Consider the following 101,281-nt stretch of genomic DNA (forward strand, 5'->3'; position numbering starts at 1 on the left):
GACCTGTGCCGCTGTGTTTTGGATAAGCTGCAGGGGTCTGATGGTGCGTAAAGGGAGACCAGCCAGGAGAGAGCTGCAGTGGTCAAGTCTCGAAGTGACGTGAGACTGAACGAGCACCTGGGTGACTCTCTAGAGAGGAAGGGTCGAATTCTCTGGTTGTTGTACAAAGCTATTGTTGTACACCAAGGCTTCCAGCTTCTGTAGAAGGAGTGACCAGTGAGTTCTCAAAGGAAAACTAACTAATGTGTGCGAGTGTGACAAACTTTTTAAAACACACAGAATGAGAGAATCTCTGAGCTGACCTTTTTTATTATTATTATTTAATAAATTAAGGTTAGGCAAAAGAAAACCAGAAGGAGTCTGAGATTAGGCTTAACATTTATTTGCTACTGACCGCTACCAACTGCAGATATGCCAGAAAAGAAAATCTCCAGAAAATAAATAATATTGAGTAGAAAATTGCTGGTTTGGCTGGAATTAGTTTCCTGTCCTTCTTGTCTGAAGGACTGGGGGCACTCTTAATAAAAAAGGACTGTCTGATCAAATTAGCAGGGTTTTAATCTTATTCGCAGACCTAAACCACGCTGTTCTTCTGGAGTCCCGCCCAGTCCAATGTCATGGTTCCAGCTGCTTTCAGCCGCAGCTCTCATACAGACAGAGGCTCTGATTCATTGTAGAGATAAACAAACAGTAAATAGAAAAATGGCTCCTGGATGACAAAGCTTCTCAGATAAGGGACAGGAAAGAAAGTGAGCCAGCCTCACACACCCATGCATCTTCAGTTTTCTCAATTTCATCTGCGAAACTTAAAAAAATCATGAGAAAAAAAATAACTTTAGAGTCTTAAGTCTCCCATCCGAGAGGCACGTCTCTCGAGCGCCCGTCCTCGGAGTTACTCAGTCCTGCAGCGTTCAGTCACATCACATCCACCCAGCTCGCTTCTCCTCCAGGCCGCGCCGCACAGTAAGACTCATCAGCAGGGCAGTCCGTGCTCCTCCTCCCGTGTGGTCCAAGGGCCGACGGGGGCGGCTCCTCATCTCTCGGCCTCCATGGCCAGGCTGGGCTGCTCGGACGAGGCCTGCTGGGTGACGGCCGCTGGCCAGTTCGGAGCGGCCGTCTGCGAAGGGAGCTGTGCGGCCGTCCAAAGGCCTTGCTGGCCGGTGGCGGCCGTTGGACTCACAGCCCAGTTGATGTAAGGAGGCGGGGAGGTGGCCATGGATGCCATGGGGCTGCCGCTGCCGAAGCTTTCGGAGGCCCGGAGGCGGGAAAACATGGCGAGAGCGTCTGGGAAGTTGGGGGGCGTCGCTGGGGTGTTGGCTGGTGTGCACATCTATGGAAAGAGGAGAGAATATGGAATTAGGATGTAACGCACTCTAAAGGACATAAGCTGCAGAGCTTAGCATTTTAGCATTAGGGTTTTCAGGTCACTCCACCCTAACTGAATTCTGGGACTGTCTTACGGCTTCCTGGTCCTTTTTTAGAGCGAAGAAACAGATGCTGATGCTTCTACAGAAAGATTTACACAGCATGTGATGATACATCGGACAAATATAGACCTACAAACATTTATACCAATCAGCCATAACATTAAAACCACTGACAGGTGAAGTGAAGTGGCTCCAGTCAAGGGGTGGATATATTAGGGAGCAAGTAGAAAAGCCAGCAGGACGCTCCCAGGGGAGGAAGAGGCCACTGGGTGGTTAGGTACTTGCCCTGTCCTCCAGAGGGAACATTTACATTTATGGTATTTAGCTGATGCTCTTATCCGGAGCGACTTACAAGGTTACTCGTATTACAGAGTTGGGCCAATGTAGTGTTAGGAGTCTTACCCAAGGACTCTTATTGGTTTAGCGCAGCCCAGGAATCAAATATTTCTGTTCATTTATTATTGTATTTATTTCATGTTCTTTAATTTACTATTTTATCATTTTCCTAATATATTAAATTAAGCAACTAAACTGTAACTGTGTTCAGATTTGCAGAAATCTGCTGTTTGGAGGTTAAATATAACTTCTTTTTTACAGATAATCAACAAAACATGTCATTGCATCACGAGTGCTCATACGACTGAGGGCTAAAGGGTCAGCTGACAGAGTTACCGCCTTGATTACAACATGGACAAGAGCACACTGTCGCTGTCAGGCGGAAACCTTGCATCTCCATTTTTGACGTTCCTCATTTTCCTCCATAGTGTGAATCTGACAGTTGTACTTTATACTGTATCTGAATTTCCTGACGAACGGACCAATAGAAATGCTCCAACATGACCTGGAATCAAATCTTTTACTTCTGTGTTTTGGAGATACAAGGTTCTTGACGATGTGGAAGGCCACACTCGACCAGTCTGATTCTGTGTCAGCTGGCTCAAACTGGCGAACACTGCACCGTTTCTGCTGGCCGCTGTGGTCAGAGGGCCTCAGCTCAGCTTCCCATGCTGGGTCGTGGCAGGCATGTCCGGGAAACCCCAGACAGATTTAGCGCAGCGCCGTCCTCCAAATATTCTCATGACTTCCTGACATAAACACACGAGTGCAGAGAGGATTTCACTGGGCTGAGATGAAGAAAGAGGTCCAGAAGCGGCGCTGGATCAGCATTCGTACACTTAATGACCTCGTGACCCCTGAATACTGCTGCTCTGTGTGGAAGTACTGTCCTACAAACCCAACACAGCTGGTTTTCATTGAGCTGCTCGGTTGTATTCTCTTCAAATGACACCAGACGGGCCTTTTTTTTACACTTCGTTATCTTACTACAGTAGAAATGTTGGTTCTCTAAACTTTACTGCAGTAATTCTTTATTTTTCAGACTTTTTACTTCTACTTCTCACATTTTCCCCCAATTATCTAAACTTTCTCCTCCTTAAATTTTAAAATCAGCCTCGTTCCTCCTATTTCATTTCCCTTTGTTTTCATTCCGGCTCGTCATCAATAAAAACCCTCTCCAGATAAATGTGCACTGTAGACCCCTGTGGAGCGGCCTAAGCTTTCAGCCTTTGTTTTCATTCCATTACTTTTACTTTTCTACTTGAAGTCGTTCTGAAACCAGTACTTTTACACTTTTACTGGAGTAAAAAGCTTCAGTTGATACTTCAGCTTCTATAGAAGTCTTTTAAACCCTCGTATCTCCACTCACTTCTACCTGAGTGATGAATGGGAATACTTTTCACACCTTTACAGACAACAGATTTCCGGAAAGCAAACTGGGGTTTAAACTGACTGATACTGAACCAAACTAAATTAAACCCTAATCATCATCTAATAGCTAACTACAACAATCAGCCATAACATTAAAACCACAGAGGGTTTGAAGTGAATAGCACTGACAATCTGGATTTCAGCTGGCAGAGTGGAAAGTTTCTGTGATGACTTCATCTAACAGTGTGGAGAACCTTTTAAAGGTCTAAGAAATTTCACTTGATGTAAAGGTTCTTTACACTCACAAATCCAATGTGCTCCAACCACCACAAGTCGGAGACCAAATCACCAAGCACCATGACCCGGGTAACTACCGGAAGCCTCTGGATTACAGCTGGTGCTCTGCCGAGTTGTGCTACCCATCGATATGAAGAGGTTTCTGCACAGTTTCAAACTGAAGAACCTTCAAAAGTTCCTCAAGGAAAACTGTACCCCACACTGTTATGGTTAAACTTTGGCTATTAATCCTCTGGATTACAGCTGGCGAGTTGTGCTACCCATCCATCTGTGATACTTCGCTGCTCTGCGAGGAAGTCTAGAACCTTCAAAGGTTCTTTGAACTGAAGAACCTTCAAAGGTTCCTTAAAGCACCAGAAGAGGTTTCTCCACAGTTTCAAACTGAAGAACCTCCAAAAGTTCCTCAAGGAAAACTGTACCCCACACTGTTATGGTTAAACTTTGGCGATTAATCCTCTGGATTACAGCTGGCGAGTTGTGCTACTTCGCTGCTCTGCGAGGAAGTCTAGAACCTTCAAGGAGCTTCTCTTTACCTTCTGCTACAGTGATCTAGGCTATCTAAATATCCTGCCTATACTTCTGTTGGGAGCTTTTAGCACAACTTGAAACTTCACCAGCAAAGTTCAAAGCAAACATTTCTGAGTGGTTTTATTATGGGTTCTTCAGTTTGAAACTGTGGAGAAACCTCTTAAGGTTCTTTGAGGAACCTTGAAGGTTCTAGACTTCCTCGCAGAGCAGCGAAGTAGCACATATCGATGGGTAGCACAACTCGCCAGCTGTAATCTGGAGGATTAATCGCCAAAGTTATCCATAACATACGTGATCCAGGTACGCTTTAACATCGTACATGATCCAGGTACGCTTTAACATCGTACGTGATCCAGGTGCGCTTTAACATCGTACGTGATCCAGGTACACTTTAACATCGTACGTGATCCAGGTACGCTTTAACATCGTACGTGATCCAGGTACGCTTTAACATCGTACGTGATCCAGGTACACTTTAACATCGTACGTGATCCAGGTACGCTTTAACATCGTACGTGATCCAGGTGCGCTTTAACATCGTACGCGATCCAGGTACGCTTTAACATCGTACGTGATCCAGGTACGCTTTAACATCGTACGTGATCCAGGTACGCTGTTGGCTGAGAATCTCACTCTAATTTCACCAGGACTTTCACCGCAAGTTCCAACACGTACGCTCCAGTAAAACACTGCTTAAGGTCTTAAGGGTGTCTGAATGACGAGGCCTACATATTACCGGCAGAGCCAGTCCTGTAACGTCTCAGGTAGTGAGTGTTAAAGAGGCTGTGGACGTCAGTGGCTGAACTGAAAAATTAATAAATTAATTACTATTTAATTTTCTTTACTTTTAATTACTTAATTTAATTTCATATTTTTTTAATAACAGGAAATAAGAGTGGTTATGAACTGTGGGTATACCCATTTTTTAGCTCTGGTAAAAGCCATTCTCAGATATATCTGATCTCCTAGATGAGATGTTGCGACAACGAGACAAAAACTTGTATGTTACTCTAAACTGCAGACACATTTTATGTGGGTTACCAGTTAACTTAATAAGGGGAGGCCTGGGGAGGCCTGGGGAGATGGCGTCTCCTAGCCTCCCAACACAAACTGGGCCCAGTGATAAAGGGGTTGAATGTTCATACCCAGCCCTGACCTCTCATATCACCACATTTAGGCATAACTAACTGACTAAGAGGAAGCAAAGCCTTTGAGAGGGGTCGGACGCTCCACTCTGGGTCAGAACCGTTCAATATAGAGGTGAGAGGGACCAGATATCCAGAACACTTACTGTCTCTAATGCTGCATCATATAAAGCTATTACACGAAATAGACATGGACACTGTTTTACAGTCCTGTGCAATAGTTTGGACGCCCCTGGTCAAATGACACATTCTGCTGATGTTCTCAATATATATATATATATATATATATATATATATATATATATATATATATGTGTGTGTGTGTGTGTGTGTGTGTGACCAATATATTAATATTATTTCTTTATTGTTCTGCACGATTTAGAGCACAACATCTTTTTTTTTTTTTACATAAAAAGCTTGAAGTATTAGAATATATAATTAAAGTATTAGGAAAATATTGTATAATACATATTTACCCACTTTATTTAATATTATTCAGTAAATGCACTGTAGTGGTGCTGTACAATGTGCAGAAGTGTGTCTCTGTAGCCAATGTGACTTTTTTCTACTGACAAAATCTAAAAACACAGGGGTGTCTAAACTTTTGAATACAACTGTACTGTAGGTGAAAGGGTGTGTGAGTGTGAGGAACCTTCAAACTGGTAAATATCCTTCATACCAAGTGAAGGTTCTTCACACTCTACACGTCTCTATAACAAACATGGTTCTTCAGGGGATCAAGTGTATATAACAGGTGGGCCGCGGTCCAGGTCCAGGTCCGAACCCGGGACGGTCAAGTCTGGGAGAAGAATCAAACATCTCTCAATAGCTTATTGGTTGTAGGTGCTGTCCGGATTGGACATTCTGTCCCGGTTTAGCATCCCTGTAAACTCACAGACCAATCACAAGTGCTGTAAATATCACAGGGGACTCAACTCAGCCAATCAGATCTGTGCATTGACTCGAGTGAGCGACACACACACACACACACACACACACACGTCAGTTATTAAGCTATTTTATTTATTTATTTAGATTTTATTAAAGCTTTCTGTTTTATTTACAACTTTTCTCAATTATTTATTAATTATTTAAAGTATTTATTATTTATAAACAAATAAATTAATAATTACTGCTAAAAATGCTGAACTGTAATCAGACTGATTGGACAGTCAGTTAGTTGTTGATCCACATAAACGCTGACAGAGCTGCTAGGCTACATCTCCAGTATACAGGACACGGCACTGAAGGTGGTCAGGGTGGTGCAACAGACACCACCACTGGGGGTTCGATTCCCAGTCTGGGTGACTCCTTGGGCCACGAGTCCTTGGGCCAGACTCCTAACACTACACTGGCCCACCTCTGTAATATGAGTAGCCTTGTAAGCCGCTCTGGATAAGAGCATCAGATGAATATCATAAATGTAAATGTATTAATTTCCATAAATGTAAGATTACAGATAGATATTAAGATCATAAGGATATTTTGGATGTTTTGAGGTTTTACTGAATTTAATTAAATGTTCCACTTGAGACGCATTTGTATTTTGTAAAGAGTGCAGCATGGAGGCTGGGTGTGTGTGTTGGGTGTGTGTGTGTGTGTGTGTGTGTGTGTGTGACGCTGTAAACAGAGCTGTTCTCTCTTTTTCCTGGAATCACCCTCCCCCACGACTTAGGACACGTTTACACAAAATGAACTTGTTATAGAATAAAAACGCTCAGTCGGGACCCTCAGGCCGGACGGGACGACCCCCATCTCTGCTGCAGGGGGGTGGGGTGGGGGGGGTGGATGATATATATATATATATATATATATATATATATGTATGTGTGTGTGTGTGTGTTTATTTTGGTCTGACTCGCACAACATGGCGGAAGACACACACACACTGTATACACACACACACACACACTGTATACACACATACATACTGTATACACACACACACACACACACACACACACACAGAGCCATTCCACACCATATTCCAGTGTAAACTCACCATCTGATGGCTGTAGGGGAGGCTGGCCTCCTGAAAGAAGGCACTGAGGGCTGTCTGAGGACGGAAAAGTGGGGAAGCAGGTTAATCTTAATGGTTAAAGTCCAGACAACCTGACCAGCCTCGATATTCTCACCTAAACACTTAAAGATCTTTACTTTTACTTTTACATTTATAATTCACTATAATCAGCGTTTAAAGTAACTAACGAGCTCCCTCAACCCGTCCTCTTCCTCTTCCTCTTCCTCATCCTCTGCTGGTCCGGCAGCGCTGGAGGGGCTACAGGGCTCGGTGTGTGTCCAGCCGCTGCCACGCCGCTGCTCTAGCGCGCTTAGTAAACACACGGCGGTCGGTCCTACCTCGAACTGCCAGTGCGCCGCCTGCAGAAGCTGCTCCGCCTGGTCCGAGGCGCATCCGGCGGTCAGAACAAACTGGTTTATCATGACCTGGTGCTTCAGCTCGTCCATTCTGCCGACCCGGGTTAACGTCTCTCCTTCGACTCCTTCAAACTCCGCGTAGTCGCTCATCCCCGAGCTGCCTGCCTGCCCGCCTGCCTGCCCGCCTGCCTGCCCGCCTGCCTGCCCGCCTGCGGTGTTTACAGCGCCCACTGGTGGAGAGACCGCCGCAGTGCAGCCTAACCTCTTTCCTGTACACGCAGGACCTCCTCCTCCTCCTCCTCCTCTTCCTCCTCCTCCTCTTCCTCCTCTTCCTTCTGCTGTTGCTGTTTCACGCTGCATTTGTCTTGTTTAGTTCTGTTAAAACGTAAAAAGTTTTAATTTAATTGAATTTAAATTAATTTGATTAATTGCAGTATTAATAAACCGGTGTGAAGAAGGCCGCGCAGTTCAAGTGGCTTCCAAGTGGTTCAGGTGGTTGCTAGGGTGGTTGCTATGGTAACACCTGTGGGCGTTAAGGTTGGTGATTGCTGTGGTGTCCCAGATGGTTGCGCTGCAGTATTTCAGGTGGTTGCTATGATGTTGCTAAGCCGCTGCCATGGTGTTGCCAAGGTGTTTCTCGGTGGTTGTCTAAAGTGTTCCAGGTGGTTAGTGTGGCAGTTGCTGTAGTATTTCAGGTGGTTTCTACGGTGTTGCTAAGTGGTTGCCATGGTGTTACCAAGGTGTTTCTCGGTGGTTGTCTAAAGTGTTCCAGGTGGTTAGTGTGGCGGTTGCTGTGGTATTTCAGGTGGTTGCTATGATGTTGCTAAGCGGCTGCCATGGTGTTTCCAAGGTGTTTCTTGGTGGTTGTCTAAAGTGTTCCAGGTGGTTAGTGTGGCAGTTGCTGTAGTATTTCAGGTGGTTTCTACGGTGTTGCTAAGTGGTTGCCATGGTGTTACCAAGGTGTTTCTCGGTGGTTGTCTAAAGTGTTCCAGGTGGTTAGTGTGGCGGTTGCTGTGGTATTTCAGGTGGTTGCTATGATGTTGCTAAGCAGCTGCCATGGTGTTGTCAAGGTGTTTCTCGGTGGTTGCCAAAGTGTTCCAGGTGGTTAGTGTGGCGGTTGCTGTAGTATTTCAGGTGGTTGCTATGATGTTGCTAAGCGGCTGCCATAGTGTTGCCAAGGTGTTTCTCGGTGGTTGCCAAAGTGTTACAGGTGGTTACTTTGGCAGTTGCTGTAGTATTTCAGGTGGTTGCTATGATGTTGCTAAGCGGCTGCCATGGTGTTACCAAGGTGTTTCTCGGTGGTTGTCTAAAGTGTTCCAGGTGGTTACTGTGGCAGTTGCTGTAGTATTTCAGGTGGTTTCTACGGTGTTGCTAAGTGGTTGCCATGGTGTTACCAAGGTGTTTCTCTGTGGTTGTCTAAAGTGTTTCAGGTGGTTACTGTGGCGGTTACTGTAGTATTTCAGGTGGTTGCTGTAGTGTTGCTAAGCTGCTGCCATGGTGTTGTCAAGGTGTTTCTCGGTGGTTGCCAAAGTGTTCCAGGTGGTTAGTGTGGCGGTTGCTGTAGTATTTCAGGTGGTTGCTATGATGTTGCTAAGCGGCTGCCATAGTGTTGCCAAGGTGTTTCTCGGTGGTTGCCAAAGTGTTACAGGTGGTTACTTTGGCAGTTGCTGTAGTATTTCAGGTGGTTGCTATGATGTTGCTAAGCGGCTGCCATGGTGTTTCCAAGGTGTTTCTCGGTGGTTGTCTAAAGTGTTCCAGGTGGTTACTGTGGCAGTTGCTGTAGTATTTCAGGTGGTTTCTACGGTGTTGCTAAGTGGTTGCCATGGTGTTACCAAGGTGTTTCTCTGTGGTTGTCTAAAGTGTTTCAGGTGGTTACTGTGGCGGTTACTGTAGTATTTCAGGTGGTTGCTGTAGTGTTGCTAAGCTGCTGCCATGGTGTTGCCAAGGTGTTTCTTGGTGGTTGCTAAAGTGTTTCAGGTGGTTACTATGGCAGTTGTTATGGTATTTTATATGGCTGCCGTGTTTGGCTGGGCGTTCCCAGTGTTTTATCCCTGTTATATAGTGTTATATATATTTATATATATATTTATAGAATATTACAAGCATGAAGTCTGAAGAGCACAGTGCAGTTTAAGTGGTTGCTAAGGTATTCCAGGTCTTTTCTATGGTGGATGCTGTGGTGCTCTGACTGTTGAGCTTTTTTGATGCTCTTTTTTAAAAGAAAATATTATATATATATATGTGTGTGTGTGTGTGTGTGGTTTAAACACATTATTTACCATATTTTATCATATTTTCATAATTAGTTTATGAAGAACACAATGCTAACTATATATATATATATATAGCATAAATATTTGTTCTAATAATATAGCTATATGTTTTAGAACATTTTAAGGATTATAGACTGTTTTGCAATATTTTATGCAATTAGTGTAGATTATAAATAATGTAAATTACGTAGAATATAAGTGCATTTATGTGGTTGCTAAGGTATTCCAGGTCTTTTCTATGATGGTTGCTGTGGTGCCCTGTGTAGTTGGTTGGGTGTTAGACTTTTTTGATGCTCTTTTTTTAAAGAAAATATTTAATATATAATAATAATAATAATAATTATATGTATGTATAAATAAATAAATATATAAATGTGGTGTTATGTGGAATATGAGCAGTATGAGCCCTGCAGGGCTGCAGTTCTGGCTGTTGACACAGTGAGGCGCTGTGCAGGCGGGCCGGTTTGTCCCCACAGCAGAACCCAATCCCGTCCTGCGGTGGAAGTCGCTGCTACTCTCCGCTGGTGTTTTTAGCCTGGCCGTTATCTTAAAGTAGCCTCGGTGTCAGAAAACAGCCACAGAACCGGAGATATTGACCAGCCGGTCTGAAAACACTCCGACTGACCGGACTCGGTATCAGACAGGGAGCTAGGAGCTAATGCTCACCCGGAAGCCGCGTTAGCTCGTTAGCTCGCTAGCTAGCCGCCTCTGCTACCTAATAAACAAACCGGGTCGGACCATTGAGCCTGAATAGCGAGGCAGCAGAACTCTGTCAGCCGGGCACAGTCACGAATCCGAGTGAAGGGCAGTCGGAACCGGCTCTGACATGTTTAAAGATTGAGTGTTTGTTGGGCTGAAGGTCGGGAACCGGGGAGGCCGCTGCGCTAGCTCCGGGGCTAGCTAGCTTGCGTACGGGCGTTTAATTCCAGCGCGGAGGTTCTGTTGGGTTTATAGCGAAATCGTCGAAATATGGGCTCGGTTCTTGGTCGACGGATCGCCGGAGTGGAGGACATCGACATTCAGGCCAATTCTGCGTACAGATTTCCACCCAAATCGGGTAAGTTTTGGTGAATTGACGAGCTAACGTAGCTAACGTAGTTAACGTAGCTAGCTGCGGTATTCTCTATGCTGGGTTAGTGTGAGCGCCGCCGCAGCCGCCTGTCTGTAGTGTTTATTTGGCTACCAGGCGTGTCTATGTAGCTAGCTATGCTACTGAAGATAGCATACACTGTGGCCTAATGTTTGTGGACACCCTAGCTTACTTTAAGTTGTGCTCGTTGGCCGTAGCCAGATGCGCAAATGCGCAAATGCCCAAATGCGCAAATGCCCAAATGCGCAAATGCGCGCACCCAGAGCTTGTCTAGTCCCTGTAGAGACGTACTGCCAAAAGATTAGGACACTCTGGAGCAGATAAACATGCCCTGTGAGTGTTGTGGGACAGTAACTGAAGGACATGTGTGTGTTTGTTCACCTCAGGGTCTCCAAAAGTCTCCAATAAGACTTTTACAATAGACTGTAGCTTGTTGTTGTTGTTGTTGTTGTTATTGTTGTTTGTCTTCTTCAGGCCCATTGTTTCCTCTTCTCCTCACAGGGAATTACTTTGCTAGCCACTTCTTCATGGGAGGGGAGAAGTTTGACACCCCCCACCCCGAAGGTTACCTGTTTGGGGAGAACATGGACCTCAATTTTCTAGGCAACCGTCCAGTGCAGGTAGGGCCGAGGGCTGCGTCCTGCACAGCATGTGGTGATCTTCTCTAGCCGTAGCCAGTGTCCCGTTTCTCGGAGGTCTATTGTAAGTCATCCCACTTCTGAGCTGCTCTCTGTCTCTCTGTCTCTGTTCATGTGTGTCCCCAGTTTCCGTACGTGACCCCGGCACCACACGAGCCAGTGAAGACCCTGAGAAGTCTCGTCAACATCAGGAAGGACTCGTTGCGACTCGTCAGGTGTGGAAGTGTCTGAATGCTTGTTCTCAGAATAAGACGTTTAGCTGGAAAACACGAAGCAGAAGTCTGATGAAACGCTCCTCCAAAATCCAGACGTGGACGGCCCTCAGGGCGTGGTCCTCAGATTCAAATGAACGTGCGAGGCTGATCGATCTCCATCACTACGATCTTTAGGGTTTACTGAGGTTCTGATCTCTGGAACTGAGGTCTCAGCCCAGATATCCACCGTATCTGACCACGTTCACTTTCAAGGGGTCATTTAGTCTCAAATGCTTTATGGTCGTATTGTATTCAGAGAGAGGACAGTCTGAAGGAGGCTGCTGCTCTGGACGCTGATAGTGAAGTAGCTAGCTGTGCTAACCAGCCTTCCAACAGGCTATCTAATGCAATGTAGAGCAGAGCTAACTAGCTTTCCAACGTTACGCAGAAAGATCGAAGCTCTGCGTTTTTTTGTCCACCATAGCCCAAGCAGCAGACCTGCGTCTATGGTTGAAGACTTTACTCCCACCCAAACATCTGTCCATTTGCTCTTACCACCTTGTGGAGGAGAAACCAACACCCGAACGTCCGTATCTGGAGAACGGCTCAGTTGTACCAGAAGCTCTGGTCCTCTTCTGTGGACGTCTGTGGATATGATTTATGTGGTGCCTCACAAAACAAAGAGGGCTGCCCCTCTTCTCGTTATCTAATGTATACGGATATACTGAATACGGTCTTCTGGACTAGTTTGGGAATTATGCTGATAACTCTGAAGCTTAAATAAGTAAACAAATCCTTATTAGTGTAAAAATAGCTGAATATTTTACAGCAAGATTCAAGTCAAATTGATTTGTATAGCTTTTTACAACTGGTGTTGTCACAAAGCAGCTTTACACAGTCAGGAATCAACATAAGAATACATTAAAAATCTAAGACCCCCAGTGAGCAGCCAAAGACCACAGTGGCAAGGAAAAACTCCCTCAGAGCTGGAGGAAGAAACCTTGGGAGGAACCAAGACTCACAAGTGAGACCCAACCATCCTCCTCAGATCAGAACTATTTATTAATTATTGATAAAAGTCACCAAACCACCGCATAAGACTGTTCTACTGCTCAGATGTCATAATATAATATAATAATCATCATAATAAACTAATATAGTCATGGCAGTGACGGTCAGAGTAATGATAGTTAATAGTGGTGATATTAATAGTGCAGATAGTTAAGAGTCCATTTAGGTTTGAACATGGTCATTAGACAGGTAGCAGTGGTGGGAGGGTGTGCAGCTGGTCTGGCGCGGGTGGTGGTCGGACTGGTGGGTGGCAGCTGGTCTGACGCAGGTAGAGGGAATCCAGCGGTCAGTCTTCTAATAAGTCAGGCCAGATGAGCGGGCGACTGTTTATTTGGAGACGGTAAAGAGAGAGAGTTCTGGTTCCTGTGTATTTACCAAATGTAACAGATAAAAAAAAAAAATAATAATGTATTTAATTAATTATTAGTATTAGTATTTGTCACTGTACAGCGAAACGTGTCCTCCGCATTTAACCCATCTGTGGTAGTGAACACACACTAGTGAACTAGGGCCAGTAAGTACACACACACCCAGAGCGGTGGGCAGCCAACTCCAGCGCCCAGGAAGCAGAGAGAGTAAAGGGCCTTGCTCAAGGGCCCAACAGTGGCAGCTTGCCAAGCCCAGGAATCGAACCCACAACCCTGTTGTCGATAGCCCGGAGCTCCAACCACTGAGCCACCACTGTCTTTATTTATTATATTACTACTAAGCTACTAAACAGTTATTATGCATGTAGTTTGACCAAGCGTTCCCAAATCTATAGATATGACTCTCTTATTTTTATATATATATATATATATATAAAATTATTTATATATTTACTTATTTATTTATTTGTTGCTTTTGCACAAAACCTCGTATCCTATCCTAGGTTCTTATCTCCAAAAATGGCAATGGCCAAAAATAGACTTCTTAACTTTCAGTGGATTAACAGGATTCAATGTAAAAATGATCATTTCTATTGCTCCAAACATCATGAAATGTTTACACAAGGTCAAGTCAGCTGTCAAAAAAGGCCAAATTCATATTTTGTCAAAAAGTGAAAAACTACAAAACATTAGATAGAAGTTTAGTGAAACAATGAAAATATTCAAATATGTATTAAATTAAATTAAATCAAATATTTATATCTGTTTTGATGCCCTGCATGCTTCTAAATTCTGCTGTGAAACCCTGTGTAATTTATAGGTACAAGGATGACGCTGACACACCCACCGACGAAGGGGAGAAGCCTAAGGTTTTATATGGAGTGGAGTTCACCTTTGACTCAGACGCTCGCGTGGCCATCACTATCTACTGCCAGGCCTTTGAGGAATTCTCCAATGGAATGGCAGTGTAAGGCCAGCTGTGTATATGACCTCTATAGGCATGGGTGTACTAATGCACGTTTATCCTCATCCCCAGACACGAGAGAACCAGTCAGCTCTTATATCTGCTTAATGAGTCAGACTGGTTTCATACACCGTGTTAAAAATAAATAAATTAATAATGTACTGCGCACCACTGAGGGAAATGAGCTGTCACCATCATTACGGCCACTCTTAGTCTCTCTTACAGAGGCAGTGTCTGCATTCCTGATTATGTTCAGTAGTACTAAAGGAATCCGGTTTGTTGTTGTGGTAAAATGTGGCAGATTTTTGCCTCAGGCTTAAAATGAGTACTCAATAAAGGTGTGAGAAGAACAGAGAGACTGATTCAGAGCCCTTAGCAACAGCGTGTTTCTATGGCTACACAGCACGTTTGGACCGAAGGAAAGAAGGGCTGTGCGTAGCAGGAGTCTGTACTCTCATCATGCAGTTGATTAATTGGCCTCTTAGTTTCTCATTTCCTTCACATCTGCATTAATTCAGAGGCTCCTCTTTTAAATCCCACACTGCAGAAGATTGACCTTCAGTTATGAGCAGTGAGTTTATGTTGAGATTGTCTCTAATCCACACAGCGGGAGTGTTTACATGCGCATACTAATCTGATACCTGCAGATAACTGGCAGTAATCAGTTCAGCATGTTTACGGTCGCTTCAGTAATCAGAAAATGAGAGAGCGCAGAGTATCAGTCAATAATCAGAACTATAATCAGTCAATAATCAGAACTATAATCAGTCAATAATTCGATTATGTTTTAGTCTTTTGACTAAGAATATTAAATATAGTTTTATAAGGCTCCAAATGTCACAATCGATTGATGGGTGGATAAATGGGTGGATTGATTGATAGGTGGATAAATGGGTGGATTGATTGATAGGTGGATAAATGGGTGGATTGATTGATGGGTGGATGGATGGATTGGGTAGATTGATTAAGTGATGGGTTGATAGGTGGATAAATGGATGGCTTGGTTGATAGAAAGATAGGTAGATAGATGGGTTGATTGATGGGTAGATAGATGGATTGATTGATGGTTGATTGATGGGTAGATAGATGGATTGATTGATGGGTAGATAGATAGATGGATTAATTGATGTCTGTTGTGTTTTTATCCCTCTGAAGTTACAGTCCCAAGAGTCCTGCTCTGGTGTCTGAAACGGTGCACTGTAAGCGAGGGGTGAGCCAGCAGTTCTCCTTACCCTCCTTCAAGATCGATTTTTCTGAATGGAAAGAGGAAGATGTGAGTACTGCCAGCCCAGCTGAAGGAGCTTTTTTATGTCATTTGTGTTCATCATTCATCATTTAGGTCCTAATCCCATTATTATAAGTCGTGTCTCTCAGCAGTGAGAGAGTTTTACTATAGAAGCTCCAGATCCATCAGATCAGATAAAGCAGGTGAACATAAATCCAGTAAAAAGGAGAAACAAGAGCTTCTCATTCTGAAGAAAGAAAGTAGTGAGATCTTGTCGGTGAGCTAGTCTGAAGAACAGAGCTCGGTCGGTTCCTCCAGGGTTCTCCTGGACGCCCCCCTCCCAGTCCAACCAGCACAGCGTGGAGGATGTGTTCAACTCCATCAGCAGCAGCAGCAGCAGCAGCTCACCTGATTCACCATCATTAAGCCCTGATTTACCACCAAACCAGGTGTTGATCTGAGGAGAACTCTAAATAATACTAGACTGCATGAGGAGAGTTTTTCATTAATAAGTAAAATTTGTCATTAATATTATTTGTAATTATCTACTGCCTAGATAATTCCCAGGTGCCTTTGCACAGCCCTAGATGTGTATATAAATATTATATTTTAGATAATTAGTAATGGAAAGGAAGAAGAGTGTAAACATGATTCACAGAAGGACTAGAAATAAATGTATTTACAGAATTTTCAATTAGGATTACATTTTATAAATCATGCATAATATTTCACTAATTTACATTACATATTATATTTGTCTTCTCATATAAAGTTACCAATTGGTCATATATGGTCTGTATTACTTAGAAATACACAAATCCATCCCAGTTATCCCACATTTAAAGCCAGTCCTCAGAGAACCCCCATATAGAAAATGTGGACTGTCTGATGCACTTCATAACTCTGTATTATATGTTTAAAAAACATACTAAATATGTCAACATTTATCATTTCATGTCTTTTATGTTTTTGTTGCTTTTTTGATGTAAACAAAAACACACTCTTGTATGTTTGACAAATACATAGATGTATTATTATTATTGTTATTCGTATTATTATTAATTAGGGAATTATTGTGGAATTTTTGTGTTTGTCTACAGCATAATATTGAGCTTTAATATTTATTTATATGTTTTATATATTTATATATATTTATTTATATATGTTTGTGCACATATAGTAGAGTATTCAACCCGGCCAAATGTCGTTTCAGCTGAACTTTGACTTGGACAGAGGCGTTTTCCCTATGGTCATCCAGGCTGTGGTGGACGAAGGAGACGGTACGTAGCCAAGTTGGTCATGTGACTCGGATAAGAACTCTTCTATATTTAACTGCGTGGCTAAATCGTATTATCCGTGTTGTGTGCTACATCTTAACGGAGGCCAGTGTGTTAGGAAAGCCACCAGTCCTGCACTGGTTGTTAAGTGAGCTGTTGTTCTTGCAGATTGCTTGGGACATGCACATGTGCTGCTGGCTGCCTTTGAGAGAGTATGTGAATACACACACACACACACACACACACACACACATAATTGACTCAGCTAACATTAGGGCAGCTGAATGTCTGTGACACTCTTGACTTCAGCATGTTATTCTTGAGACACATGAATTTTAGAGCTGCTATTAACTAACTGTAATTTTCTCTTTTGAAAGCATGTTGATGGAAGCTTCTCTGTGAAGCCCTTAAAGCAGAAGCAGATCGTAAGTCCTACTTCCCCGCTCTTAATCCCTCGTTGACTTGGTAAAGACGTCTGACTGGATTAATGATTATATGGGGAGGGTAAGTTACAGGAGAGCGGCGCGTCTGGTAGGTCACTGATATCACTGCTCACTCTGTACAGGTGGATCGGGTTAGTTACCTGCTCCAGGAGATCTACGGCATTGAGAACAAGAACAACCAAGAGACTAAGGTGAATATCAACAGCATTGCCAGTATTACGTGGTGTGTTATGAGTTTTGCGTAGACTTGGGCCATAAGACATACTGTTAGTGTAATAAACACTGACGAGCTGCGGGTTTCATTACTAACCGTGTAATTAGACTGGGTTCGTTAGATGAAGAGCAGCAGATGTTGAGTAGAAATTGCTCAACATCTAAAGTACAGTACTGTGTTCTGTAGTTCTTACAGAGAGCAGTCAAAAGTTTGGGTATCAGTGTTTCTAGTAGTTCAGATGCTCAGACTTAAGGCCTGTCTCAGTTCCTCTGGCTGTAGTAGAAGGACAGGACTGTAGAAGACAGAGTTCATGACCACGAGTCTTCAGTTCACTCTCTAAACAAACTCGCCCAAAAAAGAGAGAGAGAGAGCTGACACATACAAGAGTTTCACCTGTAAAACCAGTGAGGAGCAGCTCAAACCCCTGAGCTTCACTCTCTGTAAACTCAACTACAGCTGAAAGATCTCAGGCCGTTCAGACACATACGAGTATTTGCAGGCGATGAAGACAGAGTTTCTTCTGGAGATAAACTAACAGAGCTCTAGCATTCGTGTCCTCACTGCAGCAGCGGAGTGAGAGGAAGATCGTGGCTCGATCGCCTGTTCTGATCAGTGCTGAGGCGGCTAATTCGAACCCTGTGACGGCGCCATATAGTGCTCTGGAGGTGATAATGTGGGTCTGAAATGATTCGTACTGTTTTTATAATTGTAGCGAGTAACGATGAAGCTCATAAACAAACAATGTAACGGAGTAAAAGTATTAAACTCATCCAGGATATGCAGTGAAGTAAAACATAATACTTCATGGTATAACCAACCTGGAGAGTCTGTATTTTTAACCCAGTTTGTTGGTTTTTCTTTAACCAAGAGCCAAATTTTAGAACCAAGTTTAGGAGAGGAGTCCGACTTGAGAAGATAAATTCAAATAAATAATTTATTTGAATGCAGCAACTTCATGATTGACGTTCCTTCAAGAGGTGAGACGCTGGCGAAGGTAGCCGGTAGGAGAGTAACGCAGCTATCATTGCAGCTCTGGCCTTGGCACACCAGAACCTGCACTAGGTAACTCTGGTGTGTAATATCCTGTAGTATTGCTCTACCGCCTCAGTCCACATGCTTCTCTACCTTCAGATGCTGCTTCTGGAGCTCTCAGCTTGTCCAGAAATGCATGTAAACAGCCCGTTGGAGCCTTTTAGGGTGTGGCTCAAAGCACAAATTTCACTACCAGACTATAGGGGCCAGGCCAGGAGCAAGAAAGCCAGAGTCCGATCCTGTGTAGCCTAATTTAGTGTGTTCTCCCCCCTGCAGCCATCTGATGATGAGAACAGTGACAACAGCAACGAGTGTGTGGTGTGTCTGTCGGACCTGCGGGACACCCTCATCCTGCCCTGTCGACACCTGTGCCTGTGCAACTCCTGTGCAGACACGCTGCGCTACCAGGCCAATAACTGCCCCATCTGCAGACTGCGTACGTACAGCAGGACTATTTATGCTCAGTCACGTGAAAAAGTGAGGACACCCCCATTAAACCTTTTTTATTTATTTAAACATCTCGTTAGTACTCTCCCCAATCACATGTAACGTGAGGACTGACCCATGCCTCCTCCGTCACATGCTCAACCAGCCACTACCTCTTTTTAATCTGCTGCCAGTGCAACATCACCGGCCAACCAGTGCCCTCTGAAGAAAGCACTACTTACTTGGCTAGCAGATGCCTGTGCTGGCGGGAGAGAGGTATCCGAGAGATCGAGAGAGAGAGAGAGAGAGCGCGAGATTGAGAGAGAGGTCAAGAGTGATCAAGTTAGAGGGAGAGATCAAGTTTGAAGGAGAAAGAGAGATTGAGAGATCGAGATGGAGAGGGGTCGAGAGAGATCAAGTTCCAGGGAGAGCGGTCGAGAGAGAGAGAGAGAGAGAGAGATCGAGATGGAGAGGGGTCGAGAGAGATCAAGTTCCAGGGAGAGCGGTCGAGAGAGAGAGAGAGAGAGATCGAGATGGAAAGGGGTCGAGAGAGATCAAGTTCCAGGGAGAGCGGTCGAGAGAGAGATTGAGAGAGAGAGAGAGAGTGAGATTGTGATGGAGAGGGGCTGAGAGAGATCAAGTCCGAGAGAGAGAGATTGAGAGATCAAGATGGAGAGAGAGATTGAGAGATCGAGATGGAGAGAGGTCGAGAGAGATCAAGTTCCAAGGAGGGCGGTCGAGAGAGAGAGATTGAGAGAGTGAGAGTGAGATTGGATGGAGAGGGGCTGAGAGAGATCAAGTCCGAGAGAGAGAGAGAGAGATCAAGTCCAAGAGAGAGATTGAGAGAGATTGAGAGAGAGAGAGAGAGAGAGAGGGGTCGAGAGAGGGGTCGAGAGAGATCAAGTTTGAGGTCGAGAGAGAGAAGGAGATAGAGAGGGGTCGAGAGAGAGAAGGAGATAGAGAGGGGTCGAGAGAGAGAGAAGGGGATAGAGAGGGGTCGAAAAAGATCAAATTCCAGATTGAGAGAGAGACAGGGAGAGACCGACCCACAGAGATCAAGGCCAATTGTGCTGCTGCTGCTGATGGCAGGCAGCATGACCCGGCAGTGGCAGCACCGTAGTCCACCTAATAAAGACGTTTCTTCAGGTGTGTGAGTTTAATTAGATCGCCCCTCTCTCTCTCTCTCTGTGTCGTTCACATGATCAAACATCCAGATGTTTAAATATGAAGACAGGTTTTCATGGGGTGTCCTCCACATCATTTCTTTTTTATGGCGTAACGTGACCATGGTTGAGGTCAGATGGTATCACTGTGGTGAAGTAAATGTTCATTTGTTTCTCTGTGTGTGTGTGTGTGTGTGTGTGTGTGTGTGCGCGTGCGCGTGCGCGTGCAGCGTTTCGAGCCCTGCTGCAGATCAGAGCCGTGAGGAAGAAGCCCGGGGCGCTCTCTCCTGTATCATTCAGCCCTGTGCTGGCTCAGAGCATGGACCATGACGAGCACTCTGTACGTCTCTTCCTCCCTGCTGTATCACTTTACTGCACGCTCCTAATGCACAGTCCTAGATCAGTCAGAATCACTGTCAATGTTCTGGCCCTCAGCTTTCATAGTATATATTTGTTATTTAATATTCTGTATCCTTTTTCTTTTTAAGTGCTTTCTCACTACAATACCCATCATGCACCCCAGCATACATTATACAGTAATTAGAAATTCACCATGCGTCCCTGACTGCTAGTGTAGCTACTGATATAGAGGGTAACGAATACAGATGAACCAAGACATGATCTTTAATACAGCTACCCAGTACTTCTCTGTCTGACTCTTTATTTCTCATTGCCAGCCTTGCATTACAAGGCTATGAGGAGTCAAGTCATATTTATTTGTATAGCTTTTTACAACTGTTGTCACAAAGCAGCTTTACACAATCAGTAATCAGACAGACAGAAAAAAAGATAAAATAAATAACATAAATAGACATGAAAAATCTGAGACCCCAGTGAGCAAGGAGGAGTCTTTCCTAGGTTTTATACCATTAAAATCTTACACTAGAGGGTTTAATTCTAATTTTCTGTTTGTCTGGTATCATAATTTAATAGAATTTTAAAATAAATATTGAAAAAAATAAAATTTATTTCATACCTCAGGAAAACTGCACTTTCTAACACAGTGGTGCAAACCAGTTGTTCTTACACAGATGTCTTTTTAATATTGATTATATTAAAATAATTATATATTAAATAAAATAAATTAAAGTGAATAGATTTATTTGTTCCATCTTATTTGGAGAATGACTCCCACTAAAGTCCCCCAAACCAATGACACAACAAGCAGTGTGTGTGTGTGTGTGTGTGTGTGTGTGTGTGTGTGTGTGTGTATATGTGTGTGTATATATATATATATATATATATATATATATATATATAGTACAGTTGCTGACCATGTGAATCCCTTCATGACCACAGTTTGCCGTCTTCTAGCGGCTATTTCCAGCATGACGATGCAGCGTCTCACCGAGCGGAAGTCTCTCAAGCTGCTTTTAGGAACATAACCATGAGTTTATTTGACTGCCAGAACTGCTTTTATACATTTAAGGGCCAAAATTGTTAGTGTTTTCTTTTATTTATGCGTTAGAGCAAAGATATGCTCCTCTGTGTGTTTGTCATCTAGTGTGTGTGACTAACTGGGCTGACCTGTCTTTACCCTCAGAGCACTGATTCTGTTCCTCCCGGCTTTGAGCCCATCTCCCTGTTGGAAGCTCTGAACGGTCTCACTGCTGTGTCCCCTGCCGTCCCATCCGCCCCTCTCTACGACGACATCAACTTTTCAGGCAGTCTGAGTGGGGACAGCCGGCAGCTCAGTTCTCCCGAGCACTCCGGGGACAACGGCCTGCAGAAGAGCAAAGTCAGCAAGTCACCTGACAGGTAAACAAACTCCTCTATTGCTGGCTTCCTGTAGCTGCCTCTCTAGCCCACGCCTGGCATTAGGAGGCATGGTGCCAGTAGGAGAGTCCTATTCTATTGGCAATACGCCTCAAGCGGTGAATGTGCGTTTGCAGATTTGCCATCAGTGTGAGTATGAAGCCCACACTCTCTAGCCCATGGAAATGGACTGTGTTCTCTGGAAGGATGGGTGGTGGAGCTACATACAGCACGTTGGGGCTGGGCGGATGGTTAACATCCAGCATCCTGACCTCACTAACGCTCTTGTTGAATGCAATCAAATCCTCACAGCCATACTACTCCAAAATCTAGTAGAATGCCTACTTTAGCTGCAGGTTTCATTAAGAACAGTGTAATTAGACTGGTTTAATTAGGTTAATTAAGATAACTGACTGTATTCAGTACAGGAAAGTATCTGAATAGTAGTTTTTAAGAATCTATCGTTACGTCATAAATGTTTAGCTACTGATGTATTGATAAATTCAATGCATTCAATGTACTGATGTAATAAATTTCATGTCGGGATATTTTTTTATTTAAATATCATGATATAGTATTTTTTACCATATCGCCCAGCCCTGGTAGATGCTGAGTATTGTTCATCTTCTGTTTCTATGTTAGCGCACTGACTTCAGTATTTGGCCGTATCTAAGCTTGAGGCATCTCTGGATTCTAGCTCATACAAACAGAATTTAATTAAATCAGCAGTCCTTGTCCAGCATTTCAGGGTGAAATACTCCCTTACATTTAAATATAAAGCCCCCCAGCATTGAGCTGTGGAGCAGTGGAGGAACTGTGTTCTCTGGAATGATGGTGGTAGAGCTCCATCCAGTACTTCTGGGATGAGTTGAGGATGATGAGGTGGGGTAGTGATAACCTTCCAACATCCTGACCTCACTAATGCTTTTTGTTGCTGAATGCAGTCAAATACTCACAGCAATGCCCCCCCCCTGCCAAAATCTAGTGGAGAGCCTTCATTCCTGGACAGTAGAGATCGTTACTCCCTTAAATTGGATAAGCTGCTTTGCTGAGTGGACATCAGAGAGGTCAGTGTCATTGGGGGAGTTCTCTCTGGCGTCCTACTGATGGTGTTGAATAATGTTTGGCCTGACCCTGGTCCTGACCCAGGACCTGGTCCACACCATCACGCTGATCCCTGCACAAGGGAGCACTGCACCAGAGGTCATGGCCTCCTCTTGTACCCAGCAAAGGGCCTGAGCTGTCTGTGAGAGTCAGCAGGTCCTCAGCCAAATCTAGAATAGGATACAGACTGTTGTGGTGTTCGGAGGAGGTGCAAGATACACTATATGGACAAATCTTTGCGGACACCTAATCTAAGCTATTTTGAGCTGCACCTGTTGCTGCCACAGATGTGCAAATGTCCCTGTAGAGATGTACTGCCAATAGAATAAGATGCTCTGGAGCAGGTGAACATCTTGGACCTATTGGAAACATGCTGCCTAATGCCAGACTAAGTGGACCAGAGGAGGATGCAGTGGAACTGTATCCAATCCAAAACTTTTGAGATCAGCTGGGGCGTTTGACCTCACTAACGATGTTGTTGCTGAATGCAGTGAAATCCTAACAGCAATTTTCCTCCAAAATCTAGTAGAAAGCCGCCTTCCCTGTACAGTAGAGACAGTTCATCCAATTAAACGCAGGATCAGCTCTTTTTAATACCCTTGATTTCAGAAGAAACAGTGAATGAGCAGGCGTCCCAATACTTTTGTCCACATAGTGTGTATCTGGATCCAACCTGTGCTGTTCTGTGATCTCTCCACAGCACCCTGCGCTCGCCATCATCACCAATCCAGGAGGAGGATGAGGAGAAGCTGTCAGAGATGTCTGATGCACAGGCCCACACCCTGCTGTCTAGCAGCCCTGCTCCTACTGAGGTCTGCCTCGCTGTCCAAGTAACACTCGACTCTACTGTGACTCTATAATGCTCTCATACACTCACACTTTCCCACCTGCCTCACCTTTAGGGCACTGCTGGTGAGGATGCTCCTGACTCTCTGTCTCCTGAAGATGGTAAGTGCCCAATTCACAGTAATCCATTTGATTCAGTCAGTCTTTAGACCCAACCCTGGACCCGACTTTATGTCCATATTATTTTAGTCTACTCCAGAGGTTCCACAGTCCTGTGCAAAGTTTAGTCCCCTGTGACACAAGTAGTGGTGGTTCTCCATCACTATGCTAGAACATCATTAGAACATCTCAAGTTCTCCTCATGGAGTCTAGTATTATTTAGAGTTCTCCTCAGATCAACACCTGGTTTGGAGGTAAATCAGGGCTTAATGCTGCTGCTGCTGGAGTTGAACACATCCTCCACGCTGTGCTGGCTGGACTGGGGCGTCCAGGAGAACCCTGGAGGAACCGACCAAGCTCTGTTCTTCAGACTAGCTCACCGACAAGATCTCACTACTTTCTTTCTTCAGAATGAGAAGCTCTTGTTTCTCCGTTTTACTGGATTTATGATCACCTGCTTTATCTGTCTGTCTGTGTCTGTGTCTGTGTCTGTGTGTGTGTGTGTACAGAGGACCGACTGAACTCTGAGGGCGACATTTTGCCAGACTGCAGCAGTGAGCACAGCAGTCTCACCAAAACTGAGAGTGACCCACCTGGTGAGTGGCCTTTTTAATTACCAGCTACATGGTCGGTTTTCTACCAGACATGTAGAGTCTTTTTGTGATGTTCGCTGTTCCTTTGTACACTATATGTCCAAATGTTTGTGGACACCCCTTCCAATAGATGCATTCAGCTACTTTAAGTCGCACCCATTGCTGACACACATGTGCAAATGTACACATACACAGCTTGTCTAGTCCCTGTAGAATAGGACTCTCTGGAGCAGATAAATAAACATGACCCTATTGGCACCATGCTGCCTAATAATGCCAGGCGTGGGCTAGTAGAGGGGTATAAAGCCCCCCAGCATTGAGCTGTGGAGCAGTGGAAGAACTGTGTTCTCTGGAATGATGGATGGTGGAGTTCCATCCAGTACGTTTGGGATGAGTTGAGGAGTTAGGGTGATGATCTTCCAACATCTTGACCTCACTAAAGCTTTTGTTGCTGAATGCAATCAAATTCTCACAGCAATTCTACTCCAAAATCTAGTAGAAAGCCTTCATCCCTGACCAGTAGAGACAGTTACTCCAACAAAAGCAGAATCAACTCTTTAATACCCTTAATTTCAGAAGAATCAGTGAATAAACAGGTGTCCCAATACTTTTGTCCATATATAGTGTACTTTGTTGGTGTTGGCAGTCCTCTGTGTTTTTTCTAGCAGCCGCTCTGCATCTCTTTAACTGGCTTTTGTCAGCTTTGCAGTCTAACCTGTGTGGTCTGTTCTCTCTTTCTGACTTCTCTTGGCTACCATCTGCTTCTTGCTCTTGGACCTGCAGCTCTAGGTCCTGATTCCTGCTCTATCGGTATGGAAGAGTAACTCTGGTATGTAGGCTGCTCTGTCTCTGTCTTCCAAGTTCTTCTCCTCAGCCCTACACAGTGCACTACAGTCAGTTACGGGTGAACCTGGGTTGGGCTTTCCTTGTCAAGCACACCTGTTTCATCTTACCTGCTAATGACCAGCCTTAGGAGCAGGAAAATCATCAAAAGTCTGTGCTAGACTCCAGCCCTCGGTTCCTCACTCCTGGTCTACACACAGTCTTGTGCAAAAGTTTAGGCACTCCTGATCAGTGTAAATACGTAAACAAATCCTCTTTATGAATCAGACTTTGAATGTAGTATTTTTGCAGCTCTTCACTGTTTACTAAGAAAATACCCAGAAGATCCCTCAAAGCTAATCCCTCTATACTACTAAATACAGAAGTCAGTCTGGAGACACAATCCTTTTAGAAGAGGAGGGTCTTCAGTCTGGGTTTGAGGACAGCGAGCGTTGGACTCTGCTGTTCGGACACCCAGGGGAAGTTCGTTCCACCACTTCGGTGCAGGACAGTAAAAAGTCTGGACGCTCGTCTTCCGTGGATCTCAAAGGATGGCGGGTCGAGCCGAGCCGTACTTGAAGCTGGAAGGGCTCTTGGTGCGGATCGGCTTTTGACCATCGCCATCAAGTACGGAGGAGCTGACTGGTCCAGTCTTGACTTTGTAGGCCAGTGTCAGGGGTCTGAATCTGATGACCTGGGCAGCAGCTACAGGAAGCCAGTGAAGAGAGAACGCAGCAGAGGAGGAGGAGGAGCTGAACATGGCTTTCTATTTAATTACTGAATGCAACATTGAAAAAAATGACTAAACAACTGAAGAGTTGCAAGTGTGCAAAAGTAATGACTCCTTCATTTTTAAACACCTTAAATTATGCTTTAGAATATGTAGAGTAAGCACAGCAGGAGAATGATCCAAAACACACCTCAAATCCACCAAGGACTATCTCAATATACAAACTGAAGCCTTTGAGATGGCCCTCGCAGATCCCTGACCAAAACATCATATAGAATGAGTGGATAGACCTTAAACGTGCTGTGCAGTAAGACCCACCAAGAACATCTCGGAGCTGGAGGCCGTCTGAAAACAAGTGTGAGTGAAATCTCCAGGAAGACATGAAGCTACAAGCTCTGATTTCTGCCAAAGAGGGAGTTCCCAAGTTCAGACTCTGCAAGGTGCTCAAACTTTAGCACAGACTCACTGATTAGGAAAAGTTGACGCTTTATCCAATCAGATCAGTGGGGATCTGAAGACTGAGCACAGCGCTGCCATCTAGTGATCGGGCTTTTTTAACACAACACTAAATGAACCACTGTCTGGCACCACCATTACTAATCAGTTAAAATAACGGTGTCACTTGGTTAAGGGTGTCCAAACTTTTGCATACAACGTAGTTCAACTGTGTGTGTAGAAATGCTTACTTTTGACTCTCAGCCGTTTTTAGTGATGTATAAAACCTGCCTCGAGGTGTCAACTGTACCATAGGTATGTGTATATATGGGCATCATCAGCAGTCTGCAGCGCTGAGCAGCTTCAGCCAGGGCAGGAAATGAGCTTTCACGGTCACTGGGGGCTTGTTGACATGGTAACCCCTCGTTAAAAGTTGAAAGCACCCAGCAAACGAGGTACATTACTGTTAAGCTTTTGTCGTCCATCAGTATCTTCTAACCAGTGTGCCGCCAGTACCAGTATACTGGAGCAGGCTGTACTGTGAACCTGGCGATACGCTGAGTATCATGATACAGGGGTTCCGATTTAGTATATTGCGATACTTTAAGCAAGAAAGTATGCTGTTGATTAACATTATTTATAATAATTCTAATTATTATTAATAATTATAATATTAATATTAAAGTATTTTAGAATATAAACACTATAAAAGGAAAGTTGATTTTTTTTTTATCCAATCAGAACAGTCGGGATCCGAAGACCGAGCACAGCACTGCCATCTAGTGGTCAGGCTTTTTTAACATAACACTAAATGAACCGCTGTCTGAAACCAATCCGTACACCATACAACAGTTTATCAATAATCAACCCTGTTTCTGAGAATCGCTACAGTACTGCAAATCGTAAAATCGTGATTCTTTGATATATTAATTGATAATTGATATATTGATTATTTTTTATACACCCTGTTATTCAGCAGTATCACGAAAAAAACTACTTGTACCTGCTTGTTCCTGTCTGCTTCACGGATGGCCTTTGGTGCATCCCTTCCTGCGGACTTGCTTGTGACCTTCCTCTTCCTCTTCACAGGTTCATCCGGCTCGATGGAGAGTCTGATCACTCAGAGCACGAACTGCTCCAGCCAGCCTCTCCTGTGTCCCACAAGCAGCTTGCACATTGAAGATGAATAACTGGACCATAAACCCTCACATTTCCTCTCATATCCTCAAGGCTTCTCCTGGACTCACTCTGACCTCCTCTAACCACCCTTTAGACCCTTTTAGAAGTCATTGCTAGACTACGATGGGCTTCCTAACCAGTCCACCCCACCCTGGTCCTCAACAGCAGGTCCCCCCTCCTGTCTGAGGTGACGTGGTTTTAACAGGGAGTGGAGTGAATATGGAGAATTTGGGGGAATTAGCATTTCTTTGTCTGGGATTCTTAATAATGTCTATTTATTTACGAGAAAATGAGCTCAGAAGGTGGGTTTGTGAGTTTCTGTTGCCTGTTCTGACTCCGGCCGGTGGCTTTGAGGCGGGAGTGGAGATGCAACACTAATTGGCTTATGGGTGAAGCTTAACGCTTAAATCGTAATAGTGGAATTCCTTCATTTCTCGAGCCTCGATGACTGATACTAATACGGAGCTATTGTGAAAACCTTTGTGAATTTGATATGAAGTAATGTTTTATAGCCAGTGCTTAGATGTCTTTTGAGCTTTTGTTCGTTTTGGCTGAAGGACGGAGAGAAGCGCGAGGGCATCTCCTTCAGAACTGGACCTTATTTCTTGAGCTTATCAGTTTTCTGACCAAATCTGCAGCTTTAAGTGTATTGCCGCCTCCTCCCATGTACGTTCCTGTATAACAAGCTTACCACACTACATTGTGTATGAAGTATAGTCATTCCTTATTATGCTTTATTATGTTTTTATTGTTATTAATTTGTAAATGAGCAGCTCCACTAATCTATTACACAGGTGGTGTGTATTAAGCATGGTCCTATGATGATAATAATGATGATCCTAATGGTGAACACAGCCTTTACGTTGCTAGTGAAAGAGCATCCACTCAATTTGCTTTGCTAACATCGGGAGTTGGACCCCGGTCTAATCCCACCCAAAGCACCACGTCCTGCAGTGTTGTTAATGTAGCATTATGCGTAGAGGTGTATGTGCCTTTAAACAGCAGGTGTTGCTACTTGATCGTGCTTTGAGCTGCCCCGCTCTCCACTTGGAGGCCTGAGATGTGCGCTATTTCAGCTTTCAGCACATGACCATGCATTGAAATAAGCTGTTTGATAGTGTTATAATTACAAGAGTATTCCTAGAACAGTTACCCAGTGATATCTACACTCACCAAGCACTTTAATAGGAACACTACACTAAAACTGGGTCGGTCACTAAAACTTTTTGCTCTCAAAATTCTGCCTCAATTCTTCATGCCGTGGATTCCAGAAGATGTTGGAAAGCCTCCTCCTTTGAGATTCTGCTCCATGTTGACAAGACGGCATCACTCAGTTCCTGCAGATCTTTCGGGAGCACCCGAAATCTCCCGTTCTACACTGTTAAAAGTAGAACCTGTGGAGGAACCCGAGGAACCTTCAAGAAAAAGTCAGTTGACGGCTCCTCAAAGCACCTTAAGAGGTTCCTCCACAGGTTCAAACTGAAGAACCTCCCAAAGTTCCTCAAATTCCTCATACTTTTACCAGTGTACCACATCCCGAAGGTGTTCTACTGGGTTCAGGCCCAGTGACGGGGACGAGCCAGCACTGAAGAACGCTGAACTCCCTGTTCTCATGTTCGTGAAACCAGAGATTTTGCTTTGTGAGCTGGTGCATCGTCCTCATGCTGGACCAAGTAGCCATTAGAAGATGGTAAACTGTGGTCATGAAGCGATGCACATGGTCAGCAATGATACTCAGATAGTCTGTGGCCTCCAAGAGATGATCGATTGGTTTTAACGTCCCAAAGTGTACCAAACAAACCACCCCCACCAGCCTGGACTGCTGAGCCACAGCGGGCTGGGTCCATGCTTGGGATTCCTGCTGTTGGTGCCAAATTCTGACCTGTTCCTCAGCAGAACTCCAGACCCATCAGACCAGGCTGTGTTCTTGCTTTGGAACCTGATTGTAGCTCATTCACCTCAAGGTTGGAGGTGTTGGTGTTCATTCTGAGAAGCTTTCCTGCTCTCCACCGTTGTACAGAGTGGTTATCGGAGCTACTGTAGCCTTTCTGTCAGCTCCAACCAGTCTGACCGTTCTCTGTTATTGACCACTCTCCTCAACAAGGTGTTTCCGCCTGCAGATCTTCATCTTACTGGATGTAGTTTCTTTATTACACCATTCTGAGGAACTCTCGGGACTGTTGTGATGAACATCTCAGAAGATCAGCAGTTTGAGAAACTCTCAAACCACCAATTCCGAAACATCCGGACTGTATCTGCATCTGCAGGTGTTCAGGTGGTCCTAATAAGTTGCTCGGTGAGTGTAACTCCTGGCTTATCTAAGCAGCCTCTGTACTGGATAATGAAGCATCTCTGTCTGATTTGTGTGTTTGCTTGATTTGTGCAAGTTAAAGACTATTTAGTGCAACACATCTGTGATATCAGGTGAGCTTTCGGCAGACGTAGTACGCATCAGTTGCTCTGTACATGTATTTGAAAGCTCAGTAATTCATATGCAATATTGATTAGTGGCTTCATATTACTTATCAGGCTAAGCTCTGCATGGCGTGTAGGTGAAGATGGTGGTCTTAAGATGCTCACTTTTTTATTTATCTAGCTCCCTCAGATAATGTGCCATTTCAACTTAATGATCCACTGTGCCTTCTCGTTCCTGTTCGTAATACTATTGGCCTGGTATCCAGGATGTTAACATTGGGTCAGCCATAGTTCTCAAGTAAGATCAGCGTGTGTGTGTGTGTATGTGTGTGTGTGTGCGTGTGTGTGTGTGTGTAGTGTACAGCTGCATGTAAACACCAATAAAGCTAATTCTTCAGTATTTCTGTCACTTCTGGCTGTGTTTCTATGCAGGTGACTGTTTCTATGTCAGTTATGGGCTGTTGCGGGTGAGGAGGGGGGGGTGACTGGAGAACGTGTTTAAAAGGTGACCCCCAAAGTGAGTTGGGGTCTTAGAATAGTAGCAAAAATATACAGTGGCTAGAAAGCGGAAGTGACCCCTTTGGAATTACATGGATTTCTGTATTAAGTACTAGTACCCTGCATAAGGGGCGTCGCGACGCCCATTGCCATCTTCCACCCCGTCTCCCGTCTGTGCTCGTTGCTATCTTGGCAGTGAATTGTCAACAAAGGCACGTGCAGCCCGACGCTCGTACCCCCGTGTTCTGGAGGCGAGGAGCTCCACCACTTCAGCATGTCTCCCCAGACCACTGAACTAGCAATCCGCCCACCTGGCTAGTCAGACCACACCTGGCTCTCTGGCAGGGAATGTCGAGAAACACGCTGATGGGTTTATTATTGCTTGTTACGCCCAAAAAAAAACACACCCATGATTAATTAAGACACTTAATACATGAAGTTTGTGAGTTTTGAGGCGCAAGGCGAACTTTTCCCATCGTTACTATAGCAAAGACACACCGACACGCCCTAAATCGAGCTGTACAGTAGACGGCTCGCCTCAAGATCGCTGAAATATGGGCTTGCACTGTTGATGTCTCTTCTTTCAGACATTGAGCAAATGTCCGTAGTGCAGGCTAGAAAAAGTAAGTGAATCACTTCTTATTGATTAAATTGAGTTTCAATGGCCCCTTTTTACAAGAGGAAGACTGCTTAGTGTAACCCATGCCTCGATGCAAACAACTCTCTGAAGCCCTCAGGAGATCCTGCATTGCTAAAGACCTGGGAGTACATCAAGCCATGGTTAGACAGACCTTCCACGTATGGAGACAATTCAGGACTGTTGCTGCTCTTTGTAAAAGTGGGGGTCCTGTTGAGGTCACTCGAGGGGAGTTGAGACATCTGCAGAAGACTCAAACTACAAACTTTCAGAAACTCCCTGAACGTCAGGTGTGCTCAGGCTAAACTCCCCTACGTCTGTCTTACTAAAGAGGATTGGCCCCAGCAACCACCTAGTGACATCTTAGCAACACGGGACGCTCTTGGAGGAGCCTCTAGGTTCTTGGAGTAGTCACTCCATTGTTTCTAGTGCAGGAACGCCACAGCCTGCATGAACATCTTCACCCTGAATCGATTTTAAATGCTCATTGTTCTTCAAAACCTAAAATCCGAACACTTAACCAGCGTCTCAGGAGTCGACCAGAGTGTTCATAACCATGTAGGGTAATAACTTCCTGTGAGGGAACTTCTAGACCTCCAGCTTCATTCGTTCTCCACCACTGTGAACAATTCCGACTCTGTACGTTTCCAGACCAGAGAACTTCACATCAAACCCGCTCTCAAAGCCTTTAACGACCCTAATAATCCAATTACACTGAAAAATCTGCGGAGTTCCCCGTCCACAGAGCCGGGAGGAGACATCCTGGAGCCCGGAAATGATCACCAGGGCTTCAGTTGCCACCGATGTTGTTGGTCTTCTTAAAACCTAGATAGGATTGTGACCGGAAGACTGTCTGAGCACAGCTGGATGACCGGTCTACACACAGACTGCCTTTGTGTACTGGCTGTGGTTCTGCATTACAGGCATGAGCTGATCTGACAAACAGAGGATGTTTTAATGAGCAGTCTGATCAACCCAAATAGCTCCAGAATCGCAGTAATGTGGGGTCCTGGGTCCTTTACACGCTAATTCAGTAGCATGTGTTGGGAATCGGAGTGTTAAGAGTGAGGAGAGTGAGAGTAGTCTGCCCCCTGTTGGATTAGATGCACTTCAGCTTTGACCCCCGTTTACTCCGTATTCACACAGCTCATTAGATTAGCATTAGATTAACATGCTTGTATATCCACTAACACTTCATGGCGGTGTTAGATTAGCGTTAGGCTAGCATGCTTGTATATCCATAAATATGTGGACAACCAATATGTGTTAATCAGCTGCTCTGCTATTTTGCTGGACAGACAGACAGACAGGTGTATAACATATAGATTTTCACTTTATTGGCGTGTATTTATTGAGTACAGGTCAGTGAAATGCAGATACCATCTACCAGAAGTGCAAATAGCAGCACTGAGCAAAACCAGAAGTGTGGGTAATAAATATGACGAGATAAACACAAATATCTATAATGATCACGGTCAGTTTGAACTCGAGATAGAAGTCATTAATTATGCATATTCAGACAATATGTACACTTCTGTACAGTGAGCCACAGGAAGCAGTGAGTTAGCGCTGTCTCACCAGTGTCTTAATGCACAATGCTAAAAAGGCTAGCTAGTTAGTTCACTGATATTTAGGCACGACTACAGAGGCTCTGAACAGGCCTGAATGACAACAAGTAACAAGCAACATTCCTTAATGTACAGTAGTGTTCAAAATCATAGCAGATCATCACTGTTTTTGGTATAAATTATATCACCACATGACAAACAATGTACCAGTTGGTGCAGTAGATTCTTAGAAAACCCACAGACTCAGCATTCATGACATGCCTGCTCTTGAGTCTGTGTATTTGAATAATTAATTGAAAGGGGTGTGTTCAAAACAATAGCAGCGTGGAGATCAATTAGTGAGGTCAATCATTCTGTGAGGAAACAGGTGTCAATCAGGCAGCCCTTATTTAAGGGTGAAGCCAGCACATGCTGTGCATGCATTTCTCCTTGAAAGCCTGAGAAATATGGGTCGTTCGAGACACTGTTCAGAAGAACAGCGAACTCTGATTCAAAAGTTGATTGGAGAGGGTAAGACTCATAAAGAAGTGCAGACAATAATAAGCTGTTCAGCCAAAATGATCTCCAGTGCTTTAAAATGGAGAGCAGAACCAGAGAGACGTGGAAGAAAACGCAAGACTACCATTCGAATGGATCGAAGAATAGCCCGAATGGCAAAGGCTCAACCAATGATCAGCTCCAGGATGATCAAAGACAGTCTCAAGTTACCTGTGAGTACTGGGACAGTTAGAAGACGCCTGTGTGAAGCTCATCTGTTAGCAAGAAGTCCCCGCAAAGTCCCAAAGAGAGGCCTAAAGAGGCCTAAAGAGAAATGGAGAAACATATTGTGGACTGAGGAAAGTAAAATTGTTCTTTTTGGGTCCAAGGGCCGCAGACAGTGTGTCAGACGACCCCCAAGCTCTGAATTCAAGCCACAGTACGCTCTGAAGACAGTAAAGCGTGGTGGTGCAAGCATCATGATATGGGCCTATTTACCGCATACCAGGGATCATGGACCAGTTTGCATATATCAGAATACTTGAACAGGTCATGTTGCCTTACGCTGAAGAGGAAATGCCCTTGAAATGGGTGTTTCAACAAGACAATGACCTCAAACACACCAGTAAACGAGCAAAATCTTGGTTCCAGTCCAACAAAATTGAGGTTATGGAGTGGCCAGCCCAATCTCCTTAACCTTAATCCCATAGAAAGCTTGTGGGGTGACATCAAAGATGCCGTTTCTGAAGCAAAACCAAGAAATGCAAATGAATTGTGGGATGTAGTCAAAGCATCCTGGGCTGGAATACCAGTTGACGGGTGCCAGAAGTTGGTTGACTTTATGCAACACAGATGTGAAGCAGTTCTAAAAAAACTGTGGTTATTCAACTAAATATTAGGTTAGTGATTCACAGGAATGCTAAATCCTAAAAATTGAATGTTATTTTCTGTAAAGTAGTTAAAAATTAAACATTTCTTCATGTTTTGATTTGGAAAACAGTATGCAATGTTCCCAATGCATGGAAATAAAAACTACTATAAAGATTTTCAGCTTTACTAATGTTTTTAAACACACTGCTATTATTTTGAACACAACTGTAACTTGTATTAGTTCAGATTCTCTGTCCGAACCTGAGCCGATGCCCAACCTGAACCCGGGTCGAGATCTCCCACCACTTTTCTCAGGCCCCTTCGGGTCGGGCTCAAGAAAATGATCTGTGTTGTTTGCCTATGTTTATTAACACTATTTCAATTTGATCTGAAGCTATGGTGTGATCGTTATAGTTATAATCACACCTGAGCTCCTCTCCACCTGTCCGCATTAGGCTTGACCTGCAGCGGTGTGTGTTGTCGGGGGGCCGGGCCTGGAATCCTTCAGCCTGCTAAACGTTTCTCGCCTCGTTCATAATGAATTTATCATCTGATATTGTTTCCTAAATGCTAAATGGCTCTGGCCTGTAGCCTAATTAATTCATTTTGATTAGACTACAGTTAGCTTGATAGGCTATTACAGGCCTTTATTATTTACAGAATATCAGATGTTTATTTTGCATGTAAATTATGAGATTGTTGTTGACCTATTGCAGTTGAATGATCCATAGCCTTATTGACTAATTATAGTAGATTATTAAGATGATTAATATTATATTAGATATTAAGGGTAGAGAGAAAAGTCACTAGGCCTGTGGATCATTGCTCACATTGTTGGAGTTCCTTTCTTAAATAACTGACTGCACTGTTCCTGGCTCTTAATGACCGCTTAAGTGGCGGGTCGGGTTGGGTTCAGGCTCGGACAGAAAACATGCACACGCTCTGGTTGGGTCGGGCTTGATTTTTTGGGCCCGATTTGAGCTCCAGGTTGAATACACTGGACCAATCAAGCAGCAGCACATCTCACAGGACCACACAGAGTGCAGATAAATAGGACTCGGTCTAGTCTAGGCAAGGCAAGGCATTCGTCATGGACCATCATGGACAGCCATCATTTCAATACATGGGTAATTCAGACCATCCATCGGGACGGTGCAGACATGGCCCCTGGGTGCCTGATAGGGTGAATTGAATATAGACTTATGGGAAGCTCAGAGCCAGGGGCACAGCCAGGATATTACTCTGGGCCCCACAACTCAATTACTCAATTAATGCATTTTTAGGTCCCCTGTCAATCACAGGCCCAAGGAATTACCCTAGCTTCCCCTCCATGCATGGAAGTGCATGGAGGGTGGCATGCGGAGGAGGGATCCGAGCCCATACAAACAGCACGGGGCTGAAATACGTGCCATCTGAAAGCAGCTGCTACTCCTGGAATGGCGCTCTGGACTTGGAGCACTTGTGTATCTTGAGATTTTGGGAATGCCGGAAGTTCTTCCCGCACTCGGTGCAGTGATATGGCTTTTCTCCAGTGTGAATGCGCTGGTGGTGTTGGAGGTTACTCTGCCGGGTGAAGCTCTTGCCGCACTGTGAGCAGTGGTACGGTTTCTCCCCGGTGTGAATGCGCTGGTGTTGCTGGAGAGGACTCTGCTGGTTAAAGCTCTGTCCGCAGACGGAGCACTGAAAGGGCCTCTCTCCGGTGTGAATGCGCAGATGTCTCTGGAGATGACTCTGACTGTTGAAGCTCTGTCCGCACACCGAGCAGTAATACAGCTTCTCCCCGGTGTGAATGCGCTGGTGCTGCTGGAGATTACTCCGATGGTTGAACCCCCTCCCACACTCGGAGCACTGGAACAGTTTGACGCCGGTGTGACCCAGCAGGTGGTGCTGGAGATGGGTCTGCCGAGTGAAGCTCTTCCCGCACTCCGGGCAGTAATACGGTTTCTCTCCGGTGTGAACGCGCAGGTGCGTTTGGAGAGTACTGTGTACGCTAAAGCTCTGGCCGCACTCTGAGCACTGATAGGGCTTCTCTCCTGTGTGAATGCGCTGGTGAATCTGCAGATGGCTCTGCTGGTTAAAATTCTTCCCGCAGTCGGAGCAGTGGTACGGCTTCTCTCCGGTGTGGCTGCGCAGGTGCCGCTGGAGATGACTGTGCTGGGTGAAGCTCTTCCCGCAGTCTGGGCACCGATACGGCTTCACCCCGGTGTGAATGCGCTGGTGTCGACAGAGGATGCTCTGTGTGGAAAAGCTCTTCCCGCACTCCGAGCAGCAAAACAGCTTCTCCCCGGTGTGAACGCGCTGGTGTGTTCGGAGGGCACTCTCCAGAGTAAAACTCCTCCCACACTCTGCGCAGTGGTGAGGCTTATCCTTGCCCGTTTTCGGGTGCAGAGGCCCAGGGGACGTATGCCGAGTGTCTGAGGTTGTTCTGGACTCCATCTTCTTCTTGTGTTTAATCTTTCTGCGTGAATTCAGCCTCGGTCGGAACCCGGATGCCACCGGCAGAAGACGACCTGCGGCACGATGCTGTTCATTTCTGGAAGGAAGAAGAAAGGAAGAAGGTCATCGTGATATTTTGCGTTTTATTTGTACAGCTGTTATAAAGCAGGTTTAGATAATCAGTAATTAGTAAAAAGACAAGAAATCAACAACATAAGAAGACATGAAAACTTAAGACCCCCAGTGAGCAGCCAAAGACCACTGTGGCAAAGAAAAACTCCCTCAGAGCTGGAGGAAGAAACCTTGGGAGGAACCAGGACTTACAAAGTGACTATAGTAAGAACGGCTACAGTAAGAGCGGCTACAGTAAGAGTGGCTACAGTAAGAGTGGCTACAGTAAGAGTGGCTACAGTAAAAGAGTGACTACAGTAAGAGTGGCTACAGTGAGAGTGGCTACAGTAAAAGAGTGACTATAGTAAGAGTGACTACAGTAAGAGTGACTACAGTAAGAGCGGCTACAGTAAGAGTGGCTACAGTAAGAGTGGCTACAGTAAGAGCGGCTACAGTAAGAGTGGCTACAGTAAGAGTGGCTACAGTAAAAGAGTGACTACAGTAAGAGTGGCTACAGTGAGAGTGGCTACAGTAAAAGAGTGACTATAGTAAGAGTGACTACAGTAAGAGTGGCTACAGTAAGAGTGGCTACAGTAAGAGTGGCTACAGTAAAAGAGTGGCTACAGTAAAAGAGTGACTACAGTAAGAGTGGCTACAGTAAAAGAGTGACTATAGTAAGAGTGGCTACAGTAAGAGTGGCTACAGTAAGAGTGGCTACAGTAAAAGAGTGACTACAGTAAGAGTGACTACAGTAAGAGTGACTATAGTAAGAGTGGCTACAGTAAAAGAGTGACTACAGTAAAAGAGTGACTACAGTAAGAGTGACTATAGTAAGAGTGACTATAGTAAGAGTGGCTACAGTAAAAGAGTGGCTACAGTAAAAGAGTGGCTACAGTAAGAGCGGCTACAGTAAGAGCGGCTACAGTAAAAGAGTGACTACAGTAAAAGAGTGACTACAGTAAGAGTGACTATAGTAAGAGTGACTATAGTAAGAGTGGCTACAGTAAGAGTGGCTACAGTAAAAGAGTGACTATAGTAAGAGTGGCTACGGTAAAAGAGTGACTATAGTAAAAGAGTGGCTACAGTAAGAGTGGCTACAGTAAGAGTGGCTACAGTAAGAGTGGCTATAGTAAGAGTGGCTACGGTAAAAGAGTGACTATAGTAAGAGTGGCTACAGTAAGAGTGGCTACAGTAAGAGTGGCTACAGTAAGAGTGGCTACAGTAAAAGAGTGGCTACAGTAAAAGAGTGGCTACAGTAAGAGTGACTACAGTAAAAGAGTGGCTACAGTAAGAGTGACTACAGTAAGAGTGACTATAGTAAGAGTGACTACAGTAAGAGTGACTACAGTAAAAGAGTGACTACAGTGAGAGTGACTACAGTGAGAGTGACTACAGTGAGAGTGACTACAGTGAGAGTGACTACAGTAAAAGAGTAGCTACAGTAAGAGTGACTATAGTAAGAGTGACTACAGTAAGAGTGGCTACAGTAAAAGAGTGACTACAGTAAAAGAGTGACTACAGTAAGAGTGGCTACAGTAAGAGGGACTATAGTAAGAGGGACTATAGTAAGAGTAGCTACGGTAAAAGAGTGACTATAGTAAGAGTGACTATAGTAAGAGTGGCTACAGTAAGAGTGACTATAGTAAGAGTGGCTACGGTAAAAGAGTGACTATAGTAAAAGAGTGGCTACAGTAAGAGTGGCTACAGTAAGAGTGGCTACAGTAAGAGTGGCTACAGTAAGAGTGGCTATAGTAAGAGTGGCTACGGTAAAAGAGTGACTATAGTAAGAGTGACTATAGTAAGAGTGACTATAGTAAGAGTGGCTACAGTAAAAGAGTGGCTACAGTAAGAGTGACTACAGTAAAAGAGTGGCTACAGTAAGAGTGACTACAGTAAGAGTGACTACAGTAAAAGAGTGGCTACAGTAAGAGTGACTATAGTAAGAGTGACTACAGTAAAAGAGTGGCTACAGTAAAAGAGTGGCTACAGTAAGAGTGACTACAGTGAAAGAGTGGCTACAGTAAGAGTGACTACAGTAAGAGTGACTACAGTAAGAGTGACTACAGTAAGAGTGACTACAGTAAAAGAGTGGCTACAGTAAGAGTGACTATAGTAAGAGTGACTACAGTAAAAGAGTGGCTACAGTAAAAGAGTGGCTACAGTAAGAGTGACTACAGTGAAAGAGTGGCTACAGTAAGAGTGGCTACAGTAAGAGTGACTACAGTGAAAGAGTGGCTACAGTAAGAGTGACTACAGTAAAAGAGTGGCTACAGTAAAAGAGTGGCTACAGTAAGAGTGACTATAGTAAGAGTGACTACAGTAAGAGTGACTACAGTAAGAGTGGCTACAGTAAGAGTGGCTACAGTGAGAGTGACTACAGTAAGAGTGGCTACAGTAAGAGTGACTACAGTGAGTGTGACTACAGTGAGAGTGACTGCGCGAGCGGCTGGAGTGTAGGAGCTGCGGGGTGATTCTGCAGCATATGCTCCGTTTTTCCTGTGCGCGCGCAGCTGCGAGCAGATCTGAGAGTCCGGATCAGCTTCAGTAAATAAACCGGTTCAGGTTCGGAGGTCCAGCGTCTCGACCGCCGTGTGCAGAACCGCCGGTGTGAGCCGTTATCTAGCACTTCGTTATCTAGCACTTCGTTATCTAGCACTTAGTACTTCAATGAATACAGCTTTAATAAAAGAGCAGGGCTCGACCACAGCTGTTTAAGCTCCTACCTTCAACACCTCAACTCCTCTGTCTGCTCCTCCAGCGGAGACACTCCTCCCTCTGCAGCTCTGCTCCCAAATATGTCACCGCAGCTCCAGCTCACACCACTGCCAGTCTGGAGCGCCGCCTAGCGTCTGGAGGCGTCATAGCGCCACACGGTACAGCTGCTGTTATACAGCCTGACTGGAGTCTGGAGCCTCGCATTCTACATACACTAGCTCCACCCATTCAGCCTACAGGCTCTACCTCCACCCATTCAGTCTACAGGCTCTAGCTCCACCCATTCAGTCTACAGGCTCTAGCTCCACCCATTCAGCCTACAGGCTCTACCTCCACCCATTCAGTCTACAGGCTCTAGCCCCACCCATTTAGTCTACAGGCTCTAGCCCCACCCATTTAGTCTACAGGCTCTAGCCCCACCCATTTAGTCTACAGGCTCTAGCCCCATCTATTTAGTCTACAGGCTCTAGCCCCACCCATTTAGTCTACAGGCTCTAGCCCCACCCATTTAGTCTACAGGCTCTAGCCCCATCTATTTAGTCTACAGGCTCTAGCCCCACCCATTTAGTCTACAGGCTCTAGCCCCATCTATTTAGTCTACAGGCTCTAGCCCCACCCATTTAGTCTACAGGCTCTAGCCCCACCCATTTAGTCTACAGGCTCTAGCCCCACCCATTTAGTCTACAGGCTCTAGCCCCACCCATTTAGTCTACAGGCTCTAGCTCCACCCATTCAGCCTACAGGCTCTACCTCCACCCATTCAGTCTACAGGCTCTAGCTCCTCCCATTAAGCCCACAGGCTCTAGCTCCACCCATTCAGCCTACAGGCTCCAGGCCCACCTATTTAGCCTACAGGTTCTAGTCCCACCCATTTAGTCTACAGGCTCTAGCTCCACCCATTCAGCCTACAGGTTCTAGCCCCATCTATTTAGTCCACAGGCCCTAGGCCCACCCATTTAGTCCACAGGCTCTAGCTCCTCCCATTCAGCCCACAGGCTCTAACTCCTCCCATTAAGCCCACAGGCTCTAGCTCCCATTGGGCTGTCTCAGGATGTGACCCCTACATGGGGCTGTTTGATTGGGCAGTGTTAGTATGTGACCCCTACATGGGGCTGTTTGATTGGGCAGCGTTAGTGTGTGACCCCTACATGGGGCTGTTTGATTGGGCAGCGTTAGTGTGTGACCCCTACATGGGGCTGTTTGATTGGGCAGTGTTAGTATGTGACCCCTACATGGGGCTGTTTGATTGGGCAGTGTTAGTGTGTGACCCCTACATGGGGCTGTTTGATTGGGCAGTGTTAGTGTGTGACCCCTACATGGGGCTGTTTGATTGGGCTGTGTTAGTGTGTGACCCCTACATGGGGCTGTTTGATTGGGCAGCGTTAGTGTGTGACCCCTACATGGGGCTGTTTGATTGGGCAGCGTTAGTGTGTGACCCCTACATGGGGCTGTTTGATTGGGCAGCGTTAGTGTGTGACCCTTACATGGGGCTGTTTGATTGGGCAGTGTTAGTGTGTGACCCCTACATGGGGCTGTTTGATTGGGCAGTGTTAGTGTGTGACCCCTACATGGGGCTGTTTGATTGGGCAGTGTTAGTGTGTGACCCCTACATGGGGCTGTTTGATTGGGCAGTGTTAGTATGTGACCCCTACATGGGGCTGTTTGATTGGGCAGCGTTAGTGTGTGACCCCTACATGGGGCTGTTTGATTGGGCAGCGTTAGTGTGTGACCCCCACATGGGGCTGTTTGATTGGGCAGCGTTAGTGTGTGACCCCTACATGGGGCTGTTTGATTGGGCAGCGTTAGTGTGTGACCCCCACATGGGGCTGTTTGATTGGGCAGCGTTAGTGTGTGACCCCCACATGGGGCTGTTTGATTGGGCAGCGTTAGTGTGTGACCCCTACATGGGGCTGTTTGATTGGGCAGCGTTAGTGTGTGACCCCCACATGGGGCTGTTTGATTGGGCAGCGTTAGTGTGTGACCCCTACATGGGGCTGTTTGATTGGGCAGTGTTAGTGTGTGACCCCTACATGGGGCTGTTTGATTGGGCAGCGTTAGTGTGTGACCCCCACATGGGGCTGTTTGATTGGGCAGCGTTAGTGTGTGACCCCTACATGGGGCTGTTTGATTGGGCAGTGTTAGTGTGTGACCCCTACATGGGGCTGTTTGATTGGCCAGCGTTAGTGTGTGACCCCCACATGGGGCTGTTTGATTGGGCAGTGTTAGTGTGTGACCCCTACATGGGGCTGTTTGATTGGGCAGTGTTAGTATGTGACCCCCACATGGGGCTGTTTGATTGGGCAGTGTTAGTGTGTGACCCCTACATGGGGCTGTTTGATTGGGCAGTTTCACATGAGGCAGTAAGCACAGACACACACATATATACATGTAAAAGATACAGCACATTTATTTAGGTATTAATTAGGTCCCGGGTCCGAGCCCCCAGTGAGCGAGCCAATGGCAACAGTGGCAAGGAAAAACTCCCAGCGGGAGAAACCTTGAGGGGAACCAAGGCCCAGAAGGGGGAACCCATCCTCCTCTGGTCGACTCCGGATAGCTAATGTATACATATAGCTATATTGATTAAATCATGAATAATTAATTAATTAATTACGAGGTCTAACTATTTTAAGGTCCCGGGTCCGAGCCCCCATTGAGCAACAGTGGCAAGGAAAAACTCCCAGCGGGAGAAACCTTGAGGGGAACCAAGGCCCAAATGGGGGAACCCACCCTCCTCTGGTCGACTCCGGATAGCTAATGGATACATATAGCTATATTGATTAAATCATGAATAATTAATTAATTAATTACGAGGTCTAACTATTTTAAGGTCCCGGGTCCGAGCCCCCATTGAGCAACAGTGGCAAGGAAAAACTCCCAGCGGGAGAAACCTTGAGGGGAACCAAGGCCCAAATGGGGGAACCCACCCTCCTCTGGTCGACTCCGGATAGCTAATGGATACATATAGCTATATTGATTAAATCATGAATAATTAATTAATTAATTACGAGGTCTAACTATTTTAAGGTCCCGGGTCCGAGCCCCCATTGAGCAACAGTGGCAAGGAAAAACTCCCAGCGGGAGAAACCTTGAGGGGAACCAAGGCCCAAATGGGGGAACCCATCCTCCTCTGGTCGACTCCGGATAGCTAATGGATACATATAGCTATATTGATTAAATCATGAATAATTAATTAATTAATTACGAGGTCTAACTATTTTAAGGTCCCGGGTCCGAGCCCCCATTGAGCAACAGTGGCAAGGAAAAACTCCCAGCGGGAGAAACCTTGAGGGGAACCAAGGCCCAAATGGGGGAACCCACCCTCCTCTGGTCGACTCCGGACAGTTAATGGATATCGATTACCTGGTCGACTAAAGGATATCAATAACGAATAATCAATAGAGCGGTCCAATGGCTGACGACACGTCCGATGCTGGGCAGTCCTATGGGGGAAAGGAGAGTTAGTCAAGAGAGGTACCGTGGATCAAAAGGGGGGTCCCGTCCTTCGCTGGTGGGTTTCGGATTTCTAATGGACGTCCATCAATAAATTCATCCATCAATAAATTCTTCCATCAATAATCATCAATATCCAAGGTCCAATGGCTGCCGGCTCTTCTAATATTGATCCGATTAGAGACGGTCCCACTTAAAAAAAATATCCTATTGAAAATACTAGAGAACAGGTTAGTCAACAGACAGACAGACAGGCAGACAGGCAGACAGACAGACAGACAGACAGGCAGACAGACAGGCAGGCAAGCAGACAGGCAGACAGGCAGACAGACAGACAGGCAGACAGGCAGACAGACAGGCAGGCAAGCAGACAGGCAGACAGGCAGACAGAGCACATACCCTACCTGTACCCGTCCAGAAAGGGTCCTGCAGAAGACGGCCAGTAGAGGTCCAAAAGCAGCCCATTGACGACCCAGTAGTGGTGTGATGAGGCGCCCCATCTGCCAGCTACTGGGCTTCACGGTAGTCGGTTCCTCGACCGCCTCGGTGATCCGCCGGTATTCGTCCGCCCGGCTCAGAGCAACCGGCTCTTCAGCCGCCTCGGGGGGCGGCCGGTACGCCAGCCGCGAGCTCATGGCGGGGACTCCTCGGCAGCACCAGGGGCAGGAGGTTCTACGGCTCCGTTGTCGGTTCTGGGCAGCCCCAGCTCCTCGTCCCGGCTCGTCCTCGAACCCCTCTGAGACGGCGCTGAAACCCGCTCCTATTTATAAGCTAAACCCGATGACGTCACAGTGCCTGTTTATCAAAACTGTGTTCGGGGAGGTCCCGCTTCAGTCGCAGGGGAGAGCCGCGCGGCTCGCGAGCACTTCAAAATAAAAGTCCCAGGCAAATTAGGTTTAATATCAAATGTTTAATAAACAAAAGTCCTTGAATACTAAATAATAGACTCAAAGAAAGTGGATAAAAACGATCTACAGTAACAGTAATAGTGCGGTAATTACGTGGTATTTAACATGTAATTATGGAGTAAATACAGGACATTCTGCTGTGTTAAAAGTCTCCTGTAACTAATGCTAAAACTGTAAAACCTGTAATTAATAACTGCTAAATTAACTGTAAGAATAAAGGATTATTTAAATAAATAAGCCACGTTTTAAAATAATGGGTAAATATGGGAAACACAATTATTAAAAATAAAATCATATATACATACATACATACATACATACATACATACATACATACATACATATATACATATATGTGAAATAATTTAAATCAATAAGTGAAAACATTTAAAAAATACAATAAAATAATTTAATAAGCATACATTTACATCAGCAAAAATACTGAAATCAATTCAATCATATTAATATTTTATGCTTTTATTTATTTTTCTATGTAATTATACATATATAATTATTATTTCTGTATTTGTTCAGAGAAGTATATTTAAAGAATGCACGTGTATATATATGCATATATATATATATATATATATATATATATATATATATACACACACTATATTATACACATATACTATGTATATATATATATATATATATATATATATATGTGTGTGTGTGTGTGTGTGTGTGTGTGTGTGTATGTGTGTGTATATGAGTATATGTGTTTACTATATATATATATTTATTTATAAATGTACTATTTATAGGCAGTGTGTTTAGGGAAATTAATATTCATAAACCATGGAGAACAAAGGGCTATTTAGAACATTTATCTATTTATTTATTTGCAGAAATGACAACTGCTCAAAAACAGCTGCTCAAATAATGTAAATAAATGATTATAATAATTATAAAGTAAAGAAGTTATTATTCAGATTTAAACACAGTGCTAATATCTGAACTCTGAGAGCATTCAGAAATCACTATGCTGAAATAACCTCGACTGACCAATCACAGCTCTCCTGTCTCGGCCGGCTCTCCACTAGTCTTTCACATTGCTGTTGGGACTTTATGCTGTTCATAGTCTGCAGATTCATCTGAATCAGCTCTGTTTGATGAAATGCCTGGAATAAAACGACTGCCGTACACATAGAGATGCTTCATTTAAGAAAAATAATAAAATAATATTGACATAAATATAATGTTGTAGTATATATATTTAATACAGTATATGCAGCGGGTTAAATAAGTATTGAACACGTCACCAGTTTTCTCAGTAAATACATATTTCTGAAGGTGCTATTGACATGAAATTCTCACCAGATGTCAGTAACAACCGTCTGATCCACACATACAAAGAAAAACCCAACCATAGATGATTATAAATTCAGTTATGTGTAATAATGAGAAATTATACAACCCCAAACATGTAACCAGTAAGAATGGAGGTGAACCGGTAAGATTGGTGCCCCAGGAAGAGTGGTTAACTAACAATGATGGAACCAGTGGGACATGGATGTGGTTAAAATGCTGTGGTCAGACAGCAATAGGAGGCAGATGCCAATCACCTGACCTGAATCCAGGTGAAACCACGGAACCTCACACCTGAGCAAAGCATACGACTAGTTTCCCCCTACAGGAGGCGCCCTGGAGCTGTTATCACCAACAAAGGCTTCTGTAGGAAATCTTAAATTAATGTTAGTAAGTGTGTTAGATACTTTTTCCCTGTGTCATTTCTCATTATTAAACATAACTTAATTTAGAAACATCTATTGTTTGATTGGTATGTGTGGATCAGATGTGTTCTTACTGACATCTGGTGAGAATTTCATCTCAATAGCACCTTCAGAAATATATAGAAATATTTATAATTATATTTACTTAGAAAATTGGGGACATGTATTGAATAAAGTATATATATATTACAGTATATGTATTTAATATAGTATATATATTACAGTATATGTATTTAATAAAGTATATATATTACAGTATATGTATTTAATATAGTATATATATATATTACAGTATATGTATTTAATATAGTATATATATTATAGTATATGTATTTAATAAAGTATATATTACAGTTGTGCAAGTTCTCCCACTTAAAAAGTTGAGAGAGGCTGTAATTGACATCATAGGTAGACTCAACTATGAGAGACAAAATGAGAAAAAAAATTCAGAAAATCACATTGTCTGATTTTTAAAGAATTTATTTGTAAATAATGGTGGAAAATAAGTATTTGGTCAATAACAAAAGTTCATCTCAATACTTTGTTATATATCCTTTGTTGGCAATGACAGAGGTCAGACGTTTTCTGTAGGTCTTCACAAGGTTGGCACACACCGTTGCTGGTATGTTGGCCCATTCCTCCATGCAGATCTCCTCTAGAGCAGTGATGTTTAGGGGCTGTCGGCGGGCAACACAGACTTTCAACTCCCTCCAAAGGTTTTCTATGGGGTTGAGATCTGGAGACTGGCTAGGCCACTCCAGGACCTTGAAATTACGAAGCCACTCCTTTGTTGCCCTGGCAGTGTGCTCGGGATCATTGTCATGCTGAAAGACCCAGCTACGTTTCATCTTCAATGCCCTTGCTGATGGAAGGAGGTTTGCACTCAAAATCTCACAATACATGGCCCCATTCATTCTTTCATGTACACGGACCAGTCGTCCTAGTCCCTTTGCAGAGAAACAGCCCAAAGCATGATGTTGCCACCCCCATGCTTCACAGTTGGTATGGTGTTCTTTGGATGCAGCTCAGCATTCACTCTCCTCCAAACCCAAACAAGTTGTGTTTGTACCAAACAGTTCTACTTTGGTTTCATCTGACCATAAGACATTCTCCCAAAACTCTTCCAGAACATCCAAATGCTCTCTAGCAAACTTCAGACAGGCCGGATATGTACTGGCTTAAGCAGGGGAACACGTCTGGCACTGCAAGATCTGAGTCCCTGGCGGCGTAGTGTGTTACTGACGGTAATCTTTATAACGTTGGTCCCAGCTTTCTGTAGGTCATTCACTAGGTCCCCCCGTGTGGTTCTGGGATTTTTGCTGACCGTTCTTGTGATCATTTTGACCCCACGGGCTGAGATCTTGCATGGAGCCCCTGATGGAGGGAGATTAGCAGTGGTCTTGTAGGTCTCCCATTTTCTGATTATTGCTCCACAGTAGATTTCTTCACACCAAGCTTCTTGCCTATTGCAGATTCAGTCTTCACAGCCTGGTGCAGGTCTACTGTTCTGTTTCTGGTGTCCTTCGACAGCTCTTTGGTCTTCACCATAGTGGAGTTTGGAGTGGGACTGTTTGAGGTTGTGGGCAGGTGTCTTTTATACTGTTAACCAGTTCAAACAGGTGCCATTAATACAGGTAATGAGTGGAGGACAGAGAAGCCTCTTAAAGAAGAAGTTACAGGTCTGTGACAGACAGAAATCCTGCTTGTTTGTAGGCGACCAAATACTTATTTTCCACCATTATTTACAAATAAATTCTTTAAAATTCAGACAATGTGATTTTCAGAATTATTTTTCTCAGTTTGTCTCTCATAGTTGAGGTCTACCTATGATGTCAATTACAGCCTCTCTCATCTTTTAAGTGGGAGAACTTGTACAATTGGTGACTGATTAAATACCTTTTTCCCACTGTATTTAATATAGTATATATATTACAGTATATGTATATAATATAGTATATATTACAGTATATGTATTTAATATAGTATATATTACAGTATATGTATTTAATATAGCTTATATTACAGTATATGTATTTAATATAGTATATATATATTACAGTATATGTATTTAATATAGTATATATTACAGTATATGTATTTAATAAAGTATATATTACAGTATATGCATTTAATAAAGTATGTATATATTACAGTATATGTATTTAATATAGTTTATATTACAGTATATGTATTTAATATAGTATATATATTACAGTATATGTATTTAATATAGTTTATATTACAGTATATGTATTTAATATAGTATATATTACAGTATATGTATTTAATATAGTTTATATTACAGTATATGTATTTAATATAGTATATATATATTACAGTATATGTATTTAATAAAGTATATATTACAGTATATGTATTTAATATAGTATGTACATATATTATAGTATAAATATATAGTATAATTTTTAAAAGTACACTTAAAAGAAAGCCTTTAGCATCATAACATTATGTATTATTATGTAAATGTATATGTATAACGTATTATTTTGGATCAAATTATTGATTTTAAGCACTTTTTGTACTTTTGCGTCAGATTTTCCACACATTTAGCCATTTTAAGGACGAGCTCGCTAGCATTTTAGCTTCTGATTATTCAGAATTAATCACAGAATATTGTTGTGATTAATATTTTTGGTGGAGAAACTAGTCGCATGCTTTGCTCAGGTGTGATTTTGGCCCATTCTTCCACACAGACACTCTTCAAACGCTCAAAGCTTCCCTGGGCTCCTTCTCTAAACTCTGAGCTTTAGTTCCTTTCATAGATTTTGAAGTTCACAAGGGGCATGACCGGCATTGATCCCCCCGACTGCCTGACCAGGATCAGCTTCCACCCACCTCTCGCCCTTGTACCACCAAAACAGATCTGACCGTTTGAGACATGGAAATCATTATTTAGAAAATAAAATAAACAATGTAATAAGCATACATTTACATCAGCAAAAATACTGAAATTAATTCATTCATATTTAGTTTTTTATGCTTTTATTTATTTTCTATTTAATTATACATATATAATTATTCTTTCTGTATTTGTTCAGAGAAGTATATTTAAAGAATGCACGTGTATTTATATATATATTTGTGTGTGTCTATATATATGAGTATATGTGTTTAATTTAGTGTATATATACACACACACACACACACACATATATATATATATATATATATATATATATATATATATATATATATATATATATATATATATATATATATACAGTCATGCCCGAAAGTATTCATACCCCTGTCAAAGTTTGACTTAAATTTACTTTTATTTAACCAGAAATTATATTTTTGCCTGGAAATGACACAGGCATCTCCCAGGAGATAACACGATGATGTACAAGAGGCATCATTGTGGGAAAAAATATTTCTCAGCTTTTATACACATTTGAACAAAAAGTGGCATGTCCAAAATTATTCATACCCTTCTCAATAATTAATAGAAAAGCCTTCATTGGCTATTACAGCAATCAAACGCTTCCTGTAATTGCTGACCAGCTTTTTGCATGTCTCCACTGGTATTTTTGCCCATTCATCTTTAGTGATGAGCTCCAACTCTTTGAGGTTCGAGGGTCTCCTTGCCATCACCCTGATCTTTAGCTCCCTCCACAGATTCTCAATTGGATTCAAGTCAGGACTCTGGCTGGGCCACTGCAAAACATTAATGTTTTTGTCTGCTAACCATTTCTTCACCACTTTGGCTGTGTGTTTTGGGTCGTTGTCGTGCTGAAATGTCCACCGGTTCCCAAGGCCAAGTTTCTCTGCAGACTGCCTGATGTTGTTGTTGAGAATCTTGATGTATTGCTCTTTTTTCATGGTGCCATTTACTGCGATCAAGTTCCCTGGTCCATTGGCTGAAAAACACCCCCAAAACATTAGGTTCCCACCACCATGTTTGACAGTGGGGATGGTGTTCTTAGGGTTGAAGGCTTCTCCTTTTTTACGCCAAATGGTGCACACATCATTGTGGCCAAACAATTCAATTTTTGTTTCATCTGACCATAAAACAGAACACCAGAAGTCTTCTTCTTTGTCCAGATGAGCATTTGCAAAGGTCAAGCGGGCTTTTGTGTGCCTTTTCTGGAGAAGTGGTGTCCTCCTTGGCCTGCGTCCGTGGAACCCAGCAGTGTGCAGTGTCCGTTGAACTGTCTGCCTTGAGATGTCGCCACCAGCAGAGTCCAGATTCACCAGGATGGCCTTGGTGGTGATCCTTGGATTTTTCTTCACCTCTCTCACTATTCTCCTGGCCAGCACAGGTGTCACTTTTGGCTTCCGACCACATCTTCTGAGATTTTCCACAGTGCGGAACTTCTTGTATTTTTTAATAATACTTTGCACTGTAGCCACTGGAACTTGAAAACATTTTGATATGGCTTTATAGCCCTTTCCTAACTTGTGAGCAGCCACAATGCACAGCCGCAGGTCCTTAGTGAGCTCCTTTGTCTTAGCCATGACTGTCCACAAACCAACTGCAGAGAGCTGCTGTTTTTCTCCTGTTGAGTTGATTAAAACAGCTGTTCCCAATGAATCAGGGTAATTAGGATGCTTTAAAACAGCTTGGACTATTTGGAATGGTATAGAACTTTGGATTTTCCCATATACTGTGACAGTTTTCAAAGGGTATGAATAATTTTGGACATGCCACTTTTTGTTCAAATGTGTATAAAAGCTGAGAAATATTTTTTCCCACAATGATGCCTCTTGTACATCATCGTGTTATCTCCTGGGAGATGCCTGTGTCGTTTCAAGGCAAAAATATAATTTCTGGTTAAATAAAAGTAAATTTAAGTCAAACTTTGACAGGGGTATGAATACTTTCGGGCATGACTGTATATATATATATATTTATAGGCAGTGTGTTTTAGGAAAATTTATATTTGTGTTGTATTTCATAAACCATGGACAACATTTCCCCTAAATTCCAAATAAAAATTCTATTAAGATCATTTATTTATTTATTTATTTATGTATTTGAAATGACAACTGCTCAAAAACAGCCGCTCAAATAATGCAAATAAATGATTATAATAATAATAATTATGTACATAATTCATAAATACATATTTCTGAAGGTGCTATTGACATGAAATTCTCACCAGATGTCAGTAACAACCGTCTGATCCACACATACAAAGAAAAACCCAACCATAGATGATTATAAATTCAGTTATGTGTAATAATGAGAAATTATACAACCCCAAACATGTAACCAGTAAGAATGGAGGTGAACCGGTAAGACTGGTGCCCAGTAAGAGTGGTTAACTAACAATGATGGAACCAGTGGGACATGGATGTGGTTAAAATGCTGTGGTCAGACAGCAATAGGAGGCAGATGCCAATCACCTGACCTGAATCCATCTATTAAGTCTACATACACTAGCTCCTCCCATTCAGCCCACAGGCTCTAGACCCACCCATTTAGCCTACAGGTTCTAGACCCACCCATTCAGGCTACAGGCTCTAGACCCACCCATTTAGCCTACAGGTTCTAGACCCACCCATTTAGCCTACAGGCTCTAGCTCCACCCATTTAGCCTACAGGTTCTAGACCCACCCATTTAGCCTACAGGTTCTAGACCCACCCATTTAGCCTACAGGCTCTAGACCCACCCATTTAGTCTACAGGTTCTAGCTCCTCCCATTGGGCTGTCTCAGGATGTGACCCCTACATGGGGCTGTTTGATTGGGCAGTGTTAGTATGTGACCCCTACATGGGGCTGTTTGATTGGGCAGCGTTAGTGTGTGACCCCTACATGGGGCTGTTTGATTGGGCAGTGTTAAGTATGTGACCCCTACATGGGGCTGTTTGATTGGGCAGTGTTAGTGTGTGACCCCTACATGGGGCTGTTTGATTGGGCAGCGTTAGTGTGTGACCCCTACATGGGGCTGTTTGATTGGGCAGCGTTAGTGTGTGACCCCTACATGGGGCTGTTTGATTGGCCAGCGTTAGTGTGTGACCCCTACATGGGGCTGTTTGATTGGGCAGCGTTAGTGTGTGACCCCTACATGGGGCTGTTTGATTGGGCAGTGTTAGTATGTGACCCCTACATGGGGCTGTTTGATTGGGCAGTGTTAGTGTGTGACCCCTACATGGGGCTGTTTGATTGGGCAGCGTTAGTGTGTGACCCCTACATGGGGCTGTTTGATTGGGCAGCGTTAGTGTGTGACCCCTACATGGGGCTGTTTGATTGGCCAGCGTTAGTGTGTGACCCCTACATGGGGCTGTTTGATTGGGCAGCGTTAGTGTGTGACCCCTACATGGGGCTGTTTGATTGGGCAGCGTTAGTGTGTGACCCCTACATGGGGCTGTTTGATTGGGCAGCGTTAGTGTGTGACCCCTACATGGGGCTGTTTGATTGGGCAGCGTTAGTGTGTGACCCCTACATGGGGCTGTTTGATTGGGCAGCGTTAGTGTGTGACCCCTACATGGGGCTGTTTGATTGGGCAGCGTTAGTGTGTGACCCCTACATGGGGCTGTTTGATTGGGCAGCGTTAGTGTGTGACCCCTACATGGGGCTGTTTGATTGGGCAGCGTTAGTGTGTGACCCCCACATGGGGCTGTTTGATTGGGCAGCGTTAGTGTGTGACCCCTACATGGGGCTGTTTGATTGGGCAGCGTTAGTGTGTGACCCCTACATGGGGCTGTTTGATTGGGCAGCGTTAGTGTGTGACCCCTACATGGGGCTGTTTGATTGGGCAGCGTTAGTGTGTGACCCCTACATGGGGCTGTTTGATTGGGCAGCGTTAGTGTGTGACCCCTACATGGGGCTGTTTGATTGGGCAGTTTCACATGAGGCAGTAAGCACAGACACACACATATATACATGTAAAAGATACAGCACATTTATTTAGGTATTAATTAGGTCCCGGGTCCGAGCCCCCAGTAAGCAAGCCAATGGCAACAGTGGCAAGGAAAAACTCCCAGCGGGAGAAACCTTGAGGGGAACCAAGGCCCAGAAGGGGGAACCCATCCTCCTCTGGTCGACTCCGGATAGCTAATGGATACATATAGCTATATTGATTAAATCATGAATAATTAATTAATCAATTAATTACGAGGTCTAACTATTTTAAGGTCCCGGGTCCGAGCCCCCATTGAGCAACAGTGGCAAGGAAAAACTCCCAGCGGGAGAAACCTTGAGGGGAACCAAGGCCCAGAAGGGGGAACCCATCCTCCTCTGGTCGACTCCGGATAGCTAATGGATACATATAGCTATATTGATTAAATCATGAATAATTAATTAATTAATTACGAGGTCTAACTATTTTAAGGTCCCGGGTCCGAGCCCCCATTGAGCAACAGTGGCAAGGAAAAACTCCCAGTGGGAGAAACCTTGAGGGGAACCAAGGCCCAAATGGGGGAACCCATCCTCCTCTGGTCGACTCCGGACAGCTAATGGATATCGATTACCTGGTCGACTAAAGGATATCAATAACGAATAATCAATAGAGCGGTCCAATGGCTGACGACACGTCCGATGCTGGGCAGTCCTATGGGGGAAAGGAGAGTTAGTCAAGAGAGGTACCGTGGTTCAAAAGGGGGGTCCCGTCCTTCGCTGGTCGGTTTCGGATTTCTAATGGACATCCATCAATAAATTCATCCATCAATAAATTCTTCCATCAATAATCATCAATATCCAAGGTCCAATGGCTGCCGGCTCTTCTAATATTGATCCGATTAGAGACGGTCCCACTTAAAAAAAATATCCTATTGAAAATACTAGAGAACAGGTTAGTCAACAGACAGACAGACAGGCAGACAGGCAGACAGGCAGACAGACAGGCAAGCAGACAGACAGAGCACATACCCTACCTATACCCGTCCAGAAAGGGTCCTGCAGAAGACGGCCAGTAGAGGTCCAAAAGCAGCCCATTGACGACCCAGTAGTGGTGTGATGAGGCGCCCCATCTGCCAGCTACTGGGCTTCACGGTAGTCGGTTCCTCGACCGCCTCGGTGATCCGCCGGTATTCGTCCGCCCGGCTCAGAGCAACCGGCTCTTCAGCCGCCTCGGGGGGCGGCCGGTACGCCAGCCGCGAGCTCATGGCGGGGACTCCTCGGCAGCACCAGGGGCAGGAGGTTCGCCGGCTCCGTTGTCGGTTCTGGGCAGCCCCAGCTCCTCGTCCCGGCTCGTCCTCGAACCCCTCTGAGACGGCGCTGAAACCCGCTCCTATTTATAAGCTAAACCCGATGACGTCACAGTGCCTGTTTATCAAAACTGTGTTCGGGGAGGTCCCGCTTCAGTCGCAGGGGAGAGCCGCGCGGCTCGCGAGCACTTCAAAATAAAAGTCCCAGGCAAATTAGGTTTAATATCAAATGTTTAATAAACATAATAACTTAATAACTGCTAAATTAACTGTAAGAATAAAGGATTATTTAAATAAATAAGCCACGTTTTAACATAATGGGTAAATATGGGAAACACAATTATTAAAAATAAAATCATATATACATACATACATACATACATACATACATACATATATACATATATGTGAAATAATTTAAATCAATAAGTGAAAACATTTAAAAAATACAATAAAATAATTTAATAAGCATACATTTACATCAGCAAAAATACTGAAATCAATTCAATCATATTAATATTTTATGCTTTTATTTATTTTTCTATGTAATTATACATATATAATTATTATTTCTGTATTTGTTCAGAGAAGTATATTTAAAGAATGCACGTGTATATATATGCATATATATATATATATATATATATATATATATATATACACACACTATATTATACACATATACTATGTATATATATATATATATATATATATATATGTGTGTGTGTGTGTGTGTGTGTGTGTGTGTGTGTATATGTGTTTACTATATATATATTTATTTATTTATAAATGTACTATTTATAGGCAGTGTGTTTAGGGAAATTAATATTCATAAACCATGGAGAACAAAGTGCTATTTATTTATTTATTTATTTATTTATTTATTTATTAGCAGAAATGACAACTGCTCAAAAACAGCTGCTCAAATAATGTAAATAAATGATTATAATAATTATAAAGTAAAGAAGTTATTATTCAGATTTAAACACAGTGCTAATATCTGAACTCTGAGAGCATTCAGAAATCACTATGCTGAAATAACCTCGACTGACCAATCACAGCTCTCCTGTCTCGGCCTGCTCTCCACTAGTCTTTCACATTGCTGTTGGGACTTTATGCTGTTCATAGTCTGCAGATTCAGCTGAATCAGCTCTGTTTGATGAAATGCCTGGAATAAAACGACCGCCGTACACATAGAGATGCTTCATTTAAGAAAAATAATAAAATAATATTGATATAAATATAATGTTGTAGTATATATATTTAATACAGTATATGCAGCGGGTTAAATAAGTATTGAACACGTCACCAGTTTTCCCAGTAAATACATATTTCTGAAGGTGCTATTGACATGAAATTCTCACCAGATGTCAGTAACAACCGTCTGATCCACACATACAAAGAAAAACCCAACCATAGATGATTATAAATTCAGTTATGTGTAATAATGAGAAATTATACAACCCCAAACATGTAACCAGTAAGAATGGAGGTGAACCGGTAAGACTGGTGCCCCAGTAAGAGTGGTTAACTAACAATGATGGAACCAGTGGGACATGGATGTGGTTAAAATGCTGTGGTCAGACAGCAATAGGAGGCAGATGCCAATCACCTGACCTGAATCCAGGTGAAACCACGGAACCTCACACCTGAGCAAAGCATACGACTAGTTTCCCCCTACAGGAGGCGCCCTGGAGCTGTTATCACCAACAAAGGCTTCTGTAGGAAATCTTAAATAAATGTTAGTAAGTGTGTTAGATACTTTTTCCCTGTGTCATTTCTCATTATTAAACATAACTTAATTTAGAAACATCTATTGTTTGATTGGTATGTGTGGATCAGATGTGTTCTTACTGACATCTGGTGAGAATTTCATCTCAATAGCACCTTCAGAAATATATAGAAATATTTATAATTATATTTACTTAGAAAATTGGGGACATGTATTGAATAAAGTATATATATATATTACAGTATATGTATTTAATATAGTATATATATTACAGTATATGTATTTAATAAAGTATATATATTACAGTATATGTATTTAATATAGTATATATATTACAGTATATGTATTTAATATAGTATATATATTATAGTATATGTATTTAATAAAGTATATATTACAGTTGTGCAAGTTCTCCCACTTAAAAAGTTGAGAGAGGCTGTAATTGACATCATAGGTAGACTCAACTATGAGAGACAAAATGAGAAAAAAAATTCAGAAAATCACATTGTCTGATTTTTAAAGAATTTATTTGTAAATAATGGTGGAAAATAAGTATTTGGTCAATAACAAAAGTTCATCTCAATACTTTGTTATATATCCTTTGTTGGCAATGACAGAGGTCAAACGTTTTCTGTAAGTCTTCACAAGGTTGGCACACACCGTTGCTGGTATGTTGGCCCATTCCTCCATGCAGATCTCCTCTAGAGCAGTGATGTTTAGGGGCTGTCGGCGGCAACACAGACTTTCAACTCCCTCCAAAGGTTTTCTATGGGGTTGAGATCTGGAGACTGGCTAGGCCACTCCAGGACCTTGAAATTACGAAGCCACTCCTTTGTTGCCCTGGCAGTGTGCTCGGGATCATTGTCATGCTGAAAGACCCAGCTACGTTTCATCTTCAATGCCCTTGCTGATGGAAGGAGGTTTGCACTCAAAATCTCACAATACACGACCCCATTCATTCTTTCATGTACACGGACCAGTCGTCCTAGTCCCTTTGCAGAGAAACAGCCCAAAGCATGATGTTGCCACCCCCATGCTTCACAGTTGGTATGGTGTTCTTTGGATGCAGCTCAGCATTCACTCTCCTCCAAACCCAAACAAGTTGTGTTTGTACCAAACAGTTCTACTTTGGTTTCATCTGACCATAAGACATTCTCCCAAAACTCTTCCAGAACATCCAAATGCTCTCTAGCAAACTTCAGACGGGCCGGATATGTACTGGCTTAAGCAGGGGAACACGTCTGGCACTGCAAGATCTGAGTCCCTGGCGGCGTAGTGTGTTACTGACGGTAATCTTTATAACGTTGGTCCCAGCTTTCTGTAGGTCATTCACTAGGTCCCCCCGTGTGGTTCTGGGATTTTTGCTGACCGTTCTTGTGATCATTTTGACCCCACGGGCTGAGATCTTGCGTGGAGCCCCTGATGGAGGGAGATTAGCAGTGGTCTTGTAGGTCTCCCATTTTCTGATTATTGCTCCACAGTAGATTTCTTCACACCAAGCTTCTTGCCTATTGCAGATTCAGTCTTCACAGCCTGGTGCAGGTCTACTGTTCTGTTTCTGGTGTCCTTCGACAGCTCTTTGATCTTCACCATAGTGGAGTTTGGAGTGGGACTGTTTGAGGTTGTGGGCAGGTGTCTTTTATACTGTTAACCAGTTCAAACAGGAGCCATTAATACAGGTAATGAGTGGAGGACAGAGAAGCCTCTTAAAGAAGAAGTTACAGGTCTGTGACAGACAGAAATCCTGCTTGTTTGTAGGCGACCAAATACTTATTTTCCACCATTATTTACAAATAAATTCTTTAAAATTCAGACAATGTGATTTTCAGAATTATTTTTCTCAGTTTGTCTCTCATAGTTGAGTCTACCTATGATGTCAATTACAGCCTCTCTCATCTTTTAAGTGGGAGAACTTGTACAATTGGTGACTGATTAAATACCTTTTTCCCACTGTATTTAATATAGTATATATATTACAGTATATGTATATAATATAGTATATATTACAGTATATGTATTTAATATAGTATATATTACAGTATATGTATTTAATATAGCTTATATTACAGTATATGTATTTAATATAGTATATATATATTACAGTATATGTATTTAATATAGTATATATTACAGTATATGTATTTAATAAAGTATATATTACAGTATATGCATTTAATAAAGTATGTATATATTACAGTATATGTATTTAATATAGTTTATATTACAGTATATGTATTTAATATAGTATATATATTACAGTATATGTATTTAATATAGTTTATATTACAGTATATGTATTTAATATAGTATATATTACAGTATATGTATTTAATATAGTTTATATTACAGTATATGTATTTAATATAGTATATATATATTACAGTATATGTATTTAATAAAGTATATATTACAGTATACAGTGCATCCGGAAAGTATTCACAGCGCTTCACTTTTTCCACATTTTGTCAGGTTACAGCCTTATTCCAAATTGTATTAAATTAATCTCTTTCCTCAAAATTCTACACAAAATACCCCATTATGACCATGTGAAAAAAGTTTTCTTGAGAGTTCTGAAAATGTATTAAAATTAAAAAACAAAGAAATCATATTTACATAAGTATTCACAGCCTTTGCTTAATACTTTGTAGAACCACCCTTGGCAGCAACTACAGCCTCAAGTCTTTTTGAATATGATGCCACAAGCTTGGCACACCTCTCTTTAGGCAGTTTTGCCCATTCTTCTTTGCAGTACCTCTGAAGCTCCATCAGGTTGGATGGGAGACGTCTGTGCACAGCCATTTTCAGATCTCTCCAGAGATGTTCAATCGGATTCAAGTCTGGGCTCTGGCTGGGCCACTCCAGGACATTCACAGAGTGGTCCTGAAGCCACTCCTTTGAGATCTTGGCTGTGTGCTTCGGATCGTTGTTCTGCTGAAAAATGAACCGTCGCCCCAGTCTGAGGTCAAGAGCGCTATGGAGTAGGTTTTCATCCAGGATGTCTCTGTACATTGCTGCATTCATCTTTCCCTCTATCCTGACTAGTCTGGCAGTTCCTGCTGCTGAAAAACATCCCCATAGCATGATGCTGCCACCACCATGCTTGACTGTAGGGATGGTATTGGCCTCGTGATGAGCAGTGCCTGGTTTCCTCCAAACATGACGCCTGGCATTCACACCAAAGAGTTCAATCTTTGTCTCATCAGACCAGAGAATTTTGTTTCTCATGGTCTGAGAGTCCTTCAGGTGCCTTTTGGCAAATTCCAGACGGGCTGCCTTGTGCCTTTTACTAAGGAGTGGCTTTCGCCTGGCCACTCTGCCATACAGGCCTGATTGGTGGATTGCTGCAGAGATGGTTGTCCTTCTGCAAGGTTCTCCTCTCTCCACGGAGGAACGCTGGAGCTCTGACAGAGTGACCATCAGGTTCTTGGTCACCTCCCTGACCAAGGCCCTTCTCCCCCGATCGCTCAATTTAGATGGCCGGCCAGCTCTAGGAAGAGTCCTGGTGGTTCCAAACTTCTTCCATTTACGGATGATGGAGGCCACTGTGCTCATTGGGACCTTCAAAGCAGCAGAAATTTTTCTGTATCCTTCCCCAGATTTGTGCCTCGAGACTATTTTGTCTCGGAGGTCTACAGACAATTCCTTTGACTTCATGCTTGGTGTTTGCGCTCTGACATGCAGTCAACTGTGGGACCTTATATAGACAGGTGTGTGCCTTTCCAAATCATGTCCAATCAACTGGATTTACCACAGGGGGACTCCATTTAAGCTGTAGAAACATCTCAAGGATGATCAGTGGAAACAGGATGCACCTGAGCTCAATTTTGAGCTTCATGGCGAAGGCTGTGAATACTTACGTAAATGTGATTTCTTAGTTTTTTATTTTTAATAAATTTTCAGAACTCTCAAGAAAACTTTTTTTTTATGGTCATAATGGGGTATTTTGTGTAGAATTTTGAGGAAAGAGATTAATTTAATACAATTTGGAATAAGGCTGTAACCTAACAAAATGTGGAAAAAGTGAAGCGCTGTGAATACTTTCCGGATGCACTGTATGTATTTAATATAGTATGTACATATATTATAGTATAAATATATAGTATAATTTTTAAAAGTACACTTAAAAGAAAGCCTTTAGCATCATAACATTATGTATTATTATGTAAATGTATATGTATAACGTATTATTTTGGATCAAATTATTGATTTTAAGCACTTTTTGTACTTTTGCGTCAGATTTTCCACACATTTAGCCATTTTAAGGACGAGCTTGCTAGCATTTTAGCTTCTGATTATTCAGAATTAATCACAGAATATTGTTGTGATTAATATTTTTGGTGGAGAAACTAGTCGCATGCTTTGCTCAGGTGTGATTTTGGCCCATTCTTCCACACAGACACTCTTCAAACGCTCAAAGCTTCCCTGGGCTCCTTCTCTAAACTCTGAGCTTTAGTTCCTTTCATAGATTTTGAAGTTCACAAGGGGCATGACCGGCATTGATCCCCCCGACTGCCTGACCAGGATCAGCTTCCACCCACCTCTCGCCCTTGTACCACCAAAACAGATCTGACCGTTTGAGACATGGAAATCATTATTTAGAAAATAAAATAAACAATGTAATAAGCATACATTTACATCAGCAAAAATACTGAAATTAATTCATTCATATTTAGTTTTTTATGCTTTTATTTATTTTCTATTTAATTAGACATATATAATTATTCTTTCTGTATTTGTTCAGAGAAGTATATTCAAAGAATGCACGTGTATTTATATATATATTTGTGTATGTCTATATATATGAGTATATGTGTTTAATTTAGTGTATATATACACACACACACACATATATATATATATATACAGTCATGCCCGAAAGTATTCATACCCCTGTCAAAGTTTGACTTAAATTTACTTTTATTTAACCAGAAATTATATTTTTGCCTGGAAATGACACAGGCATCTCCCAGGAGATAACACGATGATGTACAAGAGGCATCATTGTGGGAAAAAATATTTCTCAGCTTTTATACACATTTGAACAAAAAGTGGCATGTCCAAAATTATTCATACCCTTCTCAATAATTAATAGAAAAGCCTTTATTGGCTATTACAGCAATCAAACGCTTCCTGTAATTGCTGACCAGCTTTTTGCATGTCTCCACTGGTATTTTTGCCCATTCATCTTTAGTGATGAGCTCCAACTCTTTGAGGTTCGAGGGTCTCCTTGCCATCACCCTGATCTTTAGCTCCCTCCACAGATTCTCAATTGGATTCTAGTCAGGACTCTGGCTGGGCCACTGCAAAACATTAATGTTTTTGTCTGCTAACCATTTCTTCACCACTTTGGCTGTGTGTTTTGGGTCGTTGTCGTGCTGAAATGTCCACCGGTTCCCAAGGCCAAGTTTCTCTGCAGACTGCCTGATGTTGTTGTTGAGAATCTTGATGTATTGCTCTTTTTTCATGGTGCCATTTACTGCGATCAAGTTCCCTGGTCCATTGGCTGAAAAACACCCCCAAAACATTAGGTTCCCACCACCATGTTTGACAGTGGGGATGGTGTTCTTAGGGTTGAAGGCTTCTCCTTTTTTACGCCAAATGGTGCACACATCATTGTGGCCAAACAATTCAATTTTTGTTTCATCTGACCATAAAACAGAACACCAGAAGTCTTCTTCTTTGTCCAGATGAGCATTTGCAAAGGTCAAGCGGGCTTTTGTGTGCCTTTTCTGGAGAAGTGGTGTCCTCCTTGGCCTGCGTCCGTGGAACCCAGCAGTGTGCAGTGTCCGTTGAACTGTCTGCCTTGAGATGTCGCCACCAGCAGAGTCCAGATTCACCAGGATGGCCTTGGTGGTGATCCTTGGATTTTTCTTCACCTCTCTCACTATTCTCCTGGCCAGCACAGGTGTCACTTTTGGCTTCCGACCACATCTTCTGAGATTTTCCACAGTGCGGAACTTCTTGTATTTTTTAATAATACTTTGCACTGTAGCCACTGGAACTTGAAAACATTTTGATATGGCTTTATAGCCCTTTCCTGACTTGTGAGCGGCCACAATGCACAGCCGCAGGTCCTTAGTGAGCTCCTTTGTCTTAGCCATGACTGTCCACAAACCAACTGCAGAGAGCTGCTGTTTTTCTCCTGTTGAGTTGATTAAAACAGCTGTTCCCAATGAATCAGGGTAATTAGGATGCTTTAAAACAGCTTGGACTATTTGGAATGGTATAGAACTTTGGATTTTCCCATATACTGTGACAGTTTTCAAAGGGTATGAATAATTTTGGACATGCCACTTTTTGTTCAAATGTGTATAAAAGCTGAGAAATATTTTTTCCCACAATGATGCCTCTTGTACATCATCGTGTTATCTCCTGGGAGATGCCTGTGTCGTTTCAAGGCAAAAATATAATTTCTGGTTAAATAAAAGTAAATTTAAGTCAAACTTTGACAGGGGTATGAATACTTTCGGGCATGACTGTATATATATATATATATTTATAGGCAGTGTGTTTTAGGAAAATTTATATTTGTGTTGTATTTCATAAACCATGGACAACATTTCCCCTAAATTCCAAATAAAAATTCTATTAAGATCATTTATTTATTTATTTATTTATGTATTTGAAATGACAACTGCTCAAAAACAGCCGCTCAAATAATGCAAATAAATGATTATAATAATAATAATTATGTACATAATTCATAAATACATATTTCTGAAGGTGCTATTGACATGAAATTCTCACCAGATGTCAGTAACAACCGTCTGATCCACACATACAAAGAAAAACCCAACCATAGATGATTATAAATTCAGTTATGTGTAATAATGAGAAATTATACAACCCCAAACATGTAACCAGTAAGAATGGAGGTGAACCGGTAAGACTGGTGCCCCAGTAAGAGTGGTTAACTAACAATGATGGAACCAGTGGGACATGGATGTGGTTAAAATGCTGTGGTCAGACAGCAATAGGAGGCAGATGCCAATCACCTGACCTGAATCCATCTATTAAGTCTACATACACTAGCTCCTCCCATTCAGCCCACAGGCTCTAGACCCACCCATTTAGCCTACAGGTTCTAGACCCACCCATTCAGGCTACAGGCTCTAGACCCACCCATTTAGCCTACAGGTTCTAGACCCACCCATTTAGCCTACAGGCTCTAGCTCCACCCATTCAGCCCACAGGCTCTAGCTCCACCCATTTAGCCTACAGGTTCTAGACCCACCCATTTAGTCTACAGGTTCTAGCTCCTCCCATTGGGCTGTCTCAGGATGTGACCCCTACATGGGGCTGTTTGATTGGCCAGTGTTAGTATGTGACCCTTACATGGGGCTGTTTGATTGGGCTGTGTTAGTATGTGACCCCTACATGGGGCTGTTTGATTGGCCAGTGTTAGTATGTGACCCTTACATGGGGCTGTTTGATTGGGCTGTGTTAGTATGTGACCCCTACATGGGGCTGTTTGATTGGGCAGCGTTAGTGTGTGACCCCTACATGGGGCTGTTTGATTGGGCAGTGTTAGTGTGTGACCCCTACATGGGGCTGTTTGATTGGGCAGTGTTAGTATGTGACCCCTACATGGGGCTGTTTGATTGGGCAGTGTTAGTGTGTGACCCCTACATGGGGCTGTTTGATTGGGCTGTGTTAGTATGTGACCCCTACATGGGGCTGTTTGATTGGCCAGCGTTAGTGTGTGACCCCTACATGGGGCTGTTTGATTGGGCAGTGTTAGTGTGTGACCCCTACATGGGGCTGTTTGATTGGGCAGTGTTAGTGTGTGACCCCTACATGGGGCTGTTTGATTGGGCAGTGTTAGTGTGTGACCCCTACATGGGGCTGTTTGATTGGGCAGTGTTAGTATGTGACCCCTACATGGGGCTGTTTGATTGGGCAGTGTTAGTGTGTGACCCCTACATGGGGCTGTTTGATTGGGCAGTGTTAGTGTGTGACCCCTACATGGGGCTGTTTGATTGGGCAGTGTTAGTGTGTGACCCCTACATGGGGCTGTTTGATTGGGCAGTGTTAGTGTGTGACCCCTACATGGGGCTGTTTGATTGGGCAGCGTTAGTGTGTGACCCCTACATGGGGCTGTTTGATTGGGCAGTGTTAGTGTGTGACCCCTACATGGGGCTGTTTGATTGGGCAGCGTTAGTGTGTGACCCCTACATGGGGCTGTTTGATTGGGCAGTTTCACATGAGGCAGTAAGCACAGACACACACATATATACATGTAAAAGATACAGCACATTTATTTAGGTATTAATTAGGTCCCGGGTCCGAGCCCCCAGTGAGCGAGCCAATGGCAACAGTGGCAAGGAAAAACTCCCAGTGGGAGAAACCTTGAGGGGAACCAAGGCCCAGAAGGGGGAACCCACCCTCCTCTGGTCGACTCCGGACAGCTAATGGATATATATATAGCTATATTGATTAAATCATGAATAATTAATTAATCAATTAATTACGAGGTCTAACTATTTTAAGGTCCCGGGTCCGAGCCCCCATTGAGCAACAGTGGCAAGGAAAAACTCCCAGTGGGAGAAACCTTGAGGGGAACCAAGGCCCAGAAGGGGGAACCCATCCTCCTCTGGTCGACTCCGGATAGCTAATGGATATATATATAGCTATATTGATTAAATCATGAATAATTAATTAATCAATTAATTACGAGGTCTAACTATTTTAAGGTCCCGGGTCCGAGCCCCCATTGAGCAACAGTGGCAAGGAAAAACTCCCAGCGGGAGAAACCTTGAGGGGAACCAAGGCCCAGAAGGGGGAACCCATCCTCCTCTGGTCGACTCCGGACAGCTAATGGATATCGATTACCTGGTCGACTAAAGGATATCAATAACGAATAATCAATAGAGCGGTCCAATGGCTGACGACACGTCCGATGTTGGGCAGTCCTATGGGGGAAAGGAGAGTTAGTCAAGAGAGGTACCGTGGATCAAAAGGGGGGTCCCGTCCTTCGCTGGTCGGTTTCGGATTTCTAATGGACGTCCATCAATACATTCATCCATCAATAAATTCTTCCATCAATAATCATCAATATCCAAGGTCCAATGGCTGCCGGCTCTTCTAATATTGATCCGATTAGAGACGGTCCCACTTAAAAAAAATATCCTATTGAAAATACTAGAGAACAGGTTAGTAGGCAGACAGACAGACAGGCAGACAGACAGGCAGACAGACAGACAGACAGGCAGACAGACAGGCAGGCAGGCAGACAGGCAGACAGAGCACATACCCTACCTATACCCGTCCAGAAAGGGTCCTGCAGAAGACGGCCAGTAGAGGTCCAAAAGCAGCCCATTGACGACCCAGTAGTGGTGTGATGAGGCGCCCCATCTGCCAGCTACTGGGCTTCACGGTAGTCGGTTCCTCGACCGCCTCGGTGATCCGCCGGTATTCGTCCGCCCGGCTCAGAGCAACCGGCTCTTCAGCCGCCTCGGGGGGCGGCCGGTACGCCAGCCGCGAGCTCATGGCGGGGACTCCTCGGCAGCACCAGGGGCGGGAGGTTCTACGGCTCCGTTGTCGGTTCTGGGCAGCCCCAGCTCCTCGTCCCGGCTCGTCCTCGAACCCCTCTGAGACGGCGCTGAAACCCGCTCCTATTTATAGCCTAAACCCGATGACGTCACAGTGCCTGTTTATCAAAACTGTGTTCGGGGAGGTCCCGCTTCAGTCGCAGGGGAGAGCCGCGCGGCTCGCGAGCACTTCAAAATAAAAGTCCCAGGCAAATTAGGTTTAATATCAAATGTTTAATAAACAAAAGTCCTTGAATACTAAATAATAGACTCAAAAAAAGTGGATAAAAACGATCTACAGTAACAGTAATAGTGCGGTAATTACGTGGTATTTAACATGTAATTATGGAGTAAATACAGGACATTCTGCTGTGTTAAAAGTCTCCTGTAACTAATGCTAAAACTGTAAAACCTGTAATTAATAACTGCTAAATTAACTGTAAGAATAAAGGATTATTTAAAAAAATAAGCCACGTTTTAAAATAATGGGTAAATATGGGAAACACAATTATTAAAAATAAAATCATATATACATACATACATACATACATACATACATATATACATATATGTGAAATAATTTAAATCAATAAGTGAAAACATTTAAAAAATACAATAAAATAATTTAATAAGCATACATTTACATCAGCAAAAATACTGAAATCAATTCAATCATATTAATATTTTATGCTTTTATTTATTTTTCTATGTAATTATACATATATAATTATTATTTCTGTATTTGTTCAGAGAAGTATATTTAAAGAATGCACGTGTATATATATGCATATATATATATATATATATATATATATATATATATATATATATATATACACACTATATTATACACATATACTATGTAAGAGAGAGATATAGGAGGCACTTTTCATCAAACTAGTTTTGACAGGTCGTCTCGACCAATCGGATCATGCCACGTCATCAAGCCACGCCCCCTGCATGTCCCTCCCTCGACCAATCAGAAGCGTGCATTTTCACCGGAAGTCCCGCCTTCTGGATATCCCTCCTTCCGGAAGTCCCGCCTATTGTGTTGCCGTCCAATGGGATAGCTGGGCACTTTTCATCAAACTTTTTTGACAGGTCTGTTATCTATTCTCACATACCAATGCCTAGCCGGGGTCAAAAGGTCTGAACGAACCTAGACCCTGATTCATTATCTGAACTTATCTGACTTATGAGTAACTCATCTGTTACTCAAGCACCCCACCCCACCCCACACCTGTGCCCATGCCCATGTGTATGTGTTTGTGTATGTGTGTGTGTGTGTGTGTGTGTGTGTAAACAAGGGAAGCCTAGCCGGGGTCAAAAGGTCCGAACGAACCTAGACCCTGATTCAGCAAAATATAGATATCCCTTCGGACATCTGTTACCCATTGCCAAACCCATCCTGTGCCACGTGAGAGAGACGGAGAGAGAGTTGATCAGAGATCTATAGACTTTTATTTACGAGTCAATTACGTATTACACGCAATGATTCGGTAACATCATTTAAAAAAGGCGCCCAATCAGGTGACCGAGATACATACGATCGAGCAAATCAGAGTATGCAATGTCATAAGTCTCCACCCATTCATTCAACAGGCCCTGTAGGCCGAAGGATTTAAAGGGTCAGTGTTTGTGCGGCGGTTAGGGTTAGAAGATAGCCGTAATAATCATGGCGTCCGATACTCCCAAAAAGATGAAACTGACTCTGGCTAAAAGACGATTGCGCTTGAAAGACACAGACACGATTTTTGCATGGCTTTGGCTAACGGCTATTATTTCGGGTTCTATTTTGATCAAGAAAATGACAGAGTTGTGTTGTACAGCGGGCCGACATCAAGTTTTGCGGATGCCTCTGAACTTTTTTCCTTGCAACGCGATGAATGGCATACTTTCAAAAGACATTTTGGTTGTATGTATACTTATATTAAATTTAGATATTCGGATTGCAAAGAAGAATACGACGAGATTTTTAATCTAACATGGAAACCTTGCAAGTCGCTGCGAACATTCAGTCTCTGTCCGAAAAGGAGTGAAGAAAAGTTTGAAGTATGTCTCACCATAATTTACATGATCAGATGTTGCGCGTTTGAGGAAGAATCTGATGAAAAAGACTTTCAGATTGTCTTTACATGGAAAGATTTTCAAAAGATGATTCTCGAATATTTTGCAAAAATTGACGGCGCATTCAGTAGTGTAAAAACATAGAAAACAAGAGTGACTTCAGAATCTTTTTTTTTATTTTATTATTTTTTTTTTTTTTATCATTTCTTTTTGGAATTTATTTTTGTAATAATTCTTTACACTGTCACATATATACATATAAAATCGACCATTGCATATTTCATTCCTTAAAACTCTTGAAGACAAAACTATGCGGCACCGATTCCTTGCCTGATGGCCCCTTAGGAAATTGGGGGGTATTACCTTTTACGACCACTATCCCAAACCCCTTTGTTTCAAAACTGCATTTAAGCAACAGCTTGGTCGAATTGGAAGTTCATTTTGAAAGCGTCTCTCTTTTTGGAGAAATCCTCAGCAAAATGGAATACTCTCAAGGTAAGAAAACTTTGTCTTTTACTACATACGATGCATTTATTAGAAAATAGGTAAAGTATAACGTTAGAAATGAAGTCAATGCATGTTTTTATCTATCTTCTTAAGGTTTAATACACTTTTGATCACAAGTAATGTAAGTAATATTTTAAAGTTATATGTATTGCATGCTTCCTGGTGATCTACAAATGAGAATTATGAAGTAATTTTAAACACAAATTAAGATACGCAGAATTTGTAATAGTTTTTTTTTTTTTTATTTGATCAGCTTCCGGAAGAACATTGTCAAACGCATCAAGTAAGTAACTTTTTAGCTAAAATGATGATGATTAGTATTCTGTGCGATATAACCTTGTGACATAAAATTATATATTTTATTCATAGATCAGGATTCGTATGAACAATCTGACGACGTTATATTTGTTCAACAATACAATCCACCAAGTAAGTCAATTGAATACAACAATGTTTTTTTCATCCAGTTTTCATTCAGTTTTTAGAATGAATGCATTTACTTATTGTATTATTTGTTTAGGTTACAAATCTGAAGAGAGTGATTTTCTAGAGGAAAATAGCGATCAGAGATCTAACACACCATCCGGTCAGTTAATTATATTTCATTTAAAGTAAATACATTATTTAAATACAAGTTATACTTATTTATAAGATCCCTCGCTTTCAGATTTCGACAACCAATCCGATCATCTCTATCAACCAACTTCTCCAAGTAAGTGATGTTAAACACATTTATTTTGTCCGAAAATTATTTATATTTCTTTACTTAATTACATATTTAATACCTTTAATAGGACCTCAAATAGATGAAGGATCAGCAGACCGCTTCTCTGACACCCATCCATTCGGTGTGTAGATTTTGAGTAATTTATAGAATGTATATATATATACATTTATTTATTTTAATTATTATTAATTTTTATTTATTTTATTTGATTGTTTCAGATTCTGGCGTCGATATATATCGGGACGAAACATTGGATCATCTCTACGACTTCCGATATCTGTCAAGAGCGGTGGAAATATCTCATCGACGACTGGAGTTTATGACTACGCACGGGTCAAGTAGCGATATTGCATCCGCTTTTTCCACATTTAAAACCAGAGTGAATCTTCTTATTACTCATTGTAATATTCTGTTTAGTCATGTCTCAGAAACGCCCCAACAGTGATCCTCTAAACATTGATGCTAAGAAGCCTAACATCACCCCATTTTTAACAGATGCTATAAATGAGCTTAACCAAAGATTGGCTCAACCCTGTGAACACAATCCCGATATAGATTCTGTATCATCTCCCGAAATTAATGTAGCGAATGAAACACCTCAGGATTTTTTGACCGAACTAAACCAATGTCTGTCAAGATTGCAAAATACTCTAAATGAACACGATACGTGTGCGGCTCTGAACCCTTTCCTCTTAGAAGCTGTGAATAATCTTAATCAAAGTGTATCTTTCTCTCAGGAACATAACCCAAATACACAGTTGTCACACTCAGTCATTAACTCAGAAAACCCATCAGACGTTCAACACGTCTTTAATGAACTAAACCAAAGTCTGTCAAGATTGCAAAATGTGCTGAACGAACAAGATCCGATTACCGCAATAAACCCTTTCCTGTTAGAAGCGGTGAATCGACTCAATGAATCTTTGTCGCAACCCTGCGATCACAATTCTCATATAGATTCTGTATCATCTCCCGACAATAGCGAAGCGTATGACCCAACTCCTCAAGATTTTTTCTCTGATCTGATTGAAAGTCTATCGAGATTAAACGATAATCTGGAAAATTTAAGTCAGGCATCACACATTTCGTCAAACAGTTCTGTTCACAATAATGAAACAAGTAACCCAACACATAACCCAAATAATTTCCCTTTGGAAGATTCTATTAACCTTTCGTCCGACAGTGACGATGATCAAATGGGATATGGCATAGATCCGAATATTGTAATCAATCGTCTTAAAAGATTCCATACCACAGAAATTAGAAGGCGGGTAAACTTTGCATCATTAGGAAATGTTGACAGTTTTGCAGAGTTTTACAATTATGTACTAGAACTCATAAATCAAATGCTCACTGTCGCTAATGAGGTAGTGGGCCCACGTGACGTTGTTCACGTTGAAATTCAAGGTAATACTCTGAATGTTTCATCCCCTGTTCAGGTAAGAAACGGGGTTGTAGATTTAGAATCAATTCTAAAGATGATTGAAAACGCTGTTCAGAGTAAATTTGAAATACTTTCCGACGAAACTTTGCAACTGGTGATTCGAATCGTACACGCACCCCGTGGTGGAGGACGTATTAAGCTATCACACTTGTTCAACTCGGACATTGTTCAGAAAAAGATGAAACACTTGTATGTTTTTCAAAACAAAGATAACCTGTGTTTTGCCTTATGCGTTTCCCGATTATTGAACCCTGACAAAAATGATTTTGAAATCAAACAACTCGCGACACAATTGCAACACAATGCGGGATTATCTGTAAATGATGCAGTCAGTCTGGCTGACGTAGCGCATTTTGAACAGCTGCTGAACTGTAAAATTGTAGTGATGTCCTGTGACGGAAACAAAAACGGGTACTCTTATTTTCAAAATAGCAAGATGCCGCATGACAAAACCTTGTTCTTGTTCCTACACGAAAATCATTATTACGGTGTGAAAAACCTCAAAGCTCTATTAGGCACGTCCTACGTATGCCCTTACTGCTACGCAGGATTTAACAATATGAATCATCATAATTGTGATTTCCATTGCAACGTTTGTCTTGACAGTGAATGCCCCGGTCATCCTAAAGAATCTGTGCAATGTAAAGATTGCCTAAGGATTTGTAGATCGGCATATTGCTACGCAAAACATAAATCTAAAGAAGGTAGAAGTTGCCCACCGTGTAATTTAAGGTACTACTGTCCTGAGTGTAACACTATGCAAGATAGAATTAAAGGATCCAAAAAGCATCGTTGTCATAAAAAAAGTCTCTGTAAACACTGCGGCGTCAAAGTTAATTCTGAAATTGAGCACGAATGCGTTATGGAACCATTAAAAATAGAGCGGGCAGATGAAAAGTACATCTTTTATGATTTTGAGACAAATCAGAAGACAGGTTTTCATTTGGCAAATTATGTATGTTGCATGGATTTTAAAGGTAATGTGTGGTCTGCGGAAGGCGTTGAATGTGTAGCGGCATTTTTTAACCGGTTTCGCAGGAAGAAATACAAAGGCTATACTTTCATAGCGCACAATGCCCGGGGGTATGATTCCTACATTTTGTTGAACCATTTGGTAAAGGAAGGAATCACTCCTAGAATCATAGCACAAGGCGGTAAAATCTTGTGTTTTGAAGATGAAAAATGTAATCAGAGATACATCGACAGCCTTTCTTTTCTTCCTATGAGACTCAGTGCAATTCCAAAGGCTATGGGGTTCACGTCGGAAAAGAAAGGTTATTTTCCACATTTCTGGAATACCCTTGAAAATCAAAACTACGTAGGGCCTTATCCTCAACCAAAGTTCTATGGTGTAGACACCATGATGAGCAAAGAGAGAGATGAATTTTTTGATTGGTACAGCACACTCGCAGGAAAGGTGTTTGACTTTAGGAAAGAGATGGCTGAATACTGTGAAAATGACGTTCGTATTCTGAGGATGGGGTGTCTGGCATTCAGGAGTGAAATACTAAACAGCACAGGGGTAGACCCCTTCAAGTGTATTACCATCGCGAGCGTTTGTTTGAAAATTTTCAGAACCAACTTTCTTCCTGAAAACACACTAGCTATCCCGCCTTTAGATAATTACATCAACAGACAGAAATCGTTTTCCACACCCGCCATTCAATGGTTAGAGTACATCTCTGAAAGAGACAAGATTCCCATTCGACACGCCCTTAACGAAGGCGAAGTCAAGTTCGGAAACTACTATGTAGACGGATACTTTGAAGACTGTAGCGTCAGAAAAGCTTTCGAGTTTTTAGGATGTTTTTATCACGGATGTGATAAATGCTATCCTTCAAACATGATCCATCCTCTGAGTAAGGAATCACATTCCTTTGGTGACATTCGCCAACAGAGTTTGGAAAAAATTCAGGTATTACGAAGCACCCACAACTTGCATGTAACAACGATGTGGGAACATGTGTGGAACGAGATGAAAAGATCAAATCAGGATGTGAAACGGTTTCTTGATCGCTTTGACTTTCCAGAACGTTTGAAACCGCGAGACGCTTTGTTCGGTGGTCGGACAAACGCTTTACACCTTCACTACGTAGCTCAACCAGGTGAGAGAATAGATTACTATGATTTCACATCTCTCTACCCGTACGTGAACAAGACAAAGAGCTATCCGGTGGGACACCCCACCATCATCTTTCGCAATTTTAAACCTTTGGAAAATTACTTTGGTCTCGTCAGAATAAAAATTCTGCCTCCTAGGGGGTTATGGGCTCCCGTCCTTCCCTATCGGGTGAAAAACAAGCTTGTGTTTCCTTTATGTCGAACATGCGCAGACCTGCAACTGAAAAGTTGCAACCACGGGGAGGAGGAGAGGGCTCTGACGGGTACCTGGTGTAGCGTGGAGGTGATGAAAGCCCTCGAGAAGGGGTACAGAGTAATGAAGGTGTTTGAAATCTGGCATTTCCCCAATCAGACAAATGAGTTGTTTGCAGACTACATCAAAATGTTTCTTAAGACGAAACAGGAGAGCTCAGGTTATCCCTCCTGGGCAGTTGATGAGTTTGGTAAAAGGGAATACGTTAAAAAGTATCTGGAGAACGAAGGGGTCAAGCTAGACGAATCTCGCATCGCCGTAAATCCGGCCAAGAGATCTGTGGCTAAACTGGCTTTAAATTCTTTGTGGGGTAAGATGTGTCAGAGACCCGACAGGTCAAACACTTCCCTAATCAAAGACCCTAGTGAGTTTTTACAATACATGTTCTCAGATATGTACGACGTGAGTCATTTCTCATTTTTAAACGATGAGGTAGCTATGGTGCAGTGGAGGTACGCGGACGATATGTTTCTTAAACCGGGTAAAGCTAATGTCTTTATCGGTATTTTCACTACGGCCTATGCTAGACTCGAACTGTACAGCGTTATTGATCGTCTGCAACAGAGGTGTTTGTACACAGATACCGACAGCGTCATCTTCAAAAGTAAACCGGGTGACTGGATGCCGCCTCTGGGTGATTACTTGGGTTGTCTCACAAGTGAACTGGACCCGGGTGATCATATTGTAGAATTTGTAAGTGGCGGACCAAAAACCTACGGTTACAGAACTTTCAAGGGTAAGACTACGATGAAAGTCAAAGGCATTACTTTAAACTATGCTAATACTAAAGTTGTAAATTTGGAATCCTTGACAGAACTGGTTGACAAAAGTGTGAAAACCCCCTATCATAACGATGAAATAATGACCTCCCACAATCAAATTGTCAGAGATAAAAGAGGCTTTCACTTGAAAAACAAAGCTCAGATGAAAAGGTTCAGAGTCGTGTACGATAAACGCGTTCTATTCCCGGACTTTACAACCTTACCTTACGGGTATTAATCGAGTTTTCATTTGTCAACAAATAAAAAAAATAATGGACGGTAAAAAATGGTTTGATGCTAGGCTTCAGCTCCCTTTTTCTTGCATCGTTTGTGGTCCCAGCAATAGCGGGAAATCTTTTTTTATCAAAATGTTGCTTGAAAATTGTAAGAATGTCATGTCAAAAATTCCAGATCAGATTGTTTGGTGTTATACCTGTTGGCAGCCTATGTACGATGATCTGATGAAAAATATAAACGTTCGATTTGTTGAAGGTATACCCGACTCTTTGTGTGATGATGAACTATTTCCTCCCCACAAAACTAATTTATTGGTGATTGACGATTTAATGGAAACGGCTAGCAAGAATGAGGAAGTAGAAAAAGCCTTTACAAAATATACTCATCATAGAAATCTGAGCGTTATCTATCTGGTTCAAAATCTGTTTTTTCAAGGGAGAAGCAGCAGAACCATCAACTTAAACACCAACTACATGGTTCTTTTTAAAAATCCTAGGGACAAGTTACAGATTAGCGTGCTGGCACGTCAAATGTATCCGGGTAACAGCAAGTACTTTTTAGAAAGTTTCCAGGACGCTACCTCTAGGCCTTACGGATATTTATTTGTAGACTTGAAAGCATCAACGCCAGAAGAACTTCGTCTCAGGTCAGGACTGTTTTCCTGGGAGAATCCGGTAGTGTATGTACCGAAAAAACCAAAACAAAAACTGAAATGACATCTGCCCGACTCAAGAGAAATTTACACGTGTTAAGGGCTCTATATCAAGCTACTCCTCGAGAAAGGAAGCTTATATTATGTAACGCCCCTGAGGATCTCATACTCGCCATCTGCGAAATAGCTCTAAATCTACTGAGAGGACGCATTCCTTTAACGACTCATCAGTATCAGCAACTGAAAAAACGGAAAAAATCGATTAAACTTTTTGCAGATAAACGAAAGTCTGTGGAAGCTAAAAGAAAGTCTATTAAACAAACCGGGGGGTTTCTTTTACCTTTGTTAAGCGTTGCTGTACCCTTCATAAGTAGTTTAATAGCATCGCGTCAGAAATAACATGGAAACTGCCGAAAAAATGTATTTGGTACCTCACCACCAACTCGAAAAACTTAAAAACTTGAGCGGTCAAGAAAATGTTAGAAAGACTGTAGAAAACGGTATAGATGAAGAGATGCGTCATATTCTGACTAGGACCGACTTGAATCCTTATGAAAAGGCAAAACTTTACGCCGTTACCTTGCAAAGATTTCTAAACCTAGTCAAAAGAGGGGATGAAGAAACCGCTCAACTAACGCTTTCGCTTCCCCTTGAATCTCAAAATAAAACAGTTACCGGTTCGGAAGAGGACGGTAGTTTGACCGAAGATGAAATTGTCAAAGAGGTCATTGATAATGTACCGTCCAGAACCAGAAAAAATGCTTCCTACATCATGGAGAAAATCTCAAAGTCTAGCGGCGTTGCTTCATGGAACGACAAAGGAGAGTTTATTTTCAAAGGTAAAGCGATCAAAGGATCGCACATGTTGGACTTGGTTAAAAATCTAACTGCGCCTCTAAAAGTATCCGATGACCGGAGACCCCTAGGATGGTCCGAAATGCTACAAACCGTAGCCGACTTAAACATTCCCTTATCAACCATTTCTAACGCTGGGGTTCGGCGTAAAATATCCGATGTGAAGAAAACCAAGTCATTGTATTCTCGGGTAGTTTCAAACAGCTCGGATCATAAAAGAAGCGATTCTGACTCATCTAGTCACGGTACCCTTGAACCTGTTTTAAAATCCCCCAGTTTTACTTCGTCAAGCTGGATAAATTTTTAATGACGTGTATTGTCGTGTTGATATAAATAAATGATGAGACGATGTAAAGTTGTATAATCTTGTAAGTTGTTCTTTATTTGAATAAACGGTGCATACATTTTTTTCTCGTTTCCTGCGTTATTTCACTATGCATTACATTCTAAATTTTTCACCGCAGTCAACGCATTGAACACATTTCATGAGGCAAGTTTTATTTACTCTAGGATACATTTGTTTGACGAAAGATACAACCGCATTATCGTTTCTTTTCAAATCACCGGTATACATAGACATAATATGATTAAATGAATATCCTTTAGCTCTGTGACATAAAAAGAATATACAGTGTTGTCCGCAACAAACCGATTCAAACCTCTGAACTTGCTTTGAGTTGTGACTTATTTTAAAGCAGTTCTTTTTTAAAAATGAATAAATAGATTTAGGAAAGAGTTCATAAGTCGGTGGGTTTCCGTACGAGTCAAAAAATTCTCCGGAGGCTTCGTCATTTAGGCTTAAAGCCAACCAGTGTTCCCCTGGCATGTAACTCGGGTGAGTGTTTACGATGAAAAGCGCAGGAAATTGTGTCACGGTGTTCTCGGGTAGTTCATCGCAGGCAAAGACGCCTCTGAATATCTTTTTTACAGCGGGGCAACTTCTCATCACACCCAAAAGTTCTCCGGTATCCATGTTTACTGATAATCGATGAGAATGTTTCGCCGATTATTGATTTCCAGAATCGAATCAAAACTAGCGTAAACGATTAGGTTAACGGTTCTCGGAAGAGGGTTTCGAAATCTTAGCTCCAGTCTCATATTTCCAGACTTTATTAACGATAGATGTTGTCCGCAGTCATCATCGGGACTCAGATTGAACGCGATCAGGGTGTAGCCTTGCGCATAATCTTGTCTGTTTATCGACAACCCTTGATCCTTAAGATGTTTTCCGGACGCTAAAATTAACGAATGAAATTCACGAACGACGTTTCCTGATTCAAAATTAGGCTGAAATGGTTTTGCCGGATACTGTGTTCCGTCAACGTAAAGAGCAACAAATTCTGTATCGTAATGTTTAAAATGGAAGGGGTTCTTATCCGTCACTCCGCTGAAAGCATCGTTGTCAACCATTCCGAAAATGACGGTTTTAGGGAGAGGCCCCAGGAATAGATTCTCTTGGGTGCATATACGGCTCCCTGCCGGTAGACTGAAGGTCTTCATGCTTACTCTTTCGATCGGGTATTTGGCTGTGGAGTTGAGTAACGCCTGCGCGTGTCCCAACTTTACAGCCGGAGACACCGTTACTTTTTTCACAAACAGAGACGCCGAAAGTAATTTAAGATTGTAATCCCTGACTCCTTCTTTCATGAGACAAAATTCATCTTTACTTCGAACCATTTTAATTTTTAAATCAACACCGTTCAGTAACAGTTTATCCTGAAAAAATATATCGGAGTGAATATGACCGATCAAGTCAAAGGTTTTGCTTTCGGAACTAAAAAGGGCTCTGTTTCTGAATCCGTTGTTACGGCCTTGTGGGTCCGTCACGTCCATATGTCCGGCGGTGTCTTTGTAAAATAGACCCGCAGAATATTGCGTTTCCAAAGCAGTTTTGCTAAAATTTAAAATCAATTCCATAATTGCTCTGTAGGGGTACGTATTACTCGACTGACTTATGAGACGATCTCCCAACATAACGTCTACTTGAGAAAAGAGAGACGCTATAGGGTAGTTAACTACTCCGACCTTAGCATCGTTAGCTATGTCGGTGCCGTCTGTGTTTGTGATTTTACACCGGAGATGTAAAAAAGTGTTGTTCAAGTCTAGATAGTCTTCACCATTGCCCGCCACGAAAAACTCCAAGGGTCCGTTATCCGTTACGGCTGAAAGCGGCGGTATTTCGATGTAAACGTACTTTTCAATGCTCGTTTGGGTGTACGGTAGCGTAAAAATATCTAATTCCGACTTGGTGCATTCTGACGATAGACTGTGCAAGAAAGCCATGGCTTTAAAAAATGTTCACCTTTCTCTGTTTGACGGATGATGATGATGATGAGGTAGAACACTTGTTTCCTCTTCGTTTGGTCTTTTTTACTCTGACTTTACCTTGCGTGATCTTGCGTTTTTTATTCGGAATGACGTACCTCCTTCCAGGAGGCCACCTAGCGTTTTTGTAGGCTATCGTAGCGAGTCCTGATCCCTCCTGTTTTTCAGTTCTGTTTGTGACGATGTTACTCACCACATCGCTTACGATTCCTTTTGCTGCGGATTTTAAATGAGGTTTTGCGATAGTGAATCCCCTTTTTATAATAGGAACGGCCATCCTAAAAAGCGCTTTAAAGATTCCGCCTAACCCCGACCCATACATGGTCGGACTTCCGTGATACCCCGGTAGACCATGTCCGGCTTGCTGCTGATAGTAGTCCACGTAGACCTGAGGGTCCGCGTACCTTGGGCGAATCATCGTTTAATCACGAAAAGAATGTTTTGCGGGTCTAAAGTGAAGTTTAGCCACAAATTTCCCGTAGAGAAAAGGAACATGCAGATCTTGGTCAGTTTTGACTTCGATGATTATATCGCTTATCAGATTCTTACTCACAGGTACGTAGTGTGGCTTGTTGTAGGTTAATGTGACAATTTCGTTGTTTTTACCGCTTATATGTACACACCTCAACAAAGGTACAAAACTATCCCCTACTCTTTGATAATGAATAATATCTGTATACACAAACATTGTGTAAAATCCCCCGTAAATGTCGGAAGGATAGGGAGCCTCTGGGTTTTCACGCGTGAGTTCTTTTTTTTCTTCCAGACCCAGCACATGCGCCAGTTTTCCGTATGTACTTAGGGAATAGGACTTCTTTGTGTCCAAACGGATTTTGTTGGTCTGGGGGTTGTATTTAATTCTTACCTCAAGGCCTAAAAGTTTTAAAACCCTGTTCATTTCGTTAACCAATTCTTCCAGGTCACGGTAATACCCCTGGCTCATTTGACAGGTATGATAATCTATGGTAACGCCGTTGTCATAACGTACAAAAAATAGACTTTCCCAATTCCTCAAAGAGTACCATGTATGGGGATATTGCACTTCTGTAAGTGCCACCTCCCAATCGCCAACCAACTCGATGGGTTTAGCAAATTTAGTAGTGTAATTCGAAATCTTATTGTTAGGATAAACGTCGATGGATGAGTTGCTCGGTAGAGTCACAAAGAACCCACTCTCTTCCATGGTGCACCGATTATGATTTTCATTCGTATATCGCCCCAACGATTTAAACTTTAACAATATCCTTGGACGGAATCCAAGAGTTAAATTTATCGGGCCACCCCAACCATTTCACTAAACACATCTTTTTACCATTTTGTACCTTTTCATCCAATATTTTTTCAATTTTAAATGATTTATCTTTTCCGACTATAATCTTTTGCAGTTCTTGTTCATAAAACGTACCCTCTATCTTTTCACCATCGGCGTCTTGCAGTTTGTATACCGGAGGCTCTCTCGGTATCTGTTCGGAAATTGTGAAATATTCATCCGTGTAGTTTTGCTCGTAACCTTTTTCAAACTGACTTTTTAAACGTGAAATCCTAACAACGTCACCGACCTTAAACTTAAACCGTAGTTTCTTTGCTCTTGAAGGAAACAATCCGTACAAGGTTTTAAATACTTTGAAAGAGTTTGTTTCATTGACCTCTGTGGGTTTCATTTTTATACTGCTGTGGTAGTTGTGGTTGTAGGCGTCAACCAAATCCTGAACTACATCAGAGTATTTTCTTGTATTAAAGGCCGTAAAATATTTCCACATTTTATTCCTGAGCGTCTTGTTAAACCGCTCGCAGACGGAAGCTTTCAGTCCTGTACCCGTAGCAAAGTGAGTAATGTTGTGCTTTTTCATTAAGCCTTGAAAGATTTTGTTAAAAAACTCCTTTCCTTGATCGGTTTGTAGTTTTCTCGGAACTCGCCCTTCCTTTAGAATGGAATCAAAAGCTTTGCTCACCTCAGCTCCGGTCTTGTTTCGTAATACACGTACCCAAGCATATTTAGATAAAATATCGATACACGTCAACATAAATTTCATACCGTCGTTACTATCCGACACATTCGTCATATCCACTAAATCGGCTTGCCATTGTTCATCAACATCTTTCACAAAAACTCTGTTTCTTTTAAATTTCACAGAAATGGGTTTGTGAAGAGTATACGCATCCTGAGACGCTAACCAATTTTTAACATCGTTGTCGTTTGCCCTTTTACCTAGTTTTTCAACAACGGCTCTTTGTAAACTCTCAATCCCTCCATAAGACCCTGGATTTGAGGGATTATAATATATATTCTTCAACAACCTCTCAGACATATCGCCGTGTCTCTGCAATAATGGTCAAAAACGATTGTGTAATCAACATTTATTCTTACAAAAGTCTCGCAATATGAAAGATATTTACATTATGTTCCGTTAAAAAAGATAACAAAGAGTCAATTGTTTTTTCAACATCAACATTTTCCTTGTTTAACATTTTCAAAACACACACGTCGGTTACATAGGTAAAGATACATAGTAAGTGACCGGAGTTATATTCGGTCAATATTTCAAACATATGAGACAAAACGTGATGCATATATTCGTGTAAGGGGTATGAACTATTTGCCGCAACAGAAATTAAACTGTTCCAATTCGAGGATGAAGATCGCACTACTTCCATTTTTCTGTATAATTTTGATAAAGCGTCACCCGCGGATATCTGTCTCAGGCATGTTTCTTCATCGACTCTCAGTTCAATCATTTTGCGGAGGAGAGATTCACCCCGGTTCCTCAGGCATTTCTTGGAGAAGGATTTTGCGGAAGAGACGATGTTACCCATGTCAGAGACGGCTCAAGGGGTTCCAGAGAGCAATGAAAATTCCAATAGTCGATAATATCTTCTTTCACTCCATCGTTGTAAACAGATACAGTTTTGTCCTTGATCTCTTGCAGAGATGTCTTGAAGTCACGTTCATCTCGTAATTCGCACACGACCGTTTCAGCAACAGCTTGGAGTTTTTCCAAAGTCGGCACGTTCGAGATTCCGCACAACTTTAGAGCCCTGGCTAAGGTGTATTTCAGCCAAGGCCTAAAAAGTTTTTTCAACAGCCTTTTAGCGTTAAAGTGTAGGTACAGATCTTCAGGCTCAAACAAGCAGGTGTGTTGTAATTGGCTGGGATGGTCGATGGCGCATCCGTTGCAGTTTTCACGCATATCACTTTCAATGATTTTGTCCATCAGATCACCCGTCACAGCACGGATGATGGAAAGCACAGCCGAACTTACACAACCGTCGATTTCTACCATCGTTTCAGTCTGGGGTAAATCAGAGGAAATGTTTTCCGTGTTAGGAACGTAGGAATACAAGTTTAAGAGTTCTTGAGCCATTGCCAATGAGGCCCCGTCACTGTGTGTAGGGAAAAATGAAAACCTTGTGACTCCTTGATGACCGGTACAAGGATCTGACTTTATACTCTGCGTTCTGGGGTGTGAGTCACAACTCTGACTCCACCCCCAACCTCTTTCACAAACACACGATCGATTTCCAGATCGTGAACCTTTACAAACGGATAGCTGATGTCGGAATCAAAATGATCATTCAGTCTCATTTTTAATCTCTCCATACCTTTGATTCGTTCCAGCTCATTAAACAATTGTTCGACGTTTCCGACAAAATCTTCATATATCTCTTTCCAGTCATCCCACTGTACCGTCACGTGGTAGTTTTTTTTTTCAAGCAAAACGCCGCTCGCTGAGCGCTTGCGGTTGTGCAAGGTAGACAGACATATGACGTTGGATCCGTCATCATCGCCGAAAGCTTGTAAGCCAAAAGTGTACGACGATGCTTGGTCTGATGGTTTCCAGGGTGTTATGAGTATTTTAAATACAGGATTAGAACCCTTAGGTCCGTTTTTCACAAAATTGTTCAATTCAACGGTGCGCTTCTTGAAATTACCCCAGTCATAGCGATGCAAGGAAAAAAGTTCAGAGGCATCCGCAAAACTTGATGTCGGCCCGCTGTACAACACAACTCTGTCATTTTCTTGATCAAAATAGAACCCGAAATAACCACCTTTAGACAAACGCCACGCATGAATCGTGTCTGTGTCTTTCAAGCGCATTTTTGTTCTTGCTAAGATCGGGCGTATTTTTTTGGGTGCATCTGTGACAGAAGCCATGATTATTACGGCTATCTTCTAACCCTAACCGCCGCACAAACACTGACCCTTTAAATCCTTCGGCCTACAGGGCCTGTTGAATGAATGGGTGGAGACTTATGACGTTGCATACTCTGATTTGCTCGATCGTATGTATCTCGGTCACCTGATTGGGCGCCTTTTTTAAATGATGTTACCGAATCATTGCGTGTAATACGTAATTGACTCGTAAATAAAAGTCTATAGATCTCTGATCAACTCTCTCTCCGTCTCTCTCACGTGGCACAGGATGGGTTTGGCAATGGGTAACAGATGTCCGAAGGGATATCTATATTTTGCTGAATCAGGGTCTAGGTTCGTTCGGACCTTTTGACCCCGGCTAGGCTTCCCTTGTTTACACACACACACACACACACACACACATACACAAACACATACACATGGGCATGGGCACAGGTGTGGGGTGGGGTGGGGTGCTTGAGTAACAGATGAGTTACTCATAACTCAGATAAGTTCAGATAATGAATCAGGGTCTAGGTTCGTTCGGACCTTTTGACACCGGCTAGGCTTCCCTTGTTTACACACAAACACATACACATACACATGGGCACAGGTGTGGGGTGGGGTGGGGTGTTTGAGTAACAGATGAGTTACTCATAAGTCAGATAAGTACAGATAATGAATCAGGGTCTAGGTTCGTTCAGACCTTTTGACCCCGGCTAGGCATTGGTATGTGAGAATAGATAACAGACCTGTCAAAAAAGTTTGATGAAAAGTGCCCAGCTATCCCATTGGACGGCAACACAATAGGCGGGACTTCCGGAAGGAGGGATATCCAGAAGGCGGGACTTCCGGTGAAAATGCACGCTTCTGATTGGTCGAGGGAGGGACATGCAGGGGGCGTGGCTTGATGACGTGGCATGATCCGATTGGTCGAGACGACCTGTCAAAACTAGTTTGATGAAAAGTGCCTCCTATATCTCTCTCTTATGTATATATATATATATATATATATATATATATATATATATATATATGTGTGTGTGTGTGTGTGTGTGTGTGTGTGTGTATGTGTGTGTATATGAGTATATGTGTTTACTATATATATATTTATTTATTTATAAATGTACTATTTATAGGCAGTGTGTTTAGGGAAATTAATATTCATAAACCATGGAGAACAAAGGGCTATTTAGAACATTTATCTATTTATTTATTTGCAGAAATGACAACTGCTCAAAAACAGCTGCTCAAATAATGTAAATAAATGATTATAATAATTATAAAGTAAAGAAGTTATTATTCAGATTTAAACACAGTGCTAATATCTGAACTCTGAGAGCATTCAGAAATCACTATGCTGAAATAATAACCTCGACTGACCAATCACAGCTCTCCTGTCTCGGCCGGCTCTCCCCTAGTCTTTCACATTGCTGTTGGGACTTTATGCTGTTCATAGTCTGCAGATTCAGCTGAATCAGCTCTGTTTGATGAAATGCCTGAATAAAACGACTGCCGTACACATAGAGATGCTTCATTTAAGAAAAATAATAAAATAATATTGACATAAATATAATGTTGTAGTATATATATTTAATACAGTATATGCAGCGGGTTAAATAAGTATTGAACACGTCACCAGTTTTCCCAGTAAATACATATTTCTGAAGGTGCTATTGACATGAAATTCTCACCAGATGTCAGTAACAACCGTCTGATCCACACATACAAAGAAAAACCCAACCATAGATGATTATAAATTCAGTTATGTGTAATAATGAGAAATTATACAACCCCAAACATGTAACCAGTAAGAATGGAGGTGAACCGGTAAGTCTGGTGCCCCAGTAAGAGTGGTTAACTAACAATGATGGAACCAGTGGGACATGGATGTGGTTAAAATGCTGTGGTCAGACAGCAATAGGAGGCAGATGCCAATCACCTGACCTGAATCCAGGTGAAACCACGGAACCTCACACCTGAGCAAAGCATACGACTAGTTTCCCCCTACAGGAGGCGCCCTGGAGCTGTTATCACCAACAAAGGCTTCTGTAGGAAATCTTAAATTAATGTTAGTAAGTGTGTTAGATACTTTTTCCCTGTGTCATTTCTCATTATTAAACATAACTTAATTTAGAAACATCTATTGTTTGATTGGTATGTGTGGATCAGATGTGTTCTTACTGACATCTGGTGAGAATTTCATCTCAATAGCACCTTCAGAAATATATAGAAATATTTATAATTATATTTACTTAGAAAATTGGGGACATGTATTGAATAAAGTATATATATATTACAGTATATGTATTTAATATAGTATATATATTACAGTATATGTATTTAATAAAGTATATATATTACAGTATATGTATTTAATATAGTATATATATTAATATAATAAAGTATATATTACAGTTGTGCAAGTTCTCCCACTTAAAAAGTTGAGAGAGGCTGTAATTGACATCATAGGTAGACTCAACTATGAGAGACAAAATGAGAAAAAAAATTCAGAAAATCACATTGTCTGATTTTTAAAGAATTTATTTGTAAATAATGGTGGAAAATAAGTATTTGGTCAATAACAAAAGTTCATCTCAATACTTTGTTATATATCCTTTGTTGGCAATGACAGAGGTCAAACGTTTTCTGTAAGTCTTCACAAGGTTGGCACACACCGTTGCTGGTATGTTGGCCCATTCCTCCATGCAGATCTCCTCTAGAGCAGTGATGTTTAGGGGCTGTCGGCAGGCAACACAGACTTTCAACTTCCCCCAAAGGTTTTCTATGGGGTTGAGATCTGGAGACTGGCTGGGCCACTCCAGGACCTTGAAATTACGAAGCCACTCCTTTGTTGCCCTGGCAGTGTGCTCGGGATCATTGTCATGCTGAAAGACCCAGCTACGTTTCATCTTCAATGCCCTTGCTGATGGAAGGAGGTTTGCACTCAAAATCTCACAATACATGACCCCATTCATTCTTTCATGTACACGGACCAGTCGTCCTAGTCCCTTTGCAGAGAAACAGCCCAAAGCATGATGTTGCCACCCCCATGCTTCACAGTTGGTATGGTGTTCTTTGGATGCAGCTCAGCATTCACTCTCCTCCAAACCCAAACAAGTTGTGTTTGTACCAAACAGTTCTACTTTGGTTTCATCTGACCATAAGACATTCTCCCAAAACTCTTCCAGAACATCCAAATGCTCTCTAGCAAACTTCAGACGGGCCGGATATGTACTGGCTTAAGCAGGGGAACACGTCTGGCACTGCAAGATCTGAGTCCCTGGCGGCGTAGTGTGTTACTGACGGTAATCTTTGTAACGTTGGTCCCAGCTTTCTGTAGGTCATTCACTAGGTCCCCCCGTGTGGTTCTGGGATTTTTGCTCACCGTTCTTGTGATCATTTTGACCCCACGGGCTGAGATCTTGCATGGAGCCCCTGATGGAGGGAGATTAGCAGTGGTCTTGTAGGTCTCCCATTTTCTGATTATTGCTCCACAGTAGATTTCTTCACACCAAGCTTCTTGCCTATTGCAGATTCAGTCTTCACAGCCTGGTGCAGGTCTACTGTTCTGTTTCTGGTGTCCTTCGACAGCTCTTTGGTCTTCACCATAGTGGAGTTTGGAGTGGGACTGTTTGAGGTTGTGGGCAGGTGTCTTTTATACTGTTAACCAGTTCAAACAGGAGCCATTAATACAGGTAATGAGTGGAGGACAGAGAAGCCTCTTAAAGAAGAAGTTACAGGTCTGTGACAGACAGAAATCCTGCTTGTTTGTAGGCGACCAAATACTTATTTTCCACCATTATTTACAAATAAATTCTTTAAAAATCAGAAAATGTGATTTTCAGAATTTTTGTTTTCTCATTTTGTCTCTCATAGTTGAGTCTACCTATGATGTCAATTACAGCCTCTCTCATCTTTTAAGTGGGAGAACTTGTACAATTGGTGACTGATTAAATACCTTTTTCCCACTGTATTTAATATAGTATATATATTACAGTATATGTATATAATATAGTATATATTACAGTATATGTATTTAATATAGTATATATTACAGTATATGTATTTAATATAGCTTATATTACAGTATATGTATTTAATATAGTATATATATATTACAGTATATGTATTTAATATAGTATATATTACAGTATATGTATTTAATAAAGTATATATTACAGTATATGCATTTAATAAAGTATGTATATATTACAGTATATGTATTTAATATAGTTTATATTACAGTATATGTATTTAATATAGTATATATATTACAGTATATGTATTTAATATAGTTTATATTACAGTATATGTATTTAATATAGTATATATTACAGTATATGTATTTAATATAGTTTATATTACAGTATATGTATTTAATATAGTATATATATATTACAGTATATGTATTTAATAAAGTATATATTACAGTATACAGTGCATCCGGAAAGTATTCACAGCGCTTCACTTTTTCCACATTTTGTCAGGTTACAGCCTTATTCCAAATTGTATTAAATTAATCTCTTTCCTCAAAATTCTACACAAAATACCCCATTATGACCATGTGAAAAAAGTTTTCTTGAGAGTTCTGAAAATGTATTAAAATTAAAAAACAAAGAAATCATATTTACATAAGTATTCACAGCCTTTGCTTAATACTTTGTAGAACCACCCTTGGCAGCAACTACAGCCTCAAGTCTTTTTGAATATGATGCCACAAGCTTGGCACACCTCTCTTTGCAGTACCTCTGAAGCTCCATCAGGTTGGATGGGAGACGTCTGTGCACAGCCATTTTCAGATCTCTCCAGAGATGTTCAATCGGATTCAAGTCTGGGCTCTGGCTGGGCCACTCCAGGACATTCACAGAGTGGTCCTGAAGCCACTCCTTTGAGATCTTGGCTGTGTGCTTCGGATCGTTGTTCTGCTGAAAAATGAACCGTCGCCCCAGTCTGAGGTCAAGAGCGCTATGGAGTAGGTTTTCATCCAGGATGTCTCTGTACATTGCTGCATTCATCTTTCCCTCTATCCTGACTAGTCTGGCAGTTCCTGCTGCTGAAAAACATCCCCATAGCATGATGCTGCCACCACCATGCTTGACTGTAGGGATGGTATTGGCCTCGTGATGAGCAGTGCCTGGTTTCCTCCAAACATGACGCCTGGCATTCACACCAAAGAGTTCAATCTTTGTCTCATCAGACCAGAGAATTTTGTTTCTCATGGTCTGAGAGTCCTTCAGGTGCCTTTTGGCAAATTCCAGACGGGCTGCCTTGTGCCTTTTACTAAGGAGTGGCTTTCGCCTGGCCACTCTGCCATACAGGCCTGATTGGTGGATTGCTGCAGAGATGGTTGTCCTTCTGCAAGGTTCTCCTCTCTCCACGGAGGAACGCTGGAGCTCTGACAGAGTGACCATCAGGTTCTTGGTCACCTCCCTGACCAAGGCCCTTCTCCCCCGATCGCTCAATTTAGATGGCCGGCCAGCTCTAGGAAGAGTCCTGGTGGTTCCAAACTTCTTCCATTTACGGATGATGGAGGCCACTGTGCTCATTGGGACCTTCAAAGCAGCAGAAATTTTTCTGTATCCTTCCCCAGATTTGTGCCTCGAGACTATTTTGTCTCGGAGGTCTACAGACAATTCCTTTGACTTCATGCTTGGTGTTTGCGCTCTGACATGCAGTCAACTGTGGGACCTTATATAGATAGGTGTGTGCCTTTCCAAATCATGTCCAATCAACTGGATTTACCACAGGGGGACTCCATTTAAGCTGTAGAAACATCTCAAGGATGATCAGTGGAAACAGGATGCACCTGAGCTCAATTTTGAGCTTCATGGCGAAGGCTGTGAATACTTACGTAAATGTGATTTCTTAGTTTTTTATTTTTAATAAATTTTCAGAACTCTCAAGAAAACTTTTTTCACATGGTCATAATGGGGTATTTTGTGTAGAATTTTGAGGAAAGAGATTAATTTAATACAATTTGGAATAAGGCTGTAACCTAACAAAATGTGGAAAAAGTGAAGCGCTGTGAATACTTTCCGGATGCACTGTATGTATTTAATATAGTATGTACATATATTATAGTATAAATATATAGTATAATTTTTAAAAGTACACTTAAAAGAAAGCCTTTAGCATCATAACATTATGTATTATTATGTAAATGTATATGTATAACGTATTATTTTGGATCAAATTATTGATTTTAAGCACTTTTTGTACTTTTGCGTCAGATTTTCCACACATTTAGCCATTTTAAGGACGAGCTCGCTAGCATTTTAGCTTCTGATTATTCAGAATTAATCACAGAATATTGTTGTGATTAATATTTTTGGTGGAGAAACTAGTCGCATGCTTTGCTCAGGTGTGATTTTGGCCCATTCTTCCACACAGACACTCTTCAAACGCTCAAAGCTTCCCTGGGCTCCTTCTCTAAACTCTGAGCTTTAGTTCCTTTCATAGATTTTGAAGTTCACAAGGGGCATGACCGGCATTGATCCCCCCGACTGCCTGACCAGGATCAGCTTCCACCCACCTCTCGCCCTTGTACCACCAAAACAGATCTGACCGTTTGAGACATGGAAATCATTATTTAGAAAATAAAATAAACAATGTAATAAGCATACATTTACATCAGCAAAAATACTGAAATTAATTCATTCATATTTAGTTTTTTATGCTTTTATTTATTTTCTATTTAATTAGACATATATAATTATTCTTTCTGTATTTGTTCAGAGAAGTATATTTAAAGAATGCACGTGTATTTATATATATATTTGTGTATGTCTATATATATGAGTATATGTGTTTAATTTAGTGTATATATACACACACACACACATATATATATATATATACAGTCATGCCCGAAAGTATTCATACCCCTGTCAAAGTTTGACTTAAATTTACTTTTATTTAACCAGAAATTATATTTTTGCCTGGAAATGACACAGGCATCTCCCAGGAGATAACACGATGATGTACAAGAGGCATCATTGTGGGAAAAAATATTTCTCAGCTTTTATACACATTTGAACAAAAAGTGGCATGTCCAAAATTATTCATACCCTTCTCAATAATTAATAGAAAAGCCTTCATTGGCTATTACAGCAATCAAACGCTTCCTGTAATTGCTGACCAGCTTTTTGCATGTCTCCACTGGTATTTTTGCCCATTCATCTTTAGTGATGAGCTCCAACTCTTTGAGGTTCGAGGGTCTCCTTGCCATCACCCTGATCTTTAGCTCCCTCCACAGATTCTCAATTGGATTCTAGTCAGGACTCTGGCTGGGCCACTGCAAAACATTAATGTTTTTGTCTGCTAACCATTTCTTCACCACTTTGGCTGTGTTTTGGGTCGTTGTCGTGCTGAAATGTCCACCGGTTCCCAAGGCCAAGTTTCTCTGCAGACTGCCTGATGTTGTTGTTGAGAATCTTGATGTATTGCTCTTTTTTCATGGTGCCATTTACTGCGATCAAGTTCCCTGGTCCATTGGCTGAAAAACACCCCCAAAACATTAGGTTCCCACCACCATGTTTGACAGTGGGGATGGTGTTCTTAGGGTTGAAGGCTTCTCCTTTTTTACGCCAAATGGTGCACACATCATTGTGGCCAAACAATTCAATTTTTGTTTCATCTGACCATAAAACAGAACACCAGAAGTCTTCTTCTTTGTCCAGATGAGCATTTGCAAAGGTCAAGCGGGCTTTTGTGTGCCTTTTCTGGAGAAGTGGTGTCCTCCTTGGCCTGCGTCCGTGGAACCCAGCAGTGTGCAGTGTCCGTTGAACTGTCTGCCTTGAGATGTCGCCACCAGCAGAGTCCAGATTCACCAGGATGGCCTTGGTGGTGATCCTTGGATTTTTCTTCACCTCTCTCACTATTCTCCTGGCCAGCACAGGTGTCACTTTTGGCTTCCGACCACATCTTCTGAGATTTTCCACAGTGCGGAACTTCTTGTATTTTTTAATAATACTTTGCACTGTAGCCACTGGAACTTGAAAACATTTTGATATGGCTTTATAGCCCTTTCCTGACTTGTGAGCGGCCACAATGCACAGCCGCAGGTCCTTAGTGAGCTCCTTTGTCTTAGCCATGACTGTCCACAAACCAACTGCAGAGAGCTGCTGTTTTTCTCCTGTTGAGTTGATTAAAACAGCTGTTCCCAATGAATCAGGGTAATTAGGATGCTTTAAAACAGCTTGGACTATTTGGAATGGTATAGAACTTTGGATTTTCCCATATACTGTGACAGTTTTCAAAGGGTATGAATAATTTTGGACATGCCACTTTTTGTTCAAATGTGTATAAAAGCTGAGAAATACTTTTTCCCACAATGATGCCTCTTGTACATCATCGTGTTATCTCCTGGGAGATGCCTGTGTCGTTTCAAGGCAAAAATATAATTTCTGGTTAAATAAAAGTAAATTTAAGTCAAACTTTGACAGGGGTATGAATACTTTCGGGCATGACTGTATATATATATATATATTTATAGGCAGTGTGTTTTAGGAAAATTTATATTTGTGTTGTATTTCATAAACCATGGACAACATTTCCCCTAAATTCCAAATAAAAATTCTATTAAGATCATTTATTTATTTATTTATTTATGTATTTGAAATGACAACTGCTCAAAAACAGCCGCTCAAATAATGCAAATAAATGATTATAATAATAATAATTATGTACATAATTCATAAATACATATTTCTGAAGGTGCTATTGACATGAAATTCTCACCAGATGTCAGTAACAACCGTCTGATCCACACATACAAAGAAAAACCCAACCATAGATGATTATAAATTCAGTTATGTGTAATAATGAGAAATTATACAACCCCAAACATGTAACCAGTAAGAATGGAGGTGAACCGGTAAGATTGGTGCCCCAGTAAGAGTGGTTAACTAACAATGATGGAACCAGTGGGACATGGATGTGGTTAAAATGCTGTGGTCAGACAGCAATAGGAGGCAGATGCCAATCACCTGACCTGAATCCATCTATTAAGTCTACATACACTAGCTCCTCCCATTCAGGCTAAAGGCTCTAGCTCCATCTATTTAGTCTACATACACTAGCTCCTCCCATTCAGCCCACAGGCTCTAGACCCACCCATTTAGCCTACAGGTTCTAGACCCACCCATTCAGGCTACAGGCTCTAGACCCACCCATTTAGCCTACAGGTTCTAGACCCACCCATTTAGCCTACAGGCTCTAGCTCCACCCATTTAGCCTACAGGCTCTAGCTCCACCCATTTAGCCTACAGGTTCTAGACCCACCCATTTAGCCTACAGGCTCTAGACCCACCCATTCAGCCTACAGGTTCTAGACCCACCCATTTAGCCTACAGGCTCTAGACCCACCCATTTAGCCTACAGGCTCTAGACCCACCCATTTAGCCTACAGGTTCTAGACCCACCCATTTAGCCTACAGGCTCTAGACCCACCCATTTAGCCTACAGGCTCTAGACCCACCCATTTAGCCTACAGGTTCTAGACCCACCCATTTAGCCTACAGGCTCTAGACCCACCCATTTAGCCTACAGGCTCTAGACCCACCCATTTAGTCTACAGGTTCTAGCTCCTCCCATTGGGCTGTCTCAGGATGTGACCCCTACATGGGGCTGTTTGATTGGGCTGTGTTAGTATGTGACCCTTACATGGGGCTGTTTGATTGGGCTGTGTTAGTATGTGACCCCTACATGGGGCTGTTTGATTGGGCTGTGTTAGTATGTGACCCCTACATGGGGCTGTTTGATTGGGCTGTGTTAGTATGTGACCCCTACATGGGGCTGTTTGATTGGGCAGTGTTAGTGTGTGACCCCTACATGGGCTTAATAAACAAAGGTCCTTGAATACTAAATAATAGACACAAAGAAAGTGGATAAAAACGATCTACAGTAACAGTAATAGTGCGGTAATTACGTGGTATTTAACATGTAATTATGGAGTAAATACAGGACATTCTGGTGTGTTAAAAGTCTCCTGTAACTAATGCTAAAACTGTAAAACCTGTAATTAATAACTGCTAAATTAACTGTAAGAATAAAGGATTATTTAAAAAAATAAGCCACGTTTTAAAATAATGAGTAAATATGGGAAACACAATTATTAAAAAAAAAAAAATATATATATATATATATATATATATATATATATATATATATATATATATGTGAAATAATTTAAATCAATAAGTGAAAACATTTTTAAAAATACAATAAAATAATTTAATAAGCATACATTTACATCAGCAAAAATAATTATGCTTTTATTTATTTTTCTATGTAATTATACATATATAATTATTATTTCTGTATTTGTTCAGAGAAGAATATTTAAAGAATGCGCATGTATATATATATGCATATATATATATATATATATATATATATATATATATACACACACACACACACACACACACACTATATTATACACATATACTATGTTTATATATGTATATATATATGTGTGTGTATATAAGTATATGTGTTTACTATATTTATTTATTTATTTATAAATGTACTCTTTATAGGCAGTGTGTTTAAGGAAATTAATATTCATAAACCATGGAGAACATTTCCCCTAAATTCCAAAACAAAAGTGCTATTTAGAACATTTATTTATTTATTTATTTATTTATTTATTTATTTATTAGCAGAAATGACACTGCTCAAAATCAGCTGCTCAAATAATGTAAATAAATGATGATAATAATTATAAAGTAAAGAAGTTATTATTCAGATTTAAACACAGTGCTAATATCTGAACTCTGAGAGCATTCAGAAATCACTATGCTGAAATAACCTCGACTGACCAATCACAGCTCTCCTGTCTCTGCCGGCTCTCCACTAGTCTTTCACATTGCTGTTGGGACTTTATGCTGTTCATAGTCTGCAGATTCAGCTGAATCAGCTCTGTTTGATGAAATGCCTGGAATAAAACGACTGCCGTACACATAGAGATGCTTCATTTAAGAAAAATAATAAAATAATATTGATATAAATATAATGTTGTAGTATATATATTTAATACAGTATATGCAGCGGGTTAAATAAGTATTGAACACGTCACCAGTTTTCTCAGTAAATACATATTTCTGAAGGTGCTATTGACATGAAATTCTCACCAGATGTCAGTAACAACCGTCTGATCCACACATACAAAGAAACACCAACCATAGATGATTATAAATTCAGTTATGTGTAATAATGAGAAATTATACAACCCCAAACATGTAACCAGTAAGAATGGAGGTGAACCGGTAAGATTGGTGCCCCAGTAAGAGTGGTTAACTAACAATGATGGAACCAGTGGGACATGGATGTGGTTAAAATGCTGTGGTCAGACAGCAATAGGAGGCAGATGCCAATCACCTGACCTGAATCCAGGTGAAACCACGGAACCTCACACCTGAGCAAAGCATACGACTAGTTTCTCCCTACAGGAGGCGCCCTGGAGCTGTTATCACCAACAAAGGCTTCTGTAGGAAATCTTAAATAAATGTTAGTAAGTGTGTTAGATACTTTTTCCCTGTGTCATTTCTCATTATTAAACATAACTTAATTTAGAAACATCTATTGTTTGATTGGTATGTGTGGATCAGATGTGTTCTTACTGACATCTGGTGAGAATTTCATCTCAATAGCACCTTCAGAAATATATAGAAATATTTATAATTATATTTACTTAGAAAATTGGGGACATGTATTGAATAAAGTATATATATATTACAGTATATGTATTTAATATAGTATATATATTACAGTATATGTATTTAATAAAGTATATATATTACAGTATATGTATTTAATATAGTATATATATTACAGTATATGTATTTAATATAGTATATATATTATAGTATATGTATTTAATAAAGTATATATTACAGTTGTGCAAGTTCTCCCACTTAAAAAGTTGAGAGGCCTGTAATTGACATCATAGGTAGACTCAACTATGAGAGACAAAATGAGAAAAAAAATTCAGAAAATCACATTGTCTGATTTTTAAAGAATTTATTTGTAAATAATGGTGGAAAATAAGTATTTGGTCAATAACAAAAGTTCATCTCAATACTTTGTTATATATCCTTTGTTGGCAATGACAGAGGTCAAACGTTTTCTGTAAGTCTTCACAAGGTTGGCACACACCGTTGCTGGTATGTTGGCCCATTCCTCCATGCAGATCTCCTCTAGAGCAGTGATGTTTAGGGGCTGTCGGCGGGCAACACAGACTTTCAACTCCCTCCAAAGGTTTTCTATGGGGTTGAGATCTGGAGACTGGCTAGGCCACTCCAGGACCTTGAAATTACGAAGCCACTCCTTTGTTGCCCTGGCAGTGTGCTCGGGATCATTGTCATGCTGAAAGACCCAGCTACGTTTCATCTTCAATGCCCTTGCTGATGGAAGGAGGTTTGCACTCAAAATCTCACAATACATGGCCCCATTCATTCTTTCATGTACACGGACCAGTCGTCCTAGTCCCTTTGCAGAGAAACAGCCCAAAGCATGATGTTGCCACCCCCATGCTTCACAGTTGGTATGGTGTTCTTTGGATGCAGCTCAGCATTCACTCTCCTCCAAACCCAAACAAGTTGTGTTTGTACCAAACAGTTCTACTTTGGTTTCATCTGACCATAAGACATTCTCCCAAAACTCTTCCAGAACATCCAAATGCTCTCTAGCAAACTTCAGACGGGCCGGATATGTACTGGCTTAAGCAGGGGAACACGTCTGGCACTGCAAGATCTGAGTCCCTGGCGGCGTAGTGTGTTACTGACGGTAATCTTTGTAACGTTGGTCCCAGCTTTCTGTAGGTCATTCACTAGGTCCCCCCGTGTGGTTCTGGGATTTTTGCTCACCGTTCTTGTGATCATTTTAACCCCACGGGCTGAGATCTTGCATGGAGCCCCTGATGGAGGGAGATTAGCAGTGGTCTTGTAGGTCTCCCATTTTCTGATTATTGCTCCACAGTAGATTTCTTCACACTTCTTCTTCTTCTTTGGTCTTCACCATAGTGGAGTTTGGAGTGGGACTGTTTGAGGTTGTGGGCAGGTGTCTTTTATACTGTTAACCAGTTCAAACAGGAGCCATTAATACAGGTAATGAGTGGAGGACAGAGAAGCCTCTTAAAGAAGAAGTTACAGGTCTGTGACAGACAGAAATCCTGCTTGTTTGTAGGCGACCAAATACTTATTTTCCACCATTATTTACAAATAAATTCTTTAAAATTCAGACAATGTGATTTTCAGAATTATTTTTCTCAGTTTGTCTCTCATAGTTGAGTCTACCTATGATGTCAATTACAGCCTCTCTCATCTTTTAAGTGGGAGAACTTGTACAATTGGTGACTGATTAAATACCTTTTTCCCACTGTATTTAATATAGTATATATATTACAGTATATGTATATAATATAGTATATATTACAGTATATGTATTTAATATAGTATATATTACAGTATATGTATTTAATATAGCTTATATTACAGTATATGTATTTAATATAGTATATATATATTACAGTATATGTATTTAATATAGTATATATTACAGTATATGTATTTAATAAAGTATATATTACAGTATATGCATTTAATAAAGTATGTATATATTACAGTATATGTATTTAATATAGTTTATATTACAGTATATGTATTTAATATAGTATATATATTACAGTATATGTATTTAATATAGTTTATATTACAGTATATGTATTTAATATAGTATATATTACAGTATATGTATTTAATAAAGTATATATTACAGTATATGTATTTAATATAGTATATATATATTACAGTATATGTATTTAATAAAGTATATATTACAGTATATGTATTTAATATAGTATATATATTACAGTATATGTATTTAATATAGTATATATTACAGTATATGTATTTAATATAGTATATATTACAGTATATGTATTTAATATAGTTTATATTACAGTATATGTATTTAATATAGTATATATATATTACAGTATATGTATTTAATAAAGTATATATTACAGTATATGTATTTAATATAGTATGTACATATATTATAGTATAAATATATAGTATAATTTTTAAAAGTACACTTAAAAGAAAGCCTTTAGCATCATAACATTATGTATTATTATGTAAATGTATATGTATAACGTATTATTTTGGATCAAATTATTGATTTTAAGCACTTTTTGTACTTTTGCGTCAGATTTTCCACACATTTAGCCATTTTAAGGACGAGCTCGCTAGCATTTTAGCTTCTGATTATTCAGAATTAATCACAGAATATTGTTGTGATTAATATTTTTGGTGGAGAAACTAGTCGCATGCTTTGCTCAGGTGTGATTTTGGCCCATTCTTCCACACAGACACTCTTCAAACGCTCAAAGCTTCCCTGGGCTCCTTCTCTAAACTCTGAGCTTTAGTTCCTTTCATAGATTTTGAAGTTCACAAGGGGCATGACCGGCATTGATCCCCCCGACTGCCTGACCAGGATCAGCTTCCACCCACCTCTCGCCCTTGTACCACCAAAACAGATCTGACCGTTTAAGACATGGAAATCATTATTTAGAAAATAAAATAAACAATGTAATAAGCATACATTTACATCAGCAAAAATACTGAAATTAATTCATTCATATTTAGTTTTTTATGCTTTTATTTATTTTCTATTTAATTATACATATATAATTATTCTTTCTGTATTTGTTCAGAGAAGTATATTTAAAGAATGCACGTGTATTTATATATATATTTGTGTGTGTCTATATATATGAGTATATGTGTTTAATTTAGTGTATATATACACACACACACACATATATATATTCATTGGCTATTACAGCAATCAAACGCTTCCTGTAATTGCTGACCAGCTTTTTGCATGTCTCCACTGGTATTTTTGCCCATTCATCTTTAGTGATGAGCTCCAACTCTTTGAGGTTCGAGGGTCTCCTTGCCATCACCCTGATCTTTAGCTCCCTCCACAGATTCTCAATTGGATTCTAGTCAGGACTAATGTTTTTGTCTGCTAACCATTTCTTCACCACTTTGGCTGTGTTTTGGGTCGTTGTCGTGCTGAAATGTCCACCGGTTCCCAAGGCCAAGTTTCTCTGCAGACTGCCTGATGTTGTTGTTGAGAATCTTGATGTATTGCTCTTTTTTCATGGTGCCATTTACTGCGATCAAGTTCCCTGGTCCATTGGCTGAAAAACACCCCCAAAACATTAGGTTCCCACCACCATGTTTGACAGTGGGGATGGTGTTCTTAGGGTTGAAGGCTTCTCCTTTTTTACGCCAAATGGTGCACACATCATTGTGGCCAAACAATTCAATTTTTGTTTCATCTGACCATAAAACAGAACACCAGAAGTCTTCTTCTTTGTCCAGATGAGCATTTGCAAAGGTCAAGCGGGCTTTTGTGTGCCTTTTCTGGAGAAGTGGTGTCCTCCTTGGCCTGCGTCCGTGGAACCCAGCAGTGTGCAGTGTCCGTTGAACTGTCTGCCTTGAGATGTCGCCACCAGCAGAGTCCAGATTCACCAGGATGGCCTTGGTGGTGATCCTTGGATTTTTCTTCACCTCTCTCACTATTCTCCTGGCCAGCACAGGTGTCACTTTTGGCTTCCGACCACATCTTCTGAGATTTTCCACAGTGCGGAACTTCTTGTATTTTTTAATAATACTTTGCACTGTAGCCACTGGAACTTGAAAACATTTTGATATGGCTTTATAGCCCTTTCCTGACTTGTGAGCGGCCACAATGCACAGCCGCAGGTCCTTAGTGAGCTCCTTTGTCTTAGCCATGACTGTCCACAAACCAACTGCAGAGAGCTGCTGTTTTTCTCCTGTTGAGTTGATTAAAACAGCTGTTCCCAATGAATCAGGGTAATTAGGATGCTTTAAAACAACTTGGACTATTTGGAATGGTATAGAACTTTGGATTTTCCCATATACTGTGACAGTTTTCAAAGGGTATGAATAATTTTGGACATGCCACTTTTTGTTCAAATGTGTATAAAAGCTGAGAAATATTTTTTCCCACAATGATGCCTCTTGTACATCATCGTGTTATCTCCTGGGAGATGCCTGTGTCGTTTCAAGGCAAAAATATAATTTCTGGTTAAATAAAAGTAAATTTAAGTCAAACTTTGACAGGGGTATGAATACTTTCGGGCATGACTGTATATATATATATATATTTATAGGCAGTGTGTTTTAGGAAAATTTATATTTGTGTTGTATTTCATAAACCATGGACAACATTTCCCCTAAATTCCAAATAAAAATTCTATTAAGATCATTTATTTATTTATTTATTTATGTATTTGAAATGACAACTGCTCAAAAACAGCCGCTCAAATAATGCAAATAAATGATTATAATAATAATAATTATGTACATAATTCATAAATACATATTTCTGAAGGTGCTATTGACATGAAATTCTCACCAGATGTCAGTAACAACCGTCTGATCCACACATACAAAGAAAAACCCAACCATAGATGATTATAAATTCAGTTATGTGTAATAATGAGAAATTATACAACCCCAAACATGTAACCAGTAAGAATGGAGGTGAACCGGTAAGACTGGTGCCCCAGTAAGAGTGGTTAACTAACAATGATGGAACCAGTGGGACATGGATGTGGTTAAAATGCTGTGGTCAGACAGCAATAGGAGGCAGATGCCAATCACCTGACCTGAATCCAGGTGAAACCACGGAACCTCACACCTGAGCAAAGCATAGGACTAGTTTCCCCCTACAGGAGGCGCCCTGGAGCTGTTATCACCAACAAAGGCTTCTGTAGGAAATCTTAAATAAATGTTAGTAAGTGTGTTAGATACTTTTTCCCTGTGTCATTTCTCATTATTAAACATAACTTAATTTAGAAACATCTATTATTTGATTGGTATGTGTGGATCAGATGTGTTCTTACTGACATCTGGTGAGAATTTCATCTCAATAGCACCTTCAGAAATAGATAGAAATATTTATAATTATATTTACTTAGAAAATTGGGGACGTGTTCATACTCATTTCACCCGCTGTATATTTAATATAGTATATATATTACAGTATATGTATTTAATATAGTATATATATTACAGTATATGTATTTAATAAAGTATATATATTATAGTATATGTATTTAATATAGTATATATATTATAGTATATGTATTTAATAAAGTATATATTACAGTATATATATTTAATATAGTATATATATTATAGTATATGTATTTAATATAGTATATATATATTACAGTATATGTATTTAATAAAGTATATATTACAGTATATGTATTTAATATAGTATATATTACAGTATATGTATTTAATAAAGTATATATATTACAGTATATGTATTTAATATAGTATATATATTACAGTATATGTATTTAATAAAGTATATACATATTACAGTATATGTATTTAATAAAGTATATATTACAGTATATGTATTTAATATAGTATATATTACAGTATATGTATTTAATAAAGTATATATATATTACAGTATATGTATTTAATATAGTATATATATTACAGTATATGTATTTAATATAGTATATATATTATAGTATATGTATTTAATAAAGTATATATTACAGTATATATATTTAATATAGTATATATATTACAGTATATGTATTTAATATAGTATATATATATTACAGTATATGTATTTAATAAAGTATATATTACAGTATATGTATTTAATAAAGTATATATATTACAGTATATGTATTTAATATAGTATATATATTACAGTATATGTATTTAATAAAGTATATACATATTACAGTATATGTATTTAATAAAGTATATATTACAGTATATGTATTTGATATAGTATATATTACAGTATATGTATTTAATAAAGTATATATATTACAGTATATGTATTTAATATAGTATATATATTACAGTATATGTATTTAATAAAGTATATACATATTACAGTATTTGTATTTAATAAAGTATATATTACAGTATAGGTATTTAATATAGTATATATTACAGTATATGTATTTAATAAAGTATATATTACAGTATATGTATTTAATATAGTATGTACATATATTATAGTATATATATATAGTTATTTTAGTATTTATATTATAGTATATATTTGTATAAATGTTTTATAGTATAAATATATAGTATAATTTTTAAAAGTACACTTAAAAGAAAGCCTTTAGCATCATAACATTTTGTATTATTATGTAAATGTATATGTATAACGTATTATTTTGGATCAAATTATTGATTTTAAGCACTTTTTGTACTTTTGCGTCAGATTTTCCACACATTTAGCCATTTTAAGGACGAGCTCGCTAGCATTTTAGCTTCTGATTATTCAGAATTAATCACAGAATATTGTTGTGATTAATATTTTTGGTGGAGAAACTAGTCGCATGCTTTGCTGAGGTGTGATTTTGGCCCATTCTTCCACACAGACACTCTTCAAACGCTCAAAGCTTCCCTGGGCTCCTTCTCTAAACTCAAAGCAAAGTCCTGGAATTCTGGCCATTCTTGTTCCCAGATATGACCTCAGCCTTTGCTTCTGCAGTCTCCTCTTTCCCCATCTCCTCACCACCCCCACCACACCTGCTTTATCTGTAACTGCACCTAAATGCTTCCCAGAGAGAAGAACCCTGACTCTGGTCTACAAAGCCAAGACTGGACCAGCCAGCCCCTCCGTACTTGATGGCGATGGTCAAAAGCCGATCTGCACCAAGAGCCCTTCCAGCTTCAAGTACGGCTCGGCTCGATCCGCCATCCTTTAAGATCCACGGAAGTCCTCAGTATGGTCTCCATATTGACTTGTGTTTAGTAGCTAGTAGCTACACACAATAGCTAAGACTACAGTACTACTGTCTCAGTACCATGTGTTTGTGAGTAAAATCCCATGTACAATCCTCCACTGGAGATATCCCCTTCAGGGATTTGACTGACCTCTTAACCTCTGTCCATTTTCCGTCTTACAGAGTCCATTAAAATCCAAAAGTTTTATATCTCTGTAAAAGCAAAGTACAGTAATAGCCTCTTACATTTACATTTACAGCATTTAGCAGACGCTCTTATCCAGAGAGACTTACAAAAGTGCTTTGCTATTTACCCAAGAAAAACCTCAGCTAGTTAGAATAGACTAATAGTTCAAAGATACCTCTAAGCTTTAGACATTACTAAACACAAGACAATAAGGTGACCATAGTAAGGTGACTCTGGCCTCTTAAGGCCAGAGAGGTTGCCAAGTGTCCAATAACACCTTCGGCCTGCTGGCAGGTCATTGGCCTTTTATGGGGTTAAAATAACCAATCAAAACAATGAAGAAAACCTCACTACAGCAGCTTTCTGCAGGTTCTCCACAAATCTACCCCGTTCCTCAGGTTCTTCAGGTACTCATAATTAAGGTCTGAGAGGTTGCCAAGAGTTGGGGCCTCCAGTGAAAAGAGGCTTGGCCTGGCCTTCCTCCCAGTTCTCCTGTTCCACTCTAACCACCAACTCCAGGAGGCCAACCGGTCCACTCTGCTGGTCCTCCACAGGTGTCTTGACCAAGAAGTCAAAGATGGAGGCTGCAAGGTTGCACTCAAATGGTCTATCTAACACCTGTCAATAAGGTGTGGAGCTGTGGTGCAGTGGAAGAACTGTGTTCTCTGGAATGATGGATGGTGGAGCTCTATCCAGTACTTTTGGGATGAGATCATTCAACATCCTGACTTCACTAAAGCTCTTGTTGTTGAATGCAATCAAATCTGCACAGCAATGCTCCTCCACAATCTAGTAGAAAGCCTGGACAGTAGAGACAGTTACTCCAACAGAAGCAGGATACATTTCAGAGAAAACAATGAATGAGCAGGTGTCCCAATACTTTTGTCCAAAATTCATCACAGCTTCAGGCTGTAACAGCTTCACACAAGAGGTATGACCATCGAACATTGCGGATGATCTATCGAATCCACAGTATGCGGTATACTAGTATGGTAGCCCCCCAACCACAACATCCTAACCATGGCAACCCCCTATGTAAAATATCTGAAATATTAAAAGTGGAAATATGATTATCTAAAATACAGCAGCCATTCCTTTTTTCCACTCTGTGAGCCTCAGCTTTGCTCAGCTGACCTGTTGATTACTTGCAGGAGAAACTCCAGGCGTCTTTGAAGACACTCCAGAAGAACCAGAACATCTTACAGAAGCAAAGCGAGCCTCTCATCCGCCTACATTAAGGTAGGGTCACCCTGAACTGTGACCCATGTTGTGAAGGTCACGTTGCCTAAGAGCGTTCGCTTGTCCTGACGATGGTAAATGCTTGTAGAACATCTGGTGATGTTCCTAATGGTCTTTCTTTGGTTCCAGATCCAGGCCCAGCACACAGAGAGGCAGATAAAGGCACAGTTTGAGAAGCTTCACCAGTTTCTTAGAGCTGAAGAAGCAGCAAGAATAGCAGCACTGAAGGAGGAAGAGGAGCATTAGGGTGAGGTGACGAGGAGGAAGATTGAGGAGATGGATGGAGGAATATCACAGAAACATAGAGAGGATGATGAAAGCTGAGGAC

The 101,281-nt window shown here is 41.4% G+C and overlaps 3 protein-coding genes across 4 annotated transcripts; 1 reads left to right on the forward strand and 2 right to left on the reverse strand.

Moving 5' to 3' along the window:
- Nucleotides 1-366: 366 nt before the first annotated feature.
- On the reverse strand, nucleotides 367-7,691 carry LOC140552282 (UBA-like domain-containing protein 1). The gene is made up of 3 exons (XM_072676447.1): nucleotides 7,463-7,691; nucleotides 7,107-7,160; nucleotides 367-1,330 (listed from the first exon to the last, which is right to left on the reverse strand). Exons 1-3 carry the CDS (start codon nucleotides 7,628-7,630, stop codon nucleotides 1,034-1,036), a joined length of 519 nt encoding a protein of 172 aa, XP_072532548.1. The 5' UTR covers nucleotides 7,631-7,691; the 3' UTR covers nucleotides 367-1,033.
- A 2,389-nt stretch (nucleotides 7,692-10,080) lies between these two features.
- On the forward strand, nucleotides 10,081-30,236 carry mgrn1b (mahogunin, ring finger 1b). 2 transcript variants are annotated; one of them, XM_072676450.1, is made up of 17 exons: nucleotides 10,081-10,810; nucleotides 11,345-11,463; nucleotides 11,608-11,696; nucleotides 13,935-14,081; nucleotides 15,234-15,351; nucleotides 16,517-16,583; nucleotides 16,749-16,792; nucleotides 16,958-17,005; nucleotides 17,146-17,214; nucleotides 18,546-18,705; nucleotides 20,089-20,198; nucleotides 21,402-21,616; nucleotides 23,418-23,529; nucleotides 23,620-23,665; nucleotides 24,172-24,258; nucleotides 25,039-25,084; nucleotides 27,332-27,422. In XM_072676450.1, exons 1-16 carry the CDS (start codon nucleotides 10,723-10,725, stop codon nucleotides 25,077-25,079), a joined length of 1,560 nt encoding a protein of 519 aa, XP_072532551.1. In that variant the 5' UTR covers nucleotides 10,081-10,722; the 3' UTR covers nucleotides 25,080-25,084; nucleotides 27,332-27,422. The 2 variants fall into 2 exon arrangements, with proteins under 2 accessions (XP_072532551.1, XP_072532550.1); XM_072676449.1 differs by lacking the exon at nucleotides 25,039-25,084 and having other exon boundaries at nucleotides 10,083-10,810; nucleotides 27,332-30,236.
- A 4,979-nt stretch (nucleotides 30,237-35,215) lies between these two features.
- On the reverse strand, nucleotides 35,216-39,369 carry LOC140552285 (uncharacterized). Its single transcript, XM_072676451.1, has 2 exons — nucleotides 39,157-39,369; nucleotides 35,216-36,419 (listed from the first exon to the last, which is right to left on the reverse strand). Exon 2 carries the CDS (start codon nucleotides 36,320-36,322, stop codon nucleotides 35,312-35,314), a length of 1,011 nt encoding a protein of 336 aa, XP_072532552.1. The 5' UTR covers nucleotides 36,323-36,419; nucleotides 39,157-39,369; the 3' UTR covers nucleotides 35,216-35,311.
- Nucleotides 39,370-101,281: the final 61,912 nt, after the last annotated feature.

This window comes from Salminus brasiliensis, chromosome 3, assembly GCF_030463535.1.
Source record: "Salminus brasiliensis chromosome 3, fSalBra1.hap2, whole genome shotgun sequence".
Lineage (NCBI taxonomy): Eukaryota > Metazoa > Chordata > Actinopteri > Characiformes > Bryconidae > Salminus > Salminus brasiliensis.

Bases quoted from the DNA above. Each gene is read 5' to 3' on its own strand.
- LOC140552285 (XM_072676451.1), bottom strand. From the start codon at position 36,322: ATGGAGTCCAGAACAACCTCAGACACTCGGCATACGTCCCCTGGGCCT.
- LOC140552282 (XM_072676447.1), bottom strand. From the start codon at position 7,630: ATGAGCGACTACGCGGAGTTTGAAGGAGTCGAAGGAGAGACGTTAACC. The intron at 7,161-7,462 runs GTAGGACCGACC...TTCCGTCCTCAG, and splicing joins CGGCGCACTGGCAGTTCGAG to ACAGCCCTCAGTGCCTTCTT. The intron at 1,331-7,106 runs GTGAGTTTACAC...CTCTTTCCATAG, and splicing joins TCCCCTACAGCCATCAGATG to ATGTGCACACCAGCCAACAC.
- mgrn1b (XM_072676449.1), top strand. From the start codon at position 10,723: ATGGGCTCGGTTCTTGGTCGACGGATCGCCGGAGTGGAGGACATCGAC. The intron at 17,006-17,145 runs GTAAGTCCTACT...CACTCTGTACAG, and splicing joins CCTTAAAGCAGAAGCAGATC to GTGGATCGGGTTAGTTACCT. The intron at 18,706-20,088 runs GTACGTACAGCA...GTGCGCGTGCAG, and splicing joins CTGCCCCATCTGCAGACTGC to CGTTTCGAGCCCTGCTGCAG.